The sequence below is a fragment of the Bubalus bubalis genome, chromosome 22 (genome assembly GCF_019923935.1).
Source record: "Bubalus bubalis isolate 160015118507 breed Murrah chromosome 22, NDDB_SH_1, whole genome shotgun sequence".
Lineage (NCBI taxonomy): Eukaryota > Metazoa > Chordata > Mammalia > Artiodactyla > Bovidae > Bubalus > Bubalus bubalis.
The window spans coordinates 20,282,503-20,405,275 of record NC_059178.1 but is presented as its reverse complement, the minus strand read 5'-3'; the positions used below and the strand labels follow the sequence as shown (position 1 = coordinate 20,405,275).

General features: G+C 45.1%; 1 protein-coding gene across 5 annotated transcripts; it reads right to left on the bottom strand.

Moving 5' to 3' along the window:
• Window positions 1–2,412: 2,412 nt before the first annotated feature.
• PPP4R1 (protein phosphatase 4 regulatory subunit 1) lies at window positions 2,413–51,060 on the bottom strand. Of its 5 annotated transcripts, none has more exons than XM_025273350.2 (20): window positions 50,933–51,060; window positions 50,796–50,840; window positions 32,039–32,174; window positions 31,109–31,215; window positions 27,405–27,547; window positions 26,811–26,957; window positions 24,197–24,304; window positions 24,004–24,069; window positions 23,199–23,357; window positions 22,728–22,855; window positions 15,491–16,002; window positions 12,723–12,871; window positions 11,825–11,923; window positions 10,267–10,452; window positions 9,120–9,281; window positions 6,825–6,925; window positions 4,929–5,049; window positions 4,709–4,843; window positions 4,252–4,393; window positions 2,413–3,530 (listed from the first exon to the last, which is right to left on the bottom strand). In XM_025273350.2, the coding sequence occupies exons 1-20, from the start codon at window positions 50,937–50,939 to the stop codon at window positions 3,367–3,369; spliced, it is 2,817 nt and encodes a 938-aa protein (XP_025129135.1). In that variant the 5' UTR covers window positions 50,940–51,060; the 3' UTR covers window positions 2,413–3,366. The 5 variants fall into 5 exon arrangements, with proteins under 5 accessions (XP_025129135.1, XP_025129138.1, XP_044790576.1 ...); XM_025273353.2 differs by having other exon boundaries at window positions 32,039–32,123; XM_044934641.2 differs by lacking the exons at window positions 50,796–50,840; window positions 50,933–51,060 and adding an exon at window positions 42,854–43,691 and having other exon boundaries at window positions 15,491–15,999.
• Between the last annotated feature and the right edge of the window lie 71,713 nt (window positions 51,061–122,773).

Here is a 122,773-nt window from a genome sequence, read left to right as displayed (position 1 = left end):
GAGGGCGAGAGCTGGACCTCCCTCCCCATAGTCACCTACCCCACGTCCAGCTCCGACCTTAGCAGGTCATCGCCCCGCGGGGCTCGACACGTTCACAAAGGCAAAGGCGGGGAGCCTCAAAGGCCTGCTCCCCCACGTCTGCTCCCAGGCTCACCTGCTCTGGGCTGGAGGACCCCCACCATTCCGGAGGCAGGGGCTCGGCTCTGGGCTCCTGGGCGCCTCTGCTTTTTCCTCCTGCTGCCCACTGCTTCCATCTCCTGGAACTTCAGAGAGGGCAGTGCTGGCAGCTGGTGCCTGAGACACAGAGCTTTTCCTGTTGGGGTCAGTTTCACATTGGCTGCTCCCTATCTCCAACACACTGCCCCTCACCACCCCTCAGGGTCCTGGCGCCCACCCCCTGGGGACGGGCTGCCAGGAGCAGGCACACCCAGTGCCACACAGGGGTGGGAGGGACTCTGTGGGCTGCGTCACCAGGCCGGCTCTGTGACTCAGCCCTCGCCAATTCAGGGTTCCAGAAAGTTCCAGAAAGACTGCAGGGGTCTGGCATCACAAGAGCCTCGGGGGCTTCAAGGGGAAGCTCACAGGCACAAAGGCAACCCCCAAGCCTCCAGGAGTCAGAGGAGAGCTGGTGGCCTTGGGTGGTGGGTTTCGTTAGGGAGGGACACTCAGGCACTCGGGAGAGGCTCAAGGGTGACTCCCCACTGGGGACACGGGGGACCTGGGAGTAGGCCCGGCCGGAGGGAGGCAGGCGACACAGGGGCTGCAGGAGGGGCGACAATCAAGGACACTGGCCAAGCAGGAGGCTCCAATTTGGAAAAAGTGTTTCCGGTTCACTCGGGTCACTCAGAGTCCCACAGCAGCACGGAATTACTCCCGTGAGGAGCCGCCCAACACTAAATTCCACCAGCACAGATCCTGTTCATTTCTTGCTGTATAATAGTTTGGGTACTTACCAGACTGTGGTCTCTTTTAGCCTCTGGGGGACCTGGAAGAAGCGCGGAGGCGTCAGTGTCTGAGTCCGCTGGGTTTCACTGCCCCTGGGGGCCAGTGTCCTCCCGTCCTCAGAGCCTCCACCTGCCGCTCCATTCACCCCTAAGGGTGACTAGAGAAAGCCGCGATCAGGAGCTGACGGGCCAACCTCGCCTTCTCTTGAGCGCTGTCCGAGGTGTCCCACGCCGGGAGGCCTTGACCATCACTCAGTGGTGTCCTCCCCTGCCCGCTGTGTGGAGGCACCTGGAATCCAGTTTAGGACCCGATGGTGAGGACATGGCCCAGTGCCACAGGAGGAGCTGGCTGATGCTCTAGCTGACCCTAAATCCAGGTTCTTTACCCCAAAATGGACTGTTACTCTTGCCACTGCTTAAAAAAAAAATGCAGCTACTAGTACAGCGTTGTTCAGTCGCTCAGTCATGTCTGATTCTTTGCCATCACATGGACAGCAGCACGTCAGGCTTCCCTGTCCTTCACCATCTCCCAGAGCTTGCTCAAACTCATGTCCATTGAGTTGGTGATGCCACCCAACCACCTCATCCTCTGTCGTCCCCTTCTCCTCCTGCCTTCAATCTTTCCCAGCATCAGGGTCTTTTCTAATGAGTCAGTTCTCTGCATCAGGTGGCCGATGTATTGGAGCTGCAGTTTCAGCATCAGTCCTTCCAATGAATATTCAGAGTTGATTTCCTTTAGGACTGACTGGTTTGATCTAGTGCAGAATTCTAATTAATTTATGGAACTGAAATGGGAGGGAAGGGACAAAGTGTATCTTTATAGCCTAATAGCAGAGAACATGCATCTCAGAAGCTAGGCTGACATCAAGAGGCCTCACCTCCCTCCATCTCTGCTCGTACACTGACTCACAGGTGCGTTCCCCTAACGCCTGCCCGCCACCCCCATCACTTTTTACTCTGCGGCTCTGCCCTTGTTACCTGCATCACACGTTACCTGTGTGTTTACTTTTTTGTTCGTCTAAGTGAATCTGTCCACACACGTTCCCAGAGCACAAACATCCGGTTATAATGGAGGAGGAGGAACCGGAGGCTCATCTGTAATGACAAGCGCAGGAAGCAGCCTGTGGATCCCTGAGGTCTGAGGTCACAGTGGGCTCACGACACGCCTGGGGAGTCCCCACCAGCCGAGAAGACAGAACCGAAACCACGGGAGTGCCGCAGCCACTTGAGCGAGCATCTCTCACAGCCTTCACAAAGCTTGTCCACGCGGCGTCTCACTTGCCAGACGGGGGGCGGGCAGGCTTCACCATCCCCTCACACGCACAGACCTGGGCTCAGAGGCCTTTCCTGAGAGTGAAGACCCCCCAGGCGGTGGGAGGGTGGGAACCGGGGTGCATACTCGCCCTCGGGGGGAGGCCCCGCTACCAGCCCAGGATGTGCACAAGTTTCAAAGAAGTTACCAAACTAGTTAAAAGACAAATATTTTAATCCAGTTTTCCCATTTTATACTAAAATCATTAATACAGGTCACAAATTGCATTTATTCTAGAAAGCAGTCAGAAGTGTGTCCGTTTCTGTATAGATCTTAGTAATAAATTTTATTTGGACAAGAGAACTTGTGCACAACAGTCCAAGAGCATGATTACAGACTGCGGCCCTCCCCGGGGGCACGGGGTATACAGTATGTGAGACAAGTTGCACCTCAGAGCCGATCATGATCAAGTTAAAAACACCTGACATACAGAATACGTGCTAATAAATTTCCTCCGGGTCATGACCAGCATGAAGAAACCAGGACACAGACGCTCGGCAGACTCTGTGAGTGTGCACAGCAATATGCTGCATTTAAGAGTCACAATCAGCTCCACGTAGTGTTAGCATTGAGCCCTCAGGAGAAATCCAAAAAATATCTCCTCCCCGTTTATGCACGGCTAAACTAGTCACACTTTGGGCTGGACGGGGCGGCGGCCACAGCCCCCGCAGGGCCCTGCCTGCGTGGACACGGCGAGGCCTGGTGCTGGCGGTCTCGGCCCAGCCTGGCTGGCGGTCTCCACCTTCTGGCTGCGCTTCCGTCTCGCGGAGGTGAGATCAACCAGCGGGAAGCAAAGAGGCCTCGGCGTCGCATCCCTTCCGAGGAGAACGCTGGGCAATTCAAGTTTCGTTCAGTCAGGAAGACGGAAGGATTTAAGGCTTCGGTGACAATTATAATCCTCTGAGAAAAGTGTTTTCCCTTCAAGTCAAGACGAGACAACGGCGTTGACTGTACTTTCTCTTGACTCTGAGAATCCCTGGAATCGGGGTAGGCAACTTGCACCTGCAGCCGAGTGTCGCGGGAGGACGGGCCCCGAGGCTGCCCGGCCACGTGTGGGCACCAGCGGGACCTCGGCTCCCCGGGAGCGGGAGGCCCCTGGGACCACGCCAACTAGTAGGTGGAGGAGGCTGTGCTCAGGGCGTCTTCGGAGATCCTGGTGCTGGCCGGGTGGGTGCTGGCGAAGTACTTGACGTCACTGTCGCGGTCCATCTGCAGGGCCATGATGGTCTGCTCCACGGCTTCCTGGTGACAGCTGGCAGAGGTCAGGAAGTGCTCTGGAAACAGGAAGTGCAGACAATCAGAGTTAGCTTTGTTGGATGACCAACAGTGATCCAGACTGACTCATGTTCTATAGAAAAAACCCGAATATAAGAGAATCAAAAATTTACCTTGTTTTTGTAACAGACTAAATCTTGTGAGATCTAATGGCAGCAATGCTAATAAATATATTAAAACTGGTGCTGGTTACAGCCATTACTTGACTTAGGTAGAGGAAAAACTTTTCCAAATACAAACTACCTCCACAAAGAGAACCAGAGTCTTCTCCAAGCATTCAGTGATGAATTCCCAAGGACAAACAGGGAGCAACGTACAGGCCCCTGTGTTCTATTTCAAAGTTTGTCTACGCAAAACTCTACCTGTCCCTGATCACGAATCCAAACGTTCAAGGGACATTTATCAGGCCTTTGGGTGGGGGCAGTCCAACAGCTTGAGACTCGAGGGAGGAGCTTATAATCTGCAGCAAAGCAGACACTAAGGGCACGTCCTCCGCCTGATGCACACGCGCCTCCTGCCCCGACGGTGAGATGGAGGTCAGGTGGGTGCCAAAGGCATGGTCCTCGCTGGATACCCAACTGGCCATACTACTGAGTTCAAAGTATGAAGACAAAGTCATGTGGAACAGGCGGGTCAAAGTTCAGCGTCCCTCTCCTCGCCCCTGACTCGGTGTCAGACTTTCCCACAGCCCCAGCCCTCCCGCTCAGGCCGCTGGCCCACCTTTCTCCAGCAGAGTCTGTCTCAGTGTCTTCGCGAGCAGCACGCGCACATTGGGAACCCTGTCGTTCGCCAAGGTGAGCAGGTGTGGCATCAGCTGCACGGCGAACTGGTCCATGGGCAAGCAGTCGTCCTCGATGACGGTCTGGGGACAGAGACCTGCGTCAGCTGCTGGCTCCATCGACCAGGCCGGAATGTCAGCTCAAGAAGCCCTTCAGAAACCGCTAAAGTGCCTCCGAGTCCTGCGACTACCTTTAAACTAATATCTCAGGCACTCAGGAACTCGACGTGACACAGTAAGTCCCCAGGAGATGCACAGCGGAGGCCTGGCGACATGTTCACCTTCACAGACCCGGGAACTCCAGGCACCAATGGCCGCTACTGGGAGCTCAGGGGACGGGGTGCCCAGATAGCAAAGCTCTGCCCTCAGGGACAGGGCGGGAGTGAAGGGGGCCCTCACCTGGCAGACGAAGACAAAGGCCTGCCGCCCGGACCACCGTGGACAGCGGCCGAAGCTCTCCACCAGCTCCTGGATGAGGTCCGCCCCGAAGGTGGGCGGCGCGGCCCGGTGCAGCTTGCGTACCATCTCGCTGACCTGGGGGGGACACGTGGGTGAGCCACACTGCTGCCCGACCTCACCGAGGCCACTGTTCCAGGGCTGTAATAACGCGACCGCTTACCAGCTTGTAGGAGATCCAGCGCACGGAGGACACCTTGTCCGCACAGAGGTTCAGGGCGATGGGGCGTAGGTAGTCGTACACATCCCGGGGGCTGTACAGCTCTAGGAGCAAGATGAGCTGTCTGCAGAGTGATGAGAGAGACAAAAACATAGTCACAAACCCTCAGCCAGCACGAAAGACGGCTGCTCACCTGCAGCACACGCCGTCCTGGTCGAGTCTGAGAGTGGAACGCATGGCGGGTCACGTGTGCAGTCAGGTAAACAACAAAGTGACGAGATGCCCCATCCAAGGGCACGCAGACCCCGGGAGAGGTGCCCTGCAGACCCTGCCCCAGCCTGGGAAAGTGGAGGAGGCCATGCCCTCGTGAGCAGAAGCCTCAAGCCCCCAACTCCATGGAAAGGCAGCAAAGCCTGTCAGCACCCCACCTGGAAGCTGGCCTGGAAGGCCAGGAGGAGCTTCCTGAGCTGAGACCCCTTGTTGATGCCAAGCAAGAGTCTCGTCCTGCTGGAGTGCGGTGGGGAGCACTGCCCAGATGGAGCACAGATCCAGGCAGCGACACGGCCCCAGGGAGGCTGAGGCCTCCCCAGGACTGAGGCCCAACCAAGGGGGCAGAGGGCCTCCCTTTGCCCTGCACTGGGCAGCCTCCACCACGTAGATGGCAACCCCAGCCCAGGGCTGGGAGGGCTCTGGGTAGAGGAGGCCCCCAGTCCCCACCCTCATCAAAACGCAACAGCAGCCCATGCTGTGTAAAGTGCCCTGGGCACAAAGCTGACATGGAGACACCACCTGATGTGGCACCCGCTGCCTGGACAGACGCCCCACGTCCACACCAGCTGCAGAGGAGGAGGCCGGCAGGACACAGCCCGGGTCAGTGACCCTGGAATGTGCTGAAATAAATACCCCAACCCCACACCCAGGCAAAGGTGTCTTCTGAAAATGCAGGTGATGCCCAGAATCCAGAATATTTAATAAAGACCTCTGACAATGCCCAGTTGAAAAACAAGCAATGGACTTGAAGAGACATCTGTCTAGAGAACAGGTACAAGTGGCCAACAGCATGTGAGAAGGTGAGCATCACTAATCACTGAGGAAACGCACACCAAGACCTACGGTGCTACTCTACACCTGCTGCGAAACTGGCTACAACTGGAAAAAGAGGGAAGCGTGGAGAAATGCCCCCCTAACCCGGGCACACCCATCACTGGTGGGGATGCAAGAGCCGGCACCCACTGTGGAAACAGCCACGCGGTTCCTCGATCAAATGAACACACAATCACTGGATGGCCCAGCACGTCCACCTCAAAAAACTGAAACCACCTCCTATCCATAAGTTCACAGCAGCAGCGCCCGCACCAGCTGAAACACAGAACCCACTCAGGGGAACGGGCCGAACGGTGGTGTGTTCACCAGAGCGGTGCACACGCGTCACAAGGAAGGTGATTCCGACAGCTGCCCCGCGATGAGCACAACAGCACGGCTGTGTGAAGGGGCCGCACACGCGCCGGCGGCCGGCGCAGCGCCCCCTGGAGGAGACGCTCACGAATGCACGGACACGGCGGACTGACTGTGCTGCCGGCGGGCGGAGGGTGGCCGGGCGTCCTTCTCGGATGAAGAGACGCTCTAAACGGGACGGGGGGGACACTGCGCCAGCGGCAAAGGTGCTTGAGTGTGTTTTACCACAATTTTAAAAAACAAAGGTGACAGTCTTAAAAAAAAAATCTGTGAGAACCCACTGCCAGTCAGACCCCACATCACAAGCCACATGAAAAGAGCTGGACACCAGACAGAAATGAGGATCCACGCGGTGACGAGGAAGTAAACCCAGGGCAGGCAGAGGGGGAGCAACACCCCCACCCCCCAAACACCCCAAGGGTTGCTTCAGTCGTGAGGACTCACTCGGCCAGCTCGGCTCGGAAGCGCCAGTTTCTACTGTTGTCAGTCACCAAGAACTCCTGAAGCTGATACAGATACTCTCTTCTTTTGTCGATGTGAAGAAGCTGAAGAAACAAAATAAGCGCGTTCACGAGGACGAGGCAGAGACAGTTTCCCTCACCCGCTGCTGAGCATCTGTAAACCACGCTCCAGGCCTGGAGGAGGACAGACGCCGCCTCCAGCGCTGGCTAAAGCCCACCTCCCCTGATATCGCCACCCACTGTCAGGACGCAGTCTCTGCTGCCTGGCCCAGCGCATGGCCTCCTTTGGCCTCCACTGTGCCCTCCCCCTCCCCGCCCCCACCCCAGGGCCACCCCCGAGGAGGCACCGTGCCCTGCTTGCACATCTGTGCCCAGTGCACGGCACTGTAATGGCACACAGTAGGTGTTCATAAATACTTGAGTGAAAAAAATTAATTTATCCCAGTAACTGTTCTGTAAATATTTGAAAGTAACTTCATAGTCAATGAGGGGCAACCTCTTAAAGGTTGATGAGTCTATTAGTCGTTCAGTTGTGCTTGACTCTTTGAGACCCCATGGACTGTAGCCCACCAGGCTCCTCTGTCCATGGGATTCTCCAGGCAAGAATATTGGAGTGGGTTGTCATGCCCTCCTCCAGGGGACCTTCCTGACCCAGGGATCAAACCTGGGTCTCCTCCACTGCAGGCAGATTCTTTACCATCTGAGCCACAAAGAAACAGTCTAAGCTTAAACTCAGTATTCTGACTCTCTAGCTTCACGGAGTACATTCTAACGACAATGTGCTGAAGGAAGTCCTGACCACTATGTGGCTGGTTTCATGTTGACTTATTATTGGAGCAATTCTGAAACTTTTTCATTTGCTCAACTAAATTAGCAAATAACTAAATATGGTAATGATGCTAAAAACCAGAGCTTTTACCACAAGAAAAAGTGTGAAGAAAGGAGAGGAAATGGTATTGGACTGGAACTGAAGACACCATATAAACTAAATGCCTTTTCAAACCCCCTCCCCAAGCTCTTGTCCCCTGAGAACGAGGGCCTGGAGCTCAGCTCCAGATGCCCAGGCTCCCCAGAAAGGACCAGGGCTGCTGGGTAGACAAGAGAAGCCGGGCCTGAAAGTGAGACATGCCTGGACATGAGGGGCAGAAAGGACACAGGAGGTGGCTTCAAGGGCTCTCAGTTGCCAAATTTATGCTTCAAATAAACAACAGAAATGGATTATGTTACACAGAATAAAAAGGTAATTCCAGAGCCCACACTGATACTATTAAAAAAAAAAAAAACTTCCAAAAAGCAGAGGAAGAGAAGAAAAAGGTTATCTTTACAGGAGATACTAGTAAATACAGAAAGAGTTACAAAAATAGAACACTGGTATTTTACAATCCACACAGTCATAAGTGATTCAGGGGGGAGCTGAGTATAGACGCACCAGTGCAGAAGCAGCGGGGAGAGACGCTCAGAGCCTGAACGCACCGCCCACTGAGGAGGTGCCGACCCATGACCAGGAGCCTGGACTCAGCGCCACCGGGGCCCCAGGAGCCCACACCGTGTTACCCGAGAGGAGACCCGGGACCCACGCAGAGAGGCTGTGCCCCTGCACGCGCCACCTGTGAAACTGAATCTGACTAGTTGAGAGCGCTCAGACATTTCAAATTGGGGACATTCAGCAAGATCACCAGCCCAGTCTCTTCAAACAGGCCCAGGCCACTGAAGGTGGGCGTCAGGGAGGCTGATCTGAAAAGACACTTCAATTCAACGTGTGATTCCCCACTGGGGTCTGAGTCGAGGGGACAATCCGGGACAGTCTGAGAAACTGTGATTATAATTCTCCTGCACCTCAGACTTAGGACTATGGTAGCTGCCCAGGGCTAAACCATTTATGGTCAGTGCTCTCCTACTGGAGACCACAGTCCACATCAGAGGGTGAGGACAAGGGGACCTCTTGGAGTTCCCACACACCACAGAAGGCTGAACGTCTATGGGATTTTCTGTGTGTTCAGTTCGGTAATGTTTGAGAAAAAAAATGTACTAATGTTTGTAACCATGATCTAACATCATTTCCAAAGGAAACTCAGCGTGATTTTTAAATTAAACACTAAAGTGACACCAGCAAAACTGATCAGAATGGGACTATTTTCTCAGTCACCTTTTGCCATCAAGCTCATGGCGACATTTCTCACGGAACACACGGGAACCTATCTTGATGGCAGCGTGGAGTCAAAACTCTAAATCTACAGTGGAAGTCCAGTGTTTTAATGTAAAAGGACTTAAAAGTTACCTTCAGAAAGTCGTGCAAGTGCTTCAGGACACCTATCCTGACTTCATCTAGGTCTTTTAAAAATCCATTAAAAATTGGGACCAGGTCTGCAGCTGTGAGCTGGTCTCCCAGGATGACGGCGAGCTCGTGGATGGAGAAGGCTAACGTTCTTCGAACCTTCCACTGCACAAGTGAAGACAACGGCATTAGTGAGCTGAATACAAAGTCCTGGTGCTTTAGCGTCTGGACAATACACGAAGGCTAATTTATATCTGAACAGTGTTATTAACCTCAAGTGAAATCAAAATAAAATAGTAATAATAGATACCCAGTTTAAAATGCTCACTTTCTATCAAAAACTGGCAGAATAACATCAAGTCCCTCAGAGTATGTATCATTCCCCCTTTCACTGAGGAAGGAAAACAATGCTTGGCGAGCTCAGTGGAGGGGGCCCGACTTCCTGGTGTCCCCCTCCTGACTCCACACGGTCTACCCTGAATTAAAAACAACCCCAAAACATATTCTTAAGGAACTGGCCATTAAAGAAATACAAGATTGGGGAAATCTCTTGAAGGCAGCCCTGGAAAAGAACCACTGAACAGGAATGCCCTGCTTTTACAGGCAACTTTATGTCAAAAACTTATTTCTCTTCATGTGACCTTAATTTAAAAATTTACTTTGTTATTTTGCTTAAAACTTTACTTGCTGAGAAGCTGGTTAGGACAAGGGGTTTATCCCCATTCCCAAACACCAGGACCTCTTCCTGAGATGGAACGCCGTGCCCACAGCGATGTGCCCCACGGAGGGGGACGGGGTGCTCGGAGGGGCCCCCGCCCCGCTCAGAGCTGTCCCCTCACTGTCACGACAGCCACGAGAGGCCGGGGACAAAGGCGGAGAACCGCTCAGACGGGGCCACCAGCCTCTGCTACTGTTTCTGCGGGAAGGGCCTCACTTTCTTAAGAATTAATCTGCACATGTATTTCAGACCACAGTGCCAGCACCTCTGTGAGTTGGGGATGTCGGCAGTTCAAATGGGAGTCGGATTTTAGGGGTTTAGTCCAAAAGAAGGCGCGATGTGCGAGTGGAGGGAGGAGCCTGGACCTGCAGGGAGACCCTCTGCATGCAGCCCCGCGCCCTGGCCCCCAGGTTCGGCCGGCGGACCCCACACCTGCATGTCCGAGGCCAGCGTCTCGTAGGTCTCGCGCAGGCAGTGCCAGTTCTGGCGGCCAAGCGTCAGCGCCACGCCCGGCAGGCTGTAGGCGCAGTGCTTGGCAATCTCGGTGTCCACAGTCTGAGCCCGCGAGGGGTCGGTCATAGACAGGTACTGGTCGAGCAGGGCCTGGGGCACCACATCCTAAACGAGACAGGGTGAGACTTTGTAGATTAGGTACGCTTATGTTAAATATCTGGATTTAACGCAGCATCTCATACAGCAGGAAAAAACCTGTCTCCACGTCTCTAATAACTGAAAGAGATAAGAAAACACGCAAAGGGAAATACATGTATCAATGAATAAAAGTACCTCTAGGATAAAGACGACAAACAAGACCTTAAAACAGAAAACAGCTTAGACGACGATGAGAACTGTTCACTAAATTTACAAGACACCAGAAACAAGAGCAGGTGGTTCAGTGCTGGCAGAGATTACAGAGTCTGGAGTGACCCAGAGACCCAGGGGAAACGGCCTGCTCCTGAGCCATCACCAGCCAGCATCTTAAAACCACCACCACCACCTCCAGAGGGGAGTGTTAGCAATTATGGAATTGCTTGAAGTGTGGAAGCAATTGGAAACTTGAAGTGTGCACACCTCTAACAACTTGTATGAATGATCTTGGGTGATACAACTTTGCAAGGAGCTATAAGATAAAGGCACAACTGCTGCCTTGGGTGAAAAACCAAGTGGGTGCTGGAGATAACTGTGAAGGAAGCTCAGTTCTGAACTTTGTAAACCTATTCTCTATTTTTAAAAAATAAAGTGGAAATTCATGGAACCAATGAGACAGTCTGTATGTACTGGCTTGGAAAGTGTGCTTTAAAACACTGTGAATGTGGACTCCATTTTTAATCAACAGAACAAACAAAAATCAAGGATTTGCCCCCTCTGGCCCAGGCACCATCATGATGCATGGGCTTCACCTGTAATGTCATTGCACTCTGCACACCCGCCACAGCCCTGCCCACATTGGGGGGCGGGGGGGTTGTTGTGCTGGGGTTGGGGCGGAGGTGGATCTGTGTTCCTGTGCAAAGAGCTCTAAGACATGATGTTTTTAAAACGAAAAGAAATAAAGGCACCACCACACCCCAGCGGTCCCACACTTGAAGCCTCTGCTGCAGGTCACCCTGTGGCCGACGGCACCTCATGGCGGCTCTGGCCCCGTTCTCTCTGAAACCCAGCTCCACCTTATAAGCCACACAACCCAGGCATGAAGACCAGGCATGAAAGCCTGTCTGTCTCTGAAAGACAAAGATGTGCACACATGTGCTCACGTGCCCGCAGACACACTCTGAGGAAACACGGAAGGAGGGTGGCTGTGGTCACCCTGGGGGGAAGGGGTCATGGTGTGAGAAAGGAAAGGTCTCTACTTGTCCTCCACTCCATTGCTTGAATCTTCTCATCAAAAATATGACACACAAGCACTCCTTTCCAAAACAGTATCAGAAGGGCCAAATTCGGGGAGAAGTGGGTTGAAAAGTGGAGTGAAAGTAACATGCTTGGGGTCACTGACCTGGACTTTAGCTCTCCTTTCCTCATCGGGGCTGAAGCCACTGCAGGTGCCCGCGTCCGAGTCATTGTGAATGCAGTGGAGGGCCGAGTCCATGGCCTGCTGGGAGAAAAGTCACTGAGACAGCCACCCCTGTCAGGCAGCTCCCTGCTCTTCCACCATCTAAGCTGCTCACCTTTCACGACCTCCAAGACAGGAATGCATATAAAGTCTTCATGCTTTTCAACATTTATAAACAGATGTAAGACCTCCTAAGAGTTCTCCTGCCTCAAGTCAAACTTGCAGAATAGGCTACTTAAGGTTTAAAAATAAATTCCGGAAGAAATGTAATTGAAAAGCAAATTCAGAAGTAATTTTGAAAAGGCCCAAGTATCTAAAATTAGCAATCAATAAAAACAGTACTTAGACGTCCTACAGTCGACTCTTCTACGGTATGTCATATGCAGTTTTTCTTCTACTGTTTCTATTCCTGGCTATTTCTAATTTCACAAATACACCTTTTTTTCTTGTCACAGATGACACAGCAGCATGGGGAAAGCCAGTGCAGGACACAGGCTGGGGGCCAGCACAGCCCACGCCCACTCCTGGCCTCAAGTCCTGATCTTCGCTCAACACCATGCTCGCTGCAGGGAGAGGCCGGTCAGAGACCCAGCACCTCTCCAGAAAGACACGGGAGGAGTTCATCACCCCAACAGAGGGCTCTGCCCCCTGCGGTGCGATCACCTGGGCTGCGGTGGGCAGGTGGGGAGGACGGACCAACTGCTAACTCCAAGCACCAGCCGTGACCCTCGGGTGTCACAGAGATGGCACGCGGTGACTTTATGAAGAAGGGGGGCACTAAGTGGCCAGGATGAGCCCCATGGCCACCCGAGAACATGTGCCTGCCCCGCGGCACCCTCACCTCCTCACTGATCAAAGGCCCTGCGGCGTCATGGTCGAGGCGGCAGCTGGGGAGCTCGTCCTGGGGGGCCCTCCGGGCGGCCTCGCCAGCCTCGTCACCGGCGTCCAGGCTGGAGGCGCGCAGGGCAGCAGCCAAGACATCCACCTGCGCTGTGGGCGGAAGGACAGCTGTGAGCAGGGCCGCTGCGCGGGACTCCCCCTGCGCGGACGCTGTTATGGGCTCAACGAGGTGCAGTGTTCTGGGGACACTACCCTCGAGAAGCTGAAGAGACCACTACTGTGGTCAGTCATTAGTTTTCCCAGGGAAGAAGTAGAAAACTAATACGCTTTCATGAGATTAAAGTGCTTACCCACTACTGTGCATTATTCTGCGTTAGTATGAGAAGAGGTGCTATCTAGTCAATTTCAAGGTCAGTGAACTATGTTTTGGGGACCATGAGCGGGACTGGCTTACTTACTAAGCCACCTTAGCAGGAGAGCAGTCACACAGACCCTGCCAACATAAAACACGGGAATTACAAAGACGTCTGTGGCAGTCACATTTAAACATCTCACATCTTACTCTGGATTATTTCTATTTTCCTCTAATTTTTTTAAGTGGAATCAGTGACTTGCCCCAAACACAGGGATCCCAAACAAGCACTGTCTTGCTCTCAGGAAAGCAAAACAACAGATGGCCAAGCAGCAGTGCTCAAGTCTGACACATAGCATTGTCTACAACTTTTGAGTTACATCTTCTGTATAAAAGTTGTTGAAAGCGAAGATAAGCATTCTTCCTCCTCTGCCCCTAACAAATGAGGAATTTAGCAAAAAAAAAAAAAAAAAAAAAAAATTTTGTTTAGCATTAATTCAAGTAATAATCCACTTGGATGCTCAAAACATAGGAATTTATAAAGTTTAACTGCAAATTTACTTAGTACAAAGATGAGAAAGCGGGCTCCTGCTCTACTTAAAGATGATTAAAAAGCAATCAGCATTTTTTAAGATAGCCTATTACCATGCTACAGCATTTATAAAATTTACTATAAAGTTTCCTATGAGTAACTGGCAGCAGAGACACAGGAAATGTACAGGATGACGCGCTGACTGAACACATTACACTGAGGTGTCCAATCGTGAAAGCTTACTCGTGGACTGTATCCCCACTCTTCCGGGAATCTCAGCGGCTATCTGTACTAATCCTTTAGTCACTTCTGCTCCCCTTTTAGAATCCTCTGAGTTCCCACAAGGAAACCACTGCAGCAATAAAGGAGGCCGACTGTCCGGTCCATGCTCTGGACTGGGCAAGTGCTCTGTCCCCGGTAGACACGGCGGGGGGGGGCGGGGGGGGGGGGGGTCTGTGTCCCTGACCCCCGATGACCTGTCCCGGGAAGCCTTTCACAGAGCATACCTCACACAGGCAGCCTGCTCCGCAGGGCGCTCTGCACACGCCTGCTAGTCAGCCAATTCTCTAACACCTAATAAACATTAATGGGAATATCGAATATGCTACTTTAAATGCTTTTTAAACAAATACGCTAGAAGTAATCTGTGTAGTTTGCTTTTTGAAAAGAGCTACACGGACATATGAGTTTCATATGTGTGTTTCCCATCGTCAAACAGTGACTAACACTGTTTGACTTAAAATTTACAGCCTGTAATTGAGATTTTGGTACCAATACTATATTACGATTTAATTATTTCTCTAATTCAGCTGTTAAACCTGCTACAATTTAAATGTGTCATGCCATTCTTTCTGTCCGCAATGCTGATGTTTGATAACATAGTCATTTATCGACTAAATCATCCAGCGTCCCTTACCGAGCACCTTGCATGTGCCAGGTGCGTCTTCCAGACAGTGACCATATAGTGACGACAGACGCCAAAGCCCAACGAAGAAAACTGCTGACCTCACCTCCACTGGTGAAATTTCCCAAGTTTAAATGTAACTAGATTTTGTGTGTTTAGAAGGACACTGAAGGTATGGCTCTGTCTGCTGCAGGGATCTGCTAACACTGAGCAAACGGACAATTTACAAAGGACAGAGAAGTCCACAGAAGATCTGGAGACTTGAAGTTTGGGGATTTTTCAAAACTGCTTTCTGTTTTACGGTGACATTCCAGATTGCCCTGATGATGCTCTGATGTCACTGGCGTCAGATGCCCACGCTCAGACCGTAAACCACCCCCGGCACCCACCCCCGGAGTGGGGTGGCCTGGGCCCTCTCCCCACACCCCTATTCCACCATGTGAGAGCAGCTTGCTATTTTTACACAGTCACACACAGCGACCTTCAAGGCTGCCTTTCACAATGGCAGAACCCAGGTGACACATGTGTAACCCACTGGGAACAAGGGCTGAACTGGGGCACGAAGACACCAGGGGGACCCTCACCAATGAGCACCGCATCCTGCTTCACAGGAAGACGGGCATCTCATCCCCGCTAACAGGTCATGGGCCTTCCTACACAGTCCTCCTTATGTAAAACAAAGCACTGTCTATTGAGACCCAGGGCAGATGAGCAGAGGCAGGACTCGAGGTTTAACCTGTAGACCAGTGAGTGCGTGTGAACACATCAGAGCCATCTGTGAACCAGGACACTGGAACCTGCTACACTTAGACAATGACAAGGTCCTCTAAAATTTACTCCCTAAAATGCAGACCAATCATACTCAAGATAAGAATGCATGATGACAATGGTTGATAGCAATTTTTAAAAGGTAATCTTTCTGGCAGAAAAAAATCAGAAAGTAACATTTCATCAGAACAAAGAACCGACTCCCTCCCATACCTTTCACATCGGGGTCGTCAATGTGTGGCTCCAGGTTTTCTATCATCTCCTCCAGCTCCTTCCTGGTGGCCATGGTGATGCTGGCGGAGCCGGGGGCGGGCACTTCAGGCTCCACATCCAGCCCCTGTGGGCCGGGCTCGCTCCCGGAGCCCTGCTGCAGCTCCACGTCCAGGTCTATCTCGGGGAGAGGAGTCCTCCAGAAGTGGAAGGAGTTGTACAGCTCCTGGTCCAAGGGAGCTGAGTCCTGTGCACCGGTGCCCGCCTCTGGCTGGGATGCTAACCCGCAGGCGCAGAGCTCTCGCTCCTCCTCACTGCCAGCCGCGTCTGGGGGAGGCTCTGGGGACGACCGGAGAGGTGAGGAGCTCTCCGCGGGAGCGCTCAGTTCACCCGGCGGCTGCCTCAGGCTCTCAGCACCGTCCGCCAGCGTCTCTTCCAGGTGGACGCTGGAATCGCCCCCAGTGGGCCTGGCCTCTATGTCCTCTGGAGCATCTGCACCCCTGATCTTTTCACTGCTTCATTTGGGAAAAAGAGAGTCAAAGTATCAAGATAATTCCTGAAGAGAACCAATAAAAGACACTACTTAAAGCTTTTAGAGTTAAAATTAAATATTAAAGATTTTTATTTTTAAAAATATTAACTTTAAACATTAAATATTAAAGATTACAAATTATCCATACAAATTCAGCAGTTTGTGTATATCACTGATGATGCTTCTTTTTCTATCAGGTGTTCTGTGTTCAGAGAAGCAAACATCAGTTAAGTCTAGATATTAAACTACCAGGTATTAGTTGGAGAAGATAATTAAGAACTCTGTGATGATACAATACCATGCTAATTTCAATAATAAAGAAACTAAAAAGGAACAGTAGGAAGATAAATTCCCACAGGGCATTTTAAGCTAAATACATCTTTTAAATTATCTGATTTTTAGGATTATAGTATTGTCACTGTGTTCCAGTGACATACTGACAAGCTGAGAATGAAAGCCGCCTTGCCCACACTGAAAAGAAACAAACCCCTCCCTGCAGCACTAGAAAAGATCCTTATTTACTGTCTTACAAAATACATTCAAGTTCACTTAAGTGTAAATACAGTTAATTCTACTTCTGCACTTTCAGCTCTACTCCCAGATGTTTCCCCCAAATAGGAGTCATGACCTAATTGGTAGAGAGATGGTACAAGCCACTAAACGTAAAGCTTACTAGTCACTACATCCATCACTGGAACTAAGTTTATCCCCTAAAGTTTATTTGACTCAATTACATTTAACAAACGTGTACTGAGCACCTACTAGGAGCCAGGAGGTGACATTGTACTGAGGATCTGTGTGTGAATGAGACTCAGGTCCTGCTCCTGAGGTTGTAATTAGAGGCAAAGAGCAACAGAGCAGGTGACCACCGTCAAAGCAGTGCACACAGAAGCATACCTATGATCACAGGAGGCGGGGATGGGAGGAAAGCTTCAGTCGAAACAACAGGAATTGTGTCTGAAGAACCAGACACAAGGGAAGGCTTGAGGGGAAGCGAGCTCAGACAGATGTGCGAAGGCAGGAGCGACAGAAGAGGGGCAGCGCTTTCATAAAACAGAAATGCGAGTGTGATGGCTGAGAGAGGAGATGCTGCCGTCTGCATGGGCCGAGTTGGGATCTACATGCAGTTCTGGGTGGTGACGCCCTGGGAGAGTGGTCAGACCCTGAGCCAGACCAGAGGGGACTCAGGAGGATGAGTGTGGGCTGGGCCTGTGTGTCCACACGCCAGGCGTGCAGAGTAACCAAGAGTGCGGCATTCCTCTCGTACAAGAGTGCGTGAGGTGCAGGGAGAAAGGTCTAAAGAGATGAAGAACTGGAGATGCAGGAGGCTGATGGAATAGCTGGCAAAGCCACGTCTTTCTCGGGATGACAAGACATGGGCTGAGAACACAGGCGGGCAGATGAGACAGGTGATGAGACACCTCTCTCTAAGAACCATGACAGGGAGGTGAGGATGGACACGTCAGGTGAGTGTGCGGGGAAAATTAAAGGTGCTCCCCTGAAACTCACACCCTTGAATATACGAATAAAAGACATTACACAGGAGGCTCCCCGGCCTGCGCCCTGGCAGGTGATGGCACCACCTACGTGATACCCTGGCCACCATGCGTGGTCTTGGGAGGTCACCACTTCCCGGATTAGGTTTTGTCTTGTAGGAATCTTTACACTGTTTTCAGAAACTATTTTCTGAAAACAGCATGATTATTTTACAAAGCTGTTTTAGATACAAACATTTTAAAAAGTCATCTGAAAACAGACCACACAGTGATAGCATTTAAAATTCTGGTGCTTCTCCTCCTTTCTGATAAACCATAAACCAGGCCACGTGCACATGCAAGCCGTGCGAGAGCGCGAGTCTCGCCCTGCACGCACGCTGCGGGCTCCACGTGCACACCCTGCTCATAAGGCGAGGGGCTGGCTGCGAGGTCTACAGCACCTGGAGCTCCCCACCAGTCCTCCAAGCCAGTGCTCCTGTGTGTAACAAACGTCCTCCATGTGCGTATGAATTGCATGACGTTTTTCCAACCATCTTCTCTATTAAAGATATTTTTTCTTTTGTTTTAAAAAATGATTGGGATAATTGGTAATATTTGAATGAAATCTCTAGATGACAGTATTGTATCTATTTTAACTTTTCAATTGTGGTAATGAGACTGTGGTTATGTGTTCACGTCTGTGTGTTTTGAGGAAATACAGAGTGAAATATTTAAGAAAGAATATCATGTCTAAAACTTATCTCAAATAACTCAGAAAAATAATAAAGCAACTATGGTAAAATCTTAACATTTGAAGAAATCTAGAAGAAGGGTTTATGGGATTCTCTGTACTATTTTACAGCTTTTTTGATATTATGCAAACTAAATTTTAAAAATCAAAGCAACAGAATGTTGCTTGGTGGGGGTGGGGAGCAAATGACTGAAACTTCAGACGTCATCTGTTATTTGAAGAACTTAATAAATTTCCATTTAAAATTCACAAACAGAACCCAATTCAAAGCCAATTAGTTTGGAAAACTATTCCAAGGGCCTGAAGCTCCTTTATCACTGCCTCATCTTGGCATTAAAGTTACATTTTAACATTCTCAGGAGGAAAAGCAGAGTCACCAGCCAAGTCACTCTATCTGCTAATGAAAAATTACTAATCTGTCCTGACTTCAAACTCCTGCTACAGTTTTCGAGAGAAAAACATCTTCCCTCACATCAAATTCTGCAAATTATTAAATTCTGTATGAATACCAGTTGCTTCAAACTGTCAAAAATATAAATTCTCTAAATATGCTTTTTCCTGAAGCTGAGTAATAACCAGTGCACCATCAAGCTGCTGAAGATGGTCAGGATTCTGACCTTCCTAACAGTCTTGCAAACACCGCCATACGTGCAAACGCCGCCATACGTGCAAACGCCGTTCAGAGAAAGGAGAGGGGTTGGCACAGTGAGCAGAGCACCCAGCTCCTCGGTGCCAGAGGGTCAGCCAGGAATGCGTCTCCACCAGCACCCACGTCCCCTCGGCATCTACACTGGCTGACAGTTAACATCCTTAGGGTCCAGGTGAGCCAAGACCCTGGCCTAGGAAAGTGACTGGGGAACCGCTGGTCCCAGAAGCGCATGGGCATGCGGGGCAACAGCAGACACGGACTCCACGTGCTCACTTAATGGAGTCTCAACATCAGTGAAATACTCCCAGATTTAAACCAATAACAATCAATTTTACTTACACAAAGTTAGCTTTACACTAAAGGGACAAAGACTACCAAAAATGATTCAGTTACTTAAGGCTTTTGGGATAAAATCCATTACTTTCTTACATTAACTCATTTGAGATTTATCACGTGCTGAGCGCATGCCAGGGCTGGTAATGGTGTGAGAACACAAGATAAACCCAGGCTACCACGAAGGGGACCTGCAGTCTGTGGATGTTGTGTGCGAGCACAGGATGAGTAGACAGGCCCACATCGGCGCTTGTTCTCCAGCGCTCATGACAGACAGGATGCAAACGCTCTGGGTTTCCTCCAAGACACTGAGGTCGTCCATCCAGACAGCTCTCTGTTAAATGAGGTGTGGGCAGAAGAGGATGGCATCCCAGACAGGAAGAGGGAGACCCAAAAGGCAGCAGCATGTGCAGAGAGTAATGTGATATTAATAGCTGGTTTAGCTAAATGGAAGACGGGGTGCTCATTTCAGATAACAGTGCAAATCTCAACACTTAACCACTCTGGAAGCACCTTTCTCAACACCTTCAAAGAAGCCCGATCCAGGGAGAGTGAGAGAGAAACCTGGCATTTTATAAAGTCAGAGGTTTATAATCAATACATGCTTCAAAGAGTAGTAAGTGATATTAAGTATCTCCAGGATCAGATGAAACAATACAAATGAAATAAACAGCAGTGGAAATATATTGCCAAAAACTTGTTTTGTAAGACATCTGCTTGAGAAATCTGAATTCTAGGAAACTCAGAGGACCCTGAGAACAAGAACCAAGTCCTGTGTATCTGGCTACAGTCACTGGTTCATAGTAGGTGTTCAATTAAGTTTTGCAAAATCAACCAATCAACCAACCTTAAAAAGCAAAACTAGACTTAGGGCAGCTCAACACGTATTTAAGAGTGGGCCATCCAGCTAATGGCTCTGAGATGAATAATATATGGAACTACAAGACGGCTTTTACAATATCTAACAGAACTCTTAGCAGCCAGGAACTGCCTCCTCCCTCCACCAACGTCATTAACACGAGTCAACCAAGTCTAAAAATATAGCAAAAGTCCAATGCTACAATAGCACTGACCCGACACTAAGACAGACCTCATGACAATGGAAGGGGAGTTAAGATTTGTAGCCAAAAGATATCTAACAGTCTTTAAACGGCTCTTCCAACAAGATCCTATAGAGGCAGTCCAGCAAGATCACCAGCCATGTTTGGCCACACCAATGTTTTTGTCAATAAAGTTTTATTGGAACACAGTTGAGCCCACACACCACGGACTGTCTGCAAAGACAAGGTGAGTAGTTCTGAAAGAGACTTAAAGTATTTACTGCAGGTCTTTTACGGGAAATCTACTCATCCCTGTCCTAGACGATTCTCTGTAAATTCACATTATCACTTCCTAGACTCTTTCCAGATTCATAAATAAATAAAAGCTACGCAACAATCTTTATACAATTAGTGCCACTAGCGAAAAGGTTGCTGATGTTAACACTGAGGAGTAGAAAACCCCCACCGCCCATCATCACTGAAAAACGTCCTGCAGCAATGGTTTTCAAAAGAAGTGACTTTCCTTGCTAGGAAGACAGCTTTAGCGTGATTTTTCTTCCTTCACAGAGAACAGTACCTTGGGTTTGTTTGACTATTTAGCAGGACAGGAGGAGAACGGGCAAAAAGGTAGAACAAGGCAGCAGAGAAGAAAGGAAGGAGTGCCAAGTCACAACATCAAGAGAGGAAATGCCACAGAACCAAGACCTACAGAAGAAAATGACCATTAGCATCGTGACAAGGGGGACGGGTGCCCAGGGAACTCGGCCCAAGGGCACACCTGTCAGAGTCTGTGTGTGCTTCCCGTGCACTAAGTTAAGTTAGGTCTGGGCTGTTTTCCCCCAAGGATATACTAAATCATAAAAACTAAAACTCAATTTAAAATTAAATGCAAAAAAAAAAAAAAATTTTTTTTAAGTAAAAATCAGAGGTGTCCTCTAAGCTTTAAAATTTGGTTGCCTTATTGTTGTCATTCAATCTCCAAGTCATGTCTGACTCTTTTCCACCCCATGGACTGCAGCATGCCAGGCTCTTCCCTGTCCTTCATCAACTCCCGGAGTTTGTTCAAACTCATGTCCATTGAGTTGGTGATGCCAGCCAACCGTCTCATCCTGTCGTCCCTTTCTCCTCCTGCCTTCAGTCTTTCCCAGCATCAGGGTCTTTTCCATTCAGTCAGCTGTTTGCATCAGGTGGCCAAAGTACTGGAGTTTCAGCTTCAGCATCAGTTGTTTCAATGAATATTCAGGGTTGATTTCCTTTAAGATTGACTGCTTTGATCTCCTTGCTGTCCAAGGGACTCTCAAGAGTCTTCTCCAGCATGACCACTTGAAACCATCAGTTCGGTGCTCAGCCTTCTTTAGGGTCCAACTCTCACATCCATACATGACTACTGGAAAAACCATAGCTCTGACTATATGGACCTTTGTCAGTAAAGTGGTGGTCTCTGCTTTTTAATATGCTGTCTAGATTTATCAAAACTTTTGCTTCCAAGGAGCAAACGTCTTTTAATTTCATGGCTGCAGTCACCGTTTGCAGTGATTTTAGAGCCCAAGAAAATAAAATCTGCCACTGTTTCTACTTTTTCCCTTTTATTTGCCATGAAGTGATGAGACCAGATGCCATGATCTTAGTTTTTTGTCTTATTAAATGCTCTTAAAAGTTGATATTTCAGTTAATAAGTACACCGGTGGTGCGTGGTTTAGTGGCTGAGTCATGTCTGACTCATGTGATCCCATGGACTGTAGCCTACCAGACTGCTTGTCTATGGGATTCTCCAGGCAAGAATACTGGAGTGGGTTGCCATTTCCTTCTCCAGAGAATCTTTCCCAACCCAGGAATCGAACCCAGGTCTCCTGCATTGCAGGCAGATTCTTTACTGACTGAGCTATAAGGGAAGCCCCAGTAAGTACACCAACTTAGAGCTAATCATTAAAATATTTCCCCCTCAATTGACAAATAATTATGATTACTGACATAATCATTATTCTGCAGAGAATTGAAGATCCAAAAGGAAATTGACTAAAGAGGAAAATAATGGTAAGAAACTGACTTTAGAGTAACACATACTCCTAAATTAGGTTTTACTCCTTGAAAAACCAAACCCTTTAAATTGTATAACCATTACTTTATATTCTTTGTTAAGTGTTAACAGATGGTTTACTAGGTAAATTAATTATTAAATAAACTTACTCAACAATTATCGACTCTATCACGACAGCTTTCTATGTGCCCAGCACCGAGCTAGATGTTTACATGCATCTTCATCTTCTCATTTCAATACACAATTAACCAAAGAGATGCTTAACAAATGCATTTAAAATAAAATTCTATAAAAAATATTTACCAAATTTTATAATGAAGAGAAATAATAAACTCTCCAAAAAGAACATAATAAAAGTAGTGAAAATGAAAAAATTGCTCACAAGCAGTAAAACTTGAAAGCAAAGTTTTTAAAGATCTTACCTATTTTTGTCCTCTACTGATGTATCTTCTGAGCTTTTGTTTTCTTCTTTAAAATACTGGCCCGAGCTAGATGGATTAGCGAACGTAGATATGAAAGGTCCCAGAGACTGGAAAGCTGCTTGCCGAACCTACGGAGGGAAGAAAGGACATGAGCAGACCCTTAGTCTGTCCTCAGCTAGGAGTTACAATTCCCCTTCAGTCATTTTCTCCTTTTCACTTTTAAGCTTTTTAATCTTGGCTTGAATATCCAAACTGTGAGGATGTGAATATGAGGCCCTACAAAATATTTGCATGGAATCGAAATTTTGTCCGGTTTAAAAAAAACAAAAGTTAATATAGTAGTCCATTGTCTACTCCCAGAAGTATCAGCAGTAACATAACTGATAAATTATTTCTTAAATTATGGGATTAAAATCATATTTTCTATAACATGCACTGTTTTACAAAAATGATAATTAAACAAAGCCCTACCCAACGTGAAGGATCACTGATCAAATTAATAAAGAGCGCTGACAGTTTAGTCCGTCGAATCTCTTGACACGTGGCACATGAAACAGCCATGAAGCACTCCGCGCAGGCCTTGCGGACGCCCCACACGTTGTCCGAGCAGAGCTGGAAAAACCTGGGCAGCTGGGCGAGAGGGGCCCCGGTTGTTAGGCAGACACACGCAGGTTTCCGTTGTTACTTTTACTTCATTTCTCACTTTCCCAGCATTTAAAACATTAGCTTAACAAAATTTAGAAGGCTCATTTAATATTAGCTATTAGTAGCTTTAAATAAATCACACCCAATTCATTCCACTATGACTATGGAAAAGCAAAGATACTCCTGACAAATACAGCTCAAGTTTGTACTTAATGACTCTCTGCATAATAGGTGGTTTCCAAAACTCTTCGAGCACATTAACTTGTACTTTAAGCCCTTACATCCCATGAACTAACCATTTAAAAATCACCTGCTGTAAATCTAATTGGTCACTAAAATACTCTAGGATTGCAATAAAATGAAAGATTCATTTGAATAAATAAGAACTGATTTTATAGAAATGGGAGTTAAAAAGGGATTGATGGTTCTTAACACATCTGCACTTTTAACAAACTGTCCTTAAACACAACACAATACAAACACCCAGGTTACAGAAACTTAAACTCTCAAAGTCATACTATCTTTCTGGAACTATGTTAATGCAATTTGGGGGCCACTGTATGTATTTCAAACTTCAGGTGCTGCTCTGTGAAGCACTGCTTTCTCCTCGGTTCCTGTCTGCAGGCCTTACCAACATCTCCTCAGTAGCTTGCTGGCCGACGACGCTGCAAATATCTCCAAAATTGGCAGCACAGACCTGACAATGAAAGCATCATTGACATTTCAAAATATTACAGTGTTCTTTAAAAACAATCTTTTCAATTCCACAGATCATACAGTAGCCACGAGAAGACCCCCGTATCCCACCACCGCCAGCACAGTACCTTTCGAACGTGAAACATCCTGCAGTCACAGCACATCTCACAAAACCGAGGGAGGATCAAACGCTCCGTGATGTCCTTGCCAACCATGGGGGCCATTTTGCACATGATCTACAATAAATGAGAGCGCAGACATACTGGATGCACCTTCAAACCAAGACTGCTGCCAATTTATTAAAAGTATGTAACTTAAGGAAGTATAAAAAATGACATGATGTCCTTATACATCACAAAAAAATTCATCCTATTTGTCCAAGCTGAAGACAGAAAAACAGGTATTAACTACTACCAACAGAATCAGCCCAGTGATTATTAAAGGTACAATAAACCCAGAGAAAATCCTAAAAATTGCATTTTTACCTATAGTTTCAACCTTATTAATCATTTTGCCCAATAAAAGTAAAAAAACAAAGAAAAGAACTCCTACATTTCCCTGATAAGAGAATAAATGGTGATTGCTCAAAGGAAAGACCATCCACCCACAAGAAGGGTCTAGACGCAGGGCACCTGTACTGCCAAGGAAAGCCTGCACACAGCCAGCCCTCGATGTGCAAAGCACCCGCTGCCTGAAACTCGCAAACGGGGAGACCACGGGCTTACTCTGCAAAACCAGGGCTCCAGGAAGGCATGGACAGAGGTCTGAGATGCACAGGAATTGGATAACACCATTCCAGGCAAAGTGAGGACTGTTTGAAAATCAGCTCAATGCATTTGAATACCTTCCCCCCAGAGTTAGAATATAAGGAAATCTGACGGTCTGTCGTCATTATATATTACGTCCACCCCCGGACCAGGCAAATACTAGGAGGACAGGCCACGGACTGGATAGAAAGGGGACTCTACCTATATGTGCACGACTGTCTACAGACCACATAGCGAGGAACCTACCAAGAAGCCACTGCAACAAACAAGTGAGCTTAAGGAGGTTTGCAGAGCACAGGACAGAATGAAAAAAAAAATGTATTTCTATAAATTATCAACGAACAACCGAAAATGTATAATATTCACAATAATGAAAAACAAACAAACATGAAATTTAACACAGTACATACATGATCTATTGAAAACTACCAAACACTGAGGAGATGAGGGAAAGACCTAAACAAATGGCAAGATCTCTGTGCCCACAGTCAGTCAGGCTGGCCCATCCCTATCAGACCCACGACACTCAGAGCGGGGCGGAGCAGGGGGGGCACAATGACACCCCCATCCCCTAAAGCAGCGTGGTTTCTTGACTCCAGACTGTTCCCAGGCATCTCCAAGCCCAAGCTAATGACGCAAAGATACACAGCATCACCAATCTGGCATAATTAAATTCTTAGGATGAATTATTCCCAAAACAAAACAACCGGGAAGACAGGAAACGCAAAACATAACGGAATAAACGCAAACCACTTGTGAGAGGAGCACACGCTTCTCACTAGCACTGGGTGTAGCCTTGTTATAATTACAATGTTTTACTACTCCTAAATCACATCAAAAATTGTAACACAGCAAGTTAAACTCTGCTCAATATAAACCAACGGTTACACCAAAATCGATTTCCTTTTTCTTGAGAAGTTTGTGAAATTAAAAAAAAAAAAATCTATGATGTGGAACTTGACAGAGGTGATACAACACCATGAATGTACTAAATGCTTCTCAATTGTGAACTTTACCATGATCGACTTTATGTTATGTGAATTTCACTCCAATAAAAATGCAATTACTGGAAACTATTTAAATTCATTATTAACTGGTACCTAAGTATCTAAAAATAAAATAATGGAACTTCCAATGAAAGGCACTAGAGAGAAAATATAATTCATCCTACAAAAGACCCAGAAGCACTATTAAATTATTTCTAGTGTAATTTTCTTTCATATCAACACAAACGCCATTGTATTAGGTTTAAACAGGAAATTCTCACTACCTAAATAATTTAAATTAGTTTTCAGATGGATTGATCACTTTTCTATTTTAAGAATTCTTACTTTTTAAACTGAGGAACCACAGATGTGAATGACAACATACTACCCATGTAACTCAAGCCCAACTTGAGATGGCTCTCAAGTAATCAAACTATTTGCTAACCATGTCCAAAAACCAGAAAACTCACCATATTTGACTTTATTATGTGCATGACGACTTAATCTGCGTGTTTTTCTAGTAATCGTAACATATCATATATTCCTCCCTGCAAAGAGCATGCCATCAAGGACAGGAGCAACAGGCAGCATCACTCTCTTTTCTTACTGTGCACTCACAGTGCCTAGAAAAGTGCTCAACAGCAACTCAAGGAGCTCAAACGCGTCTTCATTCAATACAGGATTTTTAAAAGGATCCTGGCTATCTTTGCCATCTTACTTTTTCCTTTTGATGAGATGAATTCACAGCTGATTCACTATTCTCTTGCCGTGCATCCTGGCCTCTCTGAGCCTAGCAAGGATCATCATCGCAGGAGCTCCATGCAGCACAAGCCCTCCAGGAAAGATACCTCTGCCCTCTGACCCGTGGCTTCTCTGATACCCAACACGTACCCACCCTACCCCATGTAATATGGCATCGTGTCTAACGTCACCTCCTATGGTCACACACTAGCTCATCTCCCTGAACTGAGAAACTGAGCTCTACTTACGGCCACGGCCTCTGTCTTCACGTCGTCGTTGCTGTCGGGGGCCGTCAGCTCCACGAGGACGGGGCACACCTTGGTCTCCACATCGACGCGCTCGATCAGCTCCTGCTCCAGCAGGGCCAGCAAAGCTGCCTGGCTCGTTTTTCTTACCTGGGAAAAAACAAACACATCAACAAGGCACATGCACAGTATGATGAAACCCTACGGCATGAAGTTCACAAATGTGCAGACTCCTCATCCAACCAAAGGTTCACAACTGGCACAACTTTGCAGATAAAAACTGGTGGCTGCTCTGCAAAGACAGAACTTGGCAGACTGTGTCGTAACAGATCAAGGGGAACAGAAAAGCCACTCCTGGAAAAGAGGTCTCCCTGTGACAAACTTCTGGGGGCCGCCTGGAAGGGCGGCAGGTGAGCAGCAGCCACTGGCGCTGCCCGTTGCGGCACTAAGGCCATCTCCTAGGCTCTCCCCATCTTCTCTGAGATGTCATTTTGTCATTCTGAGAAACCGAATGACCAGGTCTAAGTGGAAGGAACACTCTAAGCAGACCACCAGATGGCACACATTTCTGTGGGAACTTGGACAGGGCCCTCCTACCTGGTTATTCTGATCTGCGAGATAGCGAACCACAATGGGCAGCAAGTACTTTGAAAAGGCGTACGGGATTGCTGGCCGGTTTTCTTGGCAGAACAAGGCAATGTGAGGCACCTGCTCCATCAGCTCTGCCCTCACGGTCGGCTCTGCAGGAACGACAGGAAGGTGAGTGGATGCGTCCTCCCCGCATGGGGTTCTCGCCAGGCGGGCAGTCAGGAGGGCCCCCAGAAGAGCCCCAGACTCTCCTCCCGGCATTGTGAGCGCTCAGGGAACGCGCTCCGCTCTGTGATGCTCTTCACAGTCACGGCAAGGTCACCCCCTCCCAGATTCTGTCTTCAGAGCCTGCCTGGAGCCTGCGGTCACTTCTTGTGAGGACTTCCACCTGAGTTCAGGTCAACTGTATACGGCATCACCCACAAACTCTGCTCTCTCAGAGCCCCCAGACAGGCTGTAAGGACTGGCTCCTAACCTGAATGCAGCCAGTGAGTGCAGGGTTTGTAGTCAGACTTAACTATGACGATAGAGGGTCAGCAAATGCTAAAGGAGACTGACAGATTGAAAATAACCAAAAAAAAATCTGAAAAGACCCAAGTGCATATGGCAAATTTAAATGTGACAGCATTTCAAAAAGACCAACTGTCCCCTGAGTAACGGTAAGAAAGCAAGCTGGTTATATGAGGAAAAAAGGTGAGACTCCTACACTGCTCTCTCTATATAAATTCTAGGTGAATCAGAGATCCAAATTTAAAAAAAAAAAAAAAAAAAAAAAAGATCAAAAGCACTAAAAGACAAGATTTTAAGGGATTTTCCTGGTGGTCCAGAGGTTAGGAGTATGCACTTCCACTGCAGAGGGGCACAGGTTCAATCCCTGATTGGGGAAATAAGATCTTGTAAGCTGTACGGCAAGGTCAAAAAAAAAAAAAAAAAAAAAGTTGAATCTTGAGGTGGGAAGCCCTTCAAGGCAAATAAAATCCCCAAACGAAGACCAGCGAATTTCACTTTACAAAGACTTCATTATGGACAAAAGATGTATCTATCTAATAGGAGTTCCGTATTTTGAACCATGTATAAAATGTATAAAACATTTTGCTGACAAAGGTCCATATAGTCAAAGCTATGGTTTTTCCAGTAGTCATGTGCGGATGTGAGAGCTGGACTATAAAGAAAGCTGAGCGCTGAAAAATCGATGCTTTTGAACTATGGTGTTGGAGAAGACTCTTGAGAGTCCCTTGGACTGCAAGGAGATCCAACCAGTCCATCCTAAAGGAAATCAGTCCTGAATATTCATTGGAAGGACTGAAGCTGAAACTCCAATACCCTGGACACCTGATGCAAAGAACTGACTAATTTGAAAAGACCCTGATGCTGGGAAAGATTGAGAGCAGGAGAAGGGGATGACAGAGGATGAGATGGTTGGATGGCATCACTGACTCAATAGACATGAGTTTGAGCAAGCTCTGGGAGATGGTGAAGGACAGGGAAGCCTGGTGTGCTGCAGTCCATGGGGTCACAAAGAGCCAGACACGACTGAGCAACTGAACATCAACAATAAAACATCTACTTAGACAAAAGAAAGCTTAAAAAATAGGAGTCTGAGGTAGAGGAAACGTAACATTAAAAATATTAAGAACAAAACTTCCTGACATCTGACAGAGAGACTAGAACCCTCAAACTCAAGGAGGCTGCGATAGCGTGGCTCTGACAACCCTCCGACCCTGACACTGCTCCCAGACGACTCCTAACAGTCAGAGGGGCTGCCCAGCAGACCTTCCTGCCAACCCAGCTTCTCCTCAAGTCAACGCTCTCTGCATTACTGTTTCAAATCACAAGCAGTGTGAACTCTCAGGCCCAGAACAGTATAAATCTTTACAATCTAGCCCTCAGCCCCCTCGCTTAAGCCTAGTTTTTCTAAACTGCAGGACAAGTAAACCCACTGTTGACCAAATGGGCCAGTGTCCTAAGTTCCCCAGACTCCTACACCTCTCTTTTCCTCTTCCCTCTGTACCATCAGACCCAGCTCAGATGCCACCAGCTGTCGGAAGCCAGCCCCAATCCTCCCTGTTACAGCTTACTGTTAGTACGTCAGCTGCACTCACTCAACTGTTAATTTGATGACAGGAATTCTTATTCATCTTGGTAATGGCTCTAACATTCAATCTAGAACCTGGCATAGAGTATATACTGTTTACACGTATCCAAAGTATAAATGTCAGCAGAGATATTCAGCAGGAACTCAACAACTTGAGATACATTTTAGAACACATACAGGAGAAGGGAATGGCTAGCCACTCCAGTATTCTTGCCTGTGAAATCCCATGAACAGAGGAGCCTGGCGGGCTCCAGTCCATGGGGTTGCAAAGGGTCGGATACGACTGAGCAACTAACACTTTCACTTTCACATATTAAAAAATAGCAGTGCAGTTGGTAAACAGGCAGAAGAAATACAAATTCTGCCTTAAAAAATATCTAGGTCTCTACTAAGAAAGGAATAAATACAATGGAATGCAACAGTATCAAAATTTTAAGTTAAATTGTTTATCTCTGCCAAATCAAAAATAAACTTAAGTAAAAATAATGATGAAGCTAAGCTAAGTCGCTTCAGTCGTGTCCGACTCTGTGTGACCCCATAGACGGCAGCCCACCAGGCTCCGCCGTCCCTGGGATTCTCCAGGCAAGAACACTGGAGTGGGTTGCCATTTCCTTCTCCAATGCATGAAAGAGAAAAGTGAAAGTGAAGTCGCTCAGTCGTGTCCGACTCTTAGCGACCCCATGGACTGCAGCCTACCAGGCTCCTCCGTCCATGGATTTTCCAGGCAAGAGTACTGGAGTGGGGTGCCAGCGATGACACTCCCCTAAAACCACTTTGGAACATGCATATACATGAGCAATTACACAGAACATCATATGAGATAGTAATAGAATATTAGTGAGCTTACTAACTTTTTTTTCTACAGGAAAATGAAACTATCTAAGTAATGCTGATGTGAACAGTAAACATATTCCCATAACAAGAGACGCTCACCAAAAAATGAGCTCATCTAAAAATTAAAGGATGAGAATGCTGACATGCCAGAAAGTTTGATAGAAATGGAAAAATAACCCACTTCAATAAAGAGATCATGGATTTAAGAAAAAATTTTATTTCTGAATTGTTTCTAAAATCAAATATAGGAATATGCTCAAAGCAATATTAGGTTAAAATGGTAAATTTTATGTATGTTTTGCCTCAGTGAAAAGTATTTTTTAAAAACGTAATAAACTGTATTCTAAGTCTCAAAACAAGTTTACCTCTTAAGCAGACTCTCCTCCTATCTGCACTTTAGAGACAAACAGCTTTAGTTTTACAATGAATAACATTTTTTAAGTAAGAATGCATTTTTTGACAAAGTTTTACACCCCACTCCATCCCTTTTTACTTATTCAAAAAAGTTTAAAATTTTTATTACAGTAATGAGTTATTCTGAATGTACATGATGCAAAACAATGTTCTTAGATTCTTCTGAAAAATGTCCAAAGTCAAACTAAATGGGCCTGGTATATAAAATGTCTGGATCTTAGTAACAGGTTTTTTATCTTCTTGTTACTCCTGGGTTAGATAATTTACTTAGGAAATATTTCCAAGAAACCTCATGTTACACTTAAGTTTTTCATTAGTTTTTAGAAACTTAAATTTGATAAAAGAAACCTTCCCCCGCGTAAACACACACCTGAGTCATCAGCTAATCTGCTGATTCTCTCCAGAACGGCAATGCACTCTCTTTCATCATCACACACTTCCCTCAGCGTGTCCAGCAGACTCCGGGCCACCATCTGTCTGCACAGAAGAAGATTATACCACGGTCAGTGGCATCCAACAGTTAGTATTCAGAATTTGAAAGCCAGAATCCATACAGATTTCAAAAGTTTTTCTTAACACATCTTATAAGTGACAATTTTCTAAGTGACAAATGCTGGTATGGATTTTATTTTAATTAAGATGAGACTGAACATTTATCAGAATGTTTCACCTTTATCAGACAAATTCCTAAGGTCACTGAAAATTTGTTTCAAGTAACTGTTAATACCTTCAATTATCATAGGGGAAAAGTATAATTATTTTTCATATATAAAATGTTATCTTTACATATTTGATTAAATGAGTTTCATACATCTACACTCAGAAGATGCTAGAAAGACTTTCCAATTTCCCAGAGAAACTGGGAATTTCCCAGGTGGTCTGGGGGCTGCAGGTGGAGAAACAGTGCAACTGGGGAGAGTGAGCGCACGTCCCTGCCATGCCCCATGCCCCCGCCAGCCAGCCACCTGGTCCACGGCAGGGACACACCGCCCCCTGCTGGAGGAATAACAGATTCCTCAGTAGCCACTTCACATGAACGGCAAAATGATGCTTAACAGCAAAAAAGTAGTGGGGTTTTTTGGTTGCTTTTTGCTAAAAAGCCAAGAAACAGTGCGTTTTCTTACAGGACAGAGGAGTAACGAGTGTAAAGGTGGCCACAGCTGTAACCAGCAGTGAAGCTGGGTGACTCTCACTGCCCGTGGCAGTGACACCTGCTTTAAACTGGGTACTTCTGTGAACTGAAATTCGTGCAATAAAAGCCACCCTCCCGCCTCCCCCAGTGGAGAGCACATGCACGTACCTGTTAAATACGTTCTCACTCGCAGCATACTTGTCCAGTCTTCCCAGCGGCGTCAGCATGTCATCTTGTGAGACAAAGTCCAGGGCTGAAGGTACAACAATCACATCAGACTCTGAGCTGCAGTCATCCACACCAACTATCAGAGACATGAGAACACTCCTCATACAACTGCACACAGAGAGGCGCCCAGGCCTCCCAGGCAGCACAGGTCAGCCCGCCCCTCACTGCATCTGGAGGACAAACAGCCACAGGAGAAGCTGGGTCGGAGGCCACGGATGACGAGGGGCTTCCTCTCCTCCTTTGATGGGTGCGTTCTAACCGCCCCGAGAAGCACAGGGCTCAGAGGCCGCAGATGCTCAGTCGTGTGACCAACGAACAAGAGTGACCAGAAAGGAGTGATCCCACAGACCTGAGAACCCACACGTTCAACCAGATCACTGACAACGTGTAAATAAACGAAGTGTCAGACACCGACAGAGCTAATTCTGCCAGACAGTCAGGGAACTCACACTATATAGAGAAGAACAAAGACTAGAACTACAGCATCCTTCTCATCAGAAAGAACACAAGCCAGAGACAGCAGAGCAGGTCTGCAAGGGATTGAAAGCGAAAAAGCCAACCTACACCTCTAGACCTATTACACAGAAATCGTTCAGATATCTTTGAAATTCATGCCTCTTGAACATACAGAGCCTCTTGATGAAAGTGAAAGAAGAAAGTGAAAAAGTTGGCTTAAAGCTCAACATTCAGAAAACGAAGATCATGGCATCCGGTCCCATCACTTCATGGCAAATAGATGGGGAAACAGTGGAAACAGTGGCTGACTTTACTTTTCTGGGCTCCAAAATCACTGCAGATGGTGATTTTACGCTTACTCCTTGGAAGGAAAGTTATGACCAACCTAGACAGCATATTAAAAAGCAGAGACGTTACTTTGCCAACAAAGGTCCATCTAGTCAAGGCTATGGTTTTTCCAGTGGTCATGTATGGATGTGAGAGTTGGACTGAGAAGAAAGCTGAGTGCCGAAGAATTGATGCTTTTGAACTGTGGTGTTGGAGAAGACTCTTGAGAATTCCTTGGACTGCAAAGAGATCCAACCAGTCCATCCTAAAGGAGATCAGTCCTGGATGTTCATTGGTAGGTCTGATGTTGAAGCTGAGACTCCAATACTTTGGCCACCTGATGCGAAGAGCTGACTCATTTGAAAAGACCCTGATGCTGGGAAGATTGAGGGCAGGAGGAGACGGGGACAACAGAGGATGAGATGGTTGGATGGCTTCGCCGACTCAATGGACATGGGTTTGGGTGAACTCTGGGAGTTGGTGATGGACAGGGAGGCCTGGCGTGCTGTGGTTCATGGGTCGCAAAGAGTTGGACACGACTGAGTGACTGAACTGAACTGAACATAAAGGTGAAATAAAGACTTTTTCTGACATACAAAAGCTGACAGGCATCAGTATCAGCAAACTTACAAGAAATACTGGAAGTCCTTGAAGCAAAAATAAAATTACACCAGATGAAAATCTGAACCTACACAAATGAATGAAGACTATCAGAAACGGTGAATATGTGGGCAAACACAAACGCCTCTTCTTCTTGGGGAAAAAAACACACTCTTTAAAGATAATTGCTAAGGGAAAAACTATGCACTGTAAAATAAAGAGAAAAAATTTACTGTGAAGTTTATAATATGTGTAGAAGTAAAATATATGACTGTGTGTACTCAGTTGCTACGTTGTGTCTAACTCTTTTGTGACCACATGGATTGTAGCCCCCCCAGGGTCCTCTGTCCATAGAATTTTCCAGGCAAGAATATTGGAGTGGGTTGCCATTTCCTCCTCCAGGGGATCGTCCTGACCCAGGGGCTTACCCAGGTCTCCTGCATCTGCAGCACTGGCAGGTTCTTTACCTGGGAAGCCCAAAACATAAGATTACAACAGCACAAAGGCAGAAAAAGGGGGAGGTATACTGTATACATATACATGAAGACTGACGGTAATGAGGCAGAGGATCACACGAACTATAAACTTTGCAGCAGCTATTAAACACCAAAAAACCCCACCTGAAACATACAGCAAGTAAGCCAATAAAGGTCATTAAATGGAATCACAGAAAATACTCAGACAAAAAAGAGGATGAAAGGAAGAAAAAATACATGGGACAAACAGGAAATAGTAATATAAGAGGAAAATCAAACCATACCAGTAATCACAGTAAGTGCAAACACTCTAAACACCCCCAATTAAAAGGTAGACACTGTCAAACTGGACTGAAAATAACTTCTTACACACAGAAAGATTTTACCTGGTTATTCTGATCTACGAGTTACAGCAAAGTACCTCATGCGTTATGAATCAGTTGTAAAACCACCCAGACACTATCATTTGGCCTGTTTCCTCCTCTAGGATTGTTGGCTGGCATGACCTGGAAGGTGCCTTTATGCAGGCTCTAGAATTCTATGACTATGACCAAACTGTTTCATCAGTTGCACACCTGTCAATCTTAAAGATAAACATGGACATTGCAGGTTCTGGTCCCTAAAAAGGCAGGGGCTGTTGGTTAGAGTGCCAGAACCATGACAGTCACGCACGGCTGTGTTTAGGACAAGCCTGGAGAGCTCACCCTAAAAGGCAGACCCCCCACATCTCATACTCAGACCCTGACTGTGCAGGTGTGGAGTGAGACTCAGAAGCGATCGTTTTTAATAAATACCCCCAACAGGCTTAAACACAGATTGTTGAACAACTATATTTGAGAAACACCAAGAGGGTAACAAACCATATTCTTCCTCTACTTGTATTTCTGTCTATCTTCACATCGTGGTTGAGGATCGTCTCTACATGGAAGGGAGTGCTGTGCCCCAGCAGGGCGCTGGGGCAGACATACGCTCCCCAGCGCTGCAGCCTCCTGCCAGCACTGGTGGACGTCCCCTGCCTGAACATCCTCTCCAGGGTTAGGACTTCCTCATCAACTCCTGACTGGACTAAGTGGCTCTGGGTCTCCTCTTTATGGAGGCAGCAATGATCTAATTACTGTGGCTACAGACTGCATACTTCAGTCTTTACCTAGCCATCCTGCAAACGCCTGCCGCAGGTGACAAGTAGAAGAAGCACACAGATTAATCAATAAAGCTTTCACCACTAAAGAGAAATCCTACAGCATAAATGACGGTACAGTCAATAGCATCCTAGATAAAAAAGACAGAACACAGAGCGTGAACGCAGCTATACTGCTACAGGACTGTGAATAGCTTATGCAAAGCAGTACATTAATTTTAAATAGATTATGGTAGATTAAAGATGCCAATTACAATCCTTAGGAGCCCTGGCTCAGACAGTAAAGAGTCTGCCTCCAATGCAGGAAACCTGGGTTCAATCCCTGGGTCAGGAAGATCCCCTGGAGAAGGGAATGGCTACCCACTCCAGTATTCTTGCCTGGAGAATTCCAGGGACACAGGAGCTTAGTGGGCTACAGTCTACGGGGTTGCAAAGAGTCAGACACAACTGTGCGACTAATACTTCCAATTCCAATGTGAAACATGCAAGAAAGGATGGCTAGAAAGCCAACTGGGAATTAAAATAGAATGCTAAAAAATAGTTAATATCCCCAAAGAAACTCACAAAAGGAGCAACAGAGAAAAAAAGACATGAAGAGAAATATGCAATCAGATCAATAATTATATTACTTATAAACAGACTAAACATTATAAGTCAAAAGGTAGAGAATTACAAACTAGTAACAAGGTAAAAACTACAGATGTTACTCAACTATAGTCTGTCTATCAGAGATGTATTTTTAAAGTCCAAATTTCAACCCATGGGTTGAAAAGAAAAGGATTAAGAAAAAAAGACATAAAACATGACACAGCACAAGAAAGCCAGAGTGGCTGTGTTAATCATCAGACAAAACAGACAAGGAGCATCTCAGGAGAGGAGAAGGATCTTTCATCACCTGACCTGTGTTGTGCTCCAAGGCCGCCCCTCCTTTCTGGATCACTTACTTGATTCTGGATTCTTGGACATTACACAGTAATAGCCCCTTACAGTGCTCACTGCTTTAAACATCCAACTTCCTCCACTGATGAAGTGAAAAAATCATGTTGGCTTTTAATGTCATTTGAAATGTCAAAATGACTGAAAAGCAATGAAAACAATGATCATTCTGAAATGTTTTTTCAAATTGTATCTATACTCCCCAAATCCCAAGGCTCCTCTTCCCCTGTAAACCCATCCTGGGTAGCTGAAAGGGGACCAGCATGGAAAGGAAAAATGATGACCTGAATGGTCAACATGAGACAGAATTCCTACACTTGTGCAGGAAACCTTCATTTCTCAAAATTTAATATTTAATTATAAAATAAAGCTTCCATGAAGAAGCTAAATGATACAAGTGTCAACAAAAACTTGTGTTTCTTAGTGAATTCTAACAGAATTCCTTACGGGAAAAGAAACCTCGGATATGAACTGAAGCCCTTATCCTTAAGGGTTAGCGCATCTTGCCTCAAGTCAGAGTCAACAGATCCTTCTAGTTCAAATCAGACCAGAATCAAATGTGTTACAGTGTAAACAAAGAGAACATCCAGGAAAGGGGGACAAGAGAAAGAAGCGCTAAGACAAGGGCCTTCATCTTGTTACTTATAAAAGTGAATCCCTCCCCGTGTGTGAATCTAAGGGGCCACACAGCAGAGGTGGCCGTCGACACCCCTGCAGGTAAGGAAGGCTCCGTCTGCTCCAGCCCCACTTGGGCACCAGCAGAAACCCAAACCACAGGAACCAACACCCCAACTTCCAGCCGTTTTTAAATTCAAGGAAAATGATGTCTTAAAACTTAAAAATTTTAAAGCTTGACCCATTTGAAATGTTAAAGATGATTAGTCCCTACATGGTTACAGCGAGAGAGAGTGACGTGACAAGGACAGAGGCTCTTTAAAGTTAAGACAAATCACATGTATGCCTCTGGCAGATTCGTTTTGATATTTGGCAAAACTAATACAATTATGTAAAATTTAAAAATAAAATTAAATTAAAAAAATTAAAAAATAAAAATAAAGTTAAGACAAATCTGAGTCCAAATCTCAGGTCCTGCTCCTCGTGAACTCTGCCTGTGAACTTGTGCAGGTCATTCACAACTTGGCTGCATTTCCTCACACAAACACGTGTTTGTTGTCAAGACTTTCAGACACACAAAGATAACATCTATCACACACCTAACACAGTGTCAAGCTGCTGCTGCTAAGTCGCTTCAGTCGTGTCCGACTCTGTGCAACCCCATAGACAGAAGCCCACCAGGCTCCCCCGTCCCTGGGATTCTCCAGGCAAGAACACTGGGGTGGGCTGCCATTTCCTTCTCCAATGCAGGAAAGTGAAGAGTGAAAGGGAAGTCGTTCAGTCGTGTCCAACTCTTAGCGACCCCATGGACTGCAGCCTACCAGGCTCCTCCGTCCGTGGGATTTTCCAGGCAAGAGTACTGGAGTGGGGTGCCATTGCCTTCTCTGAGTGTCAAGCTAGGACATCAATATTCCCTCAAAGCTACAATTCACGTGTTTCTGAGACAACCTCAGCATGGTTTCCCTGAGTTTTAAATGTCTTCACTCATCTCATTCAACCAGGAAGCAGGATGCTGTCTCCTGTTTACTTTGAGTGTCAGGCACTTAACAGAGAACACACATACAAAACCTAGACAGAGTGTGTACACACAGAAGCGTCTATGAGCACAGGTGTGCACAGACACAGACAAAAACATGCTACAAAGAGCACACACACAACGTCCTCCTCACTTTACACTGCTAGGTGTGCCCCGAGAGCAAGTCCTGGGAGGACACGGGGCTGCCCCACAGGACAGAGGGTGGAAGAGTGGCCTAAGCCAAGAAGCCTGGGGACAGGGTGTCAAGGAAAACCAAGTCACATCAAGACAGATGAGAAGACCTTCAGGGCACAGGGTTCACACAGAAGTGAGGCGGGAGGAAGAAGAGGGGCCCGGATCAACCTGGCCTTCTACATTTCAAAGACTTTGCAAAATCTTCCTACCTGGCTGGAAAACCTGCCTATGAGATTTTCTAGGCAACAACACAGTTAAATTCAACCATTACCTCGTTTGAGCAGTGGACATATTCAACTATATGAATAAGTGATTTAAATGTGATTTTAAATGATCAATTGTTAATTAAAACCATCTTTTTCATTTGGAAAGAAGCAAAGCTCAGGGTATTCCGAGAGCACCAGAGCCTGAAGATAAAGAAAATCCCTGCTGAAAGGTTGGCGTTAGATGATTGGTTGGGGGCACTGTAGGCTGTTCACTGGAGTGGGCATCTTTGCCTAGCTGGGAGTCAGGAAGTTTTGTTGGTGATCATCAGGGGCTTTTGGCAACAGTTACAAAGAGGCTCAGCCAGCTTGAAGGTGACCTTGCTTCTGGGCTCCGATTCTGTGGCCTTGGTGCGAGGCCTCCCACCTGCGGCCTGGGGGCAGGACTCAACATCCCTCATCCCGATAGCCTCCTCTCTAGTTCTTAGATTCTCTGGGAGTACGTACTCCATCTTGAGTATTTCCCACCTTCCTAGACCATCCTTGCTTCTTTCACAACCTTTTGTGTAAGTGGTTTCTCTCCCCCCACTCCGTCCTCATACAGATGCTGTTCACACACACGCCTCTCCTCCCCTGGATAACCCACAGCTTCAACCACACTCGCAATGCAAAGGACCCCAACATTCTCCTGCTCTGATCCCCGCGTCCAGGGCTGCAGGTCCTTCAGGGTCTCTGCCTCCATGTCATGTGTTTTCTGAAAAGCCAACTGTCCAAATTAGTCTTATACAAAACCAGCTTCTCCTGCAGACTCACTAATGAACTTCCCCAGGAACCTGAGTTCTCAGGCATGAGGCCTGCAGGTGCTTTTCAAAGGCCTTTTCCTGCCCCCGTTATCTAATCGGTCGCTAAGAACTGTGAATTCGACTTCTAAAAAGTCTTCTGTATTCCCATACCTCTCAGTTTCCAATACCCTAACCCAGAGGCTCTGATACCGTCTGCCTAGAACAGACTGAGGTATCTGAACCCCGTAAGGTGAAACAGGGCTTCCCAGGTGGCACTAGTGGTAAAGAATCTGCCTGCCAATGCAGCAGACTTAAGAGACATGGGTTCGATCCCTGGGTCGGGAAGATTCCCTGGAGAAGGAAATGGCAACCCACTCCAGTATTCTTGCCTGGAGAATCCCATGGACAGAGAAGCCTGGCAGGCTACAGTCCACGTGGTCACAAAGAGTCAGACACGACTGAAGCGACCGAGCACACATACACGCGAGGTACATGAAGTTTTCCCGAGGAGCAAGGCAAGCGGGTAACTTTAAGGGCTATTCCAGACCTACTTCCAGGAATGCTCCATCACAGATACACACCGAGGGTGTGGACCCAAGGTGTTCCCATCCACAATCTCCCACCTCCCTGAGCTCAAGACTGCATGGCCCCCAAGCAAAAACCCTCCACTGCGACCCTCTGACACACGGACGCAAGCGTTAAGGTACCGCCTCTCTGAAGGCTGCAATACCTACTTTCACAAGTCACGTATTTGTTCCATAATCCTTTACTTTAAAAATAACTGAATGATTGATAGCTCATTAAAAATAATTTTCAGATTTTTGACATGTAAGTTGGAAGAAATTCAAGAAAATTAGTGGCACTACTAGCGAAACTCTTTCCGTCCATTTATCTACATCAACAAAATTTCTCTGTGCTTACAGCTCTGAAAATCAGAAGTAAAACTTATGCTAAATATAGTTTCATTCAAGCAATAAATTATATTCACCCATGAATACATAAGTTATTTTTTAAAAGCTCCACTTTATTGAGACGCTTATTCAATAAAATTTTGTTTACCAAGTGTTTATTATAATTTGTAATACATTCTGGTGGATCAACTATTAATAATAATAACAAAAACAAAGTTTTAAAGATTTTTATGCCCACAGGAAATTAAAAATTTAAATTTTTCCTTATATCTTTGGTGCCAAAAAAATGTGACAGGGTAATAAATAAAACTTTCAAGCATAAAAACATATTAAGGTAAAATTTTGTTAAGGAAACAGATCAAAGAACAATGGAAAATCCGCAATTTGAAGAGTTTATTCTTGGATTTTTGAAAATGGCTAATAGTGTATGTAAGTGCTATATTATTTAAATTCCATTTTTAACAGTGATATGACAGTTTCATTTTGAAAATACCTTTAAACTTAAAAAACATGAGTTTTCTAAATTTTTTTTAGAAGATATCCAGTAGTTAAGTGTGAAGACCACTGCCCTCCACCATCACAATGGTCAACTGTCTACTCGCCTCCTCACTCGAACCAGGCTACCCGGCCTCCCCTCCCCACCCACCTGGACGCACCCCACCCCCCACAGCCCACGCTGGGGGCTCTTTTCTGCAGCTGCCACAAGCTCTACCGTCCTGAGCTGCTCCTCATCTGCCCCCTTTTTCCTCATTGCAGTTGAAACTCACCTACTCACAAATACCATCCAGGAAGTACTTCCTACTCCTTCTGATAAAGATCTCCTCCTCCCATGAACTGCCCCCAGTCTTGGGGGCGCCGGTGCTTTTCTCCACCAGCAGTCGCAGTGTTTCATTTCCTCTTTTTTCCTTTTGCCCTCCAAACCAAACACAGATAAAGTCCCAGAACACAAAGCCTGTTTGCTAATCTTTTTATTAACAAACAAACTCAGATAATGGAGTCTCATGCTCCTGAAGAATGCCTGTTCACTCATAACTGTTCGTGAGGCGGTGGTCTGGACACCCATGAGGGGACGAGGGTCCTTTAAGAGCACTTTACCCCACCCCAACACACATTCCCAACATCATTAGCCTATCAGCACCTCTGAGAAGCTTGGCACCTGAGAGAGCTGATACCTGTATACACCCTAACTTTCTCCAAGCTTCATCAAACACATCCTTCTATCCCCACACAGCCTCTAGGAAGGGCTGCTAAAACAGGAAAAAGCCAATGGTCTGTTCCCCTTCCATCTTCCCCTTGATAATGCTAAGGCCACAATAAACTTGCCCAATTTTGTTGTTTCCCAAGTCCTTTATATCAGAAAATGGAAGATAACAAGACAAACCATACAGATTTAATCATTTTTATAAGAGCTACCTTAACATTTGGGGTTTAACACATTTTAACAAATAAACCAACAGACAGAGAGGAAGGGAAAAATCTTCTGAAAAGCTGAAAGCTAGCGAGGAAACCTAACTGATTCAGGTGAGAGTCATCAACACACCCTAATGCCAAGAGGTGTGTAAAGCTTGCCTGGGAATGGAAAATCCCTGGAGTCAAATCACTGCCCTTACCAGCAACACAAGGAAAAGGAAAGAATCTTAAAGTAGAGAAAGCTGGCAGGCATCACACTTTAACTGAGAGCAGAGAACTGACATTGGGTGCCTTCTGAGACAAGCACTGGGAAAACCAGGGAATTACTTAACATAGCATCCCTGGAAAGGGAGGGAGGGAGGAAGAAGCAAGCAAAACCTGAATTAAATCATGAGGAAACATAAAACCAAGTTGACTCCTCAAAACTCTCTATAATGAATAATACAGGCTGAGAACTTTTTCCAAATTAAAGAGACAAGACAATTAAACGCAGCGCAGGGGCCTGGAAGGCAAGACAGTTGCTATAACTGGTATTATTGGACGACTGGTGAGATCCGACAATGAACTACATATTACATAACTGATCAGTGTCAAAGTTACTCTTTCTGAACTTGCTGTCAGAGGAGCCTGGCCTTGCTTTCAGGAGATACAGCCTAATGATTAGGTCTAGACATGGGTGAACTCTGTGAGTTGGTGATGGACAGGGAGGCCTGTAGTGCTGCGATTCATGGGGTTGCAAAGAGTCAGACACGACTGAGCGAATGAACTGAACTGAGACAACTTCATCTTAAAAGGCGCAACAAAGAAGGTTAAGTATATATTAAAGTTGTGTATCTAATTACAACTGTAGAGAGAACAAGAAGAGCAAATTGCTCTTTTAACAATGCTGAATGGAGGTGAAGAGTTAAGGAATTATCTCAGTTAATTCCTCACTTAAAGGTGAGGAATTAACTGTGACATCTGTGCAACTTTTGTGTAAATCTGAAAGTTCTCAAAGTAACAAGTAATTGATTTAAAAATAAACCATTTCATTATTTTAGTGCAAGTTAGCTTTATGGCCTTATTCAGCTTGACCAGAAAAATCACGATTTATCTCAGCAAGTGTATACTGAAGTCCTACGGTGTGGTGGGCGCTCTGCGATGGGTGAAGAATTAAAGGCTCCAGATGTAGCTCCTTGAGCACCTGCTATATCCAGTTTCAATTTCTGACACTATAATGCTTATCAGAAATCTTTTCTTCGAATATTAAAGTTCTTAGAAATGATCTTTACTCCTAAGAATAAATCTGTCCTAGAGCATATTTAATTTAACAATTGAATTTAAGCTGGAATAATGTGCTAAAATCAATCCTGAATATTGACTGGAAGGAATGATGCTGAAGCTTCAATACTTTGGCCACATGATGTGAAGAGCCGACTCTCTGGAAAAGACCCTATGCTGGGAAAGACTGAAGGCAGGAGGAGAAGGGGACAACAGAAGATGAAATGGTTGGATGGTATCACCGACTCCATGGACATGAGTTTGAGCAAGCTCTGGGAGATGGACAGGGAAACCTGGGGTGCTGTAGTCCGTGGGGTCACAAAGAGTCGGACATGACTCAACAACAACACTGAGCTAAAGTTCAATCTATGAATATTTCAAAAAAACATTTCCCTAAAGTATGCACATAAAAGAGGCAGGGGCATGTCTACCTGCTCTCCGATTAGGTACCAAAACCTCGTTGTCTGTGCAGCATCTGCAGGTCAGAGATGTGGCACTCGGAGCGCTCGCAGGTGTGGACTCACATACGTTATAGATGGGGGTTTGTTCCTCCATGAGCAAACGTGTCACCTGCAGTCATGCTAACCCAAATACTCGATTAGTGATACTTTTGTTCTGTATGTAATCCAAATGCAAAAGTCGAGCTAATCCAGGGCCAGACTGCCACCGATCCCCAGAAATGAAGCGCTGAATCTACCTGAGTCTTGAAGTTTATTTCCACCAAAAACTAACTTGATAAATGTAAATGTAAAAATAATTTATATCAAATCTGACTCTGAATACAACTTCCAAGCTGTGAACAAATTTCAATATAAATCCAGCCACAAGAGTTTGGACTGATCGCTTTGATAACCAGACACATCGGATCACACAGCACTCTTCCCACCTCTGCTCCAACAACTGGCTCCCTTACACACGAGTGGGTTAAAATACAAAGAAAAAGGGTATACTGTGCCTCCAACATTCCCATGACAGACAGGTGCTACTCGGACAAAAATGATTTTGCCCACCAAATACTTGGAACGTGCTATGACCTTCACATCCTCCAGAACCTTCAGGAGGGCAGATGACCTAAATTAGTGATAAATGAACGGCAGTCACAGCTGGCAGGCAGGAAAGGCACAGTAATAAGGAGTAACACAATAATAAAGACTGTCGGGGTTTAGGAAGATGGGGGGTGGTGAATGGAGAGTAGCATGGAAATATATACACGAACACATGTAAAACAGATAGCCAGTGGGAATTTGCTATATGACTCAGGGAACTCAAACTGGTGCTCTGTGACAACTTGGTGGGGTAGGATGGGGCAGGAGGTGGGAAGGAGGTTCAAGAGGGAGGGGACATGTATACCCATGCCTGATCCATGTTGATGTATAGCAGAAACCAAGACAATATTTTAATTATCCTTCCACTTAAAATAAAGAAAGAAAAAAAGGCATTTGGTGATTGAAAGCAAGATACAACTGCCCTGTGACAAAGAAAAAAAAAAGACTGTCGGCCAGCTGTAGATGGGCCCTAACACTGTCAAGGCAGGTGACTGAGCAAATCACTTAACTGTTTAGATGAGCCTCATCAGGGGCCACTTCCATGGTTAATAATTTGTGGGGCTATACACCTCACAGGTGGAGTGTCAGCAAGGTTACACCACAATGCCCAACACACAATATGACAATACGTGGTGATTTTAAAAATGAACAAAATCCAGAAATTTCTCCCACTTCCCTTCTGCAGCAAGTTAAAGAGCTATGTCAGTGTTATGAGGCAGCTTGGACAGGAGGGGAGTTTGGGGGAGAATGGACATGTGTATGGCTGAGCCCCTCTGCTATGTACCAGAAACTATCACAACATTGCTCATCAGCTCTATGTAAAAAAAATAAAAATAAAAAATAAACAGCTATGTTAGATGATATTTAGGAAAAGAACTTTTAAAACCTACAAGGTCTGAATTGCAGCTGAAGCTCCAATACTCTGGCCACCTGATGTGAAGAGCTGACTCACTGGAAAAGACCCTGATGCTGGGAAAGATTGCGGGTAGGAGGAGAAGGGGGAGACAGAAGATGAGATGGTTGGATGGCATCATGGACTCAATCAACATGAATCTGAGCAAACTCCAGGAGACAGTGAAGGACAGGGGAGCCTGGCGCGCAGCAGTCCATGGGGTCGCAAAGAGTAGGACGCGACTTATCGACTGAAAGACAACAAAGTCTGCCTCTACACCATCTCTATCTGCAAGAGCTTGGGTCTACACTTTTTCATGCTTGACATGAAAAGAATGAACACACAACCTGCCCTCTAGCTCCTGGTTTCTATAACCCTGGAACCACTGGCTGAGGAGACACACAGCACAACTCATGTCCATGTGATCCTCTGAATGATACTGCAAACCAATTTAAAACATGAAGTTTTACAATATTCTTGTTACCATTGAGGCTGACCCCAAACAACGAAATGTGCTCATTAGCAAGATGAAAACAAGCAAACAAGCAAGATATTGCTTCTTTTAATCTGGTAGTCAGTATTCAGATGAAAGTGAATTTAGTAGTTATACAGATGAGCTTTATTACAGAACATGCAAAAAAAATGTCTTAAGAATTTAACCACTTAAACTTTCATAAATTATCACACCTCACTGCACCCTTAGATGTCATTCTGTCTGCAGATTATAATATCAGACTTGTGAAAGATTTACAGTTAAAATAAATGACACCTGGGATGGCCTTAAAGCACTCTACTGCCTCCCCCACAAAAGTTCAGGTGTTAGAGGGTGGATAAGTGAAAGCTGAGTGGTGGGTTTATGATGGTTCATTTGCTTTTGTGTATTTTTTAAATATCCTGTTAAAAATATTAACAGTACTTACTTAAAAAAAATGCAATTCATCATATTAAAAGACTAGAGAAAAAATCATAAATGCAGAACAAGCATCTGAAAAAATCCAACATTCAATTCTAATTTCCAAAAAGGTCTCAGGAGACTCAGGGGACTTTCTCAACCTGATAAAGGGCATTTGTGAAAAAATAATACATTGAACATCAAGATTCAAAACTTCCGCTCTTCAAAACACAGTTAGGACAATGAAAGGAAAATCAAAGAATGGGAAATGGCATTTGCAAATCGCATATCTGAGAAAGGATCTGTCTGGAATATACAAAGAACTCTCAAAACTTAGAAAACAAATAACCCAATAAATAAATGAGCAAAAGATCTGAACACCAAAAAAGACAGATGCTGAAAGTGCTATGAAAAAAATGAGCATTATCAGACTTGACAGAGATGCAAATTCAAACTGCAAGAAATACCAGCAAGGGTGCAGGGCACCTGGGTTCTCCCACACACTGGGGTTGGGGGGAGTGGTAGAGGGAGACTGCACAGCCACTCTGGAAAATGGGCTGGCAGCTTCTTATAAAGTTTGGCAGCCAAACCACCCCCAGGTACATACCCGAGAAAAGGAACGGGTATGTCCACCGAGAGACTTGCTCCTGAGTGCTCAGAGCAGGGTGGTGGAGCCAGCCCAAAGCCCAGCAACATTGTGAAGACAGAACACAGCTGAGGAAAGCAGGTGCCTGCTCCAGACGGTATGGACAGTGATACAGCGGTGAAAGGTCCCCGGCTGCAGCTGGAGTCGGCTCTGAGCTTTACGATGCCCGGTGCTTCTTACCCTACATTCAACTCTAAGCGCAGCATGATAAATGCTCAAAGACTACCCGCACTGGTACAAATCAGGCAGGAAAACGAGTCTGCCCCTAGGTCTGGGGAGAAGGGGGCTAAAAAGACCAACTCAGGAGGGGAGGACTGTGGGGAGGTGGCCTGGGGGCCTGTGCTCAAGTCCCCTCTTACAGGCTCCAGGGAGCGCGGGCCTTTCCACCACCTTCCCCAAGGTGCAGAGATGTGTCACCTGCTCTTCTTTCAAAACATTAAAACAGCTGTATGTTCAGATGCAACTTCAAAGCCCAACAACCCCCCAATTCAAGGGTAGGAACTGCCCACCGTATCCTGTAGCTGACAGCAAACATTCTCCGTCATCAGGAGAGAGAAATCCGAAATTCCAAAATATAAGGCACATGTCGTGAAGTAACAACAGTTCAATAAACAAATACAACACTTTGTTTGGATGAGAGGAAGAAACAAGGCACACGCAGAAGAACAAACAGAAATTCCCGCGTTAGCTGTCTGGGTCCCCTAATCCTGCAGCCACCAGCCCAAGAGGCCGACATGACATGCGTAGTTACAGAGGACAAAGATGACTCTCCCAAGAGGACTCTTTCTTTGAGAAATTCCACAAGCGGGATCATGATGCAAGGCATCATTAACTGATTCCATACGCACATGGGTGCCACTAAACCCATGTTTAAGCCCCTTTTCTAGGACACCAACTATATTATCTCCAAATAGAGACTTCTCCTGTCCAGTCTTGTTGGTAGCAGTCGAAACATGCTACAAGTCTCATGACTCACTCTCCCAAATCCCCATTTAACAACTCTTGTAAACATTATGGTTTTCAAGGACGCCTTCCTCGGGGTTTGCGACCCACTGACCGGCCACCTGGGAACACACACTCTGAACTTCCCCAGGCGGTGTGACTCCCAAGAAGCTTATCAATCCAGTCTCCCTAAGTAGCCGTGGGCACAGAGGCTCCGAAAGGAGTGAGGCGGGGTAGTTACACCCCATCAGCCCTGGTTCAATCACTAACTGCTTCAAACTGGAAAAACAGCATTGGGGAACAGGATTCCAAAACTTCAACAGGAAAAAGTCATGCTATGGCATATTCCAGAACACAGCTCCAAGGCCCGTCCAAGGCGCGCTAGTCACAGCTGAGAGAAATTAACACGAAGACTAGATTAGCTGTATTACGCATGAGCCTCATTTGAATCACCCCTCCCTACCAGGTTAAATTAAACCTTAGGCAGCATGCTACATGCACCTTCAAGGGTATTATTCTAAGTACAGGTTCAAACAAACTGCCTATACTAGCTGGGGCCGCTTGATGGTGCAAACTCAGGAATCTAAAGGAAAAATGGTCTTTAATGTAAAAATACTCTAAATATTAGAATCAGGAGATTTGGCTTAAATTCTGGCTGGTACTTAGAGGAGTTTTGTCCCCTGAGAGAATCATTAAGTTTCTATGCATATCAGTTAACTTATTTGATTCTAGGAAGAACTCATGTACGAGAGCAACTGGAAACCACTAACCTGATGTCATCTTTCTTTTAGAATAATATTCTTCAACATATTACTTGAACCAAAATTTAAATTTTAATCAAACTCCTTCAGTGAGATTATTTTTACAAACACTAACTCATCAAATCCTACTGTATCTGAAGTCCCATCTCACCTACCCTAGAAATCCAGCAACTTAACTGTACACCAGAACTGCGTCTGTGAAGAACTGATGACAGAAACTTAAAATCTCCTCCTCCGAGAGTCTATCTGTAACTCCACACTGGTACCCATCATCCCAGGAACACAAAGGGTTCACCCAGCTTGGAAGTCGCTCTGCTTTCTCTTTGAAATTCAAAGTGCGTCTCATCAGACGGTTAAGTACTGGAAGTATCACTTTTAAGCAAACTGAGTTTTTCAATGGGCTATTCTCCTAAACTTAATAGTACCGTACAAAGATGTTATTTATTTACCGCTGATAAGGAGTCTGCCTGCAATGCAGGAGATTCCGGTTCGATCCCTGGATTGGGAAGATCCCCTGGAGAAAGAACTGGCAACCCACTCCAGTATTCTTGCCTGGAAAATACCACGGACAGAGGAGCCTTGGCCAGCCAGAGGTCATGGGAGTGCAAAGGGTCACACACAACTAACAGACTCCACTTCTCTCTCTTCTCTATGACCCTTTGAGGTGCACATACAAGGCACCATTTTTCACACATTAGGGTTTTTTCCCCTCCGAGAGTATCAGTTAAGTCCATCTCTGACCAACCCTTTCCTGTTCTACTCACGTTTCTACTGATTCTACACAGAGACTAGAGGCTTAAAATGAAACAAATCAATGAACGACCTGAGACTCTCAACTCAGGATCCGGTGATGGCCCCTTTTCAAGATCTGGATCTCAGCTGGGGCCTCCCCCAGGCTCCCCAGCGGCTCATCACTTGTACAACAACACTGACTCTCTGCTGTCTTAGTCTTAGAAAGGCCACCAAGAGTCTGGAGCTCAGGCAGCTGACTCAGCCCTTGGTGCAGCTGAAGGGGCAAGCCCCAAGACAGCCTCCGCCAGCACTGCCCCGGGCAGAAGACCTAGCTCTGAGACATAGTCCAGCCGTGCAGGCAGCCCAACCCCCACCTCCTCCACCCCAACATCTCTGGTCCACTCCCTTGTCCAGGTCATGCCCAGCCTCTCCATTTCCTCCCCAGCCATCTCACCCTGGACCAAGGCCCCAAGGCTGGCTTCCCCTCTCACCGCCCCCTCCCTTCACAACAGACCCTGAGGGGTCCTTTAACTGGCCATAGGTAGGTTCCAAGATGGCTTGTTCCTGAATATTCTGGGTAAAGGCATCACCTGTAGAAACTGCAGCCACTAAGAAAAATAAGCAATTATTCCAGCAAAGACTTCCACCAAACTATAAATATGCAAATAAGCTACCTGTACCTTCTAAGGTCGAACATTTTATCCTAAATTGAAACACACTCGACAGCACTGTAAATCAACTGTACTTCAATAAAACACACACAGAGTGAACAAACAGGATCTTAAAAAAGTTAAGAGCACCAGCAGCACCTGTAAATATGTAAATTCTGTGGTGTAATGTTCAACATCAGTATCCCCTCCCTGCACTTTCTTTCCAGCTTCCCTTATACCACCACCACCACATCGTAGTCACTATTTACCAGGTATTATTCTAAGTGTTTTGTGTGAATTAATTTATGAAAGGCTCTAACAGCTCTCTAAGGTAGCTAACGTTATTTACGCCTATTTACAAATGACCACATTTGGCACTGAGAAGTTCAAGTGAGTTGCAGTCTGCTCAAACTGAGGACGCCAAGGCTGGAACTAAGCAGTCCTGCTCCTAAGCCCGGTGTGTCCACGACTGTACTGGGATGCCCAGACACCTCACTGTCACACTTACATCATCAAAGCTGCTTGGGAACCGCTAGAGGGGCACAGAGGGTGACCGCCCCTGCTGCTCTACCCTCAGCAGTCTGGAGAGTCCTGAAGAAATCAGGCCGAGTTCCACAGTGGTGGGCTGCCCCTTCCAGTCTGTGCTCCTTAAGGGTGAAGGAGAAAACTGCAGCTCATCTCATAGGCTTTGATTGCCCAGGGCAGCCAAGCGACAGTAAATGAATGAGACAGTCCTTGACACCTGCTGCAGAGGGGCGTCTTCCACCGAGAAAAAGCCTTGGACCTAAACACACGCCTGAGAAGGCCCCGCATGGGGACAGTCCTTAGTCAACTCTCCAAACCTCTCCAACGCTAACCCTGCAGAAGCCTCAGGGCTGCGGTAACCGACACCTGAAACTTATCAGCAGGTGCGCGCGTCCTAGCGGACAGCACGAAAGGAGATGGGAGAGCCAGCCTTCACTACATGAGTACCGCTGCCTTCAGAGAGCCTTTTTACTGAAGAAAAAAAGAAAAAAAAAAAACGTAAACCCAGACTGCACCAAACACGAGTTTACGTATGGTTCATTCACTTTAGAAATATTTTTTTCTAGAAGCTCCTTATAAAGTCAATTTCCCTCACGTCACTCAAAACACCCAGTAATTTAAAAACTGAGCTTAATTTGGGCAAGGAAACCACGTTAGACAACGCTAGGGATCAGCTCCCGGCACCTAGAGGAGCGACGCCCAGGTACAGCCCCCGGGGGACCCCCGAGGCGGTCCGGACCACCTCACGGTTCCCGGAGCCCCCACATCCCCGTAAGCCACCCCCGCCGGAGCCGCCTCCCAGCTCCCTTCCGACCCCGGAGCAGAGCACGCGAGAGGGACGCCTCCTTCCCGACGCTCCTCCGGGAACAATGTCAAACTTTTTGTTTTTCCTGAAGCACAAGACTCCTCCGCTCGGAAACTTCACGGTCCCCAGGAAGCCAGGCATGGAGGCGCGGGAAGGCCCGGCCGAGCCGCCAGCCTTTGCGCCGAAGAAAGGCGGTCGATGCTTGCGGGCCCGTCCCGCCTGGGCCGCCCCTTCCGCCTCCGCGGACCCAGGCCCCCCGGACCCCGCAGCCCGGGCTCCGGACCCGGGCCGGCGGCCTCGGCAGGGCTCCGGGCGGCGGGCGGCGCCCCGACCCCTGCCTGCCGCGGCCCCGGCCCCGCCGACCAGCCACCGCGCTCCCGCTTCCGCCGCCGCGGCTCCGCCCGAACGGCCGCCCCGAGCCACCGAGGCCTGGGCTCCCCGCCGCCCGCGCCCTGCCTCCCGCCCGCCCGGCCGGCACTCACATCCGTCCGCGTCCTCCGGCAGGTCCTCCTGCAGCAGCGACAGGTCTGCGCCGAGGGAGACAAGAAAGGCCGTGAGCCCGCCGCCCGCCGCCCCGCGCCCTCGCGTCCCCGCCCGCCGCCCGCCGCGGGGCCCGTACCCGCCATCTTGCGGCGCCCCCTCCTCCGCCGTCGCCCGGGGACCCGGGGCTCCAGGGGCGGCGCGCGCGGCGGCCGGTGGACGCGCGCGGGGGGCGGTGCCGCGGGGACGCGCGGGGCGGGCCGAGGGCGGCGGGCCGGGGGCGGCTCCGGACGCCGGGCGGACCCGGCCCGCCCCGCCCGCCTGCGCGCCGCTCCGCCTCCCGCCTCGCTCGCTCCGCCCGCCGGCGCGCTCTCGGCTCGGCCGGCCCCTTGGTGAGCCGAGTCCGAGGCGCGGCTGCTACTGTCGCCGCCGCGGGGGCTCCGCGCCGTGTGCCGGGCTCGCCGGGCGGGGCCTCCCGCGCGCTTTGTTGGGTCACTGGCGCCGCCCGTCGGCCCGCGGGCCCGGTCCCGGCACCTGCCCGCCCGTCTGCTCGGCCGCGCGCCGGGGCCACCTCTGGGCGTGAAGCGCCGCCTCCGCGCCGGCCGCCGGGTGCGGCGAACAAAGCTGCGGGGACGGCCCGGCTCCCGTGCTGGCCCCGGCCCGGCGGTGGGCGCACGGCCCGGTTGCAGGAGGACCAACGAACCTCGCCCCCGGGATCGTTGGGACTAAGGAAGAACGACAGGAACCGAGCACCGAGTACTGGGCGTCCCGCTGGTGCTGGGGAACGGCGCCTCGCCTTAGCTTTTGTCTGTAAATAATTTGAATAATTGTGGTAGCACTCGAGGCGCTCGGCTGAAATTTGCAGCACGCTTTCTGTTACTTCGTCTTTCCACAAGTGCTGAGGGATGCACGCAACCGCCCAGTATGGAGTTGGGGCCCAGCCCCAGTTCCCTGGCCCACTGGCCTCTGTCCAGGACTCAAGCCCACCTCCCCGTCCCCCAAGGCCTCCAGGATGGTCATATCCTGAATGACCATTACACAGGGACGTGTGTAAATGATGCCATTTTGGGGGTCTGGCCTCGGGGGAGGAGACGGAATTCCAAATGGTCTGCATGATGATCTTAACCAAGGACATTGTATTACATTTAATGCCGTGAAAGAGTCAGAGCCTCTGAAATATGTAATTCTGGATAATAAAATGGGTCCCACGTAGCTATTCAAAATACTTCTCTCTCAGATGTTACAGGTTGCAATGAGGATTTCATGAATTGAAGTCAAAGTCGCTCAGTCCTGACCCGACTCTTTGCAACCCCATGGACTGTAGCCGGCCAGGGTCCTCTGTCCATAGAAATCTCCAGGCCAGAATACTGGAGTGGGTTGCTCCTTCCTTTCTCCAGGGTATCTTCCCAACCCAGGGATCAAACCCAGGTCTCTTGCATTGCAGGCGGATTCTTTACCGTCTGAACCACTGGGGAAGCATGCATTCCATAGTATGTATTATTAATATTTTCTGAGAGTGAGAAAAACTGGAATAGCATCTCTAACTCTAGTGTCTAGTTTTCTAGTGTGTCTAGTTTAGCAAAATAATTAAAACTAAAGGCCAAATGGCCACCATCTAGTTCTCTCCTTCCTTGCAGAACACTCTTATGTGAATTCAGCTGATACTCACTCTCAAAATGACAAGGAGTTAGAAATTCACAACTGTCACTTGACTCAGTCCATGAGAGCTTTGCCCTGCTAATGCTACCACTTCAGTAATCCTGGGTGGAAAGGGGAAGGCAGGGCATTGGGGTCTTTCCACTAGCTTGGGGTCTCCCTGCAGCAGCACAGAATCTAATGCCAGCTAGGCTTTGGCCCCCAGACACACATGGAGGTGAAGGGGACCATCTAGGTGATCTACCCAGTAGAGTAAGACTCAGTGATGGTGATAAAACAGATGTTATGTTACAAATACTTTGGCCACCTGATGTGAGAGCCGACTCATTGGAAGACACCCTGATGCTGGGAAAGATTGAGGGCAGGAGGAGAAGCGGGTGACAGGATGAGATGGTTGGATGGCATCACTGACTCAATGGACATGAGTTTGAGCAAACTCCGAGAGAGAGAGTGAAGGACAGAGGAGCCTGGCGTGCTGCAGTCCATGTCAGCAAAGAGTCAGACTCGACTGAGCAAGTGAACAACACCCAAATGCTAGCCTGGGATATATAGGTCGACTAAAACTCTGCCTTGGGTAAGCAAGGCTGCACAGTGAGTTTTATCTCACTCTCTCTGGGAAGGCAGCCAAGGAGGAGGGGCTGAGTAATTGTATCCATATTGTTCAGGAGCTGTGCATTTGATCATCGTCTTACCTGCATCCCACTTTACGGCAGGTCCCTGGAGGCAGCTCAGTGCTTAGACATTTCAGTGAGGACGTTCTTACTCATGGGTCAGCACAAGCACGTTTTTTTCATGTGATTTTTCTCTCACTCTCTAGTCCTTGCTCAAAGATACAGTAAATGGTTTTTACACCAGTATTTGTAAAGGGTGCTGTGCTTCCTCCTCATAGTAAATGACATTTAAAGAACAGTCACCGTTGTGCTATGGCCTTACCCAAACTGCACTTACAGGGTAGTCGGTGGATGCCGAGCTGTGTGCCTGGAGGTCAGAGCACAACCCAGAGTCTGCGTCCTTCACCTGCTCTGCCCCTAAAATCTGCAAAACAGGGGGAATTCACATGTCACTGCTTTCAAAAGTATTATCCAATTATGGCTACTAAGGCCTGGATTTTTCAGAAGAACTCCTCCAAATGATAGTGAAGACTTATGAGTAGCCAAGGAGCCTTGGAAATTGATAAACTTGGCTCTTGAAACAACTTAATAACTACGTTTATTATTGCAGACATAAGTATCATGGGAAAATATTGCTAATAAAAAACCTACCTGACATTGCTTGCTATGTCATTTATTAATTTTTGAATTGGTAATTGAACGGTTTACTTTTTCTTCAGGATGGTCCTTCCTAAAGTGGAAAGTATGTAAAAGGCAGATCTTTTAGTTATTGTTTTGAATAATAATAAATGAATCAATCAGATAATGGAGACATGCTTTTACAATAAAAATGGTTTTTAAATAAAATTTTTAACCTTTATTTTCATTCATCTCTGTTTTGTTTTTTTTTTTTAAGCCAGGTTTATATAATGCTCAAAATTCTCCAAGCCAGGCTTCAGCAATGCGTGAACCGTGAACTTCCTGATGGTCAAGCTGGTTTTAGAAAAGGCAGGGGAACCAGAGATCAAATTGCCAACATCTGCTGGATCATCAAAAAAGCAAGAGAGTTCCAGAAAAACATCTATTTCTGCTTTATTGACTATGCCAAAGCCTTTGACTGTGTGGATCACAATAAACTGTGGAAAATTCTGAAAGAGGTGGGAATACCAGACCACCTGACCTGCCCCTTGAGAAATCTGTATGCAGGTCAGGAAGCAAGAGTTAGAACTGGACATGGAACAACAGACTGGTTCCAAATAGGAAAAGGAGTATGTCAAAGCTGTATATTGTCACCCTGCTTATTTAACTTATATGCAGAGTACATCATGAGAAACGCTGGACTGGAAGAAGCACAAGCTGGAATCACGATTGCTGGGAGAAATATCAATAACCTCAGATATGCAGATGACACCACCCTTATGGCAGAAAGTGAAGAGGAACTCAAAAGCCTCTTGATGAAAGTGAAAGTGGAGAGTGAAAAAGTTGGCTTACAACTCAACATTCAGAAAACGAAGATCATGGCATCTGGTCCCATCACTTCATGGGAAGTAGATGGGGAAACAGTGGAAACAGTGTCAGACTTTATTTTTCTGGGCTCCAAAATCACTGCAGATGGTGACTGCAGCCATGAAATTAAAAGACGCTTACTCCTTGGAAGGAAAGTTATGACCAACCTAGACAGCATATTCAAAAGCAGAGACATTACTTTGCCAACAAAGGTCCGTCTAGTCAAGGCTATGGTTTTTCCTGTGGTCATGTATGGATATGAGAGTTGGACTGTGAAGAAGGCTGAGCCCCGAAGAATTGATGCTTTTGAACTGCGGTGTTGGAGAAAACTCTTGAGAGTCCCTTGGACTGCAAGGAGATCCAACCAGTCCATTCTAAAGGAGATCAGCCGTGGGATTTCTTTGGCAGGAATGATGCTAAAGCTGAAACTCCAGTACTTTGGCCACCTCATGCAAAGAGTTGACTCATTGGAAAAGACTCTGATGCTGGGAGGGATTGGGGGCAGGAGGAGAAGGGGACGACAGAGGATGAGATGGCTGGATGGCATCACTGACTCGATGGATGTGAGTTTGAGTGAACTCCGGGAGTTGGTGTTGGACAGGGAGTCCTGGTGTGCTGCGATTCATGGGGTCACAAAGAGTCGGACACAACTGAGCGACTGAACTGAACTGAACTGATTCTTCAAAAACTATTTGAAGAACAAATATTTTCCTTTTTTTTTTTGATTAATTTCTAATCTCTTACCCAAAGCCTCCTATACATATTTTGGCAAATTGTATAAAGATAAGTGTTTGTGTGAAGTTTTTGTTATCTTTCTTTTCTATGCTTCTTTTAAGTCCCATTTAAGCTCTGTGTCAAGATGAAATTCCAAATTGTGAGTTCTTAGTTTTTCCTAGAGCTTTCATAGTTTGGGTTTGTTTTTCAAAGACACTCGTCTCTTTTTATTCACATTTTCTCACACCACCTTAGGAAAAGAAAGAATAAAGAAGAGAGGGAGGAAACAGCTACAAAACTGAGCCAGAATTCTCCCTACTCAGGCTGTCCTTTCTCTGTCTATAGGGGTCCGAGGCTGCCCTGAGATGCACAGAACTTCAGCTCTGTCCACGGTCACCAGGCCGCAGGTTCCCCAGCCTAGGGTTGTTCTGAGAAGAACAGTGCAACCTGGGACCACCACTGTAACCAAGTAGAAAGAAAAGTAAACCCTGTTTCTCATCCACCATGTTAAGAACTCCATTTCTTTCACCACACTCCAGATGAACTAAACCAAAAGGATTCTGCATCAAGGAATTCTGTAGTTATTCCAGCCAAGGAATGGCACCCGTCCAGTTTGTTCCACACATTTTAATTTCATTAGGAAAGCTAAGATGTGAAATAGCAAACATTAATGGCAGTATTGGTTTTGTTTATGCCTTTCTCTCAAAATGTGCAAAGCACCAGTGGCGATCAAGCTCAAAGCAACGTGGAAGAGCCTGTCCTTGGTGTCTGGTGGAGTACGTGCTTGAGGAAATGTTTATTATTCTGAATCTGGATGGATGAGTCACGTTGAAGCAGGAAAAAATCATAAGCAAACCACATACTCAAACCCAGATAAGCTCAGTGATTAAACTATGTCTTGATTCTCAAGCCTTTCTCCTACTATGGCTGCCCCCTGGTTCTGTGATTCAGAGGAAAGAGTTTCCATTCCAATTTCACTTCTGTGTAACTCTCTATAACAAAATTCCTCTGTTCCTGGCCACTGGTTCCTTTATTTGATTGAAAAATAAATATATATATATTGGCGCCATACACAAGAGAAGACTCTACACATGGACATCACCAGACGGTCTACACCGAAATCAGACTGATCATATTCTTTGCAGCCAAAGATGAAGAAGCTCTATATAGTCAGCAAAAACAAGACTGGGAGCTGACTGTGCCTTGGATCATGAACTCCTTATTGCCAAATTCAGACTGAAATTGAAGAAAGTGGAGAAAACAACTAGACCCCTCAGGTATGACCTAAATCAAATCCCTTATGACTATTCAGTGGAAGTGAGAAATAGATTTAAGGGACTAGATCTGATAGACAGAGTGCCTGATGAACTATGGATAGAGGGACGTGACATTATACAGGAGACAGGGATCAAGACCATCCCCAAGAAAAAGAAATGCAAAAAGCAAAATGGCTGTCTGAGGAGGCCTTACAAATAGTTGAGAGAAGGGAAGCAAAAAGCAAAGGCAAAAAGGAAAGATATACCCATTTGAATGCAGAGTTCCAAAGAATATCAAGGAGAGATAAGAAAGCCTTCCTCAGCGATCAATGCAAAGAAATAGAGGAAAACAACAGAATGGGAAAACTAGAGATCTCTTCAAGAAAATTAGAGATACCAAGGGAACATTTCATGCAAAGATGGGCTCAGTAAAGGACAGATATGGTAGGTACCTAACAGAAGCAGAAGATATTAAGAAGAGGTGGCAAGAATACACAGAAGAACTGTACAAAAAAGATCTTCATGACCTAGATAATCACGATGGTGTGATCACTGACCTAGAGCCAGACATCCTGTAATGTGCAGTCAAGTGGGCCTTAGGAAGCATCAGTACGAACAAAGCTAGTGGAGGTGATGGAATTCCAGTTGAGCTATTTCAAATCCTGAAAGATGATGCTGTGAAAGGGCTGCATTCAATATGCCAGCAAATTTGGAAAACTCATCTGTGGCCACAGGCCTGGAAAAGGTCAATTTTCATTCCAGTTCCAAAGAAAGGCAATGCCAAAGAATGCTCAAACTATTGCACAATTGCACTCATCTCACATGCTAGTAAAGTAATGCTTAAAATTCTCCAAGCCAGGCTTCAGCAACATGCGAATTGTGAACTTCCAGATGTTCAAGCTGGTTTTAGAAAAGGCAGGGGAACCAGAGATCAAATTGCCAACATCCGCTGGATCATCAAAAAAGCAAGAGAGTTCCAGAAAAACATCTATTTCTGCTTTATTGACTATGCCAAAGCCTTTGACTGTGTGGATCATAATAAACTGTGGAAAATTCTGAAAGAGGTGGGACTACCAGACCACCTGACCTGCCTCTTGAGAAATCTGTATGCAGGTCAGGAAGCAACAGTTAGAACTGGACATGGAACAACAGACTGGTTCCAAACAGGAAAAGGAGTACGTCAAAGCTGTATATTTTCACCTTGCTTATTTAACTTATATGCAGAGTACATGATGAGAAACCCTGGGCTGGAGGAAGCACAAGCTGGAATCAAGATTGCCGGGAGAAATATCAATAACCTCAGATATGCAGATGACACCACCCTTATGGCAGAAAGTGAAGAAGAACTAGAGCCTCTTAATGAAAGTGAAAGAGGAGAGTGAAAAAGTTGGCTTACAGCTCAGCATTCAGAAAACTAAGATCATGGCATCCGGTCCCATGCCAGAGGTCATGGCAAAGAGATAGGGAAACAGTGGAAACAGTGGCTGACTTTATTTTTCTGGGCTCCAAGATTGCTGCAGATGGTGATTGCAGCCATGTTATTAAAAGACGCTTACTCCTTCGAAGGAAAGTTATGACCAACCTAGACAGCATATTAAAAAGCAGAGACATTACTTTGCCAACAAAGGTCCATCTAGTCAAGGCTATGGTTTTTCCAGTAGTCATGTATGGATGTGAGGGTTGGACTGTGAAGAAAGCTGAGCCCCGAAGAATTGATGCTTTTGAACTGCGGTGTTGGAGAAGACTCTTGAGAGTCCCTTGGACTGCAAGGAGATCCAACCAGTCCATCCTAAAGATCAGACCTGGGTGTTCACTGGAAGGACTGATGTTGAAGCTGAAACTCCAATACTTTGGCCACCTGATGCGAAAAGCTGACTCATTTGAAAAGACCATGATGCTGGGAAAGGTTGAGGGCAGGAGGAGAAGGGGATGACAGAGGATGAGATGGTTGGATGGCATTGCTGACTCGATGGACATGGGTTTGGGTAGACTCCGGGAGTTGGTGATGGACAGGGCGGCCTAGCGTACTGCGGTTCATGGGGTCGCAAGGAGTCAGACACGACTTAGCAACTGAACAGAGAGAGAAGTGAAGTTACTCAGTTGTGTCCAACTCTGCGACCCCATGAATTGTAGCCTGTAAGGTTCCTCTGTCAATGGGATTTGCAAGGCACAAATACTGGAGTGAGTTACCATTTCCTTCTCCAGAGGATCTTCCCAACCCAGGGACTGAACCCAGGTCTCCTGCATTGCAGGCAGACTCCTTACTGGCTGAGCCAGGAGGGAAGTCCACTAGCGCCATAACACAATGCAAATCATACAAAAGTTAGCTACTCCACTTTTTAACTTTTTATTTTGAAATAATTACAGATTCATAGGAAGTTGCAAAAAATGTACAGGATGGTCCTGTGTACCCTTTACCCAGCTTCCCCCAATGGTAATAAGTACATCTTAAAACATTCTTGAGATGTATGTACTAGGTATTATGCTAAGTGCTTTTTAGATTTTAACCCTCAAAACAACTCTATGACGTAGGTATTGATATTTACCTATTTTACATTTTAAAAATCAAAGCTCAAAGAGGTTAAAATTTTATGAAAGTCAGATAGAAAATAGCAGAGTTGGAATTCAAGTGTTGGAATCTTAATTCTAAATGATGCTAATAGGATCTGTATGTCATCACGTTCATGACTCTTCCATCAAATTTGTCTCTCAGCCAGCTTCTCTGGCCGAGAAAGAGAAGGAAAAGGAAAGCCTCAGGAAAGCCTCTGTCATTTCACATGTACAGTCTTGGGATCATCTTAACTCCAGTTGGGTCGTCTCTCGGTCCCCTGAGGATTTTGACCACTGAAACATTTTAGGAGTCACTCTTTCCCTTTGTTCTCACCTAACACCCTAACCAAGGGATAAGCTGCTTGAAAACCATACTAGCAACTTCCTAACTAGCCTTTTACGATTTCTTCTGGCCAAGGATGCAAAAAATTATCTTTCTTATGTAATATTTTGCTTGTATCAGTTCTGTGCCTTAGTAGTGACCCTCCACCAGATGTCCCATGTTTCATTAGAGGCTGGGCTTCTCTGGTGGTTCAGCTGGTAAAGAATCTGCCTGCAATGCAGGAGACCTGGGTTTGATCCCTGGGTTGGGAAGATTGCCTAGAGAAGGGACCAGCTACCCTCTCTAGTATTCTGGCCTGGAGAATTCTGGGTGGCAAGGAGTTGGACACAACTGAACGACTTTGACTCACCATCTTTTCACTTTTTTTTTTGGCCCTGCCCTTCAGCTTGAAGGATCTTAGTTTTCCCACCAGGGATGGAACCTGTGCCCTGTGCAGTGGGTCCACGGGTGTGGATGCCTGATAACAGTGGTGATCTAAGGTAGTAAGAGAAAGACAAAAGCAGAACAGCAGAGCTGGGAGCCGTGTTTCCACGTATTGGTAATATTCCATTTCTTAGACTGCATGGAGGTTGCCTGTGCATGAATGCTTTGTGATCATTTTTCATGCTGTGTCTTATGATTTGGGCCATTTTTTTCTGGATGCATGTTTTACTTTTGAAAGTTTACTAAGCACACTCAACTCTTCAGAACCGTAAACTTAAAAATGGTTAAGATGGTAAATTTAACGTTATATATCTTCCCCTTACACACAATTTTTAAAAATGTTATTAAAGAATTTGCCTCTTCCTGAAAAATTTGGGTCACAAAATCTAACCCAGCACTTAAGAATTTTAAATATTGTCAGTTTTTCTCTGTATCATCTTTAGGCAGAAATAAAGTAGTGGAGGGGAGGGAGAGAAAGGAAGGAAACGGGGAAGAAGTGGGGAAGGGGCGGGGAGGAGGAGGAAAACCAGGAAGAAGGGGGGCGAGGGCGGGGAAAGTGAAAGAGGAAGATTTTACCTGATGTAATTTGATTATTCGTGTTACTTTTGATTTTGAAGCCGTGTTTCCCAGGCAGGTGAGAGGCACCGCGTGCGCCCCTAGTTTCTCCCCTCCCCTCCGGACCCTCAGCCGCCCGTTAGGATGCTCAGCCACCCCCTCCCCCTCCCCCGCTCCTCCCCCACAAGCCCTTCGGGTGAGAGTCCGCGAGCCTTGAACTGGAGAGAGAAAGAGGCGCGCGCCTCTACCCTGAGGCCGGGGCTCCGCGTCCTGGGTCGGTGGAGGTGGATCGGTCGCTTCACCTCTTTCCGATGTGGCTCCCAGGTTTGCGAAGTGCAAGTGGTAACCTGCAAGTGCCTTTCCCGCGGGCTATTGTGAGGGTGTCAGCAGTGAATCCCTGTAAAGCGCGGAGACCTCGTCTACACGTGGTGAGACGCACAGAGAGCCTCCGGGTCCCCGTCCGCTGCGCGCAGACCTGCGCGTCCCCGTCGCCGCCGTCGGGGGCACCGAGGGTACCCAGGGGAGCGCCAGGGCTTCCTTTCTGCAGATGTCACTGCGCGTACGCAATCGGAAAGGACGCCTAGCCCCCCAGTTTAACGCAGCTCGGGACAGCACAGCTCTCACTTCCATCTTTCTGCCGGTTTAGACATAAATGAAGCGTATCTTGCGGAGGTCACGGCGTCTGACTCCAGCCTTGGTGCTGTTTAACTTCAGCTTGCTTGCAGCATGGGGGGTGGGGGTTGGGCAACCCTCGCTGCTTGTACGTCATTTCCGGCATCCCCGAGCTGCGCTGCTCAGTGACCACGTGTGCACCTCCAATCGGGTGTGACGTTGTCAATAATGGGAATAACGGTGACCTGGTTTTGTTATTATTATCAGAAGATGCCGTTTCAAATATAATTAAGCAGTCTAAACATGGAGGAAAATCTCCTTATATGCCTCTTCTGTTGAAATTCTGTTAAATAGCTCTTAATGCATACGTTTATAACTGCCAGAGTGAGTGCTGCAATGTTAATAAATATTGTGAAAGCTATTATTTAATAAAGACTGTTTTAGATAGTTAATTTGAGAAAGAACATCATATATTTTTGAAGCCAACAAATTTTTATAAACATTTGATTACTAATACAGGGTAGTAGTGATGATACAGCGATTCCAAACTTTTCAGAGTTTCGTTGGTGACCGACTCTTTGCGACCCTGTGGACTGCAACAGGCCAGGCTTCCCTGACCATCACTAACTCCAGAAGCTTGCTCAAACTCATGTCTATGGAGTCAGTGAGGCCATCCAACCATCTTATCCTCTGTCATCCCCTTTTCCTGCCTTCAATCTTCCCCAGCATCAGGTCTTTTCCAATGAGTCAGTTCTTTGCATCAGGTGGCTAAAGTATTGGAGTTTCAGCGTCAGCATCAGTCCTTCCAGTGAATATTCAGGACTGATTTCCTTTAGGATTGGCTGGTTGGATCTTCTTGCAGTCCAAGGGACTCTCAAGAGTCTTCTCCAACACCACAGTTCAAAAGCATCAATTCTTTAGCGCTCAGCTTTCTTTATAGACCAACTCTCACATCCATACATGACTACTGGAAATAGCTTTGATTAGACGGACCTTTGTTGGCAAAGTAATGTCTCTGCTTTTTAATATGCTGTCTAGGTTTGTAATAGCTTTTCTTTCAAGGAGCAAGCATCTTTTCATTTCATGGCTGTGTGAAATTGTTTCTTCTAATAAACTTAAAAATAGATGCTACAAAAATCTTCCAAGAATTCTTGGAAGTATTCCAACAATTCCTTATAGATTTAAGCCTATAGAAACTACACATTAAAACAAAAAGTCTATCAAAATATTCACTATGGTGTGCCAGCCATTTTTTTGTAATTGAAAATATAAGGTAGTTTTAAGATTTTCCTAGGTAGTCAATACCTTCAAGCAAATACGTCACTGAAAACCATTTTCCTGAAATAATTCTGTTATGCACAAAGATTGGATTTCCTACGTGGCGCAGTGGTAAAGAATCTGTTTGCCAGTGCAGAAGACGCAGGTTCAGTCCCTGGATCGGAAAGATTCCTTGGAGTGGGAAATGGCAACCCACTCTAGTATTCTTGCCTGGAGAATCCCACAGGTGAGCGACTGAGCACAGGCACGCATACACAAAGAGTAGTGCTGTCTCATAAATGTGCTGCAGAGTGACTATGAAAGTGACTTTGCAGATGAGGACACTGACAAGTTTTGTTTCTACACTGAAATGTCAAACTTTAAAATACAGGTTACTAAAATATTTAAGGATAAGACTATAATCCTAATTAAATTTCTTATAACATGCCATTTATTTTTGTATTTCAGAAACTCAATCTGTGATGGTGATATTCATCTTCTGGCATTAGGGCTTCTCTGTTGGCTCAGACATAAAAGAATCTGCCTGCAATGCAGGAAACCTGGGTTCAGTCCTGGGTCGGGAAGAGCCTCTGGAGAAGGGAATGGCTACCCACTCCAGTATTATTCTTGCCTGGAGAATTCCATGGACAGAGGAGCCTGGTGGGCTGTAGTCCATGGGATTGCAAATAGTCGGACATGACTGAACAATTAACATTTGAGTGAAGTTGGAGTTCCCCTACCTTTGGTTAAATGTTGTTTTTAAGATTTGGTCTTTAGGTATTTGACCATGATATATATTCAGGAGATTGTTCAAATGTACACACACACCACGTTTATTCACAACGTACATTTGAACAATCTCCTGAATATATATCATGGTCAAATATCTATGGGAGCTGATTTAAGGAGAGTGAAATTCACCGAGGGCCTGATTCTCTGTCTGTTTATAGGTTTGCCTCCAGGGAAAGCTAGTTTGGCAGGATGAAGAGATTCCTTATCAGCATATTTTGGTTAATCCGTGATCACTGACCGAAGTAAAAACCTGTTGTGACAAACGTATTCAAACGGCACAGCTGACATTTGTCTGCAGGTCTGGCCACGCAGTAAAAGGGTTCCTGGCTGTGTTTCCGTGTCCTGTCCTCTCATCTGCCAGCCACGCTGCTGCATCTGTCTTGGACCAGAGGACCAGCACCAGGAGGTGTGAGTGATTTCTGTATCGTAGTTATTTAAATTGTTTTGTTGACTAAGTTTAGTTCAGTCGCTCAGTCATGTCCAACTCTTTGTGACCCCATGGACTGCAGCAGGCCAGGCTTCCCTGTCCATCACCAATTCCAGAAGCTTGCTCGAACTCATGTGCATGGAGTCAGTGATGCCATCCAACCATCTCATCCTCTGTCATCCCCTTCTCCTGTCTTCGGTCTTTCCCAGCATCAGGGGTCTTTTGCAATGAGTCAGTTCTTTGAATCAGGTGGCCAAAGTATTGGAGGTACAGCTTCAGCATCAGTCCTTCAGCAGCATTTTGTCCCTCTTTGTTGACTAAAGAGATGATTATTTAAGGACATTAGCTATTTTGACAAGTATCACATTGAGTAGAGTACACAACTGACATGCTTGGGTTTACAGGAATTCTCGCTCAGGTTAGGGAGCCCTGCTGCCTGCTGAGTGCCTTTTGTGGTTCTTTAGTCAGTGGCCTTGCCCTGTAACTTCTAAGAATCCCCTGGAGGGCTGGTCAAAGCTCAGAGTGCTCTGCCCCACCCCAGAGTTTCTGAGTCAGTAGGTCTGTGGTGGGGCCTGAGGATGTGCATTTCTGACACCTGCCGACACTGCTGGTCTAGAGGCAACACTTAGAGGACCCATGACACACAGAAAACTTGTGGTGAAAGTGTGGACTCATCTCACAAGTTTGCATTAAAAGCCATGGCTTCTTTACAGATTTTTAAACTTCCTCTGCTGAGCACATACTACTGTGCAGTGAAAAAGTTTAAACATAGGAGGGGCACCTTGAGATTTTCACAACTTCATGTCATAAGAATGTATGCTTGTTTCCGTAGGAGACACCTTTGAGTTCAAGAAAAGGGACCAACAAACTGAAAGGCTCATGAACTGAATCCTTTCAGACCCAGCTCTGCAGCCCTGGGATGAGAAAGGCTGGGAGAGGCTGCAGGTCTAGATCAGAACCAAGAGTCCAAGTCTTTCTTCCCTATCTCACAGCAGGGTTTATACCCTTATGTTAAGAACAGAAAAGTATAAACAACAAGGACCTACTGTATTGCACAGTGTATTGCTATACTCAGTGTCCTATGATACACCATAATGGAAAAGAATAGGAAACAGAACATATATATATTTACAACTGAATTACTTTGCTGTACAGTAGAAACTAACACAACATTGTAAGCCAACCATACTTCAATGAAATAAATGTTTTAAAAAGAATGCAGATGAAAAATACAGCAAATGAAAGATGCTGAATTAACCCTTCTCAAAAAGCATCTTTAAAAAATAAAAAGCATCTGTACCTGTGGGGATGCTGAGGTGACATCTAGGATCTGGCCTTTCTCACCAAGGCAGGGGAGGAGCAGATAAATCTGCTTTTGCAAATTAAAGAACAATGCTATTGCTCTTTCTGGTAAGATTCATATATGAGACATAGTGTCTGAATCGAATCCATCAATCATGGGGCATAATCTCAAGTCAAAGGAGAAGAAAATTCCCTAGAAGATCCCCAATGTTACTGGTCTCACCCTGGATTAAAAGCCTTCCTTTGAGTCCTACACATCAAGGAATGGGGCTGAGCTACTTGCTGTTTAAATACCACAAGCAACCTGCTGTGACCATATATAATCAACACACGAAACTTGGGCTTTAAAGAACAGCGGGGCCCTAACCCTATCTGCCACCTGTCAGCTTTGTTGTTGTTCGGTCGCCCAGTCGTGTCTGACTCTGCGACCCCATGGACTGCAGCATGCCAGGCCTCTCTGTCCCACACCATTTCCCGAAGTTGGCCCAAGTTTATGTCCACTGAATCAGTGATGCCATCCAGCCATCTCATCCTCTGACCCCCTCTTCTCCTTCTGCCATCAATCTTTCCCAGCGTCAGGGACTTGTCAGCTGTGTGACCTTAATTCACCTGTTGGTTAACTGAGAAAACATGTCATTATTAAGGACTTATAATGGCACCCCACTCCAGTACTCTTGCCAGGAAAATCCCATGGACGGAGGAGCCTGGTAGGCTGCAGTCCATGAGGTAACTAAGAGTCGGACACGACTGAGTGACTTCACTTTCACTTTTCACTTTCATGCATTGGAGAAGGAAATGGCAACCCACTCCAGTGTTCTTGCCTGGAGAATCCCAGGGACAGTGGAGCCTGGTGGGCTGCTGTCTATGGGGTCGCACAGAGTCAGACACGACTGAAGCGACTTAGCAGCAGCAGCAGCAGCATTAAGGACTTGTATCTGCCAGGCACATTGTTTACAAAACGTACTTAACAAGCTTTCTTTGTGAAATAAGGATCATGATGCCCCTGCTGTCGGGGACCAAGTTCTGGAAACCTCCAGGGTCTCTGGATCCATGTGCTCTTCTCCCTATGCCCCCTGATGAAGAGCCACCCCATGACTGTGACCTCCCACACCCCATGACTGTGACCTCCCACAGCATGGCCCTCTGAACTTTAGGTTTTTGGGGAGCCCAGTGAGATACAAAGCTGTGAAAGCATCTGGGAATGGCTTCCCTGGGTACCAGACATCAACTCACAAAGCCACTTGAAAGAACTTCCTGCATGAAACACACCCCAGCAGTGTTGGGCAGGGCATCCTGTCCTCTGTGGTTGGCCGCAGGCATGATTACAAAAGGAAGGCCTTCCTGCAGTCCCCACGAAGCCCCTGATGAACTAACTACCTCATACTTAGGGGGCACTCTACTGTTTACTGACTCAAACTCAGCGCCCTCAGATCTAACACTTTCAGGCAGCTATTGTCCAAAGGAATTTGCAACTGTTTTTAAAGAAGGTACATATTAGTTTTCTCTCCTGTGGCCTAGTCTCCCCCAATATTTGAAACAAGCAAAAATGTCTCTTGAGTTAAAGCATGGAATGAACATTTTCCATCTCATGCTGACTCAGTCTTTAGAAGTAAAATTGCAATTTATTTCCATAGAAAATAAAATATTGATAGAGGTACAATTAAGGAGGTGCTTCCCAGGCAGTGCTAGTGGTAAAGAACCTGCCTGCCAATGCTGGAGACATAAGAGACACAGGTTTGATCCCTGAGTTGGGAAGATCCCCTGGAGGAGGGCATGGCAACCCACTCTAATATTCTTGCCTAGAGAATCCCATGGACAGAGAAGCCTGGTGGCTACAGTCCTTAGGGTTGCACAGAGTCGGACACAACTGAAGCGACTTAACACGCACATACAATTAAGGAGAAAGAGGTGAAAGGTAAAGTCCTTAAACTCCAGAAATCCTATCTTTTTAGTAAATTCTTTTGCAAATAGCGGTCAATTCAGCTGATTGGTCAATTCACCTTATAATAGAGCCAGACCACAAGTGTATCCCTACCTGGGGTCTGTGGATTCGAATCCGCAGCCACAAGGGCTCCTTCATCCCAGGCAGCTAGCTGTCTGTCACTGCTTCCTCTGGGAATGTCTGGGAAAAGTCTGGCTGGCAGACTAGTAGCATTTAGTTTGTATTCTCATAAGTGGAGCCTCATTCATGTATTATACAAAGTGATTAGGATTTGAGTGGTTTTCAGTCAATAGGTGACCTAGCAGGAGGTAGAAACCCTTCTGATGTGAACCTGCGTGAGCACTGGACATGCCAGAGTCACCCAACGCCTTCACTAAGATTGTATTTCCTGGTTTCTCCACTTCCCTAAAAGTCACTGACAAAGCTAAATGTCTCATTAGTGTGGGTAACACCTTTCTGTAGAAAAATCAGGGTGACATAATAGAACAAGAAGGTGTTTAGCCTAAATATAATCAAATATTAACATCTAACTTCCAGATTACTGGAAATCAGGGAATGAAGGAGCAGGTTACCCAGCCTCTGGAGAAAGCTGAATTCTAGAAAGCGGAAGATTTAAATGCAGCAGCAGTTCATACCAACGGTTGAATGTCATGGTTAAGAGCAGGGAGATGAATACTGTTCCAGATTAAAGGGAATTTAAAAAAATTTTTTGAGCAACCAAATGTAAGGTTCAGTTAAGTTCAGTTCAGTCGCTCAGTCGTGTCTGACTCTTTGTGACCCCATGAATCGCAGCACGCCAGGCCTCCCTGTCCATCACCAACTCCCGGAGTTCACTCAAACTCACATCCAATGAGTCAGTGATGCCATCCAGCCATCTCATCCTCTGTCATCCCCTTCTCCTCCTGCCCCCAATCCCTCCCAGCATCAGGGTCTTTTCCAATGAGTCAACTCTTCGCATGAGGTGGCCAAAGTACTGGAGTTTCAGCTTTAGCACCATTCCTTCCAAAGAATACCCAGGGCTGATCTCCTTTAGAATGGACTGGTTGGATCTCCTTGCAGTCCAAGGGACTCTCAAGAGTCTTCTCCAACACCACAGCTCAAAAGCATCAATTCTTCAGCGCTCAGCTTTCTTCACAGTCTAACTCTCACATCCATACATGACCACTGGAAAACACCATAGCCTTGACTAGACGGACCTTTGTTGGCAAAGTAATGTCTCTGCTTTTGAATATGCTATCTAGGTTGGTCATAGCTTTCCTTCCAAGGAGTAAGAGTCTTTTAATTTCATGGCTGCAGTCACCATTCTGCAGTGTAGGTATGACCTCAGTTGGAGTTTGGTTTGAATAAATCAGCTGTCAAAGACAATTTGGTGCAATTGTAGAAATTTGATTATAGGCTGAGTATTAGTGGGTCAGAGGAGAATTATTGCTAATTAGGTTTGGTGTAATAATGCTGCTACAGTCAAGTAAGAAAAACTTCTTAAAAAATCTTTGGCTGAACTGTGTGGCATATGGGATCTTAGTTCCCCAACCAGGGATTGAACCCATGCCCCCTGCATTGAAAGTATGGAGTCTTAACCACTGGACTGCTGGGGAAGTCCCCAAAAGTCCTTATTTTTCAGAAGTACATTCTAGGTATCTGAAGGTGAAATGACATGTCTATAAAAAAAGAAAACTTTCCAACAACAAAAAAGAAAAAGATGCAGCAAGCGTATTGAGTTGTTTTTAGTCGCCCATTCGTGTCCGACTCTTTGCGACCCCATGGACTACATCATGGACCCCAGAGACTGGCTTCCCTGTCCCTCACCATCTTCCAAAGTTAGCCCAAGTTCACGTCCATTGCATTGGTGATCCCATCCAGCCATCTCATCCTCTGACACCCTCTTCTCCTTCTGTCCTTAATCTTTCCCAGCATCAGGGACTTTTCCAATGAGTCAGCTGTTCACATCAGGTGACCAAAACGTATTGAATATTAATTGTTAAATCTAGGTAATGTGTAGATTGCATTATATTATTCTCTGCACCTTTCTGACGTTTGAAATTTTCTCAAAAGGTTAAAAACATACTAGATTTCATATTTTGTTTAGTTTCCTAGCTTTCTGATACATTAGCCATATAAGCCTACACAAGTTACTTAAATTCTCTGAGCCTCTGGTCCCTCATTAGAAAATTGGTGATAAAGAGAAATTCAAAGTTGCATGAAGATTTAATTGTACGTGTGTAAAAATGCTCCGTAAATGGGCAAAGCTCACAAATTTTGCTCCTTTTTTATGCACTTGGCTTTTTAAAGTCTTGAAATAAACTTCGGATTGCAAAGGACTCAGCATCTCTCAAAGTGATGCAGGTGCTTGCATTAACCAGGTTCTCTAGAGAAAGAGAACCAATAGGACCATCCTGAAGGAGAGCAGCCCTGGGATTTCTTTGGAAGGAATTATGCTAAAACTGAAACTTCAGTACTTTGGCCACCTCATGCCAAGAGTTGACTCATTGGAAAAGACTCTGATGCTGGGAGGGATTGGGGGCAGGAGGAGAAGGGGACGACAGAGGATGAGATGGCTGGATGGCATCACTGACTCGATGGATGTGAGTCTCAGTGAACTCCGGGAGTTGGTGATGGACGGGGAGGACTGGCGTGCTGTGATTCATGGGGTCGCAAAGAGTCAGACACGACTGAGTGACTGATCTGATCTGATCTGATCATTCATTGATCGGTCAGTCAATCTACCTGTCTAGTCCTCCTCTATCTATTTACCCATCCATCCATCCATCTATCTATCTATCCTTCTATCTATCTATGGAGACCAAGAGAAATCAAAAGAAAAACAAATAGAGAGACAGAGGAAGAGAGAGATTTTACGGAATTGGCTGCTATGGAGGCCAGCAAGCCCACCTCTGCAGGGCTGGCAGGCTGCGCTGCAGGAGGAGATGGTCCTGCAGGTGGAAGGCCATGACTAGCAGTATCCCCTCGTCTCTGCAAGACCTGTTTTTGTTCTGAAAAGGCCTTCGACTAGTTGGATGAGCCCCAACCACATTTTGGAGAGTCATTTACTCTACTCCACCTACTGATTTAAACATCAACCTTGCCTAAAAAAATACCTCCACAGCAACATCTATAATAATGTTTGACTAAATATCTGGGTACCGGGGCCTAACTAGATTGACACATAAAATTAACCATTGCCATGTTTCAAAAACAATTGATTAAAGAGATAGCTAGTGTTTTGCTTTGTACAATTCTGTGCAGTTGCCTAACATTGGCCTACTGTTGTGCAATTCTGAGTCATTCAATGTCGTATCTTTCCAACCAGCAAGAAATATTTGGGGTTAAAAAAATACACCTAAATTTAATTGTCACCTTTCCTGTAAATTCCCTTGTGGCTCAGCTGGTAAAGAATCTGCCTGCAATGTAGGAGACCTAGGTTCAATCCCTGGGTTGGAAAGATCCCCTAGAGAAGGGAAAGGCCACCCACTCCAGTATTCTGGCCTGGAGAATTCCATGGACTCTATAGTCCATGGGGTTGCAAAGAGTCGGACACGACTGAGCAACTTTCACTTTCATTTCCTGTAACTTCTTATCTAAAATTTATCCTTAAACAGAATATAGTAAATTCCTTGTTTTCCAAGATGAGAATGTAAGACCCATGAGAACAAGGGTCCTTCTGTCCCCACACTGTTGTAACCGTGGTAACTGTAGCCTTGGTAACAAGGGCAGTGCCTGACAGAGGAAGTGCTCTCCACAGACTATAATGAAGGAATCCATGATGAGAGGACTAAGCAGGTATCAGAAGAGCAGTTAGTAAAGTGTGATCAGGATATTGCATGGATAGCTTCTAGGATCAAATTTGGCTGCAGTCCACATGCATAGAAGAAATTCCATTTCAGTTTAATCTGAAACATTTTACTGCTTGCCCAGACATTGGAGACCAGGGGTTATTGAGGTAGCAATTGTTAAGTAAAATATGAAGATCCCATTCAAGTATGTTCTGCATGGAATCTTTCACATGGATGGAATGACATGCCAATCATTGATATAATCTAACTGTCTTCAGTGAGAATTCTCAGAGCTAGCCCTTGGACTTTCTAGTTGGCAACTGTAGAGGGTGTGGAGCTGACTTTCCCAAAATAGCTCCCTGTCATCTCAGGGCATAGAATTCCTGAAGGGCCACCATTTGGGGCATATTCCTTAAATCTTGAGAGGATTTAACTTTCTAGCATGCTCAATCAAGATGCAAATGCTTCACTAGGATAATATGTGAAAACTGTCAAGTTAGTCCTTCAGCAGGGATCCACTCAGTCTATTAATTGACTCAGCAATTAGTAGATGTCTCACATTTGTTTCCTTAGTGATGACTTTTCTCAGTTTTGGCAATTCAGAAATATCCATAATCAATTCTGCCCTTGTAGCGGTTGAGTTCTGTTGTTCCTCTCTCAGTTGTGTCCGACTCTTTGCGACCCCGTGGACTCTAGCCCACCAGGTTCCTCTGTCCATGGGATTTGCCAGGCAAGAATACTGGAATGGGTCGCCATTCCCTTCTCCAGGGGATCTTCCCGAGCCGGGGATCAAACCCATGCCTCCTGCGTCTTCTGTCTTGGCAAGTTGATTCCTTACCCTCTGAGCCACCAGGGAAGCCTCTTGTAACTGTAAAGGACTCGAATTCCATGGAAGCCACAGAGTTTGTGTTTAGTGTCTCTCGTTTCCTTTACACAATTGGTTAGATGCACATTAGAAATAGTCTAATTGTTTCCACCTTCATGAAGAGGAAGGGCAGTGTTCCGGGCTCCCGCTCAGGGAGGGGTCTGGCCTGTGGAATGCCGTCGGATGACTCTCCGCTGACGTGTCTGTGGTGGTTGCCAGGGTGTCGCCCATATGTTTATACACTTATATAAAAATGACCTAAGGGATGAAGAATGAGCAGCAGCACTTCAGCATTTGGAATCATTTCCATAAACCTATTAGATTTCTCTTTCATCAATCCTTCCAAAGTCAAAAACCATACATTGTACAGAAATCTACTTTTTCACTGAGTTACAACATATACTGCTGCTGTTGCTGCTGAGTCACGTCAGTCGTGTCTGACTCTGTGCGACCCCAGAGATGGCAGCCCACCAGCCTCCTTTGTCCCTGGGATTCTCCGGGCAAGAACACTGGAGTGGGTTGCCATTTCCTTCTCCAATGCATGAAAGTGAAAAGTGAAAGTGAAGTTGCTCAGTCGTGTCCGACTCTCAGTGACTCCATGGACTGCAGCCTACCAGGCTCCTCCGTCCATGGGATTTTCCAGGCAAGAGTACTGGAGTAGGGTGCCATCACCTTCTCCGGATATGACACTAGGAAGTATCATTTCAAATATAAGTGTCATTTTAAAAATAAATAAGCCCCAAACCTGTAGGAAAAATTTAATGTTTCCCAATTGGATATGAAGGTCTATTATGAATGTCTCTGTCTCATAATATCCATCATTTAAGTTACAACCTCAAGCTGACATACAAGTTGCATTTTGACTATAAAAACTCCTCTTTGGTTCCCTTTCTTGGACAAAATTTTACCATATTACACTACTTTTCAAAATCACTCAAGATATAAATGGTTTACCAGTCATATTCTCTGAGAAGAGAATTTCATGCCCTATTTCTATTTTTTGGTAACAGAGACACTAGGAGTTGATAGAAAGAGCACTTTATCTCTGCTACAACCAGCAGCAGCACAACCTCACATTTTCTGGGACAGCTCCTGATCGCACAGCTCCTGGAATTGTGATGAAAATTAAGTGGTACAAAGTGTCCAAGTTCTCAGCCAAAGGTCTGGCATATTTCACACTCCACATCTCTGTTTCTCTTGCTTATCCTAAGGGATCTGAAATTCGTATATGGAAGACCTGAAAATGCTTATATAGACGGGGATCTCTACGAAGCAGGCAAAATTCTGCTACTACAGGTCATGTACTTTTCGTGTGTTTGTATTTTATATTAAATCTATCGAAACATTTTCTCTGAAGAGACTTAAGTCCTTTCCCTTCTTCTTCTAAGAAGGCCAACCTCTTCCAAGAAAGTATCCATCCAATATTGTCACATTAATGTCACATATGTATGTATCGCTGCCTTTTTGTCAAGGTAAAGAACATATCACATGCTACAAGTTCAAAGGTGCATCTGTAAAGCAAATGTGCTTGTAATCGGTATGACAAACAATATTTGTAGGCAGAAACTTGGGGGAAATGATGCCTTTTAGACATCTAATAAATCACTCGCAGAATTATGTATCCGTAAGTTGACAAGTCAGCACACTTCTCTAAAAATTTAAAACCATCTTCGAGTAGGACAGACTTCCCTGTTACTACTGATACTCACACAAAGCCACACGAATTGAAGGAAGAGTTCTCAAGTTTTGCAGCCTCCTTCTCACACTTCCTTTTATACTAAAGTTTTGCTGTGGCTCTGTTCTGATGGATGTATGTGTGTGCACGCTCAGTCAGTTAGTCATGTCCAACTCTTTGCGACCCCACGGACTATAGCCCATGAGGCTCCTCTGCCCATGGAATTTTCCAGGCAAGAACACTGGAGCAGGTTGCCATTTCCTACTCCAGGGGGTCTTCCTGAGCCAGGGATTGAACCCTAGTCTCTTGCATCTCCTGCATTGGCAGGCAGATTCTTTATCATTGATCAACCTGGGAAGCCCATCTGACGGATGTATAATCTCTGTGCTTTGTAACAGTTCATTTCACGGAATAAAGATTTGAAACCTTACTGGATGACATGGTGTTGCCTCTTGTTATAAAGATTCTGAGTAATCAGCTCCCTTTCTCCACAAATGACTGTTGTCCCCTACTGACCACCCCCTTACCCCTGCTTCCAATTTCAGGCCCAACAGTGTCGGAATTAACTTGTTGGTAGTCACCTGGGTAACTTCAAAATGTCCATCTTTTAGAATGCCCCCCAAAATGGAAGGTCCCAATATGAAATTCCCTTAAATAACAGATTAAAAAAAAATTAGGCAAGATACCACCATCTCAATTTCTGTAAAATGAAACCCAGACATTATCAAAGATGCTAGACTGGCACCAAAACCAAGTCATTCATGTCAAAAGGAGAGAATACTGACTCTGGCCCCTTTAGAACACGTGATGCTATGCGGCATTCGCGGTTGTCTTTCCTGGTTTGTCCTCTGTTATATTTTTCCTTTGACTTTATGCCTCTTCATCTTGTTTAAAGCCTGCTTGATAATGGTTCTCTGCACAACTGTATCCGTGTTTGCTGAAGACTTTGCAAAAGTCCACTGGGCATGGGCACCAAGGACAAATGAGTTGTTGAGTATCTCATTTATTCCCTCCAGCCAGGAGAACTAAATGCTTGGTAGCAAGTGTGCTCCAGGGAAGTCCAGGCAGTGCAGAAGGTCATGAGGTGGCCATGTGTAGCTGTCCAGTGAAATCTCAAAGTGTAGGGCAAGTAATAGGGATGAGTGATATGGTTGCTCTCCTGTCTCTCATCAGAAAGTCAAACATAAATTGACTCAGAATTGGCAGTGAGCAGAAAGTGGGCTGGAGAAGGCACTGGCGACCCACTCCAGTACTCTTGCCTGGAAACTCCCATGGACGGAGGAGCCTGGTAGGCTGCAGTCCATGGGGTCACTAAGAGTCAGACACAACTGAGTGACTTCACTTTCACTTTTCACTTTCACGCATTGGAGGAGGAAATGGCAACCCACTCCAGTGTTCTTGCCTGGAGAATCCCAGGGATGGCGGAACCTGGTAGGCTGCCGTCTATGGGGTCGCACAGAGTCAGACACGACTGACGTGACTTAGCAGCAGTAGCAGAAAGTGGGCTGGAGAAGCTGAGGGGGATGCTGGAAATGAGGGGAACATCCCCACAGCCCCTCAGCCCCCTCGTAGCTCCCACAAATGGTGACTTGCATGAATGCAAAGGAAAGAAATATACTTGGGGTTGTCCACCACTTTTTGGTACCCTGGAGCCAGCCAGGATCCTTCCAGGCTACACTCAATAAAGAAATACCCAAGGCTGGGTGTCACAGGATGAGCAATCCCACTGTGGACTGTGGATAAGAACGAGGAGAAAATTATTTGTTGAACATCTTCTGCGACCCAGACCCAGTGCTCAACGCATGGTGTTCACAATAATACTGTGTGGAAATGCCAGCTCGAAGGACAGAAAGGTGATGAGAAAGTTGAACCTTAGAGAGAGTAAGTATCCTGCCCAATTTTGTAGCATTGATAAGAGTCAGCAGGAAGGGTCCCACCAAGATCTGTCTGATTATGAAGTCTTTACCAGCTTTAATCTTGAGGAGCATGGCTGGGGTAACGGAAAAGGCAGAAGACCTCAAATGCACAGAGTCTAGGTGGAGCTCCAGTTCCCTCACCCGTCATTCTCCTTTCTCCCTCTCCAGCAGGTACAGTGTTGAATCAAGACCTCCAGCTGCCCGCTATGTTGCCTGGGCCTGCCTCTCCTTCTCCATGAACAGGTGACTGGACAACGGCACTGACCCAGGAGTAGGCCTGCCGGGGCGGCGCCCACACCCAGCCCTGCTTTGCTCCGGACCCGCAGTGCACTTAGTTCTCTCTGCATACGGATTCAGTGTTTTCTGTCCTGATTTGACTTTACAGAGACCCTCCCGTGGGTCATCAATTGTGGTTCTGGCGATACTGTTCAATACAGTCGGAACTGGGTAGTCGTTTTCCTAGCTGTTATTCTTAACAAAATATGGAATGTCTCTCTTCTTCAACAAGTGCCATTTCATTTCAGACTGCTTTAAAGCGAGCGAATGTGCTGGCAATGGCTTACAGACAGTGTGCAGTCCTGTGATGACGAGGCCTGTGGGGCTGTATCTCGGCTTTATAACTATTCCTGAACACACCTGTCCTTGTGCAAACTGTACTAGGAGGGGCCTCAGGCCAGAACACCCTGTGATATCTGCGGTTGTTAACAAGGCAGGGAAAGGAAATTAATTCCGCCAACTCCTCACCAGGCCTGTGGGGATAAAAACTCCAGGGATCCACCCCCCGCAAGAAGTACAATGGGTACAAAAGTACTGCTTCCCCATAAGAAAAGTTTCTGATCTAAGTCCAGGACATGCAGCAGCATAAGTGCTCTTTTGCTTTTCAGTTTCCTGATATTTGATTTTATTTAATTTTTTCACTCTTGATTTTGTTTTGAAAATTAAAGAAGTTACTCTTTTAATACTACTCAGCCATAAAAAAGAATGAAATAATGCCATTTGCAGCAACATGGATGCAATTAGAGATGATCAAACCAAGTGAAGTAAGTTAGAAACTGAAAGACAAATACCACATGGCATCACTTATATATGGAATCTAAAATTTGTGTCAACAAATGAACTTATCCATGAAACAGAAAGAGACCCACAGACATAGAGAACAGACTGGTGTGGCCAAGGTGGGAGGGAGGGTGGGGCAGGGATGGACTGGGAGTTTGGGATTAGCAGATGCAAACTATTACATACAGGATGGATGAACAACAAGGTCCTCTTGTGTAGCACAGGGAACTCTATTCTATATCTAAGATAAATCATAATGGAAAAAGAATATGAAAAAGAATATATATATGTAAAATTGAATCACTTTGCTATACCGCAGAAAGTAAGACAACATTGTAAATCATTTATATTTCAGTTTTAAAAAATTTACTAGAACCACACACAGAAAAAAATAAAAAAAAATTACTTTTTTATTTTCAGCAGTTCAAGGTGTCTCAGGGCAACCTTGCTCCTGATAGTGAAGATGTTTAATAGAATGGGGACACTCTCGGTCCTGCCGGTCAGTCTCAAATCTCTGGCAGCTCATTTTTCCTGCCAGAGATTGGATGACCGCTCCATCAAGGCACCTTAGAGTAGGTGCGATTCCACAGACTCTAAGGTACCTCTGCCTGAAGCATAATCGTTCAGACAACCAATATTCATTAAACTCTGCACAGGCCCCAGTGTTCAACACTGTGGAGGATGCAAAAAACAAGGGTCATGATTCCTTCCTAAAGAAGCTTAGGGATTTCCCTGGTTATTGAGTGGCTAAGACTCTGCGCTCCCAATGCAGGGGGGCCCAGGTTCGATCCCTGGTCAGAGCATTAGATCCCACATGAAGCAACTAAGATACAGCGTGGCCAAATTAATTAATTAACATTAAAAAATAAAAAAGAAGAAGCTTAACTTCTTTTGGGGAGAGGAAGTAAACAAAACAAAAGCCTTCATAGGGCATGTGTGTGCTTAGCTGCTCAGTCCTGTCCAACTCTTTGCGACCTGTATGGACTGAGCCCACCAGGCTCCTCTGTCCATGGGGATTCTCCATGCAAGAATGCTGGAGTCAGTTGCCATGCCCTCCTCCAGGGGATCTTCCCAACCCAGGGGTTGAACCCAGGTCTCCCACATTGCAGGTGGATTCTTTACCAACTGAGCCACCAGGGAAGCCCAAGAATACTGGAGTGGGTATCCTATCTCTTCTCCAGGGGATCTTCCTGACCCAGGAATTGAATTGGGGTCTCCTGCATTGCAAGAGGATTCTTTACCAGCTGAGCCATCAGGGAAGTCCCTTCATAGGACATATATCATATAATTAACTCCTGGAGAGAAAAGTGATTAGAAATTCAGAAGAGAGATGGACCCCTGACAAATTTCATTCACTAGATCATAAATTCATTCAGTCACTCTGCCAACGAGGATTTATGGACTTGTGTTTAGGCGCTGAGGGAATTTCAAGATGAATAAGAAAAGGCCCTTCCCACTGGACTTGCAGTAAAGTAGACAAGCTGAGTCATGTTCACAAATAACTATAATTCAAATGAGAAGGTATTACAGTAAGTGCCGCAAGAGACGTAGAGATAAACGTGTTGGAATTTCAGATCGCAAAGGGACAGGAGCTTGGAGCCGGTCCAGGGAGGCTCATAAAGCAGATACTCAGACTGAGCCCTGCAGCAGGGGAGGGTCTGCACACGTGCAGGGGGCTACAATCACTTCCGGCAGTGGTGCCCAGACAGCATCATCTTACGTTGGCCATTGGTATTTGGAAAATATTTTGTATGGGAACGATATTCTATCTGGTCTTGGTTTCCCTGGCCTGTCCTCAAAGCTCATTTAATTCACAGTGTACATGAGGAATATTGTCCACATATTCTTTCAACTACACATAGATACTATGTCAGGATTCCTATGGGAAAATTCCAGCTATGCAAATATCTGCAGCCAGGCACACACTTCCCGCTGCCCCACTGTGGGGTCCCCTTTCAGCATCGCCCCCAGACCCCTCAGGCCTCTAGCCGACAAAGGAGGACCACAAAGATGTCTGGGAACGGGGAGGTTTGCAAGGAAGGTTCCTGGTCATGGAGCCTGGAGCTTACATAACTCCCAAGGGTTCTATTTAAGAAAAATAACTTAGAAATCACTGACTTTTACCAATTTTATGAAAACATAAGTCTGTGTGGACATTTCAAAAGGGCCCCTCCTGGGACCTGGAGAGTCCTGGCAATGAGAGACCATGAATTCGAAGCTTCATTAACTTTCTGGAAAATTGAACCCTGAGATTTGAAAAGCTTAGGGGTGAGGACTCTGTTTACTCTCTATGCATCAACCGAATTGTGGTGAAGTGCTCTGTACTGGGGGGGAAGGGACCAGGGTTCCAGCAGCCGCCCCCCTTGCTGGCCGTGAAGTAGAGGGTAAAGGTGGTGAGGGAAGGAAGGTGGGGTAGGGGAGGCCTGGTGCGGTCCATCAGAGCATGGGTGTGGGAACCAGACCGACCAGGGCTGGTATTCCGGGGTGTTCCAGAGTCGACCCTGGCAGGTGGCTCTACTTTTTTGATCCTGAGGTTGCTCATTTGTAAAACGGGGGGAATCGTCATTGTCATGTGTAATGGTGCCAACTTCAGAGGAAGGTTTCAACGAAACGTTTAAAGTACCTAGCCCGGGTGGTCCAGCAGTTAGGACTCCGTGCTTTCAGAGCTGATAGTGAGAGTTCAATCTTTGGTCGGGAAACTAAGATACCACAAGCCAAATGGCACAGCCAAAAAAAAAAAAAAAAAAAAAAGAATTAAAAATAAATAAATAAAAAAAATACCTAATCAATGCCTGGTTTTCCACAAGTGTTTAACCACACAGAGAGATGAGTGGTCTGGAAATTATGATGCTATCTATTTCAAATAACTTTGCAAAAACTCACTTTCTTGCCTGTAGCTCGAGTTCACTTGCTTCTACCCTGGAATGAAGAAGGGACTGCAAGACCTGGCCGGACTCCAGAACCTCCTGGAGATGAGGGACACACTCACGAGTCCTTTGTGAATGGTAAGACCAGGACACCTGGCAATCTGTGTTGATTGGAGCCTGGCTGTCAGAGATGCTCCCCTGATGTCCCAGCCGCTGGCCGATTAACAGCACTTCCAAAGCAAAGGAAAGCCAGACAGCTGGGAGGGACCGGAGAAGCAGGCTGGGTGAGGGGACTGAAACACGGGCGCTGGGGTATTTTTATTTAAAACTGGTCAGGTAGAGGCCTCACCTTTTACAGACAACACTGAAACATTTAGAGATGAAGTGATAGGTCCTCGACTTGCTTCCCCCGGGGGGAAATAGTTGAGGGTGCAGATAAAATGGGCATGTCTCTTCTTTTGTATAGGTCTGACATGTGTCATAGTAAAAGGATTAGAAATGACCTGATAAATAAAATCACTTATTCTGTACCTGGGCAAACATCCGCATGCGTCCTGCACTGTACCCTCCCCTCTCCCCCAGCCTGCCAGCGAGGCTCCCCTGATCCTCCCAAGTGTCCTGCCCAGCCTGGCCTCTGCGTCCCTGGAACGGGACAGGCTCTTCCCCACGGTGGGGGGTGGGGCGTGGGTGTGTGCGAGAGGCTTTGTGGAGGAGGTGGGTGGTCCCCACTGGGCTCTGCGAGTCTGCGGTCTTCATGTTCCTCCTCGCCGGGCTCAGCCTCGAGTTCAGGACACCTGTGTGCTCTGCTTCCCGGGCCCAACACCTGCTTGGGCAGCTGCCTCCGTGAGGTCTCCAGGAGCCACACATGTCGACCATCCTGACTTCTCTCTTGTATTTGGAACATGGTGCTTGAGCTCAACCCAGTTTCATTCTTGGGGCTTCTTTCCCCATTTTTCTCTCCGTTTGGGCCCCTGACCCTGTCTCTGTGATCAACTGGTGCTCTCAACTCAGAGTGACAACAAAAGATGGAATAATTGCCTTTATTCAACCCAATAGAATGTACGTTTCATTTCCCAGGATTTTTATTAAGGAATTTTAAATTTACTATTTATGTTGCTTTAAATGGATCAATTTCAGCCACCCTAATGATATCACTATAGCAAACCTCTGAAGCATTAGAATACACGCCATCTACTCGTTTCCTACTACTGTTGGTACAAGTTGCCACATGAATGGCTTCAACAACATGCATTTCTTCTCTCACAGTTCTGGAGGCCAGAAGCCTGAGGTGGGTCTTCCTGAGTCAGAATTGAGGTGGCAGCAGGGGCGTGCTGGTCCAGAGGCTCTGGGGGAATCTGTTTCTTGACCTGCCCAGCTCTTAGGGCCTCTTGCACTTGCTGGCTCCTGGCCCCTTCCTCCATGGTCAAAGCTGGCAGGGTAGCACCTTCAAGAATTTCTCTGACTCTGACCCTTCCACCTCCCTCTTCCCCTCCAAACAACTCTGGGCTTATGTTGGGCCCAGCTGCAAAATCCAGAATAGCCTCTTTAAGGCCAGCCGACTAGCCACCTTAGTTCCACCTGTAACATTCATCCTCCCCTTGCCTCAAAATGACATAGACACAGCTTCCAAGGCTTACTGTGTGGACGTCTTTGGGGGAGGGTGCTTTATTCCGCCCACCACACACCAGTGTTATTTAGTTGCTAAGTCGTGTCCCGACTCTGAAATCCCATGGATTATAGCCCACCGGGCTTCTCTGTCCATGGGATTTCCCAGGTAAGAATACTGGAGCGTGTTGCTATTTCCTGCTCAAGGGGATCTTGCTGATCCAGGAATCAAACTCATCTGTGACGCAGGCTGGAAGCCCAAATAAAAACTGTACAGATGACCAAGGTACCCTTCAGTTAAATTTGTCCAAACAAACCAGTGATTGGACTTTCCTGGTGGTCCAGCGATTAAGAACCTGCCTTCCAATGTAGGCGACATGGGTTCAATTCCTGGTCCAGGAACATCCTAGATACCTTGAGGCAACTAAGCCAATGCGCCACAACTACTGAGTCCACACGCCCCAGAGCCCCGTGCTCTGCAGTAAGAGGAGCCCCTGCTCACCAGAACTAGAGAAGACTCACATACAGCGACGAAGACCCAAAATAGCCCAAAATAAGTACATATATATATATATATATATATATGTATATAAAAATGGTGGTTGAACATCTCACGTCCCACACCATCCATCTCCACCTCAGCCTTTCCAGGTTTCCAGAAAGGGTACCCAGTGATTTTGTGTGAACTCCTGATCTTACAAAATGGCCTCCTGGCTAACAGTACCTGACCTACACCCGTCATCTACTGCTGTCCCAGCACCATCCTGCTTCTCCTTGCAGCCCCAGGATCCCAGCAAAACTGCACTAGGGCACAACCTCAGGGGCCAACAGTCCTGCGCTGTGCTGGGTGCGGGAGACCCTCTGGCAGAGAAGAGAATCCTAAAGCTGGAGCGGAACCAGCTTCTATTTTTCCAGCTTGTTTTATAGATGAGGAAAACAAGGCCTCAGGATGTTAGGTGACTTTAGAAAGACGTATAGAAAGTGGTGTTCGGGTTCAGAACCAGAAGTAGATCTTGAGGGGTAAACAGAGCCTACCTCAGTTTCTTCCCAAATCACCACTCGTCACATCTGTAATTCTTTTAGAGGAATACTTGCTTTAGATTCACAGACATACAGAACAGATTTGTGGTTGCCAGGGGGCATGTGGGAGATGGGGAGGGATGGATTGGGAGGTTGGGATTCGCAGATACAAACTATAATATATAGGATGGATAAACAACAATGTCCTACTGTGTAGCACAGGGAACTGTATTCAATGTGATAAACCACAGTGGAAAAGAATATTTTTTTAAAAAATGTGTATATACATATATCTGTATATATATTCATATATACACGTATAACTGAATCACTGTATGTACATATAGGAGAAATTAACACAACACGGCAAATCAACTGTACTTCAATTTAAAAACAGAGAACACTTGTTTTTAACAAGAAGGTCAATGTCACTTACAAGTTATGAGACCAGAGCCCCATGATAGTAGAAGAATGAAAGCCCTTTGTTCCAAAAGAGATAAGATGTGGAAACACTGAGGAAAAGTAACAGTGAAGACAACGGTTAAGCCTGAATTCAGAATATGCTCCTTTTACACGCTCAGGCCAAGCCTAGGGAGGTGGCACCTCCTCTTAGGAGTTGTCCCAGAGGTGAGAGTGGGCCCAAAAGGGGCGTAGCCCTCCCCCAAGGGGGTGGATGCCTGAGGCCGGCTGCACCCAGCGCTGGTAGTCCAGCCTGCTGGCCCAGGGGAGCAGGGGCTCACAGGCTGTTCGAGTCCTGCCCACGCCTTTGCTCGTACTGTCTGCGCTCCCTGCCTCATTCACTCATTCACTGGCTCTCAGTAGGGGCACCTGCTCTGAGATCCAGTGCAGCAGGGATTGGAGAGAAAGAAAAGGTGAAGAATTTCCCGGAGCCCAACCTCCAGGTATGTAGTTCACAGAATTAAACTTTCATACCCCCGAGCTCTGCCACACCCCACAGAGGTAACACAGCCTTGGAAATACCGCAGTTGGAGGTGTCTAAGCACTCAGAAGGTCCTCTCATGGGAGAAGTACAGAAACAGGGCAGCGCTTGGCCAGGAGCCCGAGAGAGGCCAGGGGTATAGCCCGGTCAGAGGTAGGCACCGTGGTCAGGTCTTCAGAGCAAAGCGAGCATCCATCATGCTGCTTGGGGCCAGCTCCTTTACCTTGAAAACAATTGTCATTGCTCAATGGACCACGTGCAGTCAGTTCATGTCTGTCTTTCTAGTGAGTATCTCTTACTTCTCAGGTGAGCAATCAGTACATATATATTGATGCCTGGGAGGAATGTAGAGGGTGCGTGTATGTGCTAAGTTGCTTCAGTTGTGTCCGACTCTGTGCGACCCTGTGGACTGTAGTCCACCAGGTTCCTCTATCCATGGGATCCTCCAGGCAAGGATACTGGAGTGGGTGGCCTTGCCCTCCCCTAGGGGATCTTCCCAACCCAGGGATTGAACTTGTGTCTCTTACATCTCCTGCATTAACAGGCGGATTCTTTACCACTATTACCACCTGGGAAACCCCCAGTGGAGGGTGATTTCTTATTTAACAATTCTATTTGTAAATAAACCCAGATCTTAACAAAAGGGAAACAATGATATGCTTTCTCTGTGTCGCTGTTGAAGGGACAGTTGATATTACAACTCTTCTCTGCACGTTGTATGTTTAACTGTGAGGCATTCTCCTCATCAGGGGGCTGGCAGTTTAATTCAACAGTCTTCTGTCGGTTCCCTGTAATCAGACATCTGAGTACGTCTGTAAAGAGAAATGTCTCCTGCATAGAGGATATTGAGATGATTTCTTTAAGTGTGTAGAAGTGATGTTTAGTCAAACAGTGAATCATTTTGTGTGTTAAATAATGCAAAATGAATTCTGACAAATACGTGTCAGATTAAAAAAAGATGTAGGTGATTTAATTCAGTTTTACATCATTTTACTTTGCTATTCTAATTCATCACCACATAGAATGAGCTTTCATGAGAGGGACTGATTGATCACCATTACTTTTCTTCCTATTTTCTTTCCTTTTTTATAATACTCCTGAAATAGGGCTGAAGAGTTATTTTTAAAAATAGCTCTTTGTGCTTGCCAGATCAACAGCAAAATCATTTAGAATTTTAAATAAAGTACATTTGAGGGTCCTTAAAAACCTCACCATGGAGACCAGAGAGTGAACGGTTACCATGGAGATGTGTGTGAGTCCGCTGTGCCCGAGTTATGATCGCCCACAGTCAGACGCGAGTGTGAATCGGAAATCGCATGTAAAGCATTTTCAGTTCCTCACTGCACGCCTGGTGACAAATGAAATGAATATGAAACAGACTTCAGTGCCCTAGAACTGTGCTCACCCTTGGGATAGGAAGAGGAAATCTTGGCACCCCGACTTCACCCAAATTCCTGACTCAGTTTGGAGAGAAGGCTGAGCAATCATGTCTTAAACAAGCTTCTCCAGAGACTTTGAGAACCAGCCCAGCATAAGAATCTCACAAACCAGGGTTCTGGGCAGTTAGTCATCAGGTACGGGTTGGCTGTGGTTAAATAAAGAGTTTTTGCTGATCTTTCAGGGATTTACTTTGATGTTAAAAGTTAATTGCAGCTAATTAAAATTTGTAAAAACCTAGTTCTTTCTTAAGTATTGACATCCAATTCATATACGTTACTGTATTTACTAATTTGACGCATTTTAGCCATCATTTTCAGAGGAGCTTTTACAATTTAAATTCCCTTCATTATGATTGTAGTAAACTTGATTTTTAAAAATATACCTAAAACTTTAATGCAACAAAACAGTCTCAAATTCTTAAATGGCTAATTAAAATGTTAAACTAAACAGATAATCTCTTCAGTATTCTAATAGTGTAAAAGCACAGTGAGATTTCAGCCAAATTATCACAAAGAAAAGTTATATATTTGAAATCTGAATCACTATGCTAACTTCTCTGACTCTAATAATCCAATTATTAAACACTTCAAAAATGTATGAAATGCAAATCCTCAGATTCTGTAACACAAAAATACATTTATTAGACTCTCTGGGTTTGATCTTCTTAAACATGTTTAGACTTAATGAAGGGCAGGGCAACCCACTTCAGTATTCTTGCCTGGAGAATTCCATGGACAGAGAAGCCTGATGGGCTACAGTCCATAGGGTCCAAAGAGTCGGACACGACTGAGCCAATAACACTTTCACTTTCTAAATCTTCTCAGGGAGAACATTTCCTCCTTGCTTATGAAGGAGAGGTTCTGGAAGGGATGTTGCTGGAAAGGTTGTGCTAAACGTGAGTTTTCATCACTACGTGAGTGCTGGGGCTCAGGGTTTTCACCTGGAGCTCTCAGATGGCAGGTGTGACAGTCACCACTGCTGGAGACGGTGACCACTGTGGGTCACCACCCACTAGTGCGGCTGCATGCCTCAGCTGCTGGCCTGGGCATCAGAGGGTAGGGTGGGGGGTTGTGACATGGTCTGTAAGGTGCTCTTCCTGCTGAATCCTGCCTGGGGACTGAGATGGGGAAAGTATGAAAAGGGGAGGAAGGGAACTGAACACTAGAGGTCTCACCTGGTCAGTGGATCTTCTAGGAGCAGATAATCCAAAGGGTTTCCCTGTAGGGAGAATGGCAGATAGTTTCCAAATAACTGGGGTCTGAGAAGTAGGTCCCCACCTGGATTTGGTGGAAGAGGCTCATAGTCTGTGTGTCCACCTAGTAGTAATCTGTGCTAGTTAATACAAAGCCTAGGCTGCTGTAACAAAGAGCCCTGCATTGGCCGCTTCACCGAACAGCCCTGTGGAAAATGCGCCAGAATGAGAGGGAAGCTGTGCTCCTCATGATGGTTCTGTGACCCAGGTATCTACATGCTGTTGCTTCATTGTCCCCCAGGGCTTCCTAACCTGAGGTTCTCAGATCCCCAAAGAGTCCATGGATAGAGTTCAGAGGCTCCATAAACTTGGCTTGGGAAAAAAATTACATCTCTATTTTATATTTAACATTTGCTAGTAAAGTCATGCTCAAAATTCTCCAAGCCAGGCTTCAGCAACATGTGAACCATGAACTTCCTGATGTTCAAGCTGGTTTTAGAAAAGGCAGAGGAACCAGAGATCAAATTGCCAACATCCGCTGGGTCATGGAAAAAGCAAGAGAGTTCCAGAAAAACATCTATTTCTGCTTTATTGACTATGCTGAAGCCTTTGACTGTGTGGATCACAATAAACTGTGGAAAATTCTGAAAGAGATGGGAATACCAGACCACCTGACCTGCCTCTTGAGAAACCTATATGTAGGTCAGGAAGCAACAGTTAGGACTGGACATGGAACAACAGACTGGTTCCAAATAAGAAAAGGAGGACGTCAAGGCTGTATATTGTCACCCTGTTTAACTTACATGCAGAGTACATCATGAGAAATGTTGGACTGGAAGAAACACAAGCTGGAATCAAGATTGCCAGGAGAAATATCAATCACCTCAGATACGCAGATGACACCACCCTTATGGCAGAAAGTGAAGAGGAACTCAAAAGCCTCTTGATGAAAGTGAAAGTGGAGAGTGAAAAAGTTGGCTTAAAGCTCAACATTCAGAAAATGAAGATCATGGCATCCGGTCCCATCACTTCGTGGGAAGTAGATGGGGAAACAGTGGAAACAGTGTCAGACTTTATTTTTCTGGACTCCAAAATCACTGCAGATGGTGACTGCAGCCATGAAATTAAAAGACGCTTACTCCTTGGAAGGAAAGTTATGACCAACCTAGACAGCATATTCAAAAGCAGAGACATTACTTTGCCAACAAAGGTCCGTCTAGTCAAGGCTATGGTTTTTCCTGTGGTCATGTATGGATGTGAGAGTTGGACTGTGAAGAAGGCTGAGCACTGAAGAATTGATGCTTTTGAACTGTGGTGTTGGAGAAGACTCTTGAGAGTCCCTTGGACTGCAAGGAGATCCAACCAGTCCATTCTGAAGGAGATTAGCCGTGGGATTTCTTTGGCAGGAATGATGCTAAAGCTGAAACTCCAGTACTTTGGCCACCTCATGGGAAGAGTTGACTCATTGGAAAAGACTCAGATGCTGGGAGGGATTGGGGGCAAGAGGAGAAGGGGACGACAGAGGATGAGATGGCTGGATGGCATCACTGACTCGATGGCCGTGAGTCTGAGTGAACTCTGGGAGTTGGTGATGGACAGGGAGGCCTGGCGTGCAGCGATTCATGGGGTTGCAAAGAGTCGGACACGACTGAGCGGCTGATCTGATCTGATCAGTTATGAACATAGGCAACAAACCTTGGTACTATTAGCCATAGTACTTGTGAATTCATCTCCTGTGAATTCATCATTGTCTTAATAATTTATATTCATCATTACTTTGAAATAATGGACATGAATTTGAACAAACTCCAGGAGATGGTGAAGGACAAGGAAGCCTGGACTGCTGCAGTCCACCGGGCTGCAGAGTCGGACATGACCCATCGAATGAAGCACAGCAACAGCAGTGGTAATGATTAAAACTGCTGCTACTTATTAGACAGCTCACTAACGCATATATATTACTATAGCACAGATTAGTCTTTAAAACATAGATAACATTTTAAGTGTATTTCAAAGCAAGTTATTTATGATTTCAATAACTTTATTTTCTACTTACATGTGAAATCTACTTTTTCACTGAGTTACAACATATACACAGTGTCTTAAATACACACAAGTGCTAAGTGTCTGGCTAGCTGAAATTATACATTTTAATGGTATCAAAGTGTAGAACTTCATCACCTAAGAACGTTTCCCTTTGGTTTTTCCCAGTTCTCTTTTGGTGACGCTCTTGCAAAAGTAACTATTATTCAGACTACTGTTACCACTAATTAGTGTTATTTGTTCTTGACATTTAAATGAAATCATATAGTATGTGCACTTTTTTTTAAAGGACAATTTTTTAGAACAGTTTTAGGTTTACAGCAAAACTGAAAGAAAGGCGCAGAGAACCACAGACCCCTGTTCCCACGTGTATAGCCTCCACCCTTATCAGCACCACCCTCCAGAGAGCTCCTTCTTTTTTAAACCAACACGGGGGTTTTCCAGGTGGCTCAGCAGTAAAGACTCTACCTCCCAGTGCAGGAGACACAGGAGACATGTGTTCAATCCCTGCATCAGGAAGATTCCCTGGAGTAGGAAATGGTGATCCATTCCAGTATTTTTGCCTGGAGAATTCAATGGACAGAGGAGCCCAGTGGGCTTCAGTCCATGGGGTCTCAAAGAGTCAGACATGATTGAGCACGCACACACGCAGGAACCTACATGGACACATCATAATCACCCTAAGTCCATAGTTTACCTTAGTGTTCACTCTTGGTGTTGTACATTCTGTGAATTTGGACAAATAAGCACAAGCTGGAATCAAGATGGCCGGGAGAAATATCAATAACCTCAGATATGCAGATGACCCCACCCTTATGGCAGAAAGTGAAGAGGAACTCAAAAGCCTCTTGATGAAGGTGAAAGAGGAGAGTGAAAAAGTTGGCTTAAAGCTCAACATTCAGAAAACGAAGATCATGGCATCCGGTCCCATCACTTCATGGGAAATAGATGGGGAAACAGTGGAAACAGTGTCAGACTTTATTTTTCTGGACTCCAAAATCACTGCAGATGGTGACTGCAGCCATGAAATTAAAAGACGCTTACTCCTTGGAAGGAAAGTTATGACCAACCTAGACAGCATATTCAAAAGCAGAGACATTACTTTGCCAACAAAGGTTCGTCTAGTCAAGGCTATGGTTTTTCCTGTGGTCATGTATGGATGTGAGAGTTGGACTGTGAAGAAGGCTGAGCGCTGAAGAATTGATGCTTTTGACCTGTGGTGTTGGAGAAGACTCTTGAGAGTCCCTTGGACTGCAAGGAGATCCAACCAGTCCATTCTAAAGGAGATCAGCCGTGGGATTTCTTTGGCAGGAATGATGCTAAAGCTGAAACTCCAGTACTTTGGCCACCTCATGTGAAGAGTTGACTCATTGGAAAAGACTCTGATGCTGGGAGGGATTGGGGGCAAGAGGAGAAGGGGACGACAGAGGATGAGATGGCTGGATGGCATCACTGACTCGATGGCCGTGAGTCTGAGTGAACTCCGGGAGTTGGTGATGGACAGGGAGGCCTGGCGTGCAGCGATTCATGGGGTTGCAAAGAGTCGGACACGACTGAGCAACTGAAATGAACTGATAAGGATATATCTACCATATAGTATTGACTGCCCTAAGAACCCTCTGTGCTCTGCCATTTTCTCTCTCCCTCTGCCATCTGAATATTTTTTTTATTAAGATATAACTAACATATCATATTAGCTTAAGGTGTACAAGGTAGTGATTTGATATTTATGTGTGTTGTGAAATAATCACCACGATACATATAATTAACATCTGGACACTTTCGTGTTGGCTTCTTTCACACAACATAATGTCTGTGGGGTTCATCCATGCTTTTGTCTATGTCAGCAATCCACTCCCTTTCCTGCTGTGTAGTATTTCATTTTATGAATAGAAACAATTTCTCTATTCTCCTGTTGGTGGGCATATGAGTTCTTTCTTGTTTTTGACTGTTAGACGTAAAGCTATATCTAAATGTTTTTTAGACTATTGGACATAAAGCTATGTCTAATAGTCAAAAGCATTCTTATATATATCTTTGCAAACATATGCACTCATTTCTCTTGGGTGGGATTACTGGGTCACAAGGTGATCACATATGTGGTTGTTGTAGATTCTGCTGAACTACTTTAAAACTGGTTGAATGAGATTATGCTCTCATTAGAAAGCAATGTTTAAGTGATCTAGTTGCTCTACATTCTCACAGATATTAGGGATTATCAGTGTTTCAAACTTCAGTCACTCTGCCTGCCTGAGAAGTCGAGTCACTTGTGTCCTGCTCTTTACAACCCCATGGACTGTTGCCCACCAGGCTCTTCTGTCCATGGGATTCTCCAGGTAAGAATACTGGAGTAGGTTGCCATTCCCTTCTCCAGGGGCTCTTCCTAACCCATGGATCAAACCTGGGTCTCCTGAATTGCAGACAGATTCTTTACTGTCTGAGTCACCAGGGAAGCCCATTCAGTCAATGTTTTATGGTGTATTTTATTTCATGCACTTATACCTGTCTTTCTGAGAAGGGATCCACAGGTATGACCAGACTCTCAGACAGTTTCATGGCGCAAAGGGTTTCAAATGCCTGGTGAAAGCTAGGCGATTTGATTTTTTAACTCGAGGGAAGGGCAAGAAGCAGAAGTTCAGGATAAGCAACTTCCTTTCAAAAATGAGGAGGAAGTTGCTCATGGCTTTGTCTCTTAGTCACTTGGTCACTCCCAGCCTCAGCAGTGTCTGGGAAACATAGTCTCTGGTGGAGCAGCCCCATGCTGGGGCTAAGCTCTACTAATATGGAAGATGGGTGTGTGGCAAAGGTAACAATGTGTGCTCAGTCGTGTCCATCTCTAAGACCTCCTGAACTGTAGCCCACCAGGCTTCTCTGTCCGAGGAATTCTCCAGGCAAGAATACTGGAGTGGGTTGCCATTTCCTACTCCAGGGTATCTTCCTGATCCAGGGATTGAACCCGAGTCTCCTGCACTGGCAGGCAGATTCTTTACCACTGAGCCAAATGTGGAAGAAGAGATGATTAATTATTGGCAGTCTCCCCCAGGATTGACAGTCCTGGTGATTTTTCTGTGGAGTGGACTTTCAGCATAAATGGACCTGCACCCTGGGGTGGGGACCTGCTGAGTCACCTAGCTGCCCTATCCTACTTTTCAGGAACATATTGGGGTTTGGGGCACTGGTTTCAGGCCCTCATGATGAGCTTGCTCCCAGGCAAACAGGTAGGGGGATGAGGTCCATGAGGCCCTCCAGCAGTGGATGTATAAGACATGCTATTTCAGATGTGTCAGTAAGTAAGAGCATGACCCAAGGGGGAGTGAAGCAACTTTCTTTGGAGAGAACGCTGAGGGTGTTGGTGTGATGGTGGCCTGAGTCACGCCTTCCTTAAGTACAGGACATAGCTGGCACTTCACTCTTCAACAGGATTGCCAAAAATATGCTGAAACTTTTCCAGAAAGTTGTCATAGTGTTTCAACCAAGGTCTCTTGGGTCATCCCTGAGTGTGGCTTGTAACCACTATCTGACTGATTACAGCAGCCACTGAAGGACATCCGTGGGCCTTGGGGTTGGCTGCCCTGTTTCTTCACTCTACACAGGACAGCAGCTACAGAGGAGAACAGAGATGAGGTGGGAGCAAGTGCCAACGTGTCCATCGAGGAGGTGCACAGGCAGCATCCAAATGTCCAAATGAGGTGGCTGGATGACTCAGGAGTTAGGGAGGGATACTCCAGCCTGGCTCCTCCCAGTGCCAGAGTGGTGGGTGAGCCTCTGCCGTGTAACTCGAGGTCAGAGCAGAACCAGTCGTCTTTCTAGAGTGAACTCACACACGTCAGCGCTGGTCGACGTGGAGATTTGGGTCCATATGGAAACCAAAGAGGACAATGACAGGATGAAGTCTTGCAGTGATGTGTGTGTGTGTGTGTGTGTGTGTGTGTGTGTGTGTGTGTTGTGTACATAGTGTGTGTACCAGGAAACAAGCAAAGAAAAGCAAAAAGTCAAACTATCTGGGATGCGGAGAGCCATGCCAAATCCCTTGCACCCCTTCCCTCATCTTGGGCTCCTGTGTTTGTGTGTGTGTGTGTGTGTGTGTGTGTGTTAGTCACTCAGTCATGTCCAACACTTTGTAGCCCGCCAGGCTTCTCTGTCCATGGAATTCTCCAGATAAGAATACTGGAGTATTGGGTTGCCAGTCCCTTCTCCAGGGGATTTTCCCGACCCAGGGATCGAACCTGGATCTCCTGAATTGCAGGCAGATTATTTACCATATGAGCCAACAAGGAATATCTTCCCCCTATTTGGCCGGCAGCAGAGCCAGGTAGAGATGAGAATAGCTTTGATTTACAACTCGAGGAGGGGGCTGGGAAAATTTGTGAGATGCCAGAGAAGGTTTGGGATCTGCTAACATCTGGTGTGGGGTAGATGGTGCTGCTAAGAAATGGAGGAGGCAGGAATTTTGAGAGAAGGAAAGGAATTTAAAAGATGAATGGCACTGAGGGAGGAAAAAGTGGTGCTTGGGGAAGAGAGTGTGTTTACCTGATAAACATCTATCAGAGGAGTCTGGACAGGAGAGCCTGGGTTTCCAGTAGGACACAAAGGGACATGTCAATGAGGACAGGCCCCCAAAGGCCACACTGTGGGGTTTGCGTGTGGGTGACCTTGAGCGGCTGGAGTCGTGTGTGATGTGTGTGAAGGCACTGGACGTCTATCCGCCCGCTGCCCCAGCCTGGGAACACCGGCGACGTGGTCTGTGGGCCACACAGGTGTGTACGCTTCATAAGGGGGCTTTGTGGAGAGCCATACTTTCTGACTATTACGGCTCCTCAGTGGGTTACAGGGGTGTTTAGATGGCACCTAAGCTTTGAACCTGTGAATTCCATCCAGACCTGTCCAGAAATTCTATTTTGGGGAAAGTTATAAATAGCATTCTCATGAACTCTTATGAAGAAAAAACACACAAGTAAAAACATACCCACAGGCTAAGGCTGAGCAGACAGACCTGAATAAAAAGTTCTTAGTTGGCACAAAATACATTGGGATCTTTTGAACTAAAGCTCACGCCTGCTTGGCAGAACATGAATGCTGAGTGTGTACCAAATAGGCATATTATCCACACTTGGCAGCGGACAAACCAAGTGTGCTTCCTGGACAATACAGTTCTGATCTTAACACTCTTCTTTCCTCATTTATAATATCTGGTTTAATGAAGAAGGGTAATGGGGAATATTTTCTTGGCAATTTAACAATAAACACGGACGTCTGTATTGAATATAAAGTTCCATTTGTTGGAACTCTGCTCAACGTTATGTGCCAGCCTAGATGGGAGGAGGGTTTAGGGGAGAATGGATACAAATATATGTATGGCTGAGTTCCTTCGCTGTTCGCCTGAAACTATCACAACATTGTTAATCAGCCATACCCCAATACAAAATGTTTTTGGTGTTAAAAAAATAAAATAAAATTCCATTTTGTGTTTGGGGGCAGAGTGACTAGTTCGTTAAAGTGTGGGTGAAGTTTCTTGTGGGTGAAGCTCAGGGTTGAGGACCAATCTTTTTCTTAAATGTGGTCATGCTCTGGGCTGTGCTGAGCAGGGGCAGAAGGGGGAAGTTTGCCAAAGCTCTTCATGGACTAGGCTTGAAAACCCAGGCACAGGGAGGAAATTGTTGATAGCGTCGGAAATCCTTCTCAAGGGGTTTTTCATCAGCAGGCTCCTTACAGCTGCAGAATATGGTGAGACACAGCCTCCATTTAAAATATAACAGAGGGGAGTGTGGGGTTTTTGACCAGGAGCTGCCTGTTCTCCTTGCTAGCCTTACCATAAACCTTTCTCTGCTCAAATATATATATATATATGTATGTATATGTATATATATGTGTGTGTGTATAATATATATATGCATAGGACTTCTCGGGTGGCGCTAGTGGAAAAGAATCTGCCTGTCAATGCAGGAGATGTAAGAGACGCAATTTTGATCCCAGGGTTGGGAAGATCCCCTGAAGTAGGAAACGGCAACCCATTCCAGTACTCTTGCATGGAAAATTCCATGGACAGAGGAGCCTGGTGGGCTGCAGTCCAAGGAGTCACAAAGAGTCGGACACGACCAAGCATCTGAGCACATACATGTATGTGTGTGTGTGTGTGTGTAAATCAGAGGCTTGAGACTTCCCTGGTGGTCCACTGGCTAAGACTCCAAGCTAGCAATGCAGGGGGCCAAGGCTTGACCTCTGGTCAGGGAACTAGACCCCACGTGCACAGCTAAGTGTTCACCTGCATGCTGCAACAAAGACTGAAGATTCTGCGTGCGGCAACTAAAACCTGGTGCAGCCAAACGCATAAATATTACAAAAAATTAAGTTGGTACATAAAAGGAAAGGCATTTTTTCCTGCCTCCGTGATGGGTTGTGTCTCAAAATAAATAATTTGATGGAGAAGGATCAGAGTTAATGATTGTGGAGGAAAGACAAAATTAGAAAGTTGCTATGCGTCTCCTCTAATAAAGCAGTCATAGATGCAGGCAAAGAAGAATGGCCTCTGAAGCCAGCAGGTGAACAGCTGATGAGTAACATTCAGCTGGATCGTCCGGCTGGCCACATCTGAACCACTGATCAATCTTGATGTGACCAAAAGTGAGGCAAGGAGACCTGAGTGCTCTTCTTCTTGAGACACAGTAGGATATGCACAGCCCCACCTTTCATGTATTTTTGCTCCCAACCAAACTGAACCTGAGTATCAGTGAACTTCTGGATCTAAGCATCCATTTACAGGAAATATGGGGTGTAGTAAATGAACAAAAAGGATTCAATCAACCAAAATTAGATTGTGAGAAATTCTATAAGAAAACTGTCCCAATATCTTCAACAAATAAATGGCACACACAAAAAAGAGAATAAAGGAAATTGTTAAAGACTAAAGGAGCCTTGAGACTTATCAATCAAATGCACTGTATGGATCTAGTCTGAATCCTGATTTGAACAAACTGTGAAAAGACATTTGTAAGACAAGTGGGGAAATTTAAATGCTGACTCTGTATTTGATAATATTAAAGCATCTTTTTTTTAAAAAAATGAATAGATAATAAATATATTATGGTTCCTATGCAATATTGTTCTTTACAGCATTGGACTTGACTTCCATCACCAGTCACATCCACAACTGGGTGTTGTTTTAGCTTTGGCTCTGTCTCTTCATTCTTTCTGCTGTTATTTCTCCGCTCCCCTCCAGTAGCATATCGGGCACCTACCGACCTGGGGAGTTCATCTTTCAGTATCATATCTTTTTGCCTTTTCATACTGTTCATGGGGGTCTCAAGGCAAGAATACTGAAGTGGTTTGCCATTCCCTTCTCCAGTGGATCAAGTTTTGTCAGAACTCTCCACCATGACCCATCCATCTTGGGTGGCCCTTCATGGCATGGTTCATAGTTTCATTGAGTTAGACAAGGCTGTGGTCCATGTGATCAGTTTGATTAGTTTTCTGTGACTGTGGTTTTCATTCTGTCTGCTCTCTGACTGATAAGGATAAGAGGCTTATGGAAGCTTCCTGATGGCAGAGACTGACTGTGGGGGAAACTAGGTCTTGCTCTGATGGGTGTGGTCAGATCAGATCAGTCGCTCAGTCATGTCCGACTCTTTGCGAGCCCATGAATCGCAGCACGCCAGACCTCCCTGTCCATCATCAACTCCCGGAGTTCACTCAGACTCACATCCATCGAGTCAGTGATGCCATCCAGCCATCTCACCCTCTGTCGTCCCATTCTCCTCTTACCCCCAATCCTTCCCAGCATCAGGAGCTTTTTCAGTGAGTCAACTCTTCGCATGAGGTGGCCAAAGTACTGGAGTTTCAGCTTTAGCATCATTCCTGCCAAAGAAATCCCAGGGCTGATCTCCTTCAGAATAGACTGGTTGGATCTCCTTGCAGTCCAAGGGACTCTCAACAGTCTTCTCCAACAATTCACCACAGTTCAAAAGCATCAATTCTTCAGTGCTCAGCCTTCTTCACAGTCCAACTCTCACATCCATACATGACCACAGGAAAAACCATAGCCTTGACTAGGTGAACCTTTGTTGGCAAAGTAATGTCTCTGCTTTTGAATATGCTGTCTAGGTTGGTCATAATTTTCCTTCCAAGGAGTAAGCGTCTTTTAATTTCATGGCTGCAGTCACCATCCGCAGTGATTTTGGAGCCCAGAAAAATAAAGTCTGACACTGTTTCCACTATTTCCCCATCTATTTCCCATGAAGTGATGGGACCAGATGCCATGATCTTCGTTTTCTGAATGTTGAGCTCTAAGCCAACTTTTTCACTCTCCACTTTCACTTTCATCAAGAGGCTTTTGAGTTCCTCTTCACTTTCTGCCATAAGGGTGGTGTCATCTGCATATCTGAGGTGATTGATATTTCTCCCGGCAATCTTGATTCCAGCTTGTGTTTCTTCCAGCCCAGCGTTTCTCATGATGTACTCTGCATATAAGTTAAATAAGCAGGGTGACAATATACAGCCTTGACCTCCTCCTTTTCCTATTTGGAACCAGTCTGTTGTTCCATGTCCAGTTCTAACTCTTGCTTCCTGACCTGCATACACATTTCTCAAGAGGCAGATCAGGTGGTCTGGTATTCCCATCTCTTTCAGAATTTTCCACAGTTTATTGTGATCCACACAGTCAAAGGCTTTGGCATAGTCAATAAGGCAGAAATAGATGTTTTTCTGGAACTCTCTTGTTTTTTCCATGATCCAGCGGATGTTAGCAATTTGATCTCTGGTTCCTCTGCCTTTTCTAAAACCAGCTTGAACATCAGGAAGTTCATGGTTCACATGTTGCTGAAGCCTGGCTTGGAGAATTTTGAGCATTACTTTATTAGTGTGTGAGATGCGTGCAATTGTGCGGTAGTTTGAGCATTCTTTGGCATTGCCTTTCTTTGGGATTGGAATGAAAACTGACCTTTTCCAGTCCTGTGGCCACTGCTCAGTTTTCCAAATTTGCTGGCATATTGAGTGCAGCACTTTGCTCAGTAAATCTTTAATCCAATTTTCTGTTGAGGTGTGGGGCTGTATTCCTTTCCTGTTGTTAGGTCCATGAATCTGGTCCATGCTGTTAGATCCATGAACCTAGAATGTTAGGTCCATGAATCAAGGTAAATTGGAAGTGGTCAAACAGGAGATGGCAAGAGTAAACATCAACATTTTAGAAATCAGTGAAATAAAATGGACTGGAATGAGCGAATTTAATTCAGATGACCATTATATCTACTACTGTGGGCAAGAATCCCTTAGAAGAAATGGAGTAGCCCTCATAGTCAACAAAAGAGTCTGAAATGCAGTACTTGGGTGCAGCCTCAAAAATTACAGAATAATCTCTGTTCGTTTCCAAGGCAAAACTTTCAATATCACAGTAATCCAAGTCTATGCCTCAACCAGTAATGCTGAAGAAGCTGAAGTTGAAAGGTTCTATGAAGACCTACAAGACCTTCTAGAACTGACACCCCAAAAAGATGTCCTTTTCATTATCAGAGATCAGATCAGATCAGTCGCTCAGTCGTGTCCGACTCTTTGCAACCCCATGAATCGCAGCACGCCAGGCCTCCCTGTCCATCACCAACTCCCGGAGTTCACTCAGACTCACGGCCATCGAGTCAGTGATGCCATCCAGCCATCTCATCCTCTGTCGTCCCCTTCTCCTCTTGCCCCCAATCCCTCCCAGCATCAGAGTCTTTTCCAATGAGTCAACTCTTTGCATGAGGTGGCCAAAGTACTGGAGTTTCAGCTTTAGCATCATTCCTGCCAAAGATATCCCAGGGCTGATCTCCTTCAGAATGGACTGGTTGGATCTCCTTGCAGTCCAAGGGACTCTCAAGAATCTTCTCCAACACCACAGTTCAAAAGCATCAATTCTTCAGCGCTCAGCCTTCTTCATAGTCCAACTCTCACATCCATACATGACCACAGGAAAAACCATAGCCTTGACTAGATGAACCTTTGTTGGCAAAGTAATGTCTCTGCTTTTGAATATGCTGTCTAGGTTGGTCATAACTTTCCTTCCAAGGAGTAAGTGTCTTTTAATTTCATGGCTGCAGTCACCATCCGCAGTGATTTTGGAGCCCAGAAAAATAAAGTCTGACACTGTTTCCACTATTTCCCCATCTATTTCCCATGAAGTGATGGGACCGGATGCCATGATCTTCGTTTTCTGAATGTTGAGCTTTAAGCCAACTTTTCACTCTCCACTTTCACTTTCATCAAGAGGCTTTTGAGTTCCTCTTCACTTTCTGCCATAAGGGTGGTGTCATCTGCATATCTGAGGTTATTGATATTTCTCCCGGCAATCTTGATTCCAGCTTGTGTTTCTTCCAGTCCAGCATTTCTCATGATGTACTCTGCATATAAGTTAAATAAACAGGGTGACAATATACAGCCTTGACGTCCTCCTTTTCCTATTTGGAACCAGTCTGTTGTTCCATGTCCAGTTCTAACTCTTGCTTCCTGACCTGCATACAAATTTCTCAAGAGGCAGATCAGGTGGTCTGGTATTCCCATCTCTTTCAGAATTTTCCACAGTTTATTGTGATCCACACAGTTAAAGGCTTTGGTATAGTCAAAAAAGAAGAAATAGATGTTTATAGGGAACTGGAAAGCAAAAGTAGGAACTCAAGAGATACCTGGAGTAATAGGCAAATTTGGCCTTGGAGTACAGAATGAATCAAGGCAAAGGCTAATAGAGTTTGACCAAGAGAACACACCGGTCATAGCAAACACCCTCTTTCAACAACTCAAGAGAAGACTCTACTCATGGACATCATCAGATGGTCAGTACCAAAATCTGATTATATTCTTTGCAGCCAAAGATGGAGAAGCTCTATACGGTGAGAAAAAACAAGACTGGGAGCTGACTGTGGCTCAGATCATGAACTCCTTATTGCCAAATTCAGACTTAAATTGAAGAAAGTGGGGAAAACCACTACCATTCAGACATGACCTAAATCAAATCCCTTACGATTATACAGTGGAAATGACAAACAGATTCAAGGGATTAGATCTGATGGACAGAGTGCCTGACGAACTATGGACGGAGATTCATGACATTGTACAGGAGGCAGTGATCAAGACCATCCCCAAGAAAAAGAAAAGCAAAAAGGGAAAACGGTTGTCTGAGGAGGCCTTACAAATAGCTAAGAAAAGAAGAGAAGATAAAGGCAAAGGAGAAAAGGAAAGATATAACCATTTGGATGCAGTGTTCCAAAGAATAGCAAGGAGAGATAAGAAAGCCTTCCTCAGTGATCAATTCAAATAAATAGAAGAAAACAATAAAATGGGAAAGACCAGAGATCTCTTCAAGAAAATTAGTGATACCAAAGGAACATTTCGTGTGAAGATGGGCATGATAAAGGACATGTTAGGTATGGAACTAACAGAAACAGAAAATATTTTAAAAAGTTGGCAAGAATACACAGAAGAACTATACAAAAAAAATCTTCATGACCCAGATAACCACGATGGTGTGATCACTCACATTGAGCCAGACATCCTGGAATGTGGTCAAGTGGGCTTTAGGAAACATCACTACAAACAAAGCTAGTGGAGGTGATGGAATTCCAGTTGAGCTATTTCAAATCCTAAAAGATGATGCTGTGAAAGTGCTGCATTCAATTTGCCAGCAAATTTGGAAAACTCAGCAGTGGCCACAGGACTGGAAAAGGTCAGTTTTCATTCCAATCCCAAAGAAAGGCAATGCCAAAGAATGTTTAAACTATCGCGCTATTGCACTCATCTCACATGCTAGTAAAGTAATGCTCAAAATTCTCCAAGCCAGGCTTCAGCGATACGTGACCATGAACTTCCGGATGTTCAAGGTGGATTTGGAAAAGGCAGAGGAACCAGAGATTAAATTGCCAACATCCATTGGATCATAGAAAAAGCAAGAGTGTCCCAGAAAAACATCTACTACTGCTTTATTGACCACGCCAAAGCCTTTGACTGTGTAGATCACAACAAACTGTGGAAATTTCTTCAAGAGATGGGGATACCAGACCACCTTACCTGCCTCCTGAGAAATTTGTATGCAGGTCAGGAAGCAATAGTTAGAACTGGACATGGAACAACAGACTGGTTCCAAATAGGAAAAGGAGTACATCAAGGCTGTATACTGTCACACTGCTTATTTAACTTATATGATGAGTATATCATACGAAATGCTGGGCTGGATGAAGCACAAGCTGAATCAAGATTTCTCGGTGAAATATCAATAACTTCAGATATGCAGATGACACTACCCTTAAGGCAGAAAGTGAAGAAGAACTAAAAGGCCTCTTGATGAAAGTAAAAGAAGAAAGTGAAAAAGTTGGTTTAAAACTCAACATTCAGAAAACTAGTATCATGGCATCTGGTTCCATCACTTCATGGCAAATAGTTGGGGAAACAATGGGAACAGTGAGAGACTTTATTTTCTTGGATTCCAAAATCACTGCAGATAGTGACTGCAGCCATGAAATTAAAAGACACTTGCTCCTTGGATGAGAAGCTATATCCAACCTAGACAGCATATTAAAAAGCAAAGACATTGCTTTGCCAGCAAAGGTCCATCTCGTCAAAGCTATGGTTTTTCCAGTAGTCATGTATGGATTGAGAATTGGAGTATAAAGAAAGCTGAGCACCAAAAAATCGATGCTTTTGACTGTGGTGTTGGAGAAGACTCGAGTGTCCTTTGGACTGCCAGGAGATCAAACCAGTCTATCCTAAAGGAAATCAGTCCTGAATTTTCACTGGAAGAACTGATCCTGAAGCTGAAACTCCTATACTTTGGCAACCTGATTGGAAGAACTGACTCATTGGAAAAGACCCTGATGCTGGTAAAAATTGAAGGCAGGAGTAGAAGGAGACGACAGAGGATGAGATGGGTGGATGACATCATTGACTCAATGGACATGAGTTTGAGCAAGCTCCGGGAATTGGTTTTGGACAGGGAAGCCTGGTGTTCTGCTGTCCATGGGGTCGTAAAGAGTCGAACACGACTGAGTGACTGAACTGAACTGAAATGAAATTATGGTTATGTTGAGAAGCAAGAAGAAGATGATGAAGAAGAATTTTTATCTTTTAAAAGTACATCCAAATTATTTCTGGTGAAATGTTATGTTGAGTTGGGGGAGATGCATGGGAGGCATATAGATTAAATAAGACTGTTCAGGGACAGGGGGCACTGGTTTGATCCCTGATTGGGATCCACAAATTAAGATCCACAAGTCTTGTGGTGTGGCCAAAAAGTTGTGCAATTATTTATAATTATTAAAACCGGGTGACAGGAAGCCATTTTATTCTGGATGTAAAATCAACTTTGGTGGATGTTTGAATATTTTCATGAAAAAAATGACATTGGGAAAACTGAGTAACATACCTCACATCCTATACTCAGATAAATAAACCTGAGTTATAAAAACTGAAAGAAAAAAGCAATCATGGAAGGATTGTTTTCAAGGTCTCAAAATGTGGCAGGGTTTTCTAAGAATGATCACCTTTCTGTTGGAGTTCTCCTGGGACTGTGTTCCTTTTGTTCACGTTTTATTAATGCTTTGGCCCTGTTACAAATGGCATCTGATGGTTTCCTTTTCTGTGCTGTTTTGTCAGGTTTTCATATTAGGCTCAGGATACCTTCCTACAACAAACTGTGGCATTTTCCATCTTTTCCAAGGCTTGGGATTAAAGTTATTATTTTAGAGATAGTTCTCCAAAGTTTATTTTTTCCCCAGCAGTATCCAGTGATCCACTGAGTGTTTTTCCCCCCTCTTTCTCTTTTAGCATCAAGGTTAACCAATGAGTTTTTACATATTCATGTTTCAATCTTTTCTTCTAGTTGTTTCTTGTGTCCTGAGACATTAACCGTGAAGTCGCTGATAGCATCCTTGCTTCCTGAAATAAGATCTTTGAGGCTCATCTTGTACTTTTACTGCCCTGGACCTGTAAACAGCCATTTTTCCATGAAATCCTGGTTCCTTTTAGTGGGAAATGGGTTTTAGAGACCACACAGTGGATGCCAGGTGCACTTATGTTACTGTGTTGTCATTGCTTCAGGCCTTTTTAGCTTAGAGCTAAGAAAAGAATATTAATTTTTTTAAAGAAAAATACATCATGAGTTCATACTTATTTTTCAATTTAAATTAAATATCTCATGGACTTAACTTATTGATTTTATATTTGTATCTTTTCTCTCTTATGTTGAATAGTTTGGATCCTAATGAAATTAACACAATTACTTTATGTAGATATATACATATACATATTGTATGTGTGTGTACAGTGGTTGCTTAATAATATGTCAACTTGGCTAAACAGAACCATATTTTCCAGAATTCCCTTCCTAAGAGATTTCTATTTGGGGTCATCATGAGCAAACTTTGTGAGAGGTTCTGAACCAGCTGTGCTCACCCTGAAAGCCAGTGTAGGCTGTTGGATCTCCAGGGCATCTTATGGATCCACCACTCACCTGTTGGAGTGGGTATCATCTAGGTGCAGCGTCCTCCTCTCCTGGAGGATCTTGTTTTCCGGCTTCTCCAAATTCTGGGCCAGGTGTGAGAAGACAGTAGGGAGATGTCCCTTATGCCTCCCATCTCAAATGCATCTTTCCTTCTGTCTATGATCCTATGACTTCAGGCTTAATGAAAGTGTAGAATCAGGAGCCAGATGAGACTGGTTGGCCAGCTTCCCAGCTGTGTAAGTTCAAAGCTTTGTATAGAGTCCTTCACTCTATGTCATTTCTAGGGGTTCTGCTTCTTCCATTGATTTCTGACTGGTACATATATGTACACACATGTATGTATGTATGTATACATGACTACATATATATACACACACATGCATATGTGTGTTTATGCATATAGATAACAATATAGTTTAATCTTTCTTTGTGATTGTTTCTGTAGTGAACATTATGTATTGGATAAAACATCTCTGCTCTATGACTTGAAATACCACTTGTTTCTTACACTAAATTTTCACATTTCTTTGAGTCTGGTCGGGACTTCATCATATTCTAGCCCACTGAGGTCTCTATTCAAGTGTCAGTTTTACACAGTTTTAATTGCTGTAGGTTTCTTTCTTTCTTTATATATATATACATATATTCTGTTTCTTTATTATTATATTTATTTAAATTTTTTTTTTTTTGGCCATGCTTTGGGCATGTGGAATATTAGTCAGCTGACCAGAGATTGAACCCAGGCCCTGCAGTGGAATCGCAGAATCGTAACCAGTGGACCACCAGGGAAGTCCCTGCTGTAGGTTTCCAATACTTTTTAATATCTGACATGTCCCCTCCTCTTGTATTATTTTTTTATATACCACATTTCTCTTATCCAAAATCACTACAGATGGTGACTGCAGCCATGAAATTAAAAGACGCTTACTCCTTGGAAGGAAAGTTATGACCAACCTAGACAGCATATTCAAAAGCAGAGACATTACTTTGCCAACAAAGGTTCATCTAGTCAAGGCTATGGTTTTTCCTATGGTCATGTATGGATGTGAGAGTTGGACTGTGAAGAAGGCTGAGCGCCGAAGAATTGATGCTTTTGAACTGTGGTGTTGGAGAAGATTCTTGAGAGTCCCTTGGACTGCAAGGAGATCCAACCAGTCCATTCTGAAGGAGATCAGCCCTGGGATTTCTTTGGAAGGAATGATGCTAAAGCTGAAACTCCAGTACTTTGGCCACCTCATGCGAAGAGTTGACTCATTGGAAAAGACTCTGATGCTGGGAGGGATTGGGGGCAGGAGGAGAAGGAGACGACAGAGGATGAGACGGCTGGATGGCATCACTGACTCGATGGCCGTGAGTCTGAGTGAACTCCGGGAGTTGGTGATGGACAGGGAGGCCTGGCGTGCTGCGATTCATGGGGTCGCAAAGAGTCAGACATGACTGAGCGACTGATCTGATCTGATCTGATTCGTTATTATTTATCCTTTCTATGGAATTTAGAATCAGTTAGTTAACTTTTAAATAATCCTGCTAATATTTGTATTGGTTATATCTGTTTTGATTATTTCTGTTTTCTTAGAAAATTATTCCACACACATTAAAATTGTTTTTCATGCAAATCTCCCATGTTAACTATGGTTAAAGTCCCTTATTCTTTCCTAATGAAATGATGTTGAATCACTGCTTCTTTTTTTGTGTACATCTGTCCACAAATTCTTTCTTTCAAAGTTTTGGATTTGTCTATCAAATGTATTATCTTACATTTTAATTTGTTCCTTTTTACTTCATGATTTTTTCCCTTTGCCTTCCTTAGAAAAAAAGAAAGTAGAAGGAAAAGTGATTGTGTATGGAAATATCTGTTTTCAATATAAAGGGGAAGTGTTTCTTCCATTCCTTCATCGAATAACATTTAATGCTTGCTATGTTCCAAGTTAGATACTAGACAAGAAGAAAACAAAAGTACCCTTTTTTCTAGGGACTAGAAATCACTTCAGCATATAAATACTATCAGATTCACAGGAAAGCTTTTCTGGAAATTCTAAACCTGAACCGGCAGGCCCTGCCTCTTCTCTGGCTCCATTTATCATCACCTGGATGGTTTCCCCAGGTAGGTGCTCTCTATCTTTAATGGAATAACAGAGTACTTAGAATTGAAGTTACTAATTTACATACGTTGGCCTGAAAGGCCCGGGTCATTGCTTTTGCTCTCTCAGTGGCTTCTTTAGATCTGCACCACCTCTGAAGCCATGCCCTTATGTGCTAAGAGGCTTTGCAGTCAAAAGGCCATTAGTTTTCTAGCAACCAAGATAAGGCAAGTGGACACTAACAATAGGAAATTCTCAGCCAAATGGCACACTCTTGCCTCTATGTACCTACTACTTTGGCATCAGATCAGATCAGATCAGTTCAGTCGCTCAGTCGTGTCCGACTCTTCTCGACCCCATGAATCGCAGCACGCCAGGCCTCCCTGTCCATCACCAACTCCCGGAGTTCACTCAGACTCACGTCCATCGAGTCAGTGATGCCATCCAGCCATCTCATCCTCTGTCGTCCCCTTCTCCTCCTGCCCCCAATCCCTCCCAGCATCAGAGTCTTTTCCAACGAGTCAACTCTTCGCATGAGGTGGCCAAAGTACTGGAGTTTCAGCTTTAGCATCATTCCTTCCAAAGAAATCCCAGGGCTGATCTCCTTCAGAATGGACTGGTTGGATCTCCTTGCAGTCCAAGGGACTCTCAACAGTCTTCTCCAACACCACAGGTCAAAAGCATCAATTCTTCGGCACTCAGCCTTCTTCACAGTCCAACTCTCACATCCATACATGACCATAGGAAAAACCATAGCCTTGACTAGATGAACCTTTGTTGGCAAAGTAATGTCTCTGCTTTTGAATATGCTGTCTAGATTGGTCATAACTTTCCTTCCAAGGAGTAAGCATCTTTTAATTTCATGGCTGCAGTCACCATCTGCAGTGATTTTGGAGTCCAGAAAAATAAAGTCTGACACTGTTTCCACTGTTTCCCCATCTATTTCCCATGAAGTGATGGGACCGGATGCCATGATCTTCGTTTTCTGAATGTTGAGCTTTAAGCCAACTTTTTCCCTCAAACAATTCAACCATTTCTCTTATGTGTAGCAAATGGATGTCAACCAGAAATAAAACTCCCTACCCAAGAAGTTCTTAAGGCAATAAAAGATGTTCCTTTCATCTCTGTTTCCATAGCACAGGAGGTGCCTTTTCACGGCTCCACATGAGCACAGTGTACATACAAGGGCCTGTTTGTTTAGAGTCACCACCAACAAATGTTAGAGGTTAGAAACTGCCCACAGGTTGGTCCAAGCCCTTTGCAAACGCAGAGTCAGTGGACCGTCTGAGGACACGGCAAGCTCAGGGAAGAGGGTGGTCCAGTCCCGGGTCCCTCCGCCTCTGCTCTTCCTATGGTCTCTCATTTCCTCCTCTGAAAGACCAGGGCTATCAGAGTGCCTGTAGACACTGTTATGTGAGTATTAAGGGTTGACACATACAAAATGCTTAGTACAGTAACTGGTGTAGCACAGTTAGTAAGTGTAGGCTCAGATTTTGAAAATATAACAGATACCTGCATACCTGGAATCTTTAGCACTTTAACGGTCACGGTGTCCCCAGGTTCCTAGGATTAGATGGGAAAGAAAATAGAGCAGTCTTGGATTACAGAATTTTAGGTACTTTTTATTTCAAAGAACAAGAGGTATATCATTTGTTCTTTTCCTTTTTTAAAATTTATTTTTAATTGGAGGATAATTGCTTTACAATATTGTGTTGATTTCTGCCATACATCAACATGAATCAGCCATAGGTATGCATATGTTCCTTCCTTCTTGAACCTCCCTCCCACCTCCCACCCCATCTCATCTCTCTAGGTAGTCACAGAACACCCGATTTGAGCTCTCTGTGTCATACAGTAAATTTCCATTATCTAATTTTACATATGGTAGTTTATATGTTTCAAACTTCCAAAACCAGTGGGTGGCTGCAGCATTTCCACCTAAGCAATGTTTATAGGTAGCAGTTGGCTGAAATCAGAGAGTATCTCGTACTTAACCCACAGTTGTTACTTAGCTATCATATCTCTTAGTACATCATGAAAATGGCATAGGTTTAATTTTTACAGTATTTTATAATAATTATATTTCAATATAATATTGAGAAAAGGTTCAAATTTTCCATGCAAAAAATATCATGCTGTGGATTCACCACTGGGGAGATGCTGTGTAGAGGACAGGGCACTGTGAGCCCACCTCAGCTCCTGTCTGTTTCCTCCACTGACCTTAGTTCCTGGACTAGGGATTGAACTCATGCCCTCAACTGTAATGAGACAGAGCAGGACCATATGGTCCTTGCTCCGCGCCGCCCGCCCTCATGTCCTCTGCCTGCCTTTCGCCTGTGGAAAACCTTAGTCAAAGAATAAGTTTCATCAGAGAAGTGAGAAACGCTGAAACAAAGGAAAACAGCCTAAAGAGACTAGTAATAATGTAGTCATTAAGGACCTTTAGTCCTTTCTCAAGGGCTAAAGATAATATTCTGAGCCATATCCTGTGAGATGTCTTATAGATACCAAAGCACCAGGTGAAGAAGATAAATACATGATGACCAGACTGTACCCAGGACTTGAGCTGCCACAATTCTGAGAATTGGCCACAAAGAAATGGGAACAAGGGCACTCCGGAACTGGAACAAGGGCACTCCGGAACTGAAGATTAACTGTACCTAAAACAACCAAGATACTGCTAGTCAGACCACTGATGACCAGTTTGAAGATGACTGTTAGAGATGACTACTGTTTCTGCATGTAACCACCCCTATTTTGTCTATAAAAGCTCTTATCCCCTGTTTGTCAGGGGGAAGTCGGCCTTGGGACAGATGTCCACCATCCTCCCCTGCCAGTTGCCCACATCTGAAATAAAGCAAACTTTCCTTTCCACCAACCTGACTGTTTACTGGCTTTTGAGTGGCACGCAGCTGGACTCGCCCACACATACCTTTTGGTAACAGTAAGAGTGCCAAGTTCTAACCACTAGACTGCCAGGGGATCCCCTGTTGTTTCTCTTAAAACAATTCGAAGCAGCAAACTTATTCTAAACCAAAGCTTTAAGTAAATTACTCCCTGGTCCATTATTTTTTCTTCTCACAACATTTGGTCAATGAGAGAATTTCAGTGTCAAAGTGATGGATTTTTCACCTGAGGGACCTACTGTGACCTTTCAGTATCCATCTGGCAGAGAGCGCCTGAAAGCCCCCAATTGGACCAAGGATAAGCAGCATTTCTTCTTTAATGGTAACAGATAAGGCCAAGGTGTAATGAAAACACTTGGGGAAAATGGATTCCATCTGAAAACAGGACTGTTGGATGCCAGAAAAGGAGGCAGGTCCTCTCCTGACACGATGGGAAGTGGAGGAGTGGCCTGGGGGCATTGGAAGTCACTTTCAGCTCCCAACTTCTCTTTGAACTGCCTACCCAGCATGGCTCAGCGTGCTGCTGCTTGAAAAGCCTCTTTTTCCACTTAAATGAAACTCCCAAAGAGATTTCAATGGATGCATAGCCTGATCGGACGGCCTGTGCCTCCATGTTTGCACTGGATGAATAACTCAACTCAGTAGTTCATATCTGGGTAGGAGGGGGTGGAGTGGGCAGTAGACTTGGCAGATACACCCCCAAATAGGAAATCGTCTGCTGTGTCTCCCAGGAATTCTACACACAGAATATTTCTGTGCTGTCCACGCTGCTTCGATTCGGACACCCTGGTCACCAAATGTGTGGGGTGTTCTTCCCATACCAAGCAATTCCCTGGCACCCCTGAAACTCCAATACTTTGGGCCCCTAATGTGAAGAACTGAAGTATTGGAAAAGACCCTAATACTGGGAAAGATTGAAGGCAGGAGAAGGGGACGCCAGAGGATGAGATAGTTGGAATGCATCACCGACTCAATGGACACAAGTTTGAGCAGACTGTAGGAGATGGTGAAGGACAGGGAAGCCTGGCATGCTGCAGTTGACTGAACAACAACAGCAACAAACTGATGTCCCACAGTTTACTCAACTCTGATGCTTATTCACCAGTAGAGAGCACTAGATTCCAGAGACGAAGGGTTCACGAGGCTGCCTCCATGTCTGATGACAATCTCAAGTCCAGGAGGTCACCTGTGCTTCCAACCGTCTGGCTACAAATCAGAAGTTCCACCTCCCCTCCTCGGGTTTGTTTCTCTCCCTTGCCTGGTGCTCAGTCCTATGAGCCCCCCACCCTGTTCTCCATAACCCAGGGAGCCCACCAGGCTTTGCCTGTGTTCCCTGTGTTCCAGGTTTGCTCTGCACCACAATCTGGAAGCTCTCGGTTTCCACCGGATGGGGCAATCATAGCACTCACCTCACTTCTTTCTCATCTCTTAGGGGCTCACTGTCCTTTGCTGCCTATATCCAGGGTCTTAAAATATTTTTTAAAATCCAGTTTCATTTTCTGGGGAGGTGATGTTTCAGGCAGGTACATAAATCTGGTCCCTGTTACTTTATCTTGGCCAGGAGCAGAAATCTACAACTCCCTTGTTAATTTCTATATTCCTTTCTGAATCCAGTAAGTGAAACCCTATTAGATCTACATGCTACTAAGAAAATAAAAAAGCATACAGAGTAAGGTTCTTTTATGTATAAATAAGAAAAGCATCTGGACACACACATTTTTTAAAGACTTTAAAAATTAAATGCAGTGACTTCACTGATGGTCCAGTGGCGAAAACTCCATGCTCCTAATGCAAGAGCCCTGCATTCGATCCCTGATAAGGGAACTAGATCTCATATACTGCAAGTAAAGATCCCACATGTTGCAACTAAGACCTGGCACAGCCAAATAATTTTTTTTTAATTCCTATAAAAAATATATCAAATGCAAATAGCTTCTCTGGATAAATTCTAACTTCTGGTAGTAGGTTGTTCTTTGTGGAAATATCTCCAAAGCCAACGACAGAAAAAGGATATAGTGATCACTTAGAACATTCAAGAAAAACATGCAAAACTGTCCCAAATTTCCTCTTCATTTGTGATGTGATCTCTCTCTCTGCTTCTCCTTCCTTTCCTCTGTCTAAAATTGCAGTATCTGAAACTGGCTTTAAAGTAAAAAGGAAGACTCATTGAATTGTTTATGTTAGTAGCTGAAAATTTGGTTTTACTTTAAAAGGAACTCTTTACATAAAATAATAATATGAAAAAATAACATAATCAGTATTTCAAAATGTTCCTATTTCAAAACCCAAACAAACACCTTTGAAAACTCTACTTTTCTAGTTCTGTTTTTTACCAGACATGGAAAACATTGAAACCAAACCAATCCCTCAGAAATGTGTTCCTAACCACAACTCCATGTAGGCAGACAAACAGAATTGATGTCAGTTCCTGGAAAAGTCAGACTTGGGAGCCACATTAACTATTTCACCTCTTCTGCTCCTCATTCCTGGTCTGCTCCTATTCAGAGAGAGTGATGGCGAGTCAGACATATCCCTTCTCTTCCTGCCTCTATTCTGGTTGTGCTTCTGGGTTCTGGAACATCTGCCTTGGATTTCCAGGATGGCTTTTGCTGGCCCCTGGCTCCTTTGTAAGAAACCACCACACTCGCTTCCAAAGCATGCGTGCTCCCTAAATAGATTTAGTAGTGTCTGATTGTTTGCGACTCCGTGGACTGTAAACTCCCAGGCTTCTCCATGCATGGAATTCTCCAGGCAAGAATACTGGAGTGGGTTGCCATTTCCTCCTCCAGGGGATCTTCCTGACCCAGAAATCAAACCCACGTCTCTTCTGTCTCCTGCACTGACAGGCAGGTTCTTTATCACCAGCGCCACCTGGGAAGCCCCTTCCAAAGTGTACCATTTTGCATTCCCACCAGCAGTGAAGGAGGGTTCCTGTTGTTCTACATCCTCACCAGCATTTGTTTTGATATTGTTTTGAATTTAGCTGCTCTGATAGGTGTGCAATGGTATCTTGTTTTAACTTGCAATTTCCCAGTAATATATGATATTGAGAATCTTTTCATATGTCTGTCTGTCATCCGTGTCTCTTATTTGGTGAGGTGTCTGTTCAGGTCTTTTACTCATTTTTAACTTGGGTTCTTCTTCTTCTTCTTCTTCTTTTTTTTTTTTACTGTTGAGTGTTAAGAATTCTTTGTACACTCCACATTTGTTTTTGTTCGCCATCATGTACTAGTGCCTACTGAGTGATTGAAGAAGTGAATGCAAAATGGCAGATAATTCAAGCTGTGGCTAAAGATTAGTTATTGAAATAAAAAGTGTAAGAGTGAGTTGAGAAGAGAATATTAGGACCAAGGCTGTGAGGATTTCTCTCATTTAAATGCTGGATAGAAGAAATTCTCCAAATGGATGTTTGGAACATAAAGCAACTCGACCTCATTAACCATTAGAAATGCAGATTATAACCGCAATGAAATAGTACGACACACCCACCAGAATGGTTGCAATTCTTGGAAAGGATGGAATTACCAACTCTGAGCATCTGGAATGCTCATACTCTGAGGGAACTGTAAATTCATACAAACAACTTGGAGAGCCAGTGGCATCAATTAACGCTGAATGTAGGGGGGTGGGAGGGAGGCTCAAGAGGGAGGGAATACATGTATACTTACAACTGATTCATGTTGTTGTGCATTGGAGACTAACACAACATTGTAAAGCAATTATACTCAAATTAAAACTAAATTAAAATTGTATTTAAGTATTTAAAATATATGATTAAAAATAACAAATATTTAATACTGGGTAGAAAAAAAAGCCGAATGTATTTATATTTTATCACCTAGCAATCCCATGATTAGTTATATAGCCAACTGACTGATATATAGAACTTCATGATTCTATTTATAAAACATTCAAAACCAGGCAAAATGAATCTGTTGCATTAAAAGCCAGGATAGTCATTATTTCTAGAGAAAGGTATTAACTTGCAGGGGGAGGGTCAAGGTGAAGATGAGTCTAAGCTCCAGGCATTTCCTGATCTGGGAGTTGGTTATGTGAGTGTGTTCAGTTCATGATGATTCATCAAGCTAATTCATTTTATGGTTTGTGAGCTTGTACGGTTTGTGAGTTTATACATTAATTAAAAATGTATTTACAAAGAGAAAGATAAGTGTGTTTGGAATCCTCCAAAAGGAAGTCATAATGCTTTTTTCTATCCCCTCAGTGCCTGAAAAGCTGTGAATCTATGAGCCATTATAAGAGCAAAGGAATTTGTTTGTAAAACCTTGTCAACTGTTTTTAGTGTTGATGCTTCAACTTAGAACTTAATACTATTGTCAAGAAGAGACTTACTTGATGGTCATGGAATGATAAAAATATCTAGGAAGTTGTCTAGGATATTTTGGAGAAGGAAATGACACCCCACTCCAGTGTTCTTGCCTGGAGAGTTCCATGGACAGAGGAGCCTGGCAGTCTACATACAGTCCATGGGGTCACAAAGAGTCAGACACTACTGAATGACTATCACTATGATATTTAATGCGTCAGGAGAGAAAACACGTGGGCCTCCAAACTGCGTTCTGCTATCGGTTCTTATCAACATAAACTTCTTTAGCTAAGACAGTTGTAACACATAAATGAAATGATTTATTGCCAGGATGCTTGCTCTGGTGTTTGTAAATCCACGGTTGATGAATAGCAGAGTCACGAGGAGCTCTCAGCTGAGCTTTAGGAAATTGCCGAGAAGTGCTGCAGCAGTTCCCACCTCGGAAACAGGGCTGAGCATGGAAGGTCGTCCACAGGGCTGGGTGGATTCTCAGCTCTCCCGCTTCCTGGAGAGAGGTGATTGTTAGTGCCTTGAATTGAGGTGACTGGGGTGAAACAATCAAATTCTAGCAGAACAAAAGTATGCCAGAATTCTGACCAGAAGAAATGGCTTGTGCCCTCATCCTGACACTGGCTATGTGACTGTGGCTCCTCTCTGCACCCTGGGGTCCTCATCTATAACCTGGGGCTGATTCACCAGCTCCCTGGGTGGGATGATGGCCTCACAGATGTGAAAGTATTTAGCATGTAGTGCTCAATAAACATCTTCCTTGTTCCTTTCATACTGAGAAATGAGGGGAAAAAACACGTGTTATACAGCCATAGAGAAGAGACTTGTGGTTGCCAAGGGGGAGGGGATGGGGGAGTGAAGGATAGGGAGTTTGGGATAGCAGATGCAAACTAGTGTATGTAGAATGAATAAATAACAAGGTTCTACTGTATAGCATGGGGAACTATAGTCAATATCCTGTGGTTAAGCCATAATGGAAAGAATATTTAAAAAAGAATATCTATATGTGTATAGCTGTGAAAAGAGAAGTGAAAAGCAATGGAGAAAAGGAAAGATATACCCATTTGAATTCAGAGTTCCAAAGAATAGCAAGGAGAGATAAGAAAGCCTTCCTCAGTGATCAATGCAAAGAAATAGAGGAAAACAATAGAATGGGAAAGACTAGAGATCTCTTCAAAAAAGTAGAGATACCAAGGGAACATTTCATGCAAAGATGGGCTAAGTAAAGGACAGATATGGTAGGGACCTAACAGAAGCAGAAGATATTAAGATGAGGTGGCAAGAATACACAGAAGAACTGTACAAAGAAGATCTTAGTGACCCAGATAATCATGATGGTGTGATCACTCACCTAGAGCCAGACATCCTGGAGTGTGAAGTCAAGTGGGCCTTAGAAAGCATCACTACAAATAAAGCTAGTGGAGGTGATGGAATTCCAGTTGAGCTATTTCAAATCCTAAAAGATGATGCCGTGAAAGTGCTGCGTTCAACATGCCAGCAAATTTGGAAAGCTCAGAAGTGGCCACATGATTGGAAAAGGTCAATTTTCATTCCAACCCCAAAGAAAGGCAATGCCAAAAATGTTCAAACTACCACACAATTGTACTCATCTTACATGCTACAAAGTAATGCTCCAAATTCTCCAAGCCAGGCTTCAACAGTACGTGAACCATGAACTTCCAGTTCAAGCTGGATTTAGAAAAAACAGAGGAACCAGAGATCAAATTTGCTACCATCCACTGGATCATTGAAAAAGCAAGAGAGTTCCAGAAAAACATCTACTTCTGCTTTATGCCAAAGCCTTTGATTGTGTGGATCACAACAAATTGTGGAAAATTTTTTAAGAGATGGGAGTACCAGAGCAGCTGACCTGTCTCCTGAGAAACTGTATGTAGGTCAGGAAGCAACAGTTAGAACTGGACATGGAACAACAGACTGGTTCCAAATAGGGAAAGGAGTACATCAAGGTTGTATATTGTCACCATATTTATTTAACTTATGTGCAGAGTACATCATGAGAAATGCTGGACTGGATGAAGCACAAGCTGGAATTAAGATTGCTCGGTGAAATATCAATAACCTCAGATATGCAGATGATACCACCCTCATGGCAGAAAGTGAAAAAGAACTAAAGAGCCTCTTGATGAAAGTAAAAGAGGAAAGTGAAAAGGTTGGCTTAAAACTCAACATTCAGAAAACAAAGATCATGGCATCTGGTCCCATCACTTCATGGCAAATAGATGGGGAAACAGTGAGAGACTTTATTTTTGGGGGTTCCAAAATCACTGCAGATGGTGACTGCAGCCATGAAATAAAAAGACGCTTACTCCTTGGAAGAAAAGTTATGACCAACCTAAACAGCATATTAAAAAGCAGAGACATTACTTTGCCAACAAAGATCCATCTAGTCAAAGCTATGGTTTTTCTGGTAGTCATGTATGGATGTGAGAGTTGGACTATAAAGAAAGCTGAGTCCCAAAGAACTGATGCTTTTGAACTGTGGTGTTGCAGGAGACTCTTGAGAGTCCCTTGGACTGCAAGGAGATCCAACCAGTCCATCCTAAAGGAAATCAGTCCTGAATGTTCATTGAAAGGTCTGATGTTGAAGCTGAAACTCCAATACTTTGGCTACCTGATGCGAAGAACTGACTTATTTGAAAAGACCCTGATACTGGGAAACATTGAAGGCGGGAGGAGAAGGGGACAACAGAGGATGAGATGGTTGGATGGCATCACCGACTCAATGGACATGAGTTTGAGTAAACTTCGGGAGTTGGTGATGGACAGAGAGGCCTGATGTGCTGCAGTCCACAGCATCTCAAAGAGTCAGACACAACTGGGCGACTGAACCGAACCGATATGTGTATAACTGAGTCACTTTGCTCTACAGCAGAGATTGGCACAACATTGTAAGTCAACTATACTTCATAAAAAAATGTGTTGTGATCTATATATTTTTCAGTAAACATACACTTTTTGTTAGTAGGGTTGTTGAATATATAACTTATCCAACGACGTAATCTCCTGAAAAGTGCTTCATCCTCAGAGGACCTTGGTTCATGTCCTTCTTGCCATTTGTTAAATATATGATCTTAAATAAGATACTTCCAGGGCTTCCCAGGTGGCAATAGTGGTAAAGAGCCCACCTGCCAACGCAAGAGATGCAGGAGACACAGGTTCAATCCCTGGGAGTTTGATCCCTGGGTTGGGAAGATCCCCTGGAGAATGGAACAGCAACCTACTCCAGTATTCTTGTCTGGTGAATTCTGTGGACAGTGGAGCCTGTTGGGTTGCAGTCCTTTGGGTTGCAAAAGAGTCAGATACAACTGAGCATCTGAGTGCACAAGTTACTTACAGTATCTGTAATTTAGTTTTTTTCCTTACAAAACAGCAAAATGTTACTAGTTTCCCTACAGGCTATTATGAGGGTGAAGAGTGATGTGCAGACTAGTCAGGGGTCTTTGTTTGCAAGTGAAGCCCCCTCACCTCACCTCAGCCACAAGAGGGGGTGTACTGGCTCTTGCTGCCAAATTCAGGCCAAGGCAGAGGTGACCTGGTCTTGCTGTAACTGCTGCCGTGGACCCATGTTGGCAGTTCCATTTTTCTGCAACAGACACCATTAAAGAGGCCCAAGCTAGGCTCTCCAGGCTTAAAACCAAGATTATCAATGCTGGGACATGCCTGGTGGTCCAGTGGCTGAGACTCCACGCTCCCAGGGCAGAAGGCCCAGGTTCCTTCCCTGGGCAGGGAGCTAGAGCCCATGTATTGCGGCTAAGAGTTCTCAGCCACAGTTAAGACCTGGCGCAGCCAAATGACTATTAATGAGTGAATAATTAAATATTTAAAAAATAAATGTTGTCTCCTTTGAGAGTTTCCTAGTCACCTGCCCATGCTCCCTCAAGGTAAAGTCTGTGACCCTCGGCCATTTCCCTTTCTTTCCCGTGGATGTTGGTGGGGTCATAACAGCTCTTCCCCACCTCTCTGAAATGCGGGGAATTGAAGCAATCTTGAGCTTTCTTGGACCGACTTGGATGTGTCAATTCTTTCTCTCCTAAGGGTGAGTTCTTTTCCAGCAGACGCATTGCTGGCAGACTAAAATAAGGGGTGCCTTTAGGGGGGTCTTAGTGTTGGGGATTGACTTTAACCCCAGTGCACTTTAGTCATGCTCTCCTCCTTATGAATATAAATGCAAATCAAACTGTTCATTTTTCTTTATGCATATGAGAAATAGTATCATATATTTGTATTTTACATATTTATGTTTTATATTGTTTATAAATGTATAGTGAATAGTTTTTCTACAGGTTCATTGAAATCCTTATTAACTGTTACTATTCCTTGAAGTATAGCACAGTATTTAAAAGCACATGCTTTGATCTAGGAAAAAATTTGACTTTCAATCATGGTTTCATCACTGACTGCTGGTCTTGAATACATTAGGTTAACCTCTGTTTCAGGCTTGGTTTCCCTACGAAATTATCTCATATGCAGCATTAATAACCATAATTTATGCTGAGACATCTGATGCATATATGCTTGCCTATTATTTTTATTATTTATTTGAATGTTCATTCAGACCAGGACTGTAGTCTTCCAAAGAAATGGATGCCTCAGATTCCTATAAAAAACTAACAACATATATATAAAAGAATAAAGCAAAATGTATCACTCAATTCAGATCATCACAGCAAAGTACAATAGGTGGGGGACTTAAACAACAGAAATTAATTTTCTCCTAGTTTTGGAAGTTAGTCGGATCAAGGTTCAGCCAATTCCGATTTTGGTGAGAGCTCCCTTCCCGGCTTGCAGATGTCACCTTCTTGCTGCCTTTCCTCCATGTGTGCACAGAGAGAGTGAGCAGAAAGCAATCTGATGTCTCTTCTTATAAGGACACTAATCCTATCAGATCAGGGCCCCATCCTATGACTTCATTTGATCTTAATTACCTCCAGGGGAAAAAAAATTACTCTTCCCTGCTGGCTCAGGCAATGGCACTCCACTCCAGTACTCTTGCCTAGAAAATCCCATGGATGGAGGAGCCTGGTAGGCTGCAGTCCATGGGGTCTCGAAGAGTCGGACACGACTGAGCGACTTCACTTTCACTTCTCACTTTCATGCATTGGAGAAGGAAATGGCAACCCACTCCAGTGTTCTTGCCTGGAGAATCCCAGGGACAGGGGAGCCTGGTGGGCTGCCGTCTATGGGGTCGCACAGAGTCGGACACGACTGAAGCGACTTAGCAGCAGCAGCAGCAGCTGGCTCAATGGTAAAAAATCTGCCTCCAATGCAGGAAACCAGGGTTTGATCCCTGGATTGGGAAGATCCCCTAGAGAAGAGAATGGCAACCTACTCCAGTATTCTTGCTTGGAGAATCCCATGGACAGAGGAGACTGGCAGGCTACAGTCCATGGGGTCACAAAGAGTTGGATATGACTGAGGGACTAACACTTTCACTTTTCACCTCCAGAAAAGCCGCATTTCCAAATACAGTTACACTGGGGATTGGGCTTCAACATATGAATTTGTGAAGGGGACACAATTTAGTCCATAGTATTAATACAAAAATAACAAAATTAATCTAAAATTGAATAAACTAGAAACAAAAACTAACTGTACATTAGATAATTACATAGCCACACAGAAAAAAATAATTCAATTAGCTTTTGAACCAAGCACTCTACTTGTGTACCCTTAGTAGATAGAAGGGGGGGAAAAAAAGAACTGCAGAGAAATTGTGGATTTCCTTAGTAGTTTTGTCATTGAAAAGGTATTGATTTAGTGATGTTGGAACTATTTTGTGTGTATTGAAGGATACGTGTGTTACGGGTTCTTGGGAATCATGGGAAAGGGAAATATAACTAAGTCATGAGAAAGAAGAGCTGTGGTTCTATTAGCTGTCCACGGGTTTATCTAGGCAAGAATACTGGAGTGGGGTGCCATTTCCTTCTCCAGGGATCTTCTCTGCCTAGGGGTTGAACCAGCGCCTCCTATGTCTCCTGTATTGGCAGGTGGATTCTTTACCACTGAGCCACCTGGGAACCCCTGGTGTCTAAATACTATTCCATATTAAAGGAATCAGGGCTGCTTAGAGAAATAGTTGACTGCAGGTCTGGGGCAGGAAGTATTATAAAAGTGAATCTGAAACCTTTATTGGGTCAGATAACTTATTAAATATAAAGGGAAAAGATATCTTAAATGGAGAAGTCTGGCGGACACCATCTGCACTGAGTTAGCATCACTGCTACTGCTAAGTCACTTCAGTCGTGTCCAACTCTGTGCGACGCCATAGACGGCAGCCCATCAGGCTCCCCCGTCCCTGGGATTCTCCAGGCAAGAACACTGGAGTGAGTTGCCATTTCCTTCTCCAATGCATGAAAGTGAAAAGTGAAAGGGAAGTCGCTCAGTTGTGTCCAACCCTCAGCAACCCCATGGTAATGGGATAAACTGACATCTGTGTCCCATGCCAGGACACAGTGGGAAGGACAGAGCATTACCTTTGTAGTTTTCCTGCCAAACCATTTGACCTGAATCTAATTAGGAGGAAAGAAGGATTCACAGCCAGATTGTGGAAGATATTCTATAGGACAACTAGCTCTTCAAAAGTGTCTAAAATCTGAAAGATAGAAGGAGACAGGAAACTGGATTATCAGTCCTGGGTGTTCTTTGGAAGGAATGATGCTAAGGCTGAAACTCCAGTACTTTGGCCACCTCATGCGAAGAGCTGACTCATTGGAAAAGACTCTGATGCTGGGAGGGATTGGGGGCAGGAGGAGAAGGGGACGACAGAGGATGAGATGGCTGGATGGCATCACAGACTCGATGGACGTGAGTTTGAGTGAACTCCGGGAGTTGGTGATGGACAGGGAGGCCTGGCGTGCTGAAATTCATGGGGTTGCAAAGAGTCGGACACGACTGAGTGACTGGACTGAACTGAACTGAATATAAAGTTAGTTATCATAATTGTTGCCACCTGATGTGAAGAGCCAACTCATTGAAAAAAGACTCTGATGCTGGGAAAGATTGAGGGCAGGGGAGAAGGGGGTGACACAGGATGAGATGGTTGGATGGCATCACTGACTCAATAGACACGAATTTGAGCAAACTGTGAGAGATAGGGAAGGACAAGGAAGCCTGGCATGCTGCAATCCATGGGGTTGCAAAGAGAAGGACATGACTTAGCGACTGAACAGTGACAACATGTTAACTATCTCTGGAACAGTAATATTATTGTAATTTTATATAAGAATGTTTTGTTCTTGGGAGATACAGGCTAAAGGACTTAAATGATGGTTAATTTACTTTATTTAAATATATATATATATATATATATATATTTCAGTACTTCCAGACTCCTGGATTTCATGGGCCAAAATAAGTTTAAAGATAACAATATACACACACACATAAAACAAAATAAACCAAAAAATGGGGGAACTGATACAAAGCTGATATAAACCATTTAAAAAAATTCATCTATTATTTTATCTGTTATGTCATTTAAAATGTCATTTTAATGAAATAGTGACCTCAAAGGAAAAGGCAGTCTATTATCGCAGGGTGAAAATTTTTAAGCTGGCTGCCTTCATCCGTGTGAACGCACACATTGCTTTCGTGCACTGCGGACAAATGAAAATGGTGGTGGCTGGTGTGGCCCCTGGACAGGTGATGGGGCCTCCTGGTGAGGAATCGCATCAGCAACATTCTGTCTGGGCAGCTCTGCTTCCAGGCTCCAGGAGAGAGAGGAGGAAGTGACACCCTTCCTCCGGAACCTATCCCACTGGACAACTCGCCGAGTATGGGTCTTATGTAGAGGAGCTGTAAGCGGCGCTTGGGGCTCCCACTCTACTTCTGTGCTTCTGAATGCAGCACATCAGAATTTAGCCAGTTCAGTTTTTCCCCTTGGATGAGGTAAGATATGAATCCAGAAAGAAACAAGCTGGGAACCTACCTTTCCCCCACTTTTATGAATATGCTTGTGACATCTGCAGGCTGTCGTGTTTTCCTCAGTCGTCTCTAGATCTAACACGCCCATCTTTCAAACATCCTTCTTAAGCTGTGGGTTGGTTACTTGATTTTTTTCACTTTTAAGTTTTCTTTATATAGCACTGAGAAGGTAGTCACCCCATCTGTAATTTCTCTAAGTCTAGACTTTGAGATCACCCGATGCCGGGAGCCAGTGTGAGGAACTCCGCCCATGGCAAAGGTCATGAGGAAGGAGGCTCGCATACGCAAAGGTGGGATCGAGCCTCAGGAGTTCCTCTGGATATTCTTGAGCATCTACCCCCAAAAGCAGAGTCTGCCTACTTTACTGCTTTGTGTTCTCACCTCTGACTTTACGGGGGCTGTCCCCCACCACCATCTCACTCTCTCTGAAAAGGAGTTAACTTACAGCTCCAGTTAATAAAGTTCTTGGGCATAATAGGAGTATTTAAATTCAAACCCCTCAGATGGCTCTCTAACTTGCCTGACAAGTTTACCTGGACTCTAACAGCTATGCATATGATTGTTTACAGTCTCCTAACCGCAAGAGATAGGGGAAGCTTGAGATATTCAAATAGCTTAGAGCCTCTCGGAGCGTTAGAAGCTGTCAGAATAAAACCAGTAGAAGATTTCATTGATGAGCCAATGCTTGCTGCCAAGTTTCCACATCCCCTGTATTATATCCTTGAATATGTATTAATTAATATAGTTGATATGTAGAAAAAATAAGTAGTGGCCTTGGTGTTAGCAACTTTAGACCCTTAAGGTAATATTTTCTTTCCTTTGTTGTAAACCCACTGCACCTCTGCCCTATAGGAATGCAACTTTATCTAACACCTTCGGAGGATGGCGCCAAACTTTAAAATAATTACTCTTAGAGAAAATAAGTCTTATGGTTGACAAACCTTTGTCAGAGTCATAAAATGTTAATAGGCCTTCTGGCCAGAAGATGATGTAAATCACCTAAACCATTTGTATACGATAAATTTGCAAAAAAGAAACCCTGGTTTCGATAAAGATCAAAGACTGCTGACTTTGCATGATTTCACATCCCCTATTATCCTCTATGTGCAACTTAGGGTATAAAAGCCCCTGTTGAAAATAAAGCTATGGGCCTTGCTCACCGAAGCTTGGTCTCCCCATGTCATTCTTTCTTTCACATTCTGGCTGAATACCCATCTGGAGCACGGAGGTCCTCTGTGACCACTTGTTTGCCTGGGCTTCTAAGACCCACTCGAGAAGGTGCCTAAGGTGGGGCACCTTCCGCTATTCGGGAGGGCGCCTGCGGCCTCCGTGGTCAGAGCTAACCTGATGTCACGGGTTATATTGATTTTCCACGTAAACCAAGTTATTCAGCCTCTTTTCTCCACAGAATTTTCCTACTGAGCTATCCTCATTCTATTACTCTTTATATCTTTGATTAATATTTAATTAAAGCTATTGTATCCAGTTTGCCAAAGCCGTCTCCCCTTCGAATTCCCTGGATCAGCCGGGGCTGGACCCTGGCAACTCGAACTGTTTCTACAGCTCTAGTTAGTGCTTGTTTGTGTGTGTTGTGTGAGTGTTTGTGTGGTTGTGCACATTCGTGCTAAGTCACTTCAGTTGTGTCCGACTCTTTATGACCCCATGGACTGTAGCCCGCCGTGCTTCTCTGTCCATGGGGATTCTCCAGGCAAGAATACTGGAGTGGGTTGTCATGCCCTCCTCCAGGGGGTCTTCCCAAACCAATGATTGAACCCACATCTCTTACGTCTCCTGCAATGGCAGGGGGCTCTTTACCACTAGTGTTACCTGCGAAGTAAGGTAACTGCACATGTATGTTAAAATCATGAGGCTGAAATGTAGGTTTGCTTTCCTTGAAAATGCTTCACATTGCGCGTGTTGGAGACCCTCATCTGCTCAGCAGTGGGGTTTCCGTATTTTCCAGCTTTCTCTTTCCTAGCTGAGCTCTCTAATCTCTGGCTCTTGAACTCTGCAGAAGTCAGGTTCTCCTGGCTGTCCCAGCGTGATGCTACCAGACGCCCCTCTGATGGAGCTTCTCCTGACCCCAGTGTCTTTACAGGCCGAAGACCTCAGACAGAGCAGTTAAACGAGGATATCTTATTTCTGATAATAGACTTGTAAACAACAAGGAAAATAAAAACTAAAAAATCCAAACATCGCCAGTATTACTACTGTCATTCATAAAAGAAAGGGTATTTTAATATCCACAGAGTACAAAAGTCATAGTCTTGGGATAACTCGGGAGCCATGATTTCAGCTGTGACATTGATTGAGACTACAAGAAAGTGCCACACCTGCATTTGGAAGCTCATGTCCAGAACCTCAGCCAGAGGCAACCTTCAGTATCTCCCTGGACAACGTACTTCTTGGGGTTTAGATGAAATACATGACTCAGGTGATGTCTAGTAATGGAGGCACAGCTATGACAAAAGTAAAAAGCGGGAAATCCTCTCAAAAAGGAAGGATGATGTCCAATGGGAGATGAGAGGACAGAGAAAGTAGAAAGGCTCAGGGTGCAGCTTAAGAAAGAGACTTTAAGGAGTATTGCAGTTGAGACCAAAGTTTCTCAAATTTCAGTGTACATCAGCATCACTCACAGGGCTTGTTGAAACACAGAATCTGGGCTCTGATTCAGTGATTTGGGGAGGGGCTTGAGAACTTGCATTTAGGACGATTTTCCAGGTGATTCTGCTGCTGGTCTGAGAGCAGAGCATTAGAGATGCAGAGATTGGGGCTTAGGCAGAGGTGCAGAACTAAGAAAGCATGGTGGGTTGGTCCAGGTAAGATGGGCAGCGGGATTCTGCAGAAGAGCAAATGCCATGTGAAAGAGCTTGGACTTCTCCTGGACAGGCAATGCGGAGCCATGCAAGATTTCTGAGCCAAAGAGTACAATTTAAAACAGAAACGCATGAACAGGAATGAAGTGCTGACACAGGCTACAACACGGACGGACTTTGAAAACATTATGCTCAGTGAGAGAAGCCAGTCACCAAAGACCACATATCCTATGATTCCATTTATGTGAAATATCCAGAGTCAGCAAGTCCGTGGAGACAGAAAGCAGATTAGTGGGTACTAGGGGCTGGGGAGAGGAGGGGGTGAGGAATGACTGCTTAATGGGAATGAGGTTTCCCTTTTGAGGTGATGAAAATGTTCTGGCATTAGATCCTGGTGACAGTCATAACACTCTGAATGCGCTAAATGTCACCAATGGTAAGTTTTATGTTATGTGCACATTTATCATGATAAAAAAAAACACCCAGTGTCATGTTTCTTACAAAATTAGATTATATCACAATGACTCTGGATATAATTCTAACAGTTAAAATATGTATATTTGTATATATAGAATAGTTATAAGCATTTCTTTTCTCAGCTATTTGTAAGGCCTCCTCAGACAACCATTTTCCCTTTTTGCATTTCTTTTTCTTGGGGATGGTCTTGATCACTGCCTCCTGTACAATGTCATGAACCTCTGTCCTTAGATCTTCAGACACTCTGTCTATCAGATCTAATCCCTTTAGAATTTATTTGCTTTGAATCTATTTGTTACTTCCATTGTATAATCAATCGTAAAGGATTTGACTTAGGTCATACCTGAATGGTCTAGTGGTTTTCCCTACTTTCTTCAATTTAAGTCTGAATTTGGCAATAAGGAGTTCATGATCTGAGCCACAGTCAGCTCCTGGTCTTGTTTTTGCTGACTGTATAGAGTTTTTCCATGTTTGACTGCAAAGAATATAATCAATCTGATTTTGGTATTGGCCATCTGGTGATGTCCATGTGTAGAGTCTTCTTTTGTGTTGTTGGAAGAGGGTGTTTGCTATGACCAGTGTGTTCTCTTGGTGAAACTCTGTTAGCTTTTGCCCTGCTTCATTACTCGAAGGCCAAACTTGCCTGTTACTCCATGT

Coding starts and splice junctions, on each gene's coding strand:
- PPP4R1 (XM_044934639.2), bottom strand. CDS start 42,977: ATGGAGGAACAAACCCCCATCTATAACGTATGTGAGTCCACACCTGCG. Junction 9,282..10,266: donor CGCTGGCCTCGGACATGCAG/GTGTGGGGTCCG, acceptor TCACTTGTGCAG/TGGAAGGTTCGAAGAACGTT. Junction 5,050..6,824: donor TTCCGAGCCGAGCTGGCCGA/GTGAGTCCTCAC, acceptor ATCACTCTGCAG/ACAGCTCATCTTGCTCCTAG.